General features: G+C 33.5%; 3 protein-coding genes and 1 long non-coding RNA gene across 5 annotated transcripts; 1 reads left to right on the top strand and 3 right to left on the bottom strand.

The window, feature by feature from the left end:
• Positions 1-37,893: 37,893 nt before the first annotated feature.
• On the top strand, positions 37,894-90,923 carry LOC139500572 (high affinity cationic amino acid transporter 1-like). 2 transcript variants are annotated; one of them, XM_071289322.1, is made up of 8 exons: positions 37,894-38,297; positions 69,686-69,803; positions 71,356-71,475; positions 75,772-75,967; positions 77,688-77,802; positions 79,377-79,514; positions 88,949-90,116; positions 90,575-90,923. In XM_071289322.1, exons 2-8 carry the CDS (start codon positions 69,686-69,688, stop codon positions 90,685-90,687), a joined length of 1,968 nt encoding a protein of 655 aa, XP_071145423.1. In that variant the 5' UTR covers positions 37,894-38,297; the 3' UTR covers positions 90,688-90,923. The 2 variants fall into 2 exon arrangements, with proteins under 2 accessions (XP_071145423.1, XP_071145424.1); XM_071289323.1 differs by lacking the exons at positions 37,894-38,297; positions 69,686-69,803; positions 71,356-71,475 and adding an exon at positions 71,892-71,980.
• LOC139501855 (uncharacterized) lies at positions 63,147-66,727 on the bottom strand. Its single transcript, XM_071291078.1, has 5 exons — positions 66,639-66,727; positions 65,198-65,724; positions 64,470-65,144; positions 63,717-64,398; positions 63,147-63,381 (listed from the first exon to the last, which is right to left on the bottom strand). The coding sequence occupies exons 1-5, from the start codon at positions 66,725-66,727 to the stop codon at positions 63,147-63,149; spliced, it is 2,208 nt and encodes a 735-aa protein (XP_071147179.1).
• Positions 90,924-118,892: 27,969 nt separating the features above from the next.
• On the bottom strand, positions 118,893-125,169 carry LOC139501853 (troponin T, fast skeletal muscle-like). The gene is made up of 5 exons (XM_071291076.1): positions 125,116-125,169; positions 124,219-124,407; positions 119,727-120,458; positions 119,239-119,309; positions 118,893-118,923 (listed from the first exon to the last, which is right to left on the bottom strand). The coding sequence occupies exons 1-5, from the start codon at positions 125,167-125,169 to the stop codon at positions 118,893-118,895; spliced, it is 1,077 nt and encodes a 358-aa protein (XP_071147177.1).
• A 2,697-nt stretch (positions 125,170-127,866) lies between these two features.
• Positions 127,867-133,645, bottom strand: LOC139501705 (uncharacterized). The gene is made up of 3 exons (XR_011658633.1): positions 133,579-133,645; positions 130,049-130,146; positions 127,867-128,415 (listed from the first exon to the last, which is right to left on the bottom strand). It is a non-coding gene; the product is annotated as an uncharacterized lncRNA (long non-coding RNA).
• Positions 133,646-144,179: the final 10,534 nt, after the last annotated feature.

Here is a 144,179-nt window from a genome sequence, read left to right as displayed (position 1 = left end):
TTACCATAGATTGAACTGAGTTTCCCGCAATCTCCCTTAACCATAGATTGAACTGATTTTCCCGAAATTTTCCTTTACCATATATTTTACCGATTTCCCCGCAATCTCCCTTTACCGTGTATTGAACTGGTTTTCATGCAATCTCCCTTTACCATAGATTGAACTGATTTTCCCGCAATCTCCCTTTACCGTATATTGATTCGATTATAACTCAATATGACTATTGTAGACTCTATCATGACCATTCCTTTTACGTACACAAAAGAAGTAATCCCATCAAGGTTAGAGCATTCAACTTCAGCTCATCAAAACAGATAACACTAAAACATGCCTTTATATCATTGCTTTCACTTAAACGTGGGAAAGTAATTGTTCCCATGGAGGCTGCAACAAAAAGCTGTCAAGCGTGGAATTATACTTCTGAAATGGGATTAGTTTATTTTTATTTGCCAATGTATCGATAATATCAAGGTTCTTGATTTCGACGCACCTTCCAATAATTTTCATTCGGAAATATATATTTTTTACAGTTATGATATTTGTTTTAGTGAGAGTTGTCCTATTTTTTTCACTGTTTTGTGTCATTTAGTCTCTTGTGGAGGGGTATCTCATTGTCAATCATACCATATCATTTGTTTGTATATCTGTGGTCATTTAGTCTCTTGTGGAGGGTTGTCTCATTGTCAATCATACCATACCATTTGTTTGTATATCTGTGGTCATTTAGTCTCTTGTGGAGGGTTGTCGCATTGTCAATCATACCATATCATTTGTTTGTATATCTGTGGTTATTTAGTCTCTTGTGGAGGGGTATCTCATTGTCAATCATACCATATCATTTGTTTGTATATCTGTGGTCATTTAGTCTCTTGTGGAGGGTTGTCTCATTGTCAATCATACCATACCATTTGTTTGTATATCTGTGGTCATTTAGTCTCTTGTGGAGGGTTGTCTCATTGTCAATCATACCATATCATTTGTTTGTATATCTGTGGTCATTTAGTCTCTTGTGGAGGGTTGTCTCATTGTCAATCATACCATATCACTTGTTTGTATATCTGTTGTCATTTAGTCTCTTGTGGAGGGGTATCTCATTGTCAATCATACCATATCATTTGTTTGTATATCTCTTGTGGAGGGTTGTCTCATTGTCAATCATACCATATCATTTGTTTGTATATCTGTGGTCATTTAGTCTATTGTGGAGGGGTATCTCATTGTCAATCATACCATATCATTTGTTTGTATATCTGTGGTCATTTAGTCTCTTGTAGAGGGTTGTCTCATTGTCAATCATACCATATCATTTGTTTGTATATCTGTGGTCATTTAGTCTCTTGTGGAGGGTTGTCTCATTGTCAATCATACCATATCATTTATTTGTATATCTGTGGTCATTTAGTCTCTTGTGGAGGGGTATCTCATTGTCAATCATACCATATCATTTGTTTGTATATCTGTGGTCATTTAGTCTCTTGTGGAGGGGTATCTCATTGTCAATCATACCATATCATTTATTTGTATATCTGTGGTCATTTAGTCTCTTGTGGAGGGGTATCTCATTGTCAATCATACCATATCATTTGTTTGTATATCTGTGGTCATTTAGTCTCTTGTGGAGGGGTATCTCATTGTCAATCATACCATATCATTTGTTTGTATATCTGTGGTCATTTAGTCTCTTGTGGAGGGTTGTCTCATTGTCAATCATACCATATCATTTGTTTGTATATCTGTGGTCATTTAGTCTCTTGTGGAGGGGTATCTCATTGTCAATCATACCATATCATTTGTTTGTATATCTGTGGTCATTTAGTCTCTTGTGGAGGGTTGTCTCATTGTCAATCATACCATATCATTTGTTTGTATATCTGTGGTCATTTAGTCTCTTGTGGAGGGGTATCTCATTGTCAATCATACCATATCATTTGTTTGTATATCTGTGGTCATTTAGTCTCTTGTGGAGGGTTGTCTCATTGTCAATCATACCATATCATTTGTTTGTATATCTGTGGTCATTTAGTCTCTTGTGGAGGGTTGTCTCATTGTCAATCATACCATATCATTTGTTTGTATATCTGTGGTCATTTGGTCTCTTGTGGAGGGGTATCTCATTGTCAATCATACCATATCATTTGTTTGTATATTTGTGGTCATTTAGTCTCTTGTGGAGGGTTGTCTCATTGTCAATCATACCATATCATTTGTTTGTATATCTGTGGTCATTTAGTCTCTTGTGGAGGGTTGTCTCATTGTCAATCATACCATATCATTTGTTTGTATATCTGTGGTCATTTAGTCTCTTGTGGAGGGTTGTCTCATTGTCAATCATACCATATCATTTATTTGTATATCTGTGGTCATTTAGTCTCTTGTGGAGGGGTATCTCATTGTCAATCATACCATATCATTTGTTTGTATATCTGTGGTCATTTAGTCTCTTGTGGAGGGTTGTCTCATTGTCAATCATACCATATCATTTGTTTGTATATCTGTGGTCATTTAGTCTCTTGTGGAGGGGTATCTCATTGCCAATCATATTATATCATTTGTTTGTATATCTGTGGTCATTTAGTCTCTTGTAGAGGGTTGTCTCATTGTCAATCATACCATATCATTTGTTTGTATATCTGTGGTCATTTAGTCTCTTGCGGAGGGTTGTCTCATTGTCAATCATACCATATCATATTTTTGTATATCTGTGGTCATTAATCAAAGACTATACCAAATCAAATGCTTAAGGATTTCTTTCGCGATTAAATGTAAAGTCATTCTACAGTAAAGTAAAATTGAAGTCTTTCATTCAAATATATAAAAGCAGACATATTATTTTCGCATTATGTATAACATTTACAGATCAATTTATCTGAATACAATCGGATTGCAAGGAATTGAAAACGCATTTAATTGTACTTAATTCACTTAATTCACAAAGCCGTCGTTCAAATTTAAATCTTCGCCAAAACCTCGGATTTCATCGAATCTAATTCTGCATCTAAATTACTGATATTTATCGTGGTTTGTTTTTACTTGTTATTAAAAAAAAAAAATAAGTACCATAACTATTAAAATGATAATATAATTGGTATTTGTATTATTATAATAATTATTATCATTGCCGTAACAATTATTGTTATTTTTCTATTATTATCAATATCTTTTTAAAAATTATTATGATTATTTTGTTATTATAACTAAATTTATTGCTATTGTTATTATTATCATTATTATTGTTATTGGTATTCTTACTATTAATATTGTTATTATTATTAACATTATTATTGTTATTCAGATAAACCTGGTTAATTGAAGAAAGAAAAAAAAAATTGTTCACTATCAGTGATAATTTAAATTTTACGGACGCCATCACGAGTTGGTTGACCGTTATGGAATAACCATTTCACAAATGATATCGGATATGTTCCTCACGTCGTAACTACAATCCCCTTCCCTTTCATGAATTTGACCTACCGAATTAGACTATTTACCGGATTTGTAATCACATAAGCAACACGACGGGTGCCGCATGTGGAGCAGGATCTGCTTACCCTTCCGGAGCACCTGAGATCACCCCTAGTTTTTGGTGGGGTTCGTGTTGTTTATTCTTTAGTTTTCTATGTTGTGTCATGTGTACTATTGTTTTTCTGTTTGTCTTTTATATTTTTAGCCATGGCGTTGTCAGTTTGTTTTAGATTTATGAGTTTGACTGTCCCTTTGGTATCTTTCGTCCCTCTTTTCTTTTACATGACGGCTTATAATGCCCCTGGCCACCTTGTTTGTAGTTTTTCAAAGAATAGTATTATTCTCATGTTGTTTTACTTTTTAGATAACTGAAGTTACTCACACTAATATATTTATATTAATGAGGAATGGAGTGACGGGCATACATGCAAATCAAAGATACTAAGATGAATCTTTTTAAATGTTTTTTGAGAATCATTTTCATTTCGAAATATCAAATATGTCTTTTTGGGGGCCCTTTAGCTTGTTCGGTACGAGCTTATGCTCCTTGTTGATGACCGTACTTGGACCTACAATGGTTTACTTTTACAAGTTGTGACTTGGATGGAGAGATGTCTCATTGGCACCCCCATCCCATCTTTCTATATACATTGTGTATATCTATACGACGACACAAGCGATAGATGCAATAGTTATCCAATAAAATGAACAGAAAAAGATAAAGTAAGTTAAATGTTTCAATAAAATGAGAAACCTTAATATTGTTTTAAAATACAATAACATAGTTTACATAGAAAAAAGTAAAAATCATTGAGTTTAACTATTCATCATGCTGGAATAAGAAGGATTGTATATAAAAAAAAACCTTAAAATTATCAAGAATTTTCAAAATAAACATATAAGCTGCGTCGGATAGTAATCGAACTTATGCACGTATTCATGTACATATGTAAGGCCATTCTTGATGTTTGAACAATCCAATACGAAATTAGAGATGAATTGTGGTCTTTTTTGTAGTGTTCTCATATCAGCTCAATTTTCAAGCAATTATTATTATAGACTGTGCATGGAGAAATAGGTTAACAGATGTATGGATATTCTTTCGAACTAGGTCGAATTCTATCTGACGCAGTTATTATTAGCTACTGAAGTATTATTTCAGCTGGATTATTTGTTAAACCATTGAAAAATAAATTGCTGTTAACAATTACAAAGTTGAGAAATGTCATACTCGCGTAGACTTAATTTCTACAGATCGAATAATCTATCACAACATGATACGAACAGAGAAAACTAAAACTTCTTTTGTCGCATCGAATCAAAGAAATTGTGAAGAATAGATAGTCTGAAGTCCTTTGAATTTTTATTTGAAACGATTTCTGCTGAATTAACAGGACAGGCTTTCTTCTAAATAGACGTAATTTCTATTGACATTAGTCTTTGAAGATGATCATGTCTTTCAGTTCAAACCGACTTGATTCTGTGAGTTGAATACTCTCTGTCATTAAAGGCTGTTACATATCAGGTATGAACTGATATGACAATTTTTAATAACCAATCTTGTTAAATATCAGGAATGGACAGATATGACAATTTTTAATAACCAATTTTGTTAATATCAGGTATGGACAGATATGACCACTTTAAATAACCAATCTTGTTAAATATCCGGTATGGACAGACATGGACCATTTTTAATAACCAATCTTGTTAAATATCAGGTATGGACAGATATGACCATTCTTTAACAACCAATCTTGTTAAATATCAGGTATGGACAGATATGACCATTTTTAATTACCAATCTTGTTAAATATCAGGTATGGACAGATATGACCATTTTAAATAACCAATCTTGTTAAATATCCGGTATGGACAGACATGGACCATTTTTAATAACCAATCTTGTTAAATATCAGGTATGGACAGATATGACCATTCTTTAACAACCAATCTTGTTAAATATCAGGTATGGACAGATATGACCATTTTTAATTACCAATCTTGTTAAATATCAGGTATGGACAGATATGACCACTTTAAATAACCAATCTTGTTAAATATCTGGTATGGACAGATATGCCCATTTTTAATAACCAATCTTGTTAAATATCAGGTATGGATAGATATGACCATTTTTAATAACCAATCTTGTTTAATTTCAGTTATAGACAGATATGACAATTTTTAATAACCAACCTTGTTAAATATCAGGTATGGATAGATATGACCATTTTTAATAACCAATCTTGTTAAATATCAGGTATGGACAGATATGACCATTTTTAATAACCAACCTTGTTAAATTTCAGTTATAGACAGATATGACAATTTTTAATAACCAACCTTGTTAAATATCAGGTATGGATAGATATGACCATTTTTAATAACCAATCTTGTTAAATATCAGGTATGGACAGATATGACCATTTTTAATAACCAACCTTGTTAAATATCAGGTATGGATAGATATGACCATTTTTAATGACCAATCTTGTTAAATATCAGTTATGGACAGATATGACCATTTTTAATGACCAGTCTTGTTAAATATCAGGTATGGACAGATATGACCATTTTTAATAACCAATCTTGTTTAATTTCAGTTATAGACAGATATGACAATTTTTAATAACCAACCTTGTTAAATATCAGGTATGGATAGATATGACCATTTTTAATAACCAATCTTGTTAAATATCAGGTATGGACAGATATGACCATTTTTAATAACCAACCTTGTTAAATATCAGGTATGGATAGATATGACCATTTTTAATGACCAATCTTGTTAAATATCAGTTATGGACAGATATGACCATTTTTAATGACCAGTCTTGTTAAATATCAGGTATGGACAGATATGACCATTTTTAATAACCAATCTTGTTAAATATCAGGTATGGACAGATATGACTATTTTTTATTACCAATCTTGCAGTCGCAGGACTTCAAATATTTTGGTAGATTTTAAAAACATATATAAGTAAGCAATGCATGTGGTTGTTGTGATTTTTACTTTTTCTTGTATAGTCTTTAAACAAACATAAAACAGAGATATCATGGAAACTTTTCTGTTACCTTTAGTTAAACGTTTATTTAAGTCCATTGTTTTAGACCAATTACCAAATCACAAATACATAATATAAACCAATAGAAATAACAGTTATGGTTATATATTATTTAAAAAATAAATTATATGCACTAATCTGTCTAGACATATTTCTTACGATATTGGTAAGACAAAAGTTATATTACGGGTATTATTGATAAGGGGATTCTATGCTCTAGATTAGTTACGATATTGGTTAGACAAAAGTAATATGACAGGTATTATTGATAAGGGATTTCCATTCTCTAGATGAATGACAACCTATGACAGATTTTATCTCCCAATCAATCAGAATCCTTATAGAACGTCTTGTTAATTGAAGAGTTGATGTGATGATAACATTCATCATAGTAAAACAAATCCTTTCTGGTAATGGTCGAGTAACTATTTGCATTGAACGGATACTCCATATTACGGACATGTTTAAAAGTAATTCGTTTGTGAGTAATATGTATGACAAAGAGCATGTGGACCCCTAAGTCGCTGATGTTAAAGGGGAAAATATCTTTCAATTCATTTAATTCGGCTTGACTTACATGCTGAAATTGAGTCTGGTGGGTTGAAACAAAACGTTAAACCGACAATGAGTAACTTAGCTTCCAAATTGTGCACTTTCATTATCTATGTAGCAACATTCCATCAGCGCCTGTATGTGAAAAATATATTTTCTAGTTAAAACGATAGTCTAAGTCTCAAATTGTCCTATCATATTTTCATCAGTAGAGGTTAGCTGCTTGCAAAGTAGCTATCAAACCAAAAGTTCAAAATGTTAAACTTGAAATTATTACGTATTCCATCAGCTTTCAATCTTAATAGATTGTCACAAAAGGAAGACGGAAATGTGGTAATTGTCGTAACCACAATCTTGTCCTCTAATCCTCGAAAATTGCACAAAAGATAAGCTTAGGACGTAACTAATGTCAAAATACTCGCTCTCAACCCGAATGAATGTTAGGTAAAAGTAAAATAAAAAAAATACTGAACCCCGGGGGAAATTCAAAACGGAAATTCCTTAATCATATGGCAAATTCAAATGATAAAATTCATCAAACGAATGGACAATTGCAACAACTGTCATATTTCTGACTTGGTACAGGCATTTTCAAATGTAGAAAATAGTGGATTGAACCTGGTTTTATAGCGCTACACCTCCCACTTGTACGACAGTTGCAATGAAGCATGAACAAAATGTCACAAATAGGAGTATAAAAACAACACGGACCACACCAAAACTAGGGATGACTTCAGGTGCTACATAAGGGAAAGCAAATCCGGCTCCAAATGAGCCACCCATTGTGTTCCTCGTGTTGTTACAAAACCGGTTAATAGTATAATTCTCAAGTTTAGACACTTAGTTGGTTCCTTGAATACATTAAATCACAATTTATTCAAATTCAGTGATATAATATCAGCATGTTGAGGTGTTTTTAGAAGGTACATGTTGATGGCATACTGTCGCCTGTGTATGTTTCAAATCTTTCTGGAAGGGGTACCAAAAAGCCTGTCAGATGTTGAGCAAGATCGGCTTTCCCGTCCGGAATACCCCAGATCATCCCCGGTTATTGATTGGGTTGGTGTTGCTCAGTCTTAACTTTTATATATAGTATTTTTCTTTTTTTTTGCTATGGCGTTATCAGTTTGTTTCCGAATAATATGTTTAAACGTTCCTTTTAGTATCTTTTTGTATTATCGCTTTGGCGTGGCTCGGTATTTACAGATACCGCCATTATGTTATTGTGTTATTGTCATGCTTTTGTATTCTTGTCTTTAATTTCTGTTCATTTGCTCTGTCTATAGAGTTTCTATATGTCATTTTGTTTTTCTTTGTTCACATAATGTATTTGTTTTTGCAGTAATTAAGATTTTAAGCAATGGTCATCGTGTTGTCTGCTGTTCCCTAACTTTTTGACATTTTGCGAATTATATGAGACCGACTTATAAGTGAGAGGTTTTCACAAATGATATCGGATATGTTCTTTCCATTTCATAAATGTGACCTACCGAATAAGACTATTTACAGGATTTGGTATCTCATAAGCATTACGACGGGTGCCACATGTGGAGCAGGATCTACTTACCCTTCCGGAGCACCTGAGATCACCCCTTGTTTTTTGGTGGGGTTCGTGTTGTTTATTCTTTAGTTTTCTATGTTGTGTCGTGTGTACTATTGTTTGTCTGTTTGTTCTTTTCATTTTTAGACATGGCGTTGTCAGTTTATTTTCGATTTATGAGTTTGACTGTCCCTCTGGTATCTTTCGTCCCTCTTTTAGCACACTTTTTTGTGTTTCTTTGTTACATATGACGTGGCTGTGTACGTATACACACTATCACTGTGTGAATGTGCTTTGGTAACTTTTTGTATTTTTGTTTTTCATTTTGCTTATATGCTTTGTCTTTATGCCTGTTTGTTTTTGTTTTTGTTTTTCTTTGTTTATTTGTTTGTTTCACAGTGATTAAGATTATAACACAATCTTGCATTCAGTACCCATATTTTTGACATTTTTACCTATTATGTCTGTTTTGTTTATATATCGTTAATACATTTAATGTAATGCAATTTATTGCGACTGTCCGACAAGTTAGATGTTTAGCTAGCTATAAAACTAGGTTTAAACTACCATTTTCTAAACAAGAAAAATGCCTGTACAAAGTCAGGAAGATGACAGTTGTTTACTTCGTTTTATGTGTTTGTACTTTTTTCTTAAATTATTTATTTTGTTATTTAACTTTGAAGAACATCGATATAAATGTCTAAATGAAATACCTAAGTTACTTTGCTACAATATATCAAACAAATCTGCATACCTTCGCGGCATTGTTATAAACCATTAGATTACTGATACAGTTGCAGTGTAACATTGAATTAATATGAAGAAGTAATCTACAATACTTGTATGACATAATACAACTTCTGGATCTAGAATTATTTCCTTTCAAATCGAACACAAGGAAGAGAATGATTAATGTTGTTCGGAAAACTAAAATTACCACATCAACAGATTAAGTTTGACAAATCTTGAAGTTGTTATCATACCCTGACAATTCATCTTTGTCTTGGTACCAATAGCATAAGATTTTGTGATTAGTTTTGAGAATTTAATGTTCACAGTATCTCATGCTATCTCATCAATCTGTCATTCTTTTGAATGGAGATCAAACTTTGCATAATAAAACGTAAAGTCACCTTATTTTGTTGTACTTCAGGACAAAACATTGGCGAAGAGTCATTTAAAAAGATGTATACAGGTTGTTGGTGCATCGTTTGAGCACGAGGAAGCGCCGATATTAAGGTCAAAGTCTTCTTTTAAATACATATGCGGGATTGTCCTGAGAGAAAAAGACGGAACAATCTAAAGTCAACTTTAGTCCCTCTGGTATCTTTCGTCCCTCTTTTACCCATGTGTTTTGAAGCCTTATAGTATAAAAAAGAAGATGTAGTATTGCCAATGTGACAACTCTCAACAAGGGACTAGATGACACAGAAATTAATAACTATAGGTCACCGTACGGCCTTCAACAAGGTTTATTAGATAAATTGCAAAAAACATGAGAAAGAAATGATATCATGTACAAATGTTTAAGAGAAGAATGAACGAAATTTCCAAACGTCAACACGCCATACAATATAATTACAATATAAAACATGAAGAATTTTGTGGAGTTAAATGTCAACCTTAGTAAAACATAATTTTGATTTAACGTATCTTCATTTTTAATGTATGAACGTGTTAAGGAACCTTTTTTCTCCTCAAGGTGGTACAGAACACTCAACGGATTTAAATCTATAAAAAATCAGCTGAATCTTTAAATCATTTACTATTAGTATCGAGAAATTAAGCTTCTCAATGATCAAAAGCTTTTGTCAACTTCAAAATATCCAATCAAATTAGTACCGTAAATTATGTAGTTCTGGTATCTTTCGTACCTCTTTCAATTAAATATTTTGTACAAATTTGATAAAAATTGATAAGAATTGAACGAACTTAATCTATGTTAGTCAAAGTATTAAGAACTCCCCTCCAAGGCAAATTTAATAAGTCCCGAATCAAATGGCTAAATCAAAAGCTCTAACACTTTAAACGAATGGATGTCAATTGTCATATTCAGGACTATGTATAGGCATTTATTTTCCTGTAGAAATTGGTGGATAAAACTTGGTTAGTTTTTATGACTAGCTAAACCTCTCACATGAATGACAGTCGCATGAAATTAGATGTGTGAACAAAACAAACAGACAAGGTAGGTTTAAATATCAAAAATAGGGGTACATCAGTAAACATTGTATCTTTATCTTAATTACTATAAAACAAAAAATATATAAAAAAAACCATTCAGCGAGGCACAATTACATAAGATTAGGTTGTATAAGTACAGAGCTACGTCATTGTGACAAATAAATAATGAAAGGAATATATATAGACAAATATATATAGTTATCAAAGGTACCAGGATTATAATTTAACACGCCAGATGCGCTTTTCGTCTACATAAGACTAATCAGTGACGCTCAGATCAAAAAAGGTTTGAAAGCCAAAACAAGTACAAAGATAAAGAGCATTAATTTTGAGGGCCAAAAAATTACAAAAAAGTTGTGCCAAATACGGCTTATGTAATCTATTCCTGGGATAAGAAAATCCTTAGTTTTTAGAAAAATTCAAAGTTTTGTAACAGGAAATTTATCAAAATGACCATATAATTGATATAAGCCAAAAAGAAAAAGAAAAAAAAAGTAATCATAGAACAATTATACAATGACTAAATGTAGAAGTACAGAGCTACGTCGAATGGATACCACCAAAACAGACTAATCAGTAAAAGTAATATTCATAAAGACAAATAAAAGAATACTATAACTTCTTTTAAAATGTTTTTAAAAAGTAATAGATGTCAGAAATGATATTAAATATAAAATGAAAAATGTGAAACGCTATACATAGCATGGTCAAATACTGTATAATATTAAAAAGCAATATCTGTATCAATTGGCCATCAAACAATTATGACTACAATTTGAGTGCAGACAGCTTATTAATAGTATTGAACAGGTGTTCCTTGTTGTACCTACGTCAACATTCTCTAGAAATAAAACACTGATAAAAGAGGAACGAAAGATACCAAAGGGACAGTCAAACTAATAAATCTAAAATAAACTGACAACGCCATGGCTAAAAATGAAAAAGAGATAAGACTTTTTTCTCAAATGAGGACGTAATCAGGAGATGTCTACTTCCAAGTTTACAGCTTGTAACACGAAAAGACTGTAAATAGTCGTTATAATGCAATGTTATCAAGCTATCTAAATTAATTATTAGTTTGATCACACATAACTAATGTTCTATAAATAGACCATGTTGTTAGTTAGCACCTAACATGTCCAAAGACTAGAGCAATACGATAAAAATACCAACACAACGGAACAAATCATTTACAATTCGGATGTTAGTTTTTCACTAAAGCCTAATTTTTAAAGACTTGAATAAACTGTTGTGTATCAGATCTGGACAATGCATATTTTGAGTTATCAAAATGTCTTGTCGTATAACACATCTCACGGTTTCTGGACTTGTCGTATAAGACATCTCACGGTTTCTGGACTTGTCGTACAAGACATCTCACGGTTTCTTGATTTTAAAAAGAAAGAACTCGATCGATCATTTCATCACTCCTGACACCCATGAAGAGTGTTTTACGACCAAAAAAAACCCTTTGAATCTTTATGGCTTATATACCGTTTACAAATATTTTCTTTTCTGTAAAGAGATTTGAATCTTAAAATGTTACTGATCATATTATAGTGGCAGATTCGTTTTTAATACACTTTTCCTCAAGGGTGACTGACTGAGAAATAAAAATGTGGTCACTGCAGGATCTCTTCCAGACCGTCAGTAAAACATTTGCAAAAAATGGGCCATCTGTTTTAAGCTGTGAGTGTTGTATCAAGTACGCAGTCAGGTTCGGTCACGTTTTTGTGTGTCATTTAAAGACGAAACGCACATATTACATACGAATTAGTGATAAGTTAAGACGTTAATTTGCTTTTTTTCGGTGAAAGTTAGATATTTGGCAAACATACGGCGATAATACCACTTAACAGTGATCCACTAAATTATCTCACTTTACCAATTTGACCTATCCTTTTCATACTATTGTGTATAACACTGTACAAGGCTACAGTGCAAACCCCCCATAGGCACCACAATTAGTTTTAATTGATTCCTCAACAGATATTATTTATCGCTGATTTGGCTGAGATCATTGAGTTACAGCTGATCATCGTGATACATTAATGTCATGTTTAAAGCCGACAGATAGTTTTCAATGAAGAGATGTTTTTAAACTTTGTACTTAAGTATCATTAGTTTAGAGCTCCCAGTCTTCAGATTTTTAATTGGTTAATCAATGAAGGGTATAAACGTTTCCGTCAGCCTGTAAGTTGTTACAAGGAGCGGTAATTGCCTTGCCTGAAGGATGTTTGTCACGGAAACTAAAGCTAGACTAGAACTATTAAAACTGACGACATCATGTAGACCCTTATTTATTTAAATTTGCTTTTTTTTCAAAATATGATCAATAATGCTGATTAGTCAAAGGAATCAGGCTTTAATCTAATACGCCAGACGCTCGTTTCGCCTACATATGACTCATCAGTGATGCTTAGATAAAAAAATAGTTATAAAGCCAAATATGTACAAAGTTTAAAAGCATTAGGACTTAAAATTCCGAAAAGTTGTGTAGCATATAAAGGTAAACACAATGTTTGATTTTGACACGTAATGCTAACGTTAAGACTGACATATTGAGGTTTTGACATGTGACGCTGATAATGACAAAGAATGGTTTTGACATATTATTATATACGCTGATACTGACAAAGTATGGTTTTGACATATTACTCTATACGCTGATACTGACATAGTATGGTTTGAACATATTACTCTATACACTGATACTGACATAGAATGGTTTGGACACATTACTCTATACGCTGATAATGACAGTATGGTTTGGACATATTATTTTATACGCTGATACTGACATAGTATGGTTTTAACATATAACTCTATACGCTGATACTGACATTGTATGGTTTAGACATATTACTCTATATGCTGATACTGATATAGTATGGTTCGGACATATTACGCTGTACGCTGATACTGACATAGTATGGTTTTGACATATAACTATATACGCTAATAATGACATAGTATGGTTTGAACATATTACTCTATACGCTGATACTGACATAGTATGGTTTTGACAATAAAGAATCTTAGGTCACCGGGACGGAAACAACAATGAGCACGCCCAGACTGCATATATAAAAAGCCTCGAAAATAGAAATGTGAATATGCAACCGAGAAAATGATCGGCCTAATTTATAAACAAACAAAAAATGAAAACAAAAAAATATGTAACATAGCAACAAACGAAAACCATCGAATTACATACTCCTTACTTTGGACAGGCACATACAGAATGTGGCGGGTTTAAACATAGATATGGTTGTAAGCTTATACTGACACATTATTGTTTCGATCCTATATCTACAGTATGGTTTCGATCATATATCTACAGTATGGTTTCGATCATATATCTACAGTATGGTTTCGATCCTATATCTACAGTATGGTTTGGACATGTTATGCCACCTTTTATTATGTAGAAATAAGAAGAAGAGGTATGATTGCCAATGAGACAACTATACACCATAGTAAGTTAGCAATTTAAGGTAATCATACGAACTTTATTTAGGACAAAAATCCCTACTGCATAGTCGGGTATAAAAAGTGCTGAGATGAAAAATATGAAATAATTTTTTAAAGAAAGCAAACAGCTGGTATTTATTTTTTACAAACAACAGTATGACAGATGTACACTAATTACAAACTCTAAACTACGAACTACTAGCTTGGAACTGGCACAAAACGAATGTATGATTGTTTTACTACATGTATAGGGAAAGGAAATGTCAAAATGAAAATACGAAAACAATAAACACACTTGAAAAAAAAAAAGAATTTAAGGAACGCTGTTTGTATTTTTTTGTCCATGCACCATTTTGTATATCCCTAAAATAAGATGAAATGGTTTATAGGAAGGAATACTATTTATATCTGTAATGACAATGCATTTTCTAATCCCTAACGATATGAATAGAAACAGTTTAATAACATATCTAATAATATACATGCAATTATTGAAAAGCCCCGATAGAAAGTATTTAACGTTACTTCTTTGATGTTGGAAGACAAAGATGATTGGTTTAGCTTCCAAGATTTCTTTTACCACTTCAATAGATCAGAGACTAATATTACTTTATCAATATATCATGTTTCACAAAGTTTGTTATCGTATCCTGTCAATTCGTCTTTACATCAACGACATAAGCGGCTGTGTTACTGCTGATTACTTCGTACAATTAATTGTTTCCAATATTTTATGTTATTTGATTTATCAGAAACTTTGTTGCAGATATGTCATATATGAATAGAAGATCGGCTTAGGTCGTGTAATGATAAAATATATTAATGACCCTAAGCCAATAACTGAAATAACTCGGTACGGATTTCAGTATAACTCTAACAAAATATTTGTTTTCTAAATGAATATTACTATATTCAAATATTTTGGCCACGAGCATCACTGAAGAGACATATATTGTCGAAATGCGCATCTGGTGCAAGAAAATTGGTACCGTTAATTGTATTACTAGAGTACATCAACGGTACCGTGGGCATGCGCATATGATTGTTATGCTTATTTTCGTGCATAGGATTGTTAATTGTTAATTTTACATTGTCAACTGAAAAATAAAAGTACATTATTTTGTAATTGCTTATAGAAGAATTTAATAAAATTAAAATTAAGAATGGAAATAGGGAATGTGTCAAAGAGACAACAAAACGACCAAAGAGCAACACAACGAGAAAATCCCGCACCCAGATGCTCGTCATTCAGCTGGTCCCTTACTAAAATGTGTACTAGTTCAATGAAAACTGACGTCACTCTAAACTCTAACGTATTAATGAACTAAATTTAAAAAAAAAACATATATAAGACTAACAAAGGCTAGAGGCTTTGATTTTTGACAGGTGCAAAAATGTGGCGGGTTAAACATGTTTAATGAGATTTCAACTCTCCCCTATACCTGTAGCCTATGTAGAAATAACAAACAGGAAACGATACACAAAATAAAACTCATATTAATAAAAGTCATATGGTGACCTATAGTTGTTAATGTCTGTGTCATTTCGGTCTTTTGTGGATAGTTGTCTCATTGGCAATCATACCACATCTTCTTTTTTATATACTCCGATGTCAGAAAAGGTAACAATTGAAACTAAGCAAAATGATTAGTAAAAGCGTGAAGTAAATTTTATTGTAAGGCGTTTGGCTTATATCACTGATGAGTCTTTTGTAGACGAAACGCGCGTCTGGCATATATACAAAATTTTGTCCTGGTATCTATGATGAGTTTATTTACAACCACTGGGTCGATGCCACTGCTGGTGGAGATTTATTTCCCCGAGGGTATCACCAGCCCAGTAGTCAGGACTTTTTTTGTGCTGACATGAATTATCATGGTTATATTTATAAATTACCTGTTTACAAAATTTTGAATTTTTGTATACTAAGGCTTTTCTACCTTAGGCATATATTACCTTAGCTGTATTTGGCAAAACTTTTTAGGAACTTTAGTATTTGATGCTCTTCAACTTCGTACTTTATTTGACCTTTTTAACTTTTTTGGATTGGAGCGTCACTGATGAGTCTTTTGTAGACCAAACGCGCGTCTGGCGTATATACAAAATTTAGTCCTGGTATCTATGATGAGTTTATTTACTGTTCATATCCGTTTTCATGGAATCTGAGAGACTCCAATATCAATATGTATATTAACTCAAAAAGTATAACTTGAAAGCTTAAATATAAACAACGGAACCAACCGTATACACTTTTGAATCTGACCTACAAAGAAACAACAACATGATGTATAATTTACTTTGTATACAAAAGTATCAACTACAAATGTATATGTGGTTCATAAATGTTTCTCATTTCTCGTTTGTTATATATATATATACACATGGAAAAAAGTATTGCAACACCAAATTGAAATTTAAATTAAAAGAACACTTTTTATTTTTTGTTAAATAATTTCTTGATATAGAACTAGTTAAACATTATTTAAATATCACCTGAGTTTATTCAATTAATATCGACTCTATCAGTTCTTATCTGCACATGCAGCTACTGTACTCGTAAACACTAAAACAGATGTTTTATCCTCATTGTTTTCAACACTTAAAATAACCAAGTTTATAAATTTATGTTATTGACACCTTGTAATTGGTCATCCACAACTCATAACTGCAGCAAGATGGCAGATAACCAGCATGAGGGAAGCAGGTATGCCGCTGTGATAATTGCACGTATTGTTGGTCATCACCATTCCGCTTTAAGTCGTTTTGAGAATAAAAACCAGCCAAGAAACAATGTAAACGACCTTCCGAGGTCAAGACGACCCACTATAACAACTGCTAAGGAAAATAAAGCATAATGAAGGTTGGTCAGAAGGAAACCCATTGCAAATACAATCCTAAAGAGAGAACGATGACCATACAGGAGCCTTTAAACAAGAACTGTTCGAGATCGGCTCATCGCTACTGGTTATCGTGCGATAGTACCATTTCGGGGACCCTTGCCTACGAACAGACACACAGATGCCCGTATCCAATATAGTGCAGAGCTCGCCTAAGTTGGAAATTAGCGTCGTGGAGGAAGATCCATTGTTCCAATGGAATTCGGTTTATCTTCCTTGGCCCAATCGTAGCCCGAATTTGAATCATATCGAGCATATATGGGACACTATTTGGCGTTAAGTGCATGAAAGGACACCCCAGTTCAAACAAGTCATGTAATAAACAATACCCTTTGTCAGGAATGGTCGCTGTTAGCTTAGCAACAAAATAGTCGACTTATGGCAGGAATCAGAAGACGTTAAGATGCGGTTATCCGAATGAATGGAGGCTGCGCACAAAGTACTAATTCTTTGGCGTATAACGATCAACCATGATGTGAACAATCATCTAAAGATTAATTTTGAAATGTCTGACATTGTAAAGTTCGACTACAGTAACAGTTGTAAATATGAACAATCATCTTAAGATTTATTTTGAAATGTCTGACATTGTAAAGTTCGACTACAGCAAAAGTTGTACAAAAAACACTTCATTTTGTTATAAAAATTTTGGTTAGATAAAACTTTTTTTTTTTCATACATTTTTTGTTCGTTTTAAAGCCAATGTTATCATTAACTACGTTTCAATATTATTTTACAAATATTTTATCATATTCCATCCAAAATAAGAGACTGATTTTGTAAGTTTTAAAAAATCAAGGTGTTGCAATACTTTTTTCCATGTGTATAGATAGAACGTTGGTTTTCCCGTTTGATCACTGGGTCGATACCTCTGCTGGTGGACTATCGGTCCCCGAGGGTACATGTATCATCAGCTCAGTAGTAAGTACTTCGGTATTGACATGATCTAACAAACTTTACTAAAATTGTCCGTCTTAAAATTTTGAAATTATCAAGAAACTAGAATAGAGTTCACTGCCTCTATAGTGAATAGAGTTCACTGCCTTCATAGTGAATATAGTTCACTGCCTCTATAGTGAATATAGTTCACTGCCTTTATAGTGAATAGGCTGCCTCTATAGTGAATAGAGTTCACTGCCTTTATAGAATAGAGTTCACTGCCTTTATAGAATAGAGTTCACTGCCTTTATAGTGAATAGAGCTCACTGCCTTTATAATGAATAGAGTTCACTGCCTTTATAGTGAATAGAGTTCAGTGCCTCTATAGTGAATAGAGTTCACTGCCTCTATAGTGAATAGAGTTCACTGCCTCTATAGTGAATAGAGTTCACTGCCTTTATAGTGAATAGAGTTCACTGCCTCTATAGTGAATAGAGTTCACTGCCTTTATAGTGAATAGAGTTCACTGCCTTTATAGTGAATAGAGTTCACTGCCTTTATAGTGAATAGAGTTCACTGCCTTTATAGTGAATAGCGTTCACTGCCTTTATCATGTTTATAGTGAATAGAGTTCACTGCCTCTATAGTGAATAGAGTTCACTGCCTTCATAGTGTATAGTTCACTGCCTCTATAGTGAATATAGTTCATTGCCTTTATAGTGAATAGAGTTCACTGCCTTTATAGTGAATAGAGTTCACTGCCTTTATAGTGAATAGAGTTCACTGCCTTTATAGTGAATAGAGTTCACTGCCTATATCATGTGTATAGTGAATAGAGTTCACTGCCTTTATAGTGAATAGAGTTCACTGCCGTCATAGTGAATAGAGTTCACTGCCTTTATCATGTGTATAGTGAATAGAGTTCACTGCCTTTATAGTGAATAGAGTTCACTGCCGTCATAGTGAATCGATTTCACTGCCTCCCTATAGAATAAAGATCACCGCCTCTATAGTGAATAAAGTTCGCTGCCTTTATAGTGAATAGCGTTCACTGTCTCTATAGTGAACTAGATTTACTGCCTCTCTCTATAGAAAAGTTAATTCACTAAGCACAATTTTTGATACAGAAACTTTAAAAAAAATATTTGATGCGACCTGAAGTTATTATAATGAATTCTAACAGAGATAATATCTAAACAAGAACATCATATTTTAATTGCTCGCATGTATAAATTAAAAATGATAAAAGTCATTTCTAAAACAGCAATTAGATTTGTGTTAGACTCCGGAGAATTTATGTATCTAAATGATGTCAAATTGATATTAAACATCATGACAGAAGTGTTTTTATTTCCCATGATGCTCTTGGTTAATATGTTTTCGTATTTCGGTCTGTTGATTAAGATTCTGATAATGAGTTTCCAAAACGCCTGGCTCCACATTATTTTAACGCTTTTAACTTACATCATAACAAGCTTCTGAAAATGTTTTCCTTTGCATTCAGATGAAATTTATTGCTGTTATTTACAAACAGCTGTTAATTCTCAATTTGTTTTATAGACGGTTAATGCAAAGTTGATCGTGGAAAAAAAAGGAAAAACAAGAGCCAATGAATAAAACAGAAGTATCAAGTAAAATATCATATTGAAAGAAAAGTAGAGCTGCAAATTTAAATGCTTTGTAACGATGTAGTTATGGTATTTGATTCAAGTCCATGTCTGAAACATCATTTTTTAATTTTAAAGATGAACCAAATTTTTTAAGAATGCATACTAAGAAAAACAGGAAACACAAAAAAAATTTAGTCAGTACAATAGACTCCTCTGATAAAGTGGACGTATAAATAAAAAACTAACAACACCGAAAAACACATTTGGCATTGTGTTGAATTGGTATATATACAAAAAAAGAGAACAACACTGTACAACACATGGTCCAGCTTACTTGGTAAAAACATATTAAACAAACAACACTTAACAAAACCTGGTCCAGATAGCTTGGTACTTATAAAACATGCGAAGTTATAAATTATTTAATATATAAATTGACAGCTTCAAGATAAGTGTCTCCCAGAAACCATTTCAAAACTTAAAAATGAATTGATTTGTAAATTCAATATAATGATTGATAAATTATAATGTAAGATTCTAAATACCATACGCATATATGATATCTAGATCATGCATACCAAAAGTCAATATACATTTATGTTATAGTTATTGACCAATCAAGTCTATATACATCATTTAATCTGCACGGCTCGGGTGTCCCTAATTAACCCGAACGACGTAGGAGTTCATCCTAACCTTTATCATGTGTTTACATATGATGTTGTTAAAGGGAGGGTATGTTTCAGATAAAATCTCACAAAGTTATTATCCATATTTTTGGCACATTTCCCTTAGACGGATCAAGAGTAGGGGACCTGCCCCTCCACCTTTTATGGGAAAAATGTGGTTGATTATATAGGGAATCACTGAATCATGCCTGGCGAGGATCAACTCTAAGTCAAGTCAGTCAATGGGCCATCCCTCCTTTATCAAATAATCTGGATTCTACTACTGTACAATACCGAGCTATGAGTATGGAAAATAGTAACAGACAATGCCTTTTCATATATCATTTGATGTGCAACCTTATTCCAACGGAGCAATCACAGTCAAAAGATATTAGCAAAACTCTTCATTCATTTCTATTCCCTGAAGCGTATGATTATTGAAAAAGAAATTATTGAAATTGTAGAGGGATCCAAAAATCTGTTTGTTATCATATGGTTTAACATTTACATTGTAGATTACGTTTCTTCGTAATTTCTTTCTTTATGACTAAAACAAATAAAAGTGATCGGTGAAGCTTACCATATTTAGTGTCATCAATCTATAACTTAAGTATTGGAAATTGTATTGGAAAATAAATAAATATTCCCAGACCAATATTTATCCCATAAATGTAAATAATTATTCCGTTTTCCCTGAATGAATCTTATATGTTTGTTCAAGTATTATCGGTAATGACAGCCAAAATACAAAATTAATTTTGATATTAATGATATTAAAATATTATTACATTAGTTGCAACGAAATAATGCAGGTTTCCGGTGAAATTAGAAACAGATAAATTGACATGTGAAATAAATCCGAAAATTTCACTCGTCTGACGTCATACAACAATGGGCGTTGTCGAAACCTATAGAGGACGCGTAGAACCCTAGTTTTCCATCCTTTTTTATTTTCATTACAAAGTCCATAGTCAATGTGATAAAAAAATTTAGCTAATCCAAGAATTAAATGTCGAGGATTAATCCACTCATGAACGAAAAACACTCAAGCACATTCGTAAAGTAATGTGTCGTTCAGTATTCTTCGATTACAATGTCTACAAACAAGCGACACAAATATGTAAAAGGCAGATGTAAGATTACATATCTTGACTATATATATGTATGGTCTTTAAAAACAAAGCTTTTGTGCTATTATTTCGCTGGTCGATATGGTAGTAAGACGCCATTATGATAATGTTTCTTGGTCTCCTTGTTAGAAATGAAGCCGTTGTGTATGTGGTACTTGTCTATGGTAAACACGATGCCCTTTTGTTAACGTTTTGTTGGTTTCTTGTGGAGAAATGAAGTCCTAGTTTAACGTTTAACTGTTATGTATGATAGACATGAAACCCTTGGGTAAACGTTTCTTGGTCGTTTAAAGTTGTTGACTGCTGTGTTATTGGCATTTTTATCTATTATGTCAGTTTGTTTTGTTCACAAAAGGTGGTCAATATAATGGAACTTGATGCGACTGTCATACAAGTGAGAGGTTGAGTTAGCTATAAAACCAGGTTTAACCTAAAGTTGATTTTGCCGTCAATATTTTTAAGGGACTTTCCGTTTTGAATTTTCCTCGGAGTTCAGTCTTTTTTGTGATTTTACTTTGTTTTGTAGACATGAAGCAGTGTTGTTCTGTGTTACTCGTCTCTATTTGTAGACATGAAGCCATTGTTTTAATGTTTCTTGGTTTCTATTTGTAGACATAAAGAGTTTGTATCAATATTTCTTGGTCTCTATTTGTAGACATGAACCCTTTGTGATACCGTTTCTTTGTTTTAATTAGCAGACATGAATCCTTTTGTGTAAACGATTTTTGGTTTCTATTTGTAGACATAAAGCCTTTGTGTTAAAGTTTCTTGGATCTATTTGTAGACATGAAGCCTTTGTGTAAATGTTTCTTGGTTTCAATTTGTAGACATGAAGCCTTTGTGCTCATGTTTCTTGGTCTCTGTTTGTAAACATGAAGCCTTTGTGTTAACGTTCTTGGTCTCTATAGGTAGACATGAAGCCTAACGTTTCTTGGTCTCTATGTGTAGACATGAAGCCTTTGTGTTAACGTTTCGTGGTGTCTTTGGTAGACATGAATCCCTTGTGTTAATGTTCTTGGTTTCTATTTGTAAACATGAAGACTTAATTTCAAAGGTTTCTTGGTCTCTATTTGTAGACATGAAGCCTTTGTGTTAACGTTTCTTGGTCTCTATTTGTAGACATGAAACCTTTGTGTTAACGTTTCGTGGTGTCTTTGTTAGACATGAATCCCTTGTGTTTATGTTTCTTGGTTTCTATTTGTAGACATGAATCCCCTGTGTTTATGTTTCTTGGTTTCTATTTGTAGACGTGAATCCCTTGTGTTAATGTTTTTTGTTTCTATTTGTATAAGTGAATCCCTTTGTGTTCATCTTAATTGGTCTGTATTTGTAGACATGAATCTCTTGTGTTAATGTTTCTTGGTCTCTATTTGTATACGTGAATCCCTTTATGTTAATGTTACTAAGTCTGTATTTGTAGTCATGATTCTCTTGGGTTAATGTTACTTAGTCTGTATTTGTAGTCATGATTCTCTTGTGTTAATGTTTCTTGGTCTCTATTTGTATACGTCAATCCCTTTGTGTTAATGTTACTAAGTCTGTATTTGTAGTCATGATTCTCTTGTGTTTATGTTTCTTGGTCTCTATTTGTAGATATTAATCCATTGTGTTAACGTTTCTTGGTCTCTATATGTAAACATTAAGTCTTTATGTTAACGTTTCCTGGTCTCTTCAGTAGACATGAATCCTTAGTGTTAACGTTTCATGTTGTCTTTGGTTGACATGAATACGTTGTGTTAATGTTTTTTGGTTTCTTTTTGTAGAAATGAAGCCTTTGTGTTCATGTTTCTTTGATTCTATTAGTAGACATGAAGCCTTTGTGTTAATGTTTCTTGGTTTCTATTTGTAGACATCGAACCTTTGTGTTAATTTTTTTGGTCTCTATTTGTCGACATAAAACCATTGTGTTAACGTTTCGTGGTGTCTTTGTTAGACATGAATCCCTTGTGTTACTGTTTCTTGGTTTCTATTTGTAGACATGAATCCCTTGTGTTAATGTTTCTTTGTTTCTATTTGTAGACATTAATTCCATGTGTTAATGTTTGTTGGTCTCTTTTTGTAGTCATGAAGCCTTTGTGTTAATGTTTCTTGGTTTTTATTTGTAGACATGAAATATTTTTGTGTTAACGCTTAGTGGTGTCTTTGTAAGACGTGAATCACTTGTGGTAATGTTTCTTTGTTTCTATTTGTAGAGATGAATCCCTTGTGTTAATGTTTCTTGATCTGGAGACATGAAGCCTTTATGGTAACGTTTCTTGGTCTCTATTTGTAGACATATTTGCAGACGTGAATCCCTTTGTGTTAATGTTACTTAGTCTGTATTTGTAGTCATGATTCTCTTGTGTTAATGATTATTGGTATCTATTTGTAAACATGAATCCCTTGTGTTAATGTTTCTTGGTTTCTATTTGTAGACATAAATTCCTTGTGTTAATGTTAATTGGTCTCTATTTGTAGACATGAATCCCTTGTGTTAATGTTTCTTGGTTTCTATTAGTAGACATGAATCCCTTGTGTAAATGTTTCTTGGTTTCTATTTGCAGACGTGCATCCCTTTGTTTTAATGATACTTAGTCTGTATTTGTAGTCATAATTCTCTTGTGTTAATGTTTATTGGTCTCTATTTGTAGATATGAATCCCTTGTGCTAATGTTTCTTGGTTTCTATTTGTATACATGAATTCCTTGTGTTAATGTTAATTGGTCTCTATTTGTAGACATGAATCTCTTGTGTTAATGTTTCTTGGTTACTATTTGTAGACATGAAGCCTTTGCGTTAATGTTTCTTTGTTTCTATTTGTAGACATTAATTCCATGTGTTAATGTTTGTTGGTCTCTTTTTGTAGTCATTAAGCCTTTGTGTTAATGTTTCTTGGTTTTTATTTGTAGACATGAACTATTTTTGTGTTAACGCTTAGTGGTGTCTTTGTAAGACGTGAATCACTTGTGGTAATGTTTCTTTGTTTCTATTTGTAGAGATGAATCCCTTGTGTTAATGTTTCTTGATCTGGAGACATGAAGCCTTTATGGTAACGTTTCTTGGTCTCTATTTGTAGACATATTTGCAGACGTGAATCCCTTTGTGTTAATGTTACTTAGTCTGTATTTGTAGTCATGATTCTCTTGTGTTAATGATTATTGGTATCTATTTGTAAACATGAATCCCTTGTGTTAATGTTTCTTGGTTTCTATTTGTAAACATAAATTCCTTGTGTTAATGTTAATTGGTCTCTATTTGTAGACATGAATCCCTTGTGTTAATGTTTCTTGGTTTCTATTAGTAGACATGAATCCCTTGTGTAAATGTTTCTTGGTTTCTATTTGCAGACGTGCATCCCTTTGTTTTAATGATACTTAGTCTGTATTTGTAGTCATAATTCTCTTGTGTTAATGTTTATTGGTCTCTATTTGTAGATATGAATCCCTTGTGCTAATGTTTCTTGGTTTCTATTTGTATACATGAATTCCTTGTGTTAATGTTAATTGGTCTCTATTTGTAGACATGAATCTCTTGTGTTAATGTTTCTTGGTTACTATTTGTAGACATGAAGCCTTTGCGTTAATGTTTCTTGTGTTTTTTTTTGTAGACATGAAATTTTTGTGTTAACGCTTCGTGGTGTCTATGTAAGACATGAATCCCTATTGTAAATGTTTCTTGGTTTCTATTTGCAGACGTGAATCCCTTGTGTTAATGTGTCTTGGTTTCTATTTGTAGACATTAAGCCCTTGTGTTAACGTTTTGTGATCTCTTCGGTAGACATGAATCCCTTGTGTTAATATTTCTTGGTCTCTATTTGTAGACATGAAGTCTTTGTGTTAAAGTTTCTTGGTCTCTGTTTGTAGACATGAAGACCTTGTGTTAACGGTTTTTTGGTTTCTACTTGTAGACATGGATCCCTTTGTGTTAGTTTCATTGGTTCTCTATAAAAAAAAAAAACTTAAAGCCACTGAGTTAACGTTTCATTTGTCCCTGAAATTGATATGAAGCCTTTGTGTTAGGGTTAGCATTTAAAATGTTACTGGTATCAAAAGATAAACATGACGCCCTTGTGTCAACGTTTAACTGGTATCTATAATAAACATGATGCCCTTGTGTTAACGTTTAACTGGTATCTATAATAAACAACTAGTAGTCTGTTGTTATTTATGTATTATTGTCATTTTGTTTATTTTCTTTGGTTACATCTTCTGACATCAGACTCGGACTTCTCTTGAACTGAATTTTAATGTGCGTATTGTTATGCGTTTACTTTTCTACATTGGCTAGAGGTATAGGGGGAGGGTTGAGATCTCACAAACATGTTTAACCCCGCCGCATTTTTGCGCCTGTCCCAAGTCAGGAGCCTCTGGCCTTTGTTAGTCTTGTATTATTTTAATTTTAGTTTCTTGTGTACAATTTGGAAATTAATATGGCGTACATTATCACTGAACTAGTATATATGTGTTGAGGGGCCACTTGAAGGACGCCTCCGGGTGCGGGAATTTCTCGCTACATTGAAGACCAGTTGGTGACCTTCTGCTGTTGTTTTTTTCTATGGTCGGGTTGTTGTCTCTTTGGCACATTCCCCATTTCCATTCTCAATTTTATGATGCCCTTGTGTTAACGTTTAACTGGTATCTATGATAGACATCACACTTTGTGTTAACGTTTCATTTGTCGCTATGGAAAACTCGTCATGTGCGGTTTTAACGTTAATAACAGACTAAAGACCTCGTGTTTCTAGGACTCCTCATCTGAATATACATCTGCTCTTATTCCTAAAAGGCTTTAAATTCGCTTAGTGCTACTCAATTTATACTCATTTGTTCTTTTGTTTAAAAGGATTCTTACCTAATGTTCTACTCACTGTTTGAACGGAGAGTCCCTAGAGCTCTTCAACCTAATGTATGTTTTTTCTTCTGTTTAAACGGATTGTTCCTATCTTCACTCAATGTAATGTGCACAATTATGTTCACTGTTTGCACGGATTGTTGCTTTTTCTTTTCAACCTGATGTGTATCTGTTCTTCTGTTTATAAGAAATATTCATCATGTTTCCTAATCTAACGTGTATCGGTTCTTCTGTTGAAATGAAGCGTTCCTGGTGCTCCTCAATCTAGTATGCATCTGTTCTTCTATTTAAACGGAGTGTTTCTAGTGCTCCTCAATCTAGTATGCATCTGTTCTTCTATTTGAACGGAGTGTTCCTAGTGCTCCTCAATCTAGTATGCATCTGTTCTTCTATTTGAACGGAGTGTTCCTAGTGCTCCCCAATCTAGTATGCATCTGTTCTTCTATTTGAACGGAGTGTTTCTAGTGCTCCTCAATCTAGTTTGCATCTGTTCTTCTATTTGAACGGAGTGTTCCTAGTGCTCCTCAATCTAGTATGCATCTTTTCCTCTATTTAAACGGAGTGTTTCTAGTGCTCCTCAATCTAGTATGCATCTGTTCTTCTATTTGAACGGAGTGTTCCTAGTACTCTTCAATCTAGTATGCATCTGTTCTTCTATTTGAACGGAGTGTTCCTAGTGCTCCTCAATCTAGTATGCATCTGTTCTTCTATTTGAACGGAGTGTTCCTGGTGCTCCTCAATCTAGTGTGCATCTGTTCTTCTATTTAAACGGAGTGTTCCTAGTGCTCCTCAATCTAGATTGCATCTGTTCTTCTATTTGAACGGAGTGTTTCTAGTGCTCCTCAATCTAGTATGCATCTGTTCTTCTATTTGAACGGAGTGTTCCTAGTGCTCCTCAATCTAGTATGCATCTGTTCTTTTATTTGAACGGAGTGTTTCTAGTGCTCCTCAATCTAGTATGCATCTGTTCTTCTATTTGAACGGAGTATTTCTAGTGCTCCTCAATCTAGTATGCATCTGTTCTTCTATTTGAACGGAGTGTTTCTAGTGCTCCTCAATCTAGTATGCATCTGTTTTTCTATTTAAACGGAGTGTTCCTAGTGCTCTTCAATCTAGTATGCATCTGTTCTTCTATTTGAACGAAGTGTTCCTAGTGCTCCCCAATCTAGTATGCATCTGTTCTTCTATTGGAACGGAGTGTTCCTAGTGCTCCTCAATCTAGTATGCATCTGTTCTTCTATTTGAACGGAGTGTTCCTAGTGCTCCCCAATCTAGTATGCATCTGTTCTTCTATTTGAACGGAGTGTTCCTAGTGCTCCTCAATCTAGTATGCATCTGTTCTTCTATTTAAACGGAGTGTCCCTAGAGCTCCTCAATCTAGTATGCATCTGTTGTTCTATTTGAACGGAGTGTTTTTAGTGCTCCTTAATCTAGTGTGCATCTGTTCTTCTATTTAAACGGAGTGTCCCTAGAGCTCCTCAATCTAGTATGCATCTGTTCTTCTATTTGAACGGAGTGTTCCTAGTGCTCCTCAATCTAGTATGCATCTGTTCTTCTATTTAAACGGAGTGTCCCTAGAGCTCCTCAATCTAGTATGCATCTGTTCTTCTATTTGAACGGAGTGTTTTAGTGCTCCTTAATCTAGTGTGCATCTGTTCTTCTATTTAAACGGAGTGTCCCTAGAGCTCCTCAATCTAGTATGCATCTGTTCTTCTATTTGAACGGAGTGTCCCTAGTGCTCCTCAATCTAGATTGCATCTGTTCTTCTATTTGAACGGAGTGTTTCTAGTGCTCCTCAATCTAGTATGCATCTGTTCTTCTATTTGAACGCAGATTTCCTAGTGCTCCTCAATCTAGTATGCATCTGTTATTCTATTTGAACGGAGTTTTCCTAGTGCTCTTCAATCTAGAGTGCATCTGTTCTTCTATTTGAACGGAGTGTTCCTAGTACTGCTCAATCTAGTATGTATCTGTTCTTCTATTTGAACGGAGTGTTCCTATTGCTCCTCAATCTAGTATTCATCTGTTCTTCTATTTGAACGGAGTGTTCTTAGTGCTCCTCAATCTAGTATGCATCTGTTCTTCTATTTGAACGGAGTGTTCCTAGTGCTCCTCAATCTAGTATGCATCTGTTCTTCTATTTGAACGGAGTGTTCCTAGTGCTCCTCAATCTAGTATGCATCTGTTCTTCTATTTGAACGGAGTGTTCTTAGTGCTCCTCAATCTAGTATGCATCTGTTCTTCTATTTGAACGGAGTGTTCCTGGTGCTCCTCAATCTAGTATGCATCTGTTCTTCTATTTGAACGGAGTGTTCCTAGTGTTCCTCAATCTAGTATGCATCTGTTCTTCTATTTGAACGGAGTGTTCCTAGTGCTCCTCAATCTAGTATGCATCTGATCTTCTATTTGAACGGAATGTCTATTGGATTATGTAGATTATTTGCGTACAATATATTCAACAACAATAAGAAGGAGCGTACTGCTTTAATGAAATGTATAATTAAATAGTACGAGACTTTTTGATGTTTATTTAATCAGAAAAAAGTCATATCCTAGACCGAATAAAGAATTGACGATGGTAATACACGAACGTACCGGTTAAAGAGTTTAAGACATTATAAATCAAAACAAAGATACCAATAGAAGTTCTAGGCATTCTTCTATTTGTCTTGGTTTCTTCTTAAGGCTGTTATGTAAATACGACCATTGTTTGATAGTTAAGTGTTTTATCATTATATGATCGTCTTGGTGTGCTACACATCTATCCTATCTTATTATAAATACTGAGTTCTAACTGCGAACTTTTTTAAATGACTTCCATTACTATGGAATCACCAGAAATTAAAAACTTGGAAATGGTCCCAATCTTTATAAAACGTGACAGATATGTGATATGTGACATAAAAACAGTTAGTGATAGAAACAGCATGGACAATGGAAAGCAATCACTGTGGACACGCAAAGAATCGATTGTAAACAAGGATTGAACTATTATTTATGTTTTGTACTGGATACGATTCGTTAAAGGTCTTCGGAATAGATTAAACACAAAAAAGAACAAAAGTCGAATATAGAATAATGGAAAGCAGATACAAACGATACAATCAAACACTCAAGTAAAACAAAAACGTACAATGAAAAGTTTAACTAGTCCCATTTTAAGAATATAAAGAATGGCACCGCTTACTATATAAAATTGAGAATGACAGAATAGGGAATGAGTCAAAGTAACAATAAGTCATACAAAGAGTAGAAAACAGCCTAAAGCCATGGACGGGTCTTCGACACAGCGAGAAAATTCCGCACACTGAGTCGGGATCAGCTGACCCCTAACAAAAAATGTGTACTAGTTCTGTGAAAATGGACGTCACACAAAACTTCAAAAGATATTTATAAATGAACTTAAATAAAATAAAAACATATGTATACATTACAAAAGCTTTAGTCAATTGTGTTGAATTCATTAATGTAGCCTATATTTAAATCGTATGTGTATATATGTACTTTTTTCTATATTCGCCTTTTGTTCTTTTTTGTGTTTAAACTATTCCGAAGACCTTTAACAAATCTTATCCAGTACAAACCACAAAAACCAGTTAAATCCTTGTTTACAATCGATTCTTTGCGTGTCCACAGTGATTGCTTCCCATGTAGTAGCTGTATTCGGATCAAGTGGTTCTCTATTTACTTGCTTATCTCTCGGGTCCCTTTTACAAATTACTCCTCTCTAGTGCAATATCAATCTGATATTTGTTCAATATATACATGTGTATGTTTGACCTTAAATGCACCTAAATGTCTAATGTTTATGAGTGTTGTTTTTTTAGCGTGCCTGATGAGATTTATTGAAGAATCTGTATTTATCATTCCGTAATTATAGTATCCTCCCCTATGATTTAGTGTCTAGTAATTAGATTAGTCTAATCGTGGTTGAACTCTGCTGTTCTATTATGACGAATGTCCACTGGTCATTGAGAAGTTATACAAGACATTAACAGTAGACTTAAGTTTTTTTTAAAGAAATCAATAACAGAATACGTAAAACTGGTCTGTAACGATAAAGTTCGTAACGATAAAATTCGTTGAAATGTTTTGTTTTAATTAAAATATTTATGTTGAAGAAATAATATAAATAAACACAGCGTTACTTTTTGTGTTGTATTTTGTTGTTAAGTTGTTTTTATTTCTATAGATTTAAACTTTTTAAAATCTTCAAGTTAATCAACCTCTATACAACATTTTCTTTGAACCGATATCGACCACAAGTGTAAGTCACGGACAAAACAAGTCTTTCCTTAGCTACGTCCTCCCAGAAAGAGGAAAAATAACTACATGTATGTTCAAATAGTTAAAAAAAAACACAGAAAAAACAACAAACAGACGTAGAATATCAATGACCTCCGAAAACTAACGTTAACCACATAAAACATCTATGTATGTCATTCCAAACGAAGACTTTACTTATATCCTCGTAAATGAAGACCATATAACTATGTTCTCCGTAAGACAACGAAGGCGAAAGATGCATGAACTATTTGCTACTGAACAAAACAAAAATTGATCAACCAAAATGAGATCGCGATATCTAATAGAAACTTGGTGATAATGTATTAAACGTTTGAGTTATGTTATTTTACTACGAATTTTGATCTTTACTCGTTCTTACTGATTAATAGGAATAAAATATAATGATGATATACCACATATAAATTCTTAATTAACCAACATACTTGCTGGATTCAAGAAGAAAATGAGCATAAAGAGTATTTACTATTTTTTTTTAGAAAGAGTGACGAAAATTGTTAAAGAGATTTTCAAAGTCGAAATTAAATTGACAACGCCATCGCTAGAAAGAAAACACAAACAGACAAACAATAGTGCACAAAACACAAGATTGAAAACTTTAGACTTAGCAACACGACACCCCTCCCCCCCAAATAAAAATAAATAAATAAATAAATAACACACCAAACAAACCCCGGATTAAGTCTTATTTTGCAGGTCAAATTCGGGGGAAAGGGGATGGAATTGTAGCTACGACAGTTGGAACATATCTGCTGTCATATTTGAAACTGATATTCCACAACGGTCAACCAACTCGTGATATATGGTCTGTTAATTTGACGTATTGTGTAACTGTCAGAGATGACATTTGGAAATCTTTTAAAAGAATTACAAGCGTGTTTATATTATTAATCTGTTCGTTTATTATATAATTTCGTTACATTTGTAACTGTTGTTAGTAGGCCTATAAGATTTATACATTCAAAAAGAAACATGACAAAAAAGGAGCTGTTTTCTTGTAAATAAACATGATACACAATTTTCATATGTGTGAGAACTAGTATGCAGATCATACATGGTGAAACATAATAGTCCAGGCGGATAATAAAACACAGAGATGCTCCAACTGTTGGTAAAGAAGACAAACTTGATTTGCTTGGAATAACAAAATCTAATTCAATTTTGAATTATCAAAATAAATGCTCTGATAACGCAAGTCCGTCTTTTTATCTAAATTTATATTTTAAAAATCGGTTATGAAACTTATAATTTTTATTTGATGAATAATAAGAATCTGATTTGCAAATAAATTTACTTTTGTCGGTAAACATCAAATCTGTGACGCTTGACTCGGGGAAAAAAATCTAAGTTCAAGCTCTGCTTTTTTTTAAAAACATCATTTGCTTATAGTACTAACTATTCGTCAAAGGTGACCTATTCTGCACATCATCGAAGGTCTCGTCTGCATAAACTTCTGTCTATTTAATAGAAGTGGTGTGATGATGCTGTTATAGTCTTGTCGTTGGTTTTTACATTTTTGTCATTTTAGGACAGTTTATAGTTTTTGGTTTAGGTCTTTGTTGAAGCCAAAACATAACAGATTGTTGTTCTTACATCCACACAAAACTCATGTTTAGTTACGTTTACCCCTTTTATTTGTATTTCTTGTTTATTGAAATATAAAAAGGTGTCAATCTTAGCTAAAATATAAAAAGAAACTTGACATAAAAAAATGACAATATATCATTGCCTTGTCAGGGGGAAATGTTGTTATTGCGCAATAATATTGAGCGAACATAATTCAATCTGAAATTTCAATTAATCAGGGACGATCTTCCATTTAAATTACAAGAACACGCAAGGATCTTAGACAATTTCCGTAAGAAAGTTTCTACATACTAGTTTGAAGGGAAGTATGATGGTAAAATACATAGAATCGTGATCAATGAAGAAAAGTGAAGAATTTGGTCTCATAACTGTGTGTACTCCTCACGGCATGAAATTTAATTTTAATGGATAAAGTGAATATTAATTTATAAACTTAAATTATCTGACAAGGTTAATATATTGAATCGAGGTCGAGAAAGATTACGTTATCTATTCATTAGATTCATTATTGTCTGAAATCGTATATAATGTTGAGTAATTCATCAAATGAGTATAAGAAACATCAGTTATCTGAAACAGACACCTCTAACCCTAATCCCAGGGGTCATACAATACGTTCTTTAATATTCCTTAAATACACACCCAACAGTTATGTTAGAAATTTAAGATGTTTATATAATAACTACTGGCAACATGTTTACACCTAAAACCAAATATTTAAAAAAAAAAACGAATTATGTTGACCAAACTTCAATTTGTTGTTGTTTATTAAAGTTTACTACAGTATTGATATTTGCCGTTTGTTTTCATAACTTCACATAATTTGAAGATGTCTTTTGAAGAGTTTATAGATTTAGTTTTAAGTAAGTCCAGTGACCAACACTTCATGAAAATACTAATCCGTTTACATATGAAACGTGTTCGTTCTCCTCGTCTTGTTCTCAAAATATCTGAAATGTATAGATAGAATAATAATGGTGTAACAAAATTACACTTTTAACCTAAGTTCAAAAAGTCAATGCGCTTTAGATATTAATACATTTCCTTTTCCAATCGACAAACCCGGTAAAGAGTCAGTGAATTCTAGTGTAAATAAGTAATTCAATATTGGTGTGGAAATCATTGTCAAATGTAATAACGTTTATATTGTAAATAAATAATAATAAAGTTTTATGATTTTCTCCAAGGAATGATAAAAGGCATACGAACATAAAACATAATTTATTACTCAATATTTGCATATGATATTGCCATTATTGATATTTATGTTTTATAACTAATGAATAAAAAGTTGCTGTAGAAATTATAGATATGATTTATTAATTGTACTGTTTTGATTAGTTGTGGTACGTTTGGTGAGTAACAACAACAGGAGCGGTTGGTGTTTATGGTCAATCAAGTATTCATTTTTGATGCACGCATTACGTGTCTCTAAAACTACAAAAGTCTTTTAATCTAAATGATAAAATCAAAAAAAATGTAATTTTTACCCTCTGAAACATTTTTCTGAAAGTCTGCTTTTATTACTTTGGATGTAACACATTTCCTTCTTGCGTCATTTAGTACGTCTTATTGAATATGTTTCTTATGGGTCATTTTCAAAAAGTGTCGAATTTTCAGTACACCCATGCTAATTTTTTCATTTCTAATGGAAATTTCAGTTGTAATGGTTTAAATGAAAGTTTGTCGGATTTGTGATTCAGAACATTAATAATAAACACACCTTACATCTATTCTGATAAGATTAAACTGCATTTAAGACCGATTTTGGGGGTATTTGTCTGCGTACATTGTCAGAAAAACACATTTGAAATGATTTTTTTGCGATTTTCTGATCGCCTTGATATCTGCAAAAGGGACTTTTTAAGATCGTTAAATATTACTCTAACGAAAAATCGTAGCTTCTTTATCATTGTATGTAACATATTATCTATAAACTAAATTGAATCAGCGTACAGGAGGTTCATGTCTTTCCTGTTACCGCTACTTAAATCATAATTACCATCTGTGTACTAAAAGATAGAATTCTATTTGCAGGCATACAATAAAACTTTAATGGGACAATAAAAACTATTTAAAGTTCTGAACCTCTTACGTAGGTTGTCCCAAATGTTATAGGAGTATATCGAAAAATATAGAGAAACCTCCGCCACACGTTATAGGATTATATCGAAAAATCTATAGAAACCTCCGCCACACGTTATATGATTATGTCGAAAAATCTAGAGAAACCTCCGCCACACGTTATAGGATAATATCGACAAGTCTAGAGAAACCTCAAAACTCAGTCTGTATTTACGATACAATTCGTAACTTGAAATGAATGAATATACTTTTCGATCGAATACTATAAATACTTGTTTACCTTTCCGTTTATAAAATCGAGAGAGAGAGAGAGAAATAGAGTATTATATAGTTGGATTACTTGAGAGTTTTATACTTGGTACATACAGGGACGTTCTATACTATTTCTTAGTAAAGAAAGTTCCTGGTACATATTACACGTATAGATCGTTTGCCCTAGCTTAGTTAAGGTTTGGAAACTAATTTTATAACATGGTTTGCTTAATACATATTATAGCTCGTTTTCTTTGATTATCCTCTTGGTCAGGGTTAACTGACTAGCTAATGAAGGTTAGAACACGTACGGCAATACTTATAACTTCACATGCCATTTAAATAATTAATTTGAACGGTCATTCTTTGAATATTTTTCGACATTCTTTGATTAGTTATCCTACACATATTTTACCACAGATGGGAACTCTGTGTTTATTGATCTGGAAGTTATTCATCTTGCTATTACTATAACACAGAACAATCAATTCAGATATTTTATTTTCCTTGAAAAATTAATGAAACACAGGCATTTAATTCTAACTGCTAATTACAAACTTCCAATAATATCTCAAATGAGCTGTTTCGTAGCTTAACCATTGAAGCCAAATATTTATGATAATAAAACATATTTGATTGCATATTCCCCCGATGAAACAGGTATACATGTATATATAATTGATCATTGGAATGGAAAAACGTATAATATGCAATACTAGTACAATTGTTAAGAAAAAGCCATTACTGTTTGTCACTAAAGACAACGATACAATCCGTCGAAATAAGTCCATTAATGTTCGATATCGTTACTCCATACAACAATACAATCATTCTTAAATAGCCCACTATTGTTATACATTGTCACTCAAGAAAACAATAGTATCGTTCTGAATAAGCCCACTATTGTTATACATTGTCACTCAAGAAAACAATAGTATCGTTCTGAATAAGCCCACTATTGTTATACATTGTCACTCAAGAAAACAATACTATCGTCTTGAATAAGCCCACTATCACTATTGTTATACATTGTCACTCATGAAAACAATACTATCGTTCTTAATAAGTCAATCTCTATTTGATATTTGATATTTCTATCTGTATGATAACCTCACATACAGACAACAATACAATCTTTCGAGTAAGCCCAGCTCTGCAGACAACAAAACAATTGTTCGAGTAAGCCCAGCTCTGTACGGTATCGTCACATGAGACAACGATACAATTGTTCGAGTAAGCCAAACCCTATATGGTATCGTCACATGCAGACAACAAAACAATCGTTCGAGTAAGCCCAGCTCTGTATAGTTTCGTCAATATAGACAACGGTACAATCGTTCGAGTAAGCCCAGCTCTGTATGGTATCGTCGCATGCAGACAATGATACAATCGTTCGAGTAAGCCCAGCTCTGTATGGTATCGTCGCATGCAGACAATGATACAATCGTTCGAGTAAGCCCAGCTCTGTATGGTATTGTCACATGCAGACAACGATTTTCGAGTAAGCCCAGCTCTGTGTGGTACATGCACCATCACAGCAGACAACAAAACAATCGTTCGAGTAAGTCTAGCTCTGTATGGTATCGTCGTATGCAGACAATAAACAATCGTTCCAGTAAGCTCAGCTCTGTATGATAATCTCAATACGGACAACAAAACAATCGTTCGGAAAGCCGGTTTGACATCGACACTAAAAACAACGAATAGTACTAGCACATACTGTTTAATAGCACCGCGGTTTCTATCCCACTTTGGATTTTTCGCTCAATATTTAATTTCGGTATTGCTTTATATTTGTGGAGTGTAACAGTTATTCATGGTTTGTCTTTTGACCATGGTGTATTCTGGTTTTTTTTATGGTGTTGTCCGATTTTCTCCCTTGCGTATCGTCTCTTGACTTTTTATACCATCAAATGGTCATAAAACGTTAGTAAGTTGTCTAAACTAATGCGAGAACGTTTCATATTCAGCACAAGCTCTTTACCTTTTCGATATATGGTGGCTTTGTGTTGAGAACGTTTCATATTCAACACAAGCTCTTCACTTTATCGATATCTGGTGGCATTGTGTTGAGGACGTTTCATATTTAGCACAAGCTCATCACCTTATCGATATCTGGTGGCATTATGTTGACAACGTTTCATATTCAGCACAAGCTTTTCACTTTATCGATATCTGGTGGAATTGTGTTGAGGACGTTTCATATTCAGCACAAGCTCTTCACTTTATCGATATCTGGTGGCATTGTGTTGAGAACGTTTCATATTCAGCACAAGCTCATCACTTTATCGATATCTGGTGGCATTGTGTTGAGAACGTTTCATATTCAGCACTAGCTCTTCACTTTATCGATATCTGGTGGCATTGTGTTGAGAACGTTTCATATTCAGCACACGATCATCACCTTATCGATATCTGGTGGCACTGTGTTGAGAACGTTTCATATTTAGCACAAGCTGTTTACCTTATCGATATCTGGTGGCATTGTATTGAGAACATTTCATATTCATCACAAGCTCATCACTTTATCGATATCTGGTGGCATTGTGTTGAGAACGTTTCATATTCAGCACAAGCTCATCTCTTTATCGATATCTGGTGGCATTGTATTGAGAACGTTTCTTATTCAGCACAAGCACATCACCTTATTGATATCTGGTGGCATTGTGTTGAGAAAGTTTCATATACAGCACAAGCTCTGCACTTTATTGATATCTGGTGGCATTGTTTTGAGAACGTTTGGTATTCAGCACAAGCTCTTCACTTTAACGATATCTGGTGGCATTGTGTTGAAAACGTATCTTAAAGTTCAGGACATGAGGTCAAACTCAGTTTTTGGCGGGGTTCGTGTAGCTAAGTATTTATTTTTCTATGTTATGTTTTGTGTACAGTTTGGTTGTCTGTTTTCTATTTTAGCCATGGTATTGCCAGTTTATTTTCTATTTATTAGTCTTGATATCCCTCTTGTATCTTTTGGCTTCTCTTTTACAAAAATTCAGAATAAACGAATAGCTAGTTTATCATTGAAATAAAACGATAAATCCAATTAATATTTAGAACTTAAACATTATAAACGAATCCAAAATATGAGTCTCACCCTATTTAAATTAACGGCCCTTATTGGGAACATTTATAACAAAAATACAAACAACTCTTATATTTACAGAAATATAATTCAAGAATGAAGTTAGTACTCTCACAGTATTATGTGTTAAATAGTTCTATTCTTTTGAAACGTTTACATTATGTGTTAAATAATTCTATTCTTTAAAACGTTTACATTTATTCTTTGTAGAAGACTCTCATCAAGTCTCTTCCACATCAAGCAGAATAATTAAGTTTCTTCAGACAATATAACATGCCACTTGTTCGCTTAATAAAACATCCAAGGACTGTTCAACGATTATTGAGTTTGTTTTCTTCTGTTTGTCTCATGCACAAAACTTAATTGGAATCTGTTTCTCTACTCGTAATTTAATAACAACGTGAATAAAAATAATGCCTGATATTTATTGACTATCAACATAAGAAATAGATTCGGATATTAAACTCCAAGATAGCGGTGATTGGTTCGGGACATTCTGATTATCAGAAAAAGATGCATGAAGTAGGCTGATCGAACATTCTCATTGTACCAAAACTGATGCATTGCATTCAATACCATTTTATAGGAAAATCAATGAGTGTTTTTCACACGGAGTGAAGTGATTAGTTCGATCAACAATATTCTTAATCAGTAACACCAAGGAGCACATTCCAGGATACAACAAGGTAGGACAATTATTTTATTATAGATTAAACATCGGCTCGTTTCACCAGTTCGTTTCAATCAAACAACAAATATCTGTTAATTGGCTAATTAAGTTGTTTGTATGTACGTGTACCGCTATCTCTTAGCTATATAACAAGCAAGCACTTGTTACATTAATTCCGTGGATATATTATTATATTAGGACAGGACTACTGACTCAACTATCAGTCTGATACTGATAGTAAAATAACACATATTCTTAAGATAATATATAAAATTTAAAACCATTATTTTAGTATTACAAATATACAGTAAACATTTAAAAAATTAATAATAAAATATAAAGTGTAGATGAACTGTGAAATAGAACCAAAATTCAAACATTTTATATAATATAATAAATTTGGCATGCATGTGTGTGTTTAATTGTGTACTATGTTCTGAATGTCGTTTTATACCAAGCTTAGAAGAGGATATGCAGTCTTTACATTACCGAGTACACAATTATTAGTTTTTAATAGGAAAGAAGTCAAATGCAATAGATATAAGAATCAATTATTATCATACTGATAGTTAGTATAGCAAAATTGGTGATAAACCTCTTCAACTGTTGCAGTTCCTATACATTCATGGCTTTCAGATATTCTTTTGAGAATTTCTGATAAGGGTAAAACCAGAAAATTGTGTCGGCATGGTCGGACTCATAATATTTATAAAATGTTGTTTTAAAATTGTTTAATTATTTAAAGGAAGACGCCCAATTAGGGACTAATATGTTTTATGTTTTCGTTCCAATTTATATTAATCCCTGTCGAAATTAAATTAACTAAAGTTATTACATGAGAATGACTATGACATATAATATGTGTAAAAAGAGATACACGCGTAGATTTTCTGTTGACATAAACAAGTTTCTAAATAATATCTCACTTTTTCTAGTAATCGTATTCTAGAATAATATGATTTCTCTGAATATACAAGCGCAAGGTGTTTATAACTCATAAGTACAGACCAAACATGTTTGTTTCAAAACCATAAAAGAACAGAGAATTCCGTGATTTCTAGATATATAGTTTATGTGTGTTGAGAATAAGAAGTATTTTATATGTCGTTACATGCCGCAAATCTCTATAATCAGAGAGAATAAAGATGTACAATGTCGCCGACTGGACACTTTTACGACAATCTGCAGAACACATTTGAAATACAATTGTCTTGGAATTGCTTCAAAGTACAAATTATAGCTGTCATTCGGAAATTATAACTGTCACTCGGAAGAAGGTCAAAATAAATGTTGCTTTTGAAATGTTCTTAAGGCAATTACAACTGCTCGGTTTCAAATCAACTTTCGTGTCAGTTAATAAACCTTACCATATTAAAATGAAACATGCAAAGATAATTGCCGTTTTGAGGTGTAAAACGTCTTAACTTGACTTGATCAGTAAATGACTTTCACATTATCAAGGCTTTCGATGTCTATAAATGAGTGTTATTGTTCTGCTCGAATTTTATCCTGTCTACCAAATATAATCAACGTGCTTTTTTCCCATTATATTCTATAGTTGAGTATAAGGCGCTTCATAGTATCACGCCTGTAACTATTTTTCCAAGATATTTTAAAACGAAAGATCTCTTAATGTAGAACTCATACCACATGTACATCTTCCTATATATATTCAAAATTTTCGCCGAACAACGATAATACTCATTAAAAGAAAATGGATAAAATCAATGTCAGTTTACTTAATATTTTATTCGTTTGTCATTTTTATTTTTGTTTAAAATGTTTGATACATTTAAGTTTTGATATCAGATTTCTAACTTTAATTCATTTAACCTATGTAACTTGAACCTACAATCATATAACTATATCAATGTAGCACGTACTATATGTGACTCTATAATAATTCTTACATTACTATATAATATACCATATTAAAATGAAACATGCAAAGATAATTGCCGTTTTGAGGTGTAAAACGTCTTAACTTGACTTGATCAGTAAATGACTTTCACATTATCAAGGCTTTCGATGTCTATAAATGAGTGTTATTGTTCTGCTCGAATTTTATCCTGTCTACCAAATATAATCAACGTGCTTTTTTCCCATAGATGATGGTGATTTAAATGGATTTCCCTATCTATTATCTCGCGGGTGAAATACATTTTGTAACTCGTTTTCATTCTCTAGACTTTCCCCTTCTTTTACTGTACCCTAACTTGAAACTACACGCAAAACAGTAACGCCTAATGATGGAAGTTATTTATTTAGTCCAGAATTTCCCTCCTTTTACTGTACCCTTATTTGAGACACACGCCAAACAGTAGCGCCTAAGTTGGAAGTTATTTATTAAGTCCAGACTTTCCCTCCTTTTACTGTACCCTTTTTTGAGACACTCGCCAAACAGTAACGCCTAAGTTGGAAGTTATTTATTAAGTCCAGACTTTCCCTCCTTTTACTGTACCCTTTTTTGAGACACTCGCCAAACAGTAACGCCTAAGTTGGAAGTTATTTATTTAGTCCAGACTTTCCCTCCTTTTACTGTACTCTAATTTGAGACTACACCCCAAACAATTTCCCCTAAGGATGGAAGTTATTTATTAACTATCCCCTCCTTTTACTGTTTCTTCACTTGAGACTACACGCAAAACAGGCAACGCCTATGGTTAGAAGTTATTCATCAAGTCCAGATTATCCCCCACCCCCATTTACATGTACTTTACCCTAATTTGAGACCACACGCCAAACAGTAACGCATAAGGTTGAAAGTTCTTGATCAAGTATTTAACATATCAACAATTGATAATTGTAAAATCTGCACAAATCTGACGATCTTTCAGTTTGGCAACTACATGTACGTGTAATACATATAAGTCAACTAAAGAAATGATAAAATACAATATATTTTCAATATATACTGAACTGTACCAACTGAAGGTTACTAACAAACATAATTGGTCTAATATTTACAGAGTGTCATTTTCTTACCAAAATCATTGATTTAAAGCACTCAATTTTTTTTTTAATTTTTGTTATTTATAAACTCGAATTTTCACCCTTAATTTCAAAATTTAATATACTAGAAATTAAACTTTAAACTTAGATAGGGTCTGCTTTTGTATGCTTTTGCAGATATTTGAATACCTAAATCTAATCTTCGAAATTAAATGCCGAAGTTTGCGCCAAAAAATAAATTTGACATCTTTATTCACGGTATTTTGTAACTTTCAAATTTCGAAGAGATTCTTTTAATCATATGCATTGGCTTTGCAAATTACTGTTTTTCGTTAAATAATTGAACAGTCTTTCTATTTATATTTAATGATAAATTGGAGTTCAAATTTGTTTAACGTTACTTTTGTTGACTTGTAGATATGAAATAATTCATACGCCGAACAAGTACAGTGATATTTTTCACAACATTGTGAGTCCAACTACCGCCGGTAACACATACATGATGTAATGTTTCTATATTCCCAAAAGCATAACTAATCGCCATATTTGAATATACAAAAGTAAGACCACGTGTGACGATAAATAATGATAGAACGTCTACAATAAACAATGGTAGGAACAGTCCACGATAAATAATAGTTAAAACAGTCCTCGATAAGTAATGTTGTGAACAGTTCGCGATAAATAATGGCAGAAACAGTTATTGTTATATAATTATAGGAACAGTCAAATATGAATAATGAAAGAAACAGTCCACGATGAATAATAGTTTAAACAGTCCACGATATATAATATTGGGAACAGTCCGCGATAAATAATGGAAGAAACAGTCATTGTTAGATAATTATAAGAACAGTCAAATATAGATAATGATAAAAACAGTCCACGATAAATAATGAAAGGAACAGTTCACGATAGATACTGTTAGGAACCGTCCACGATAAATAATGGTAGAAACAGTCCACGATGTATAATGGTAGACACAGTCCACGATAAATAATGGTATAAACAGTCCACGATGAATAATGTTTTGAATAGTCCACTATGCATAATGTTGGGAACAGTCCACAATAAATAATGTTTGGAACTGTCCACTATAAATAATGTTTGGAACAGTCAACGATAAATAATGATAGGAACCGTCCATGATAAATAATGGTAAAAACAGTATACGATAAATAATGGTAGAAACAGTCCCCGATAAATATTGGTAGAAACAGTCCACGATAAATATTGGTAGAAACAGTCCAAGGTAAAAAAATAGTTAAAACAGTTCACGATAAATAATGTTGGGAACAGTCCGCGAAAAATAATGGTAGCAACAGTCCATGATAAATAATGATAGAAACAGTCCACGATGAATAATGATAGAAACAGTCCAAGATAAATAATGGTAGCAACCGTCCATGATAAATAATGGTAGAAACAGTCCACGATAAATAATGATAGTAAAAGTCCAAGATAAATAATGATAGAAGAGGTTCACGATGAATAATGGTAAAAACAGTCCACGATATATAATGATAGAAACAGTCCGCTATAAATAATATTGGGAACAGTCCACTATAAATAATGATAGGAACCGTTCACGATAAATAATGGTAGAAACAGTCCACGATGAATAATGTTGGGAACAGTCCACTATGAATAATGTTGGAAACAGTCCGCGATAAATAATGTTGGGAACAGTCCACTATAGATAATGGCAGAAACAGTCCATGATAAATAATGGTAGAAACAGTCCACGATAAATAATGGTAGAAACAGTCCACGATAAATAATGATAGAAACAGTTCACGATAAATAATGGTCCACGATAAATAATGATAGAAACCGTTCATGATAAATAATGATAAAAACAGTCCGAGATAAATAATGATAGAAACACTCCAAGATAAATAATGGTAGAAACAGTCCATGATAAATAATGGTAGAAACAGTCCACGATAAATAATGATAGGAACAGTCCACGATAAATAATGGTAAAAACAGTTCACTATAAATAATGGTAGAAACAGTCCACGATATATAATGATGGAAATAGTCCACTATAAATAATATTGGGAACAGTTCCCTATAAATAATGATAGGAACCGTTCACGATAAATAATTGTAGAAACAGTCCAAGATGAATAATGTTGGGAACAGTCCACTATGAATAATGTTGGAAACAGTCCACTATAAATAATGATGGGAACAGTCCACTATAACTAATGATAGGAACCGTTCACGATAAATAATGGTAGAAACAGTCCACTATAAGTAATGTTGGGGACAGTCCACTATGAATAATGTTGGAAACAGTCCACTATAAATAATGTTGGGAACAGTCCACTTTAAATAAAAGAGGGACGAAAGATACTAAAGGGACAGTCAAACTCATAAATCTAAAACAAACTGACAACGCCATGGCTAAAAATGAAAAAAACAAACAGAAAAACAATAGTACACATGACACAACATAAAAAAATAAAGAATAAACAACACGAACCCCACCAAAAACTAGGGGTGATCTCATGTGCTCCGGAAGGGTAAGCAGATCCTGCTCCACATGTGGCACCCGTCCTGTTGCTTATGTGATTACAAATCCGGTAAATAGTCTAATTCGGTAGGTCACAGTCATGAAAGGGAAGGGGATTGTAGTTACGACGTAAGAAACATATCCGATATCATTTGTGAAACCGTTTTTCCATAACGGTCAACCAACTCGTGATGGCGTCCGTAAAATTTTCGAATGGATGATTTAAACTTCACAATTTGGAACTCTTGTTTTAATAGCTTCCTTGTGAGCAGTAACCCTCTATCAAGAAAATCATGATCGGAAATTCCAGCACGGGAATATCGTATCAATTGGGAGATATATACCCCGTATGCAGGTGCTGCTGGAATGTTGCTACTTAGAAATGGAAAGTTCACAATTGGAAAGCTGAAATCATATAGGAACCGTTCACGATAAATAATGATAGAAACAGTCCACTATAAATAATGATAGGAACCGTTCACGATAAATAATGGTAGAAACAGTCCGCTATAAATAATGATGGGAACAGTCCACTATGAATAATGTTAGAAACAGTCCACTATAAATAATGTTGGGAACAGTCACTATAAATAATGATAGGAACCGTTCACGATAAATAATGGTAGAAACAGTCCACTATAAATAATGTTGGGAACAGTCCACTATAACTAATGATAGGAACCGTTCACGATAAATTATGGTAGAAACAGTCCACTATAAATAATGATAGGAACCGTTCACGATAAATAATGATAGAAACAGTCCACTATAAATAATGATAGGAACCGTTCACGATAAATAATGGTAGAAACAGTCCGCTATAAATAATGATGGGAACAGTCCACTATGAATAATGTTAGAAACAGTCCACTATAAATAATGTTGGGAACAGTCACTATAAATAATGATAGGAACCGTTCACGATAAATAATGGTAGAAACAGTCCACTATAAATAATGATGGGAACAGTCCACTATGAATAATGTTGGAAACAGTCCACTATAAATAATGCTGGAAACAGTCCACTATAAATAATGTTGGAAACAGTCCACTATAAATAATGATAGGAACCGTCCACGATAAATAATGGTAGAAACAGTCCACGATGAATAATGGTAGAAACAGTCCACGATAAATAATGGTATAAACAGTCCACGATGAATAATGTTATGAATAGTCCACTGTGAATAATGTTGGGAACAGTCCATAATAAATAATGTTTGGAACAGTCTACTATAGATAATGATAGGAACCGTCCACGATAAATAATGATAGTAAAAGTCAACGATAAATAATGATAGAAAAGGTTCACGATAAATAATGGTAAAAACAGTCCACGATAAATATTGGTAGAAACAGTCCACGATAAATAATGGTAGAAACAGTCCACGGTAAATTTTTTTTTAGTTAAAACAGTTCACAATAAATAATGTTGGGAACAGTTCGCGATAAATAATGGTAGCAACAGTCCACGATGAATAATGATAGAAACAGTTCACGATAAATAATAATACACGATGAATAATGGTAGAAACAGTCCACGATAAATAATGATAGAAACAGTCCAAGATAAATAATGGTAGCAACCGTCCATGATAAATAATGGTAGAAACAGTCCACGATAAATAATGATAGTAAAAGTCCACGATAAATAATCATAAAAAAAAGGTTCACGAAAAATAATGTTGGGAACAGTCCACGATAAATAATGATAGGAACCGTTCACGATAAATAATGGTTAAAACAGTCCACGATAAATAATGGTTAAAACAGTTCACAATAAATGATGGTAGAAACAGTCCACGGTAGATAATCGTAGAAACAATGTGAAAGTTGATATCAATTTGCCATATTTCGTACAAAGTAAGTAGTATTCTACGTACTGCTTATCATTTTATATAGAAAGTTGTATAACAAATACAAATACTTCAAGCAATTTTTTATGGAAAAAAAATCGGAATGAAAATATAGCAGTGAAGATACAAACATACTTGGTTGCCTATAAATTACCAAATTGCGTAAGAGGAAAGGTTTTATTTGTGCATCGTTACTTTTGTTGACTTGTAGATATGAAATAATTCATACGCCGTACAGTGATATTTTTTACAGTATTGTGAGTCCAACTACCGCCGGTAACACATACATGATGTAATGTTTCTATATACTAAAAAGCATAACGAATCGCCATATTTGAATATACAAAAGTAAGACCACGTGTGACGATAAATAATGATAGAACGTCTACGATAAATTATAATGGTATAAACAGTCCACGATAAATAATGGTTAAAACAGTCCTCGATAAATAATGTTGGGAACAGTCCGCGATAAATAATGGTAGACACAGTTATTGTTAGATAATTATAGGAACAGTCAAATATAAACAATGATAGAAACAGTCCACGATGAATAATGGTAGAAACAGTCCACGATGAATAATGGTAGACACGGTCCACGATAAATAATGGTAGAAACAGTCCACGATGAATAATGGTAGAAACAGTCCACGATGAATAATGGTAGAAACAGTTCACGATAAATAATGGTAGAAACAGTCCACGATAAATAATGGTAGAAACCGTCCACGATAAATAATGGTAAAAACAGTCCACGATGAATAATGGTAGAAACAGTCCACGATAAATAATGATAGAAACAGTTCACGATAAATAATGGTAGAAACAGTCCACGATATATAATGATAGAAACAGTCCACTATAAATAATATTGGGAACAGTCCACTATAAATAATGATAGGAACCGTTCACGATAAATAATGGTAAAAACAGTCCACTATAAATAATGTTGGAAACAGTCCACTATAAATAATGGTTAAAACATTTCACGATAAATAATGGTTAAAACAGTCCACGATAAATGATGGAAGAAACAGTCCACGGTAGATAATCGTAGAAACAATGTGAAAGTTGTTATCAATTTGCCATATTTCGTACAAAGTAAGTAGTATTCTACGTACTGCTTATCATTTTATATAGAAAGTTGTATAACAAAGACAAATACTTCAAGCAATTTTTGATGGAAAAACAATCGGAATGAAAATATAGCAGTGAAGATACAAACATACTTGGTTGCCTATAAATTACTAAATTGCGTAAGAGGAAAAGTTAAAATCAATTAAAAGAATGGGCTTAACGAATAAACAAAATATTTAATAACCTCTCTGTTTTATTTAACTGTTTTTGCTTCTAAAATATCTTCAAAAGCTTTCTATAAAAAGTGGTAGAATAACAAATCTAGTTACAACACATGAACGTATGTCATCCAGCTAATCTGATGTATTATTGAAATATATGTAAGCCAAGATGAAATCGTTGAATTAAGAAAGCAAATCCGATCCGGTTTCTGTTCAAGCTAATCACTTTATTGACTATCTTTGAAATTAATGGAGCTTTAGATCAGTATAATAATACGCAATTATACAGGAAAAAATGAAAATCAAATAGATCGCACCGGTAATGACTTTCATTGACAACTTTCATAGACGATGAATGAAAATGATAATCTTCAATGTGGAGATTAAATTGTTAAAATGGATTTCATAACAGTTTACAGCAAAACTGCATAATGGTTGCAAAGAATTAAACATCCACCTGTAATACTAAATTTCTTGCTGTATTGCTATTATACAAGCGACATCATCTACATATATTATCTTTATAACTCCTTGGTTAGTAACAAAACTTTTGGCACACAAAGCATATACTCCTACATAATAAATGCATTTGCTATTATTAAAGATTTATGTAATAGTGCTTAGGTTAACTTTGCTTCGGTTCGGAAATCGTAAGAATTCTAAATTAAAAAAAGTTAGTCTGAACTACAATATACTATTAAAGTTTATGCGACCTACAGCAGTGTAATATTATAGGTATATAAATCAATATTTACTCATGTTTTATGCATTTCCAGCATTTTCAAATGAAGAGAGACTGTCGCTAGTTAACCAAGTGTTTTAATAACAAGTGAGTGTGTGAGTGTAAGTGTGTTGGAAATAAGAATGATTAAAATATGATGTAGTATCTATGAAGTAAACTAGAGGTATATTGTACGCAGTTTACGTACATGTAGTTTGAAGTTTGTTAATGTCATCATGATTTGGCTCTAATATTACAGCAATAATTACACTCGTCATGCAAAGTAATTGTGGCTCCATGAAATTAAATGAAAAATAATAAAACCGTCCATTCGACTCTAAATATAAAACAGGGGAAAATAAAAACGCGAAACCCACCATAAACTGCAAAGAAAAGTTGGGGTGATCAACAATTAAGATGATTGGTGAATTATAGTACTTAAAAAGATCGAATTCTGTTATGATTATTGAATATTAAATGATTGATTATTGTTTACTTAACTTCCAGTGGCAAATATTTGATGTATATCAAGACGAAATAAACAATAAATTCAATATGATTGTTTTGTATAGCAGATCGACGGGTATTGAGGAACTTTAAAATGCAATAAACAAGTAATGATGTTAAAAACTCTCAGAAATTAGGCTTTGCATATCATCGAATTATTGCAAGGATTCCAAAATTACAGAGAGCGTGACGCTATCTTTATATCCTCTTGTGTCAAACCTCAAACTATTCCACCGTTCTGTCAAACCTCCAACTATCCCGTTCCTCTTGTGTCAAACCTCCAACTATTCCACCGTTCTGTCAAATCTCCAACTATCCCGTTCCTCTTGTGTCGTAACTCAAAAGATGTCATTCATCCTCTCAAACCTCCAACTATCCAATTTCTCTTGTATCAAACCTACACCTATCCCACTGTCCTATCAAACCTGCACCTATCCCATTATCCTGTCAAACCTCCACCTATCCCATTGTCCTCTAAAATCTCCAACTATATCAATCCTCATGTGTTAAACCTCCACCCATACCATTGTCCTGTCAAACCTCCAACTATCCCATTCCTTTTGTGTCAAACCTCCAACTATTCCACCGTTCTGTCAAACCTCCAACTATCCCGTTCCTCTTGTGTCGTAACTCAAAATATGTCACTCAACCTCTCAAACCTCCAACTATCCAATTTCTCCTGTATCAAACCTGCACCTATCCCACTGTCCTATCAAACCTGCACCTATCCCATTATCCTGTCAAACCTCCACCTATACCATTGTCCTGTCAAACCTCCAACTATCCCATTCCTCTTGTGTCGTAACTCAAAATATGTCACTCCACCTCTCAAACCTCCACTTATTCTATTGTCCTGTCAAACCTCCAACTATCCCATTCCTCTTGTGTCAAACCTCAAACTAGCACATTCCTTTTGTGTCGAAACTCAAAATATGTCACTCCTCCTCTTGCACCTCAACCAACCCCATTATTAAACTGTCAAATCTCGAATGATTCTATTATTCTTGTGTCACACGTCAAACTTTTCCATTCATCTTGTACCAAACCCCAAACTATCCCATTCCTTTTGGGTCAAACCTCAAACTAACCAAAATTCTGTCAAACCTCAAACTATCCCATTCTTCTTGTGTCAAATCACATATTGTCCCACTTTTCCTATATCAAACCTCCAACTCGCCGACTCCTGTTGTATCAAACCCCAAACTATCCCTTTCCACTTTTGTCAAACCCCAAACTATTCCTTTCTTCTTGTGTCAAACCTAAACTTACCGATTCATCTTTTGTCAAACCAAAACTATCCCATATAACCCTTGTGTCAAATACGTACCTATTCAATTCATTGTGTCAAACCCCAAACTTTCCTATTCCCCTCGTGTCAAACCTCCAACTACCCCACCCTCATCTTACTACTAGTATCCCTTTCCTCTTTGGTCAAAAATCCAACTACCCCACCCTCCTGTTAAACCTCAAACTATTCCACTCTCCTGTCAAACCTCCAACTATTCCTTTCTCTATTCAAACCTCCAACTATTCCAACCTCCTGTCAAACCTCAAAGTATCCCGACCTCCTGTCAAACCTCCAACTATCAAACCCTCCGGTCAAACCTCCAACTATCCCATCAACCTGTCAAACCTTCAACTATTCCAATCTCCTGTCAAACCTCAAACTATCCCACCCTCCGGTCAAACCTCAAACTATCCAACCCTCCGGTCAAGCCTCAAACTATCCTACCCTTCTGTCAATCCTCCAACTATCCCACCCTTTTGTCAAACTTCCAACTATCCACCTTCTCGTTAAACCTCCAACTATCCAAACCTCCTGTCAAACCTCAAACTATCCCACCCTCCGGTCAAATATCAAACTATCCAACCCTCCGATCAAACCTCAAACTGTCCTACCTACCTGTCAAACCTCCAACTATCCCAATCTCCTATCAAACCTCAAACTGTCCCTCCCTCCGGTCAAACCTCAAACTGTTCCACCCTCATTTTACTACTAGTATCCTTTTCCTCTTCAGTCAAATCCCAACTATTCCACCTTTCTGTGAAATCTTTAACTATTCCACCCTTCTGTCAAACCTCCAACTATCCACCTTCTCGTTAAACCTCCAACTATCCCAGCCTCCTGTCAAACTATCCCATTCCTCTTGTGTCAAACCAAAACTATCACACTCTCATGTCATACCATCAAATTTCGTACACTCCTGTCAAACTTCTTACTATCCCCTCTTTCTGTCATACCTCTCACTATTCCTTTTCTCTTTGTTCAAACCTCCAACTATTCCTTTCCTCTTGTGTAGAACTTCAAACTATCCCTTTCCTCTTTTGTCGAACTTCAAACTATCCCTTTTCTCTTGTGTCAAACCTCAAACTATCCCAACCCCTGTCAAACCTCTAACCATCATTTTCCTCTTGTGTCAAACCTCTTACTATCCTTTTTCTCCTTTTTCAATTTTCCCACTGTCATTTTCCTCCTGTGTTAAACCTCTAATTATCCCACCATCCTGTCATACCTCTAACTATCCAACGCTCTTGTCAAACCTCCAACTATCCAACCCTCTTGTCAAACCTCTAAATATCTCACCCTCCCGTCATACCTCCAAATATCCCACCCTTGTGTCAAACCTCCAACTATCCCATCTTTCTGCCATACCTGCAACTATCCCACCCTCTTGTCAAACCTCCAACTATCCCACCCTCCTGCGATACCTCCAACTATCCCATTCCTCTTGTGTCAAACCTCCAACTATCATATTCCTTTTGTGTCGAAACTCAAAATATGTCACTCCTCCTTTTAAACCTCAACCTACCCCATTATTTAACTGTCAAATCCCGAATGATTCCATTCTTCTTGTGTCACACGTCAAACTTTCCCATTCATCTTACACCAAACCCCAAACTATCCCATTCCTTTTGGGTCAAACCTCAAACTAACCAAAATTCTGTCGTACCTCAAACTATCCCATTCTTTTTGTGTCAAATCTCCTATTGTCCCATTTATCTTGTGTCAAACCTCCAACTGGACGACTCCTGTTGTATCGAACCCCAAACTATCCCATTCCACCGGAGTCAAACCCCAAACTATCCCTTTCTTCTTGTGTCAAACATAAACTTTCCCATTCATCTTGTGTCAAACCGAAACTATCACATAACTCTTGTGTCAAATACGTAACTATTCAATTCATTGTGTCAAACCTCAGACTTTCCTATTCTCCTTGTGTAAAACCTCCAACTATCCACCTTCATTTTACTACTAGTAACCTTTTCCTCTTTGGTCAAACATCCAACTACCCTACCCTCCTGTTAAACCTCAAACTATTCCACTCTCCTGTCAAACCTCAAACCACCCCTTTCTCTCGTCAAACATCCAACTATTCCAACCTCCTGTCAAACCTCAAACTATCCCAACCTCCAGTCAAACCTCCAACTATCCAACCCTCTGGTCATACCTCCAACTATCTAACCCACCTTTCAAACCTCCAACTATTCCAATCTCCTGGCAAACCTCAAACTATCCCACCCTCCGGTCATACCTCCAACTGTTCGACCCTCATCTTACTACTAGGATTCTTTTCCTCTTCAGTCAAACCTTCAACTACCCCAACCTTTTGTCAAACCTCCAACTATCCCACTCTTTTGTCAAACCTCCAACTATCCACATTCTCGTTAAACCTCCAACTCTCCCACCCTCCGGTCAAACCTTCAACTATCCAACCCTCCGGTCAAACCTCAAACTATCCCACCTACCTGTCAAACCTCAAACTATTCCAATCTCCTGTCAAACCTCAAACTATCCCACTCAGGTCAATCTCTAACTGTTCCACCCTCATCTTACTACTAGTATCATTTTCCTCTTCAATCAAACCTCAAACTATCCACCTTTTCGTTAAACCTCCAACTATTCCATTCCTCTTGTGTCAAACCCAAACTATCCCACATTCCTGTCAAACATCCAAATATCCCACTCTCATGTCATAATATCAACTTTCCTACCCTCCTATCAAACTTCTAACTATCCCACCTTCCTGTCATACCTCTCACTATCCCTTTTCTTTTTGGTCAAACCTCCAACGACCCCTTCCTCCTGTCAAACCTCCTACTATTTTTTCCTCCTGTTTCAACTTTCCGACTGTCATTTTCCTCCTGTGTCAAACCTCAAATTATCCCACCATCTTGTCATACCTCTAACTATCCAATCCTCCTGTCAGACCTCCAATTATCCGTTTCCTCTTGTGTCAAACGTCAAACTACTCCAACCTCCTGTCAAACCTCCAACTATCCTTTTCCTCCTGTGTCAATTTTCCAACTACCATTTTCCTCCTGTGTCAAACCTCCAACTATCCCACTCTTCTGTCAAACTTTTAACTATCCCACGATCTTGTCAAACCTCCAACTATCCAACCCTCTTGTCAAACATCTAAATATCCCACCCTTCCGTCATACCTCCAATTATTCCACCCTTGTGTCAAACCTCCAACTAACCCATCTTTCTGCCATACCTGCAACTATCCCACCCTCTTCTCAAACCTCAAACTATCTTACCCTCCTGCGATATCTACAACTATCCCACCCTCATGTCAAACATCAAACTATCCCATCTTCCTGCCACGACTCCAACTATCCCACCCTTCTGTCAAATCTTTAACTATCCCACGCTCTTGTCAAACCTTCAACTATCCCACGCTCTTATCAAACCTCCAACTATCCCATCCTCTTGTCAAACCTCTTAATATCCCACTCTCCTGTCAAACGTCCAACTATTTCACGCTCTTGTCAAACCCCCAACTATCCCACCCTCTTGTCAAACCTCTAAATATCCCACCCTCCCGTCAAACGTCCAACTATTTCACGCTCTCGTCAAACCTGAAACTATCCCATCCTCTTGTCAAGGCTATAAATATCCCCACCCCCGTCAAACCTCCAACTATCCCATCCTCCCGTCAAACTTCAAACTATCCCACCCATTTGTCAAACCTCCAACTATCCCATATTTCGGTCATAACTCCAGCTATCCCACCATCTTGTCAAACCTCCAACTATCTAACCATCTTGTGATACCTCAAACTATCCCACCCTCATGTCAAACATCCAACTATCCCACCCTCCTGTCAAACCTCTAAATATCCCACCCTTCCGTCAAACGTCCAACTATGTTTCGCTCTTGTCAAACCCCCAACTATCCCACCCTCCTGTCAAACCTCTAAATATCCCACCCTCCCGTCAAACGTCCAACTATGTTTCGCTCTTGTCAAACCTCAAACTATCACACCCTCTTGTCAAGGCTCTAAATATCCCACCCTCCCGTCAAACCTCCAACTATCCCACCCTCCCGTCAAACCTCAAACTATCCCACCCTTTTGTCAAACCTCCAACTATCCCATCTTTCTGCCATAACTCCAGCTATCCCACCATCTTGTCAAACCTCCAAATATCTAGCCATCCTGTGATACCTCAAACTATCCCGACCTCTTGTCAAACATCCAACTGTCCCATCTTCCTGCCATACCTCCAACTTTTTCAGAAATGTCCCTTTTTTTTAACCTCACACTAGCCAACTACAGAGACACATACCTTTCGACTATTACCATACATATGACACATGCATGTATTTCCTAATTATAACACTACAAATTAAATTTCCAATAAATTTTGAATATTTTTCCAACTCAAAATAAATTGCTTATTATATCTTCAGTAAACATTTGCATTGCAAACAACAAATAGCAGTGCAATCAAAAATCGCATGTTAAACATGACTATGTAAAACATAACTATGTAAATATTAAATTGATTACAGCTTAATTTGATTAATAGACACGAGAAATCAATTAATACGTCCGATTGATGTTTGTTATTAACAACGGAAGTCATCTAATATTCTAGTCATGTCTTGTTACAGATCGTCATCTAATATTCTAGTCATGTCTTTTTACCAATAAAAATCAATTCCTTCAATAATGAACAATTATAATAATCAAGAAGATCATAAGTAACATCCGATATACCACAGAAAAAGGGGCTAAAAAGGGGGGCAGTAAACATGTCATTCTAATGTAATTTGTTTGTAACAATAATTTTCATTGGACGTTGACAAATATATTTTTGAAGGGTTAGATTCCACGCGATTTTTTTAGGCAAGTAATTTCTCACAAAATAAACAAGAAAGATACATTTTGAGCCTCAAAATCATATTTTGTCAACATTGAAACCATATTGCATTCTCAAGCGTACGATATGTATAACTACGTCTAGTGTTTATGTTTGATATCGTGAGTATACATATTATTTCAAACTGTTTAGATGCTACATGTAATTATACAGACTGTGCAACAGTTTCGCAGACTTTTCATTTATGTCATTTTAAGCCAAAATTTGTACCAAATGAAAATCATTTTAACATGCTGCATTAGAATGGAGACAACTGTGGTGTAAATGAAGCTTATTCAAGCTTAAGATACACTACAGTAAACTCCTAAACTATGTGTTAAGGCTTTAGGAATTCCGGCTAATTACTTACTCAACGTTCTTTATATGCAAAATGCTAAATTGTCGATTACATAACTACACCTGTTAGTGGTACTCTAGCTTGTTTCGGGGAAATCAAAATAGAAACAGTACCTTTTATGGCTGGCTGACGTTAGCAACAATACGTGTTGTGACTGACGTTAGCAAAAATACCTGTGTTGTTTAAACATATTTATTTATAGTGGATTGGGAAACAAGTTAATTGCAACTTGTATTAGTCCCCCTAACTTTACAGGTGCGAGTGCTGCCTTGATGCGGCATTAGCCTACTCTTTTTCGAAATCTACAAGGGTGTCTTTTATGTGCAAGAGATATGGCTCTTTTAACACGGGGCGGCCATGTATTGTCTCCTTCCGACGAATTATCATCGTTTCTCAAAACAATACCTGACGTGATTGACGTTAGAAACAATATCTGACGTGGCTGACGTTAAAAACAATACCTGACGCGATTAACTATAGAAACAATACCTGACATGACTGACAGTAGAAACAATACCTGACACCACTGACGATATAAACAATACCTGACGTGACTGACATAAGAAACGATATCTGACGTGACTGACATCAGAAACATCACCTGACGTGGCTGACGATAGAAACAATACCTGAAGTGACTGACGTTATAAACAATACCTGACATGGCTGACTGACTTTAGAAACAATATCTGACGTTGCTGACGTTAGATACAATAACTGGCATGGCGGACTGACTAACTATTTTCTAGTGAACGTTTTTTTTTTAAATTGTTTAGTATATCTTTTATTTTGCTAGAGTACAATTTCGGATTTTTTTCAAACATTCTGAAAAGGACAATTTTAGGGAAAAGATCTGTAATACACGAAGTTTGAATAACTTGAACAGTTAGAACAAACAAGAGAACTAATAAGAGATACAAAGATCGAGACAACTATCAAACACTATAATTAATCTCAGAAACTCAATTAATGTGTCTTGAAGGACCAGACAAGATTGAGCGAACCTTGATAAATGTTTCAGTGTTCTCTGTAGAGTTTGATTTATTAGTTCCGGACTGTGACTGGTGAATTGACTAAAGTAGAAACCATATAGCCAATACATATATACATACTACATTTACCGGATGACGACTTGTGCCTCGATTGTTAAGGTGACAGACCGTGGAATAGACATGAAGTTGGTTCCCGTAGATTGGAAAATCATTGATGGAGTCGCAAAGAGAATAAATTATTTAACTTCAAATTATAGTAAAAGCTGACAAATGATGAATAACTTATCATTTTTTCTTTATTTGTGCTTTGTTAGTTATATTTATTTACATTTATATTGATTATATTTTTCAAGTAGGACCATTTACAAAAGTATACATAAAACGCCTACACGGATAATTTCAAATAATCAAATTCTAATAACCAGGACAACAATTAAATAACTGTTTAGGTATCATTAGTAAACTATTTGTAGATACTCAAACGGCGGTGTTGATCTAGATAATTTTCATACGAGATACTGTCTCACTTAACAATTTAAATTATTTGTTTAGAAAACAGGTAACGTTAAACTTGAAATAATAAGTGTTTATCCTATACCATGTATACCAATGTTCAGATTGATTGATTAATTATCGATTCCTTAAAGTTCAGTGGCAAATGTTTTATACATGTTCTGGACGAAAACAAAGTAACAATAAATACAGTAGTTACGACAGGGAATGGAGGTCAACTGGGTTAAATGTCGGGAAAATTTGGACTGCCACGGAAAACGAGGGTATATTGAATAGGGACCAAAGGTCAGCCTTACCAGTCTATGGAAGAAGCGAATCGATAAATACGTTTCTTATATCATATAGCGATATTGTCTAATATCAATTGTAAATATGCAGTCATTCCATGCGGAAAATATTGTTTTCGGCAAAGAAAAACTAAGAGAATACTAACTTTAAAACTCATTGTTCAAATATAAACAATTGAGTCTAAATATACATTTAGAAGTTAGTTAAAAGCAAAAGTTTATGTCAGTGTAAAATTTGTCACCCTGTTTTAAGAAAAGAGTCATTACTTTATTATGAGAAATTTGCCGTTCTTCCTACAAATGTTAACATTCGTCTGAAATTTCCCACAATGTTACTCGTTGATATTATAAGACAATATCGTTCTTTGATATATGAAACGTTTATATCGATTCGCTTCTTCCATAGACTGCTCACAACGGGCTACCGACAGACCCTTTAAAGACTTGTTACAATGATTCTTCACATGTTGAGAGCGTGACACTCTCTCTACATGAGGCATTGGATTTTACGTCCCCACTCTGACCGGACGTGATTGCGTACTTAATACATCCCGCACTGCCAACCGGATGACCCCTTTGATAAGGGTTTTTTTGTCGGTTAGAAGAAGAAATGTAGTGACCATATTTTGATTCACAAGTCAGTCACCCTAGGGTTTCCCATGTAATGACATATAGAGCACGTTTTGGGAAACAAAGTATAATCCATTCCACATGTTAAGGTTTACATCGTAAGTTGTGATTGTCCCCGACTATATTCGGAGGCGGAGAGTTGAGAATGTGCATGTACATATCAAAGACTTTAGGTTGTGGTTGTCTTTTTTCATATTTTAGTATTTTTGTGAGATAGAGGATTGCATGATGCTGACATATCTTTTATAGATTCTTTAAATTCAAAGATATTCTCTATTTTTACGACAGGGAGATATACATTGTGGTATACTATAAAGGCACCATTCTAGTGTTGAAGACCCGCATGTCGAATTATATTGCATGTCGATACGGTTTTCTATTTTATTTGGTTCCCGTACGTAAATAAATCTCTTCACGTCTGTATGGTTCATTTTATAATAAATACACTTGAGCTTTATTCTTATTTCATACGTTGAAAAACAGAACGCAAGCATATGTTCCCAGCCATATGGGTATTTGGACTATACGCGTTTATTATATGCGTATATATTGATAATGTTAAACCATACGTACATATGGTCCGGGTTTCTAACAGGATTACCGTTGGAAAGTTGTTCAAAGAATAAAGAGATAATAACAATAAGACATTTTGACTTAGCATATGGTAGTCATTGTAACATCATTAACAACATAAAAAGAATTTATAATACAAGTCTGCATTTGCATTTATAACGAATGAACATGTCATTAGATAACTGCAATCAAAAATAAAATACATTTCACTTTTTTTTTTTTATCACTAAAGGTTTTCTTTGCTCTTTTGATAAAAAACAGTAATAATACCAGATAAGTCACTATTAAACTGTGAAATACTATTTTATTATAATTTTACATAGTGTATAACGTATAACTGATAAGAACTGGGTTAGTTTTACCAACTAAATGTGTTATATCATACGAATACAGTGTAGTGTTAAACATTTATACAATCGTAATGGAAAAAAGTCTCGAAAAAATGCAGGAAACCTATAGAAATGTCGTAAAGGTGAAGCAAATCTACATTTAACAATGGTACGTTTCCAAAGCCATTAGTTTTAATACCAATTATTGTTTTTAACTGCAGCAGTATTTTCACAATTGTCGTTGATTATGACGTCACCAAGAAAAATGTGATATTTGTGATAAGTGAATAATAACAAATTATCTGAAAAGGTGTGAACGTTACGCAGTAGGACGATTGAATTTTGTGTTGCAGTCTCGTTTAAACATATAAAGCATCTCTATTTTTTGAAAAAAAATATGATGTGATCCATTTTTGTTTATCTCTTTAACTGTTGTGTTTCCTATTACAGTATTTTTCCGAGTTTTCATTTGTACGTTTTTTACATTTCACTAACCGAACTGGTTTTGAAGTCATTTTAAAACAATTTATAAGAATAAAGAATGTTACATATAGATGTCATTGCAAGTTGATTGCATTTTAATGTCATTTTAATCCAGAGAAGAATTAAGGAGCTTCAGAAATTCAAATTGCTGCTATAAAAAATGAAACCAAAATCGATTTTAAATCGAATTGTTCAGCTATTTATGTAAAACTGAACAAATGAGTTATATTTGTACAATGAATTGTATTTGATATTTAAATCTGATATGCATTTCAGCAGAAACAAAGGCACGCATATATAAACTCATTGTTCAATACAATTAGCGATTTAGTGTCTTTCAAGTTTGATTTAGCTGTATTTTATTAGTTTAATTGAATTTCATTGACGTATGACAAAAGCAATAGTTTTCCAATATATCATATAACATACTTTTCTATAGATGCACAAAAGAGTAATTAATATCAGAAAGCGCAATTGATCATCGGAGAACACTAGTCAAACATAGAATGGCACTAGGAGAACAAACAAAGAAATATAATGAATATAAAAAAAATATTAATAAACAATTCCAATATTGAATGACTAATCATTCTAAGTGCCAATATTTACTCCAGTTAAATGTTGGAGTAGTTAGATTGATTATTGTTTTCTTCCTGTCCAGTGGCAAATATGTCATGCACGATCTGCTGAAAAGTAATAGGCAAGTAATTAATGTATGGTACAACTCGTTTAATTGCTCTTGTTTTATACCTAGAATAATGATACCTTTCATCTTTATGTTTGAATCCTCGCGTTATCAAGCATTTGACACAGTGATCATATATTCCTTTCTGGATCCTGTGACCTCGCGATCTGACATGCCTTTTTCGAGTCGGCGACTCAACTTACCGATCAGGCATTCCTTTGTCAAGCTTGTGACACAGTGATCATATATTCCTTTCTGGATCCTGTGACCTCGCGATCTGACATGCCTTTGTGGAGTCGGCGACTCAACTTACCGATCAGGCATTCCTTTGTCAAGCCTGTGACACAGTGATCATAAACTCCTTTCTTGATTCTGTGACTTCGCCATCTGACATGCCTTTGTCGAGTCGGCGACTAAGCGATCCAACATCTGTTTGTCAAGCCTGTGATTTAGCGTTCCTGCATACATATGTCGATTCTGTATACTAGCTATCCTTTGGCGAGCCTGCGATCCAGGGATACTTCATTCAATGGCGAACCTATGATCTACATGTATTCCGTATCCTACACTCATTTTTTACCCTGTGACCTTGAAATCCTTCACAGATACTTTGGCGATCCTAATTCCTCCGATTTTATTGCGACATTTTAATTAGCAAATTGTTAGGTCATATAGGCCTATCAAAGGCCATACGGTTACAGTTCCTACATGACAACGGAGATATGCTATTTCTTTCATCACAAATCTTACTGCCAGACACAAAGATATTTACAGTTAGAGAAACATGTATACAAACTCAAATTGGATATTGCTTGATCAAGGCCGTAACTACCCTTGAGGCAATTGAATTGCCTCACTAAAATTTCGACACTGATTATTTTTTTTATACATATATATAAATATATATAATAGTCATTTGTTGTTCTGTCTCAACCTTAATTTCTATAACTTGTCATCATTCCTTTTAAACTATTCTTCCTGGATATAACTCAGCATCTCAACGGGTGATGTTTCTCGATTACATTAACCTAGTAACGATAATCATCATAGATCTTTAGTTAAAAACAGGCTCTTGCAGAAAAAGGAAAAGCGACACTGAAGGTAAAGAAGGAATAATTCTAGTAAACTAGTGTTTTTGGTGAACAGAGTCTAAGTATTGCATATAACTTCGTAAGAACAATAAAAAAACGATAAGTAGACTGACAAATAAAGTTCTGGTCTTCGGAAGGGGACAGTCCTGTCTGCGTATTCATTTCTCCATTTCACCAACTTTTGACAAATCAAGTACTGGGCATCGCAAGGGGGCAGTCCTGTCTGCGTATTCATTTTACGAACTTTAAACTTTCTCTTTACAGATAAATGAAATATAAATAATATGAAACATGAATGCATGGATTAGTTTTTATCCATGTTTCTTTAACCTTGAAAATTGAAAGAATATCCCATATTCCAATTTGATATTATTGAGGAATGGCAGAACCTTTAACACAGGATTTTGTCTTTACTTATTCAGGACTACGGAATTTCGTTTCTTTATATTCGGGGTTTCGGAATCGGTCACCCCAAACCCTAACCCCTAAATTTATAGATTCTGGAACTAAAATACCACCAACGATTTCCAGAAATAATTTGAAATTACGGAACTACATGTACAAACGTCAAAAACTCCATTCCAATTCCCCTGTACCCATATATACTTACTCTATAGATAGAATCATATACATGTATCTTATCTCATTCTATCCCTAGTTTGTCTACTCTTTGTCAGCATAAAATCGAGTTTAATATTTTGTAACTGCGACTGTATGATGGTGCTTACAGGAAAGCTTAATTCCCTTTTGCAAACAAAACTGTTACTACCGATGCTGCTACCGAATTGCTGATGGAGAAGGAATTGGAAGAAGACATTGATCATTGTGTTGATGATGATGTGCTACCTTTAGAAACACAGACTGCCCTGAAACGACTGAAAACTTTGAAAAGAGCATGTATGAGTGGCGAGAGATTGTGCGGTCTTGCCATGCTCCATTGCGATAAGGATATATGATTCTGAAATGATTTGACTGAACCGGCCATAGAAAAATTTGGAAAACTCTACTGAATCGATGTTTGTTCTATGTTCTGGCAGCAGACTCAAATCAGTGATACTTGGATGATTATCTTACATATAAATTTATAAATAAAGTTGTTAAAAATTTGGTGTTAGTAAAAGTCTTAAAATATGAAAAATTTATATAAAAAGTGTCCAAATTCAAAACGTTATCAAACTCTCTAAAAATGTCTAGAATGCAGGATTTTGCACCATTCATTTCATACCCTCCAAAAAAAAAAATCGCCTCGCTTCGCTCGGCTCAATATTTTGCCTCACTAAAATAAGATGCCTAGTTACGGTCTTGTTGATATCAACTCTCGTTATTGAATTTAAAAAGTAATTAAAGTAACTCCGCTAAAGACTTCCCTGTTATTATATGGAAATTAAAGAACTACTCATTAATAATATTAATGTTGTTATTATTATTACTGTTATGTTACCTATCCGGTTAGAAATGTCTTATCGCGTTTAATTAACTATTATCAGAGATATTTGCCTACTCAACAGATAAAATTTCTGGAGGAAATTCCTCATTTCACTTTTTATGTGACTTTAATGAACAGTTAAAGGTAATAATTCTTCTGTATTTCCCCCGAGGTTATATTTTCCTAGCTGCTGTGACAAGTCAAGTATCACTTTTATTTGGTTTTACTTTTTAATAACGTGCTGCTTATTGCTTCTTTTGTAATAAAGCAACAGGACGATGTCGACAGTAATTATAAAAACAAATGTACAACTCATTGCTTAGTTCCTGAGGGTAGTAATTAAATGTACGAGGTGAAATAAGAAGCAGATAATATGTAAAGTTATGTAATTTTGAAACCTTTTATCAAATATTTCAATAATAACTGAACAGAAAAGATAGTCAATATTATATCAGAAATCAATTACGATTCTTTTTTACATGTATGACGTGACTTTGTACTTATCCATCCCGCAATTGTGTAATTCTACTATGGTAAAGTTGTGTATGCTTGGTCTATATGCCATTGTGAGCTTTTTTGTTACATATTTGTTTGTTTTTTAAGTGATCAAGATTATAACACAATGTTGGCTGCTGCATGTTTTACATTTTTACCTACAATACCTATTATGTCTGTTTGTTTTGTCCACGCATCGTTGTCAATATAATGGAATTTGATGCGACTGTCATATAAGTGAGATGTTGAGTTAGCTATAAACCAGGTTCAATCCACCATTTTCTACATTAAAAAAGTCTGTACAAACACAGGAATATGACCGTTGTTATCTATTTGATAGATGTGTTTGAGCTTTTGATTTCTCTATTTGATTAGTGACTTTCCGTTTTCAATTTTCTCGAAGTTCAGTATTTTTACTTTTTTTCATTCTAGGGGCGATTAAGGGCTTAACTTTTTTACCTGTTGTCCTTTGTTTGACCCCTATTTCATGGTCCACTGAACATGGACAACGATTGTGCGAGTAAGGCTTCCGTGTACTATGATCACATCATTGTGTTTTGTTATTTTTATCTATTGACATTATTTTGGAGGCTGCTGTTTATTTTTAGAACATTGAATTTCATGAATATCTCACTACTTTTTTTATTCAGATTCCACTCTTTATTCTTAACAGTATAGACATGCGTAGCTTCACCTTTTTTTTAAATTACAGTACACATCAAATTATTGATGTCTCCTACGCGAAATACCGTAAATTTCAATCTATTCAAATAAAATTATAAAGTAACTAGTCATATCGTTAAAGACTTTCAGGAAAATTTAATGACTGATATCTCAATTTGTTTTAATGTGAACCATTTCCATTCGTAAGCTGTTTGTAATAATTCCCTTTGTGTTGCTACTTCATATGTCTCCTCTACTGTAGGCCCTGCTTGTAATAATGCCTTTTGTTCTGTCTCTTCATGTGTGTCTATTAATGTAGACCTTGCTTGTAATAATCCCTATTGTTCTGTCACTTCATGTGTTTCTATTACTGTAGACCTTGCTTGTATTACTCCCTTTTGTTCTGTCATTTCATGTATGTCTATTACTGTAGACCTTGCTTGTAATAATCCCTTTTGTTCTGTCACTTCAGGTGTGTCTATTACTGTAGACCTTGCTTGTAATAATCCCTTTTGTTCTGACATTTCATGTGTTTCTATACTGTATACCTTGCTTGTAATACTCCCTTTTGTTCTGTCATTTCATGTATGTCTATTACTGTAGACCTTGCTTGTAATAATCCCTTTTGTTCTGACATTTCATGTGTGTCTATTTCTATTACTGTAGACCTTGCTTGTAATAATCCCTTTTGTTATGACATTTCATGTGTGTCTATTTCTATTATTGTGGACCTTGCTTGTAATAATCCCTTTTGTTCTGTCACTTCAGGTGTGTCTATTTCTATTACTGTAGACCTTGCTTGTAATTATCCCTTTTGTTTTGTCACTTCAAGTGTGTCTATTACTGTAGACCTTGCTTGTAACAATGCCTTTTGTTTTGTCTCTTCATGTGTGTCTATTACTGTATACCTTGCTTGTAATAAACCCTTTTGTTCTGTCACTTCATGTGTGTCTATTACTGTATACCTTGCTTGTAATAATCCCTTTTGTTCTGTCACTTCATGTGTGTCTATTACTATTACTGTAAACCTTGCTTGTAATAATCCCGTTTGGTCTGTCACTTCATGTTTGTCTATTATTGTAGACCATGCTTGTAATAATCCCTTTTGTTCTGTCACTTCATGTTTGTCTATTATTGTAGACCATGCTTGTAATAATCCCTTTTGTTTTGTCTCTTCATGTGTGTCTATTACTATTACTGTATACCTTGCTTGTAATAATCCCTTTTGTTCTGTCACTTCATATGTGTCTTTAACTGTAGACCATGCTTGTAATAATCCCTTTTGTTTTGTCACTTCATGTGTGTCTATTACTGTAGACCTTGCTTGTAATAATCCCGTTTGGTCTGTCACTTCATGTTTGTCTATTATTGTAGACCATGCTTGTAATAATCCCTTTTGTTCTGTCACTTCATGTGTGTCTATTACTGTAGACCTTGCTTGTAATAATCCCTTTTGTTCTGTCACTTCATATGTGTCTTTAACTGTAGACCATGCTTGTAATAATCCCTTTTGTTTTGTCACTTCATGTGTGTCTATTACTGTAGACCTTGCTTGTAATAATCCCGTTTGGTCTGTCACTTCATGTTTGTCTATTATTGTAGACCATGCTTGTAATAATCCCTTTTGTTCTGTCACTTCATGTGTGTCTATTACTGTAGACCTTGCTTGTAATAATCCCGTTTGTCTATTATTGTAGACCATGCTTGTAATAATCCCTTTTGTTCTGTCACTTCATGTGTGTCTATTACTGTAGAGCTTGCTTGTAATAATCCCTTTTGTTCTGTCACTTCATATGTGTCTTTAACTGTAGACCATGCTTGTAATAATCCCTTTTGTTTTGTCACTTCATGTGTGTCTATTACTGTAGACCTTGCTTGTAATAATCCCGTTTGGTCTGTCACTTCATGTTTGTCTATTATTGTAGACCATGCTTGTAATAATCCCTTTTGTTCTGTCACTTCATGTGTGTCTATTACTGTAGACCTTGCTTGTAATAATCCCTTTTGTTCTGTCACTTCATGTTTGTCTATTATTGTAGACCATGCTTGTAATAATCCCTTTTGTTTTGTCTCTTCATGTGTGTCTATTACTATTACTGTATACCTTGCTTGTAATAATCCCTTTTGTTCTGTAACTTCATATGTGTCTTTAACTGTAGATGATGCTTGTAATAATCCCTTTTGTTTTGTCACTTCATGTGTGTCTATTACTGTAGACCTTGCTTGTAATAAACCCTTTTGTTTTGTCACTTTATGTGTGTCTATTACTGTAGACCTTGCTTGTAATAATCCCGTTTGGTCTGTCACTTCATATGGGTCGTTAACTGTAGACCTTGCTTGTAATAATACTTATTGTTCTGTCACTTCATGTGTGTCTATTACTGTCGACCTTGCTGATAATAATCCCTTGTAATAATCCATTTTTTTTCTGTCACTTGATGTGTGTCTATTACTGTAGGCCCTGCTTGTAATAATCCCTTTTGTTCTGTCACTTCATGTGTGTTTTTAACTGTAGACCTTGCTTGTAATAATCCCTTTTGTTCTGTCACTTCATGTGTGTCTATTACTGTAGACCTTGCTTGTAATAATCCCGTTTGGTCTGTCACTTCATGTTTGTCTATTACTGTAGGCCCTGCTTGTAATAATCCCTTTTGTTCTGTCACTTCATGTGTGTTTTTAACTGTAGACCTTGCTTGTAATAATCCCTTTTGTTCTGTCACTTCATGTGTGTCTATTACTGTAGGCCCTGCTTGTAATAATCCCTTTTGTTCTGTCACTTGATGCGTGTCTATTACTGTAGACCTAGCTTGTAATAATCCCTTTTGTTCTGTCACTTCATGTGTGTCTATTATTGTAGACCTGCTTGTAATAATCCATTTTTTTCTGTCACTTGATGTGTGTCTATTACTGTAGGCCCTGGTTGTAATAATCCTTTTTGGTCTGTCACTTCATGTGTGTCTATTATTGTAGGCATTACTTGTAATAATGCCTTTTGTTTTGTCTCTTCATGTTTGTCTATTACTGTAGACCTTGCTTGTAATAATCCCTTCTGTTCTGTCTCTTCATGTTTGTCTATTATTGTAGACCTTGCTTGTAATAAACCCTTTTGTTTTGTCACTTTATGTGTGTCTAATAATGTAGACCTTGCTTGTAATAATCCCTATTGGTCTGTCACTTCATGTGTGTCTATAATTACTGTAGGCCTTACTTGTAATAATGCCTTTTGTTTTGTCTCTTCATGTTTGTCTATTATTGTAGACCATGCTTGTAATAATCCCTTTTGTTCTGTCTCTTCAGGTATGTCTATTATTGTAGACCTTGCTTGTAATAATCCCTTTTGTATTGTCACTTCATATGTGTCTATTATTGTAGACCTTGCTTGTAATAATCCCTATTGGTCTGTTACTTCATGTGTGTCTATTATTGTAGACCTTAATTGTAATAATACCTTTTGTTCTGTATCTTCATGTGTGTCTATTAATGTAGACCTTGCTTGTAATAATCCCTATTGGTCTGTCACTTCATGTGTGTGTATTACTGTTGACCTCGCTTATAATAATTCCTTTTTTTCTGTCACTTTTTGCGTGTCTATTTCTGTAGACCTTGCTTGTAATAATCCCTATTGGTCTGTTACTTCATGTGTGTCTATTATTGTAGACCTTAATTGTAATAATACCTTTTGTTCTGTATCTTCATGTGTGTCTATTAATGTAGACCTTGCTTGTAATAATCCCTATTGGTCTGTCACTTCATGTGTGTGTATTACTGTTTACCTCGCTTATAATAATCCCTTTTTTTCTGTCACTTTTTGCGTGTCTATTTCTGTAGACCTTGCTTGTAATAATCCCTTTTGTTCTGTCACTTTATGTGTGTCTATTACTGTTGACCTTGCTTGTAATAATACCGTTTTTTCTGTCATTTCATGTATGTCTATTACTGTAGCCCTTATATGTAATAATCCCTTTTGTTCTGTCACTACATGTGTGTCTATAACTTTAGACCTTGTTTGTATTAATCCCAAGACGATCAGATCGTATATTGTCAAGATAAATCAATCCAGTTATTTTGTATACAAACCACTACATGGTAATTTAGAAGGCACTAGTAAGTCAATACGATGACTCGATGTCGTTTTTATACGACCGCAAAAATATTTAGTTCGTATATTGGTAACACGTTGGCGTCGTCGTCGTCCGTCGTAATCGTCGTCCGTCGTAATCGTCGTCCGAAGACATTTGGTTTTCGCACTTTAGTAAAACTTTAGTAAAAGTAAATAGAAATTTATGAAATTTAAACACAAGGTTTATGACCATAACAGGAAGGTTGGGATTGATTACGGGTTTTTTGGTCCCAACAGTTAAGGAATTAGGGGCCAAAAAAGGCCCAAAATAAGCATTTTACTTGGTTTTCGCACAATTACTCTAGAATAAGAAAACAGAAATCTATGAAATTTTAACATAAGATCTATGACCACAAAAGGAAGGTTAGGATTGATTTTGGGAGTTTTGGTCCCAACGAATTAGGGCCCAAAAGGGTCCAAAATTAAACTTTATTTGATTTCATCAAACTTGAACTATTGGGGTTCTTTGATATTTCGAATTCAACCGTGTATTTAGATTCTTAAATTTTGGTCCCGTTTTTAAATTGGTCCAAAGGGTCGAAAATTAAACTTAGTTTGATTTAAAAAAAAAATGAATTCTCGGAGTTCTTTGATATGCTGAATCTAAACATGTACTTAGTTTTTTTTATTATAGGCCCAGTTTTCAAGTTGGTCCAAAATTAAACTTTGTTTGATTTCAACTAAAAATCAATATATGGGGTTCTTCAATATGCTGAAGCTAACCATGTATTTAGATTTTTTTATATTTTGGACCGGTTATTAAATTGGTCCACATTGAGGTCTTAAGGGTTCAAAATTGAACTTCATTTAATTTCATCAAAAATTGAGTTCTTGGGGTTATCTGATATGATTAATCTAAAAAGGGGGGAAAGGGTTTCCAGGTTAATGGACAATTACTTAAGTACAAAACATAATTTAAAAGCAGTGTAAGGTTGGTAATTGAAACTCATTTTAATAGCTCACCTAAACTGCTCTTAAACTATGTATATTGGAAATTTGCCAAAAACTTTAGTTTAATAAAATTCATTTGAAATTTGCTAATATAAAATGTTGCTTTGGAGTTATCTTTCTTTGTCCAGAATAGTAGTTAAATCAACTTAAATCATGACTTTATGACATTTTATATTTCATGATGTATTCAAATGAGTAGTTATTGTTGAAAACTCCATTAGAAATTTGAATTGAGATCATTTTAGGAATAAAGGAAAGAGGGAGGTGATACATTTTTTTCTTATTTCAAATTTCAGAAATGAAAAAGAAAATTTCTTCAAATATCAAAGGATTAATATTCAACACCATAGTGAATTGCTCAAAAGCAAAAAAAAAACAAACATTTTAAGCTCATTAGACCACATTCATTCTGTGTAAGAAAACTATGCTGTGTCAACTGTTTAATCACAATCCAAATTCAGAGCTGTATCCAGTTTGAATGTTGTGTCCATACTAGCCCCAATCGTTCAAGGTTCGACCTCTGCGGTCGTATAAAGCTGCGCCTTGCGGAGCATCTGGTTACGACTGCATCGACTTCATAAAACAAGAAACTTGACGCGTGAGATATCAAATAACATCTTACAGTAGGTCTTATGTTTAATTGATGATTTCCTCTGTGTATACCTAAGTAATCAATTATTGACAATGTATACAAGATGAAACTAATCAAACATGTCTTTTCGTAGTTCTTTTTATTTTACTTCATTCATTGTTTGTTTTTGTATTCAATTAACATTCAGTGTATCTATATTGTTGTTACTGCTAACTGCCTAAAGTGTTACTATTTATAAATTCAACTACTTCTATTATATGCATTATACATGTTTTGATTACGTGGTTACGTGAAATAAACATACAATCGTCACATACTCTTCCTTGAACGTATGTTATTTTAATCTGGTAAAAGACATAAGTTTCTTGCAAAAAGTAAAATACAAAAATTCCGAATTCCGATGGAAATTTAAAACGGACAGTCCGCCATAAAAATCAAAAGATAAAATTTTGGTCATTATTCTAAAATTGAACTTTCTACACGTTAACTAATGGACATAATGTAGAAATATTTTTGACACAGAAGCGTTGGATCAATGTTCATTTTCATGTTCTTAAAACCCAACTAATGTTTTGAAGGACTATCGATAATTTTTGGAAAATTGAAACCCTACGAAAGGTAACTCGAATAACTACAACGGCAACTTCACAAAATTAAAGCAAGCAATATATTTCCATTAGGATGGAGTGAATTATTCATTATAAGAACATACACATATGTTAATTAAGAAAAAAAAAATCAAGAACATACACATATGTTAATTAAGAAAAAAAATCATAAAGACATGTACGACAACACAAAAAGAATATATTTGTTGATCTAGATTATAGGCAACACAAATTAAACAAAACTCGTGAAATCGTTTGAAACATACAATGCATTCATTTTAATCATTAATTCTATACCCATTAAGCTTTTTCAGTTGTACATTAAAGACAAAACTTGAAAGAACTGATCTAATAATTACAGACAATCCCTCTTATATTTTTTTTATAAACAACATACTTTAATAATGATAAAATATTCGTACAAGCACATTGAAAATAATTTAAAAGAAAAAAAGTGTGATTATTTGACAATTTGTCCGTGCCGCGAAACACTTTTCCAGGAATCCGAAGGATGTTCATAAGTTTGTAAATTGTAAAATTTGACAAAAATAATATGAATAACAACAATGTTCTTTAATTGTAATTTCAACATTTTTTATCTTTCAGATGGAACAGTGTAAGAGGATTTTTCAAGCATTTGGACGAAGGAAGAATGTCGATCCAAAGAATCTGTTAGTCAGTCGTTTTAGAAGAAATTTAAATATCTTCGACCTTATTGGAATAGGTGAGTAAATAAACGTATCATTTAAGTAATGCTACATGTAAATACTGCTGGTGGGGTTTTAATTCCCCGAGGGTATCACCTGCCAAGTAGTCAACACTACTGTACTGACATGAATTATCATAGATATGGTCATAATTATAAATTAACTGTTTACAAAACTTTTGAATTTATTAAATACTAAGGCTTTTCTACCTCAGGAATAGATTACCTTAGCTGTATTTGGCAAAACTTTTAGGAATTTTGTTCCTAAATGCTCTTCAACTTCGTACTTTATTTGGCCTTTTTAACTTCTTTTGATTCGAGTGTCAATGATGAGTCTTTTGTAGACGAAACGCGCGTCTGATGTAAATATAAAATTTCAATCCTAGTATCTATGTTGACTTTATTTTCCAATACGGGAAAGTAATACAACAGGTATTAGTGTGATACAAAGTACCTATGATTCAATTTGGAATTAAACTTACCAATAATCCAAAGCGCCCACAGAATGACATTAGACAATACGAAAATACTAATCAGACAACATGTGTTTATTGTGTATTATCGAAAACACACGATAATTGACGTAAAAGGCCGAGGTGCCAACAATAAGCATGTCACAAAAAACAATAGACTAGTGATACTAATTCGACCTAACCCCGGGAAGAGATTGAGCGCAAGTGCTTGAAAGCAGATCATTATTATTATTTGTTTTAATTCCTTTGATACAAAAGAACAATAAATTGAAAATAAATAATCTTTTTGTTATTACAAGAGTTCAATTTGATGAATGATATGATTTGATAGTTTATTCTCATAAAACCATTAAAGTACAAAGGTTACAGAGAAGTTAAAAAACAATATACATAAAAATAAAAATGCATAAAATCACTTGGTTTTAAGTAAATGTAAACAAACTGTAATAAATACTTAAAAACCGTAAGTTCGCTTAAAAATATCCCTTTGTTTTCGGTTGGTTGCTTCTAAAGTGATATAAATACCAGATTTACTTCTATAATACATGTATGACGCACACTTTTTATTATTGCTGTTAAGAAGTTAGCAAAACTATGAACGAGACGCGTAAATTTTATAATATGTCTTTAAATGACTGCATAGACTGCATATTATGTAATAAAAATAAAACAAATTATGCCCCTAAAAAAATATGTGTACTAGTTCTGTGAAAATGTGCGTCACACTTAACTCCGAAACAGATATATGAACGACAAAAACAATTTACAAATCCAAGAATACAAAAGGACAAAGTGTTCGAACTATGGGCAGTCGCAAAAATGCGGGGGGGTTGAACACGTTTTGCAGCTTTCCTTTGTGTTCAAGATACAAACAAACTCTGAATACCATTGCAATCAAAATAGAATAGCATCTAAAAACCATTGTAATCAAAATAAAAAAAAGTATGAATACCATTGCGATAAAAATAAAAGACATAACCGAAGGCGGTGTTTCAAAGTTGTTTAAAAATATACTTTTCAAATTGAAAATTTAGATCTGTATAATTTTACTATCCTACCATATATATATATATTTATATATATCATAATCATTGCAGGTATGGGTGGTTCATTAGGAATTGGAGTATATATTGTAATATCATATGTGATTAAGCATCAAGCCGGTCCATCAGCAGTGTTGTCTGTTATAATAGCTGGTGTTGCAGCTGTGTTATCTGGTAAGTAGTGTATACAGTAATATCATATGTGATTAAACATCAAGCCGGTCCATCCGCAGTGTTGTCTGTTATAGTAGCTGGTGTTGCAGCTGTGTTATCTGGTAAGTAGTGTATACAGTAATATCATATGTGATTAAACATCAAGCCGGTCCATCCGCAGTGTTGTCTGTTATAATAGCTGGTGTTGCAGCTGTGTTATCTGGTAAGTAGTGTATACAGTAATATCATATGTGATTAAACATCAAGCCGGTCCATCCGCAGTGTTGTCTGTTATAATAGCTGGTGTTGCAGCTGTGTTATCTGGTAAGTAGTGTATACAGTAATATCATATGTGATTAAACATCAAGCCGGTCCATCCGCAGTGTTGTCTGTTATAATAGCTGGTGTTGCAGCTGTGTTATCTGGTAAGTAGTGTATACAGTAATATCATATGTGATTAAACATCAAGCCGGTCCATCCGCAGTGTTGTCTGTTATAATAGCTGGTGTTGCAGCTGTGTTATCTGGTAAGTAGTGTATACAGTAATATCATATGTGATTAAACATCAAGCCTGTCCATCCGCAGTGTTGTCTGTTATAATAGCTGGTGTTGCAGCTGTGTTATCTGATACGTAGTATATATAGTAATATCATATGTGATTAAACATCTATCCGGTCCATCAGCACTGTTGTCTGTTGAAAATGTTGTTATCTGGTAATGCGTCATCGAATCCAAGCAAACACGTTATCATATATTGACAATTTATATTTGTTAGTTTATTTTCACTTATAAAGCGTTAATTTCATGATGAAATAGAGTAGTTAGAGAGAAAAAACTTCCGTTATAAAAAAAACCTACAACATTGTGCAAGTCCTTACATGGTGAGGATACTATTATCTTTAAAGAAGACAAAACAAAATTTTATAGGTTTTGCACATAATAAATAATAACAAACTGGCAAGCACAGTTTAAAAGTGAAACATTATTATCCACCATTTTGTTTTATTACATACGATTATGTCCGGAAATTTGTTCCACAAAATGATCAATTCTGGTCCCGTTACAACAATAAATTTATTGAAACCCATTTACAAACAAATAGCTTAAAACAGAGCAATGCATTGTCAATGTAAAATTTTCTGATTATAGGCAAAGAGAAATTTTATTAGCGTAATAATTCAATCTATCCATTAATAAAAAAAGCTGTAACAGTATGTATGGTATGTATTATGTTGGTAATCAATATAGTTATATCAATACTACTTTGTTGGAAGCATTAAACCAGAAAAATGTCACGGTGCAGTGTCTTATAACCGTTGATCCCACTATCTGACCATTCAAGCTACTTATGTAAACTGTAATTACAACCAAACAAACAGAAACCAGTGTCTTCCTGCTGCTTAAATGCACCATAGGTCCACGGTTGAACAATTCCATTAGCTACCAGTACCTCGGTACAGGTTTTGTTGAACTGAAAGTCCTAAATGGCACCGTACGAATAAGAGCAAGTGTCTCGGTTTTATTTTGGTTGAACTGAGTCTCAATTGCTAGATGTGAACCACAAGATCAGGAACAAGCGCAACGGTACATAGGCTATTCAATTGCAATCATTAACAGTATATTCTAGAAGTATTTATTGTTCTGTGCTGCTTCTGTATTTCTGCAAGTCCTTAATTGAATTTATTGTAAAAATGAGCACGTGGAGCAATAAAAACTGGCAACCTTAATTTTAATTCATGTACACAAGATTTATATGTATTCACATTTCCCCCATTATAGCATTTATTAAAATTTTGAAGATCTGGTATGATTGCCAATAGGACAATTCTCCAGACTACTATATTGTTAATTTTCCCTTTATACTTCCTAATTTATAGATTTCTTTTCATAATTTGTTTTTTGTGGTATCATTTATGTTGATTGTTGATGTCTTTATTCTATGTGAAAACGAGGTTTTATTGGAGAGGGAATATAATTAAGCCTTACAAAAAGCTACCAACGGACCATTGAAAGAGCGTGACATTTTCATTCAACGAGGCATCGGATTAAACTTCCAAATTCTGACATGATGTGGTTGTGTACTTGTACATCCCGCAGTGCCAAATGAACGCTCCATTTTCGAAAAAGATTTTACAACCGGTCGGAGGAAAATCATATCCACTATATTTCTTGTCCTATTCACTGTCAGGGGTACAGTATCGCTTTTGACTATATTACGAAATATGGTGTTAAATGTTGAGTTATATGTTGCTATATATTCTTAACAAGTTACGATGCAATATCCCCTTAAAATGACACAGCAACTTATGATAAGACTTTTCAAACTGTACTTTTATATACATTTCTCTTTTTATTATCGTAAAACAATGGTACCTTAAATATTTTTCCATTGTTGTATGAAACAAGTTCAGAAATTACATTATTAATACCTACATTGTTTTACGTTGATTAAAAAATATGCAGATATGAATATGCATAATATTTTGAACATAAAAACTCTAAATATCCATTTTTGTGTTAACTTTTAAAAACCAAACACATGTTTTCCATTAGGATATGCATCACACACATGTGGATGCTTTTGCAGAAAATTTATAAATTTTAAGGTGAATAAACGCCAGTCTGACTGTGAACAGTAATAAACGAAGCATTCCATCAATTCATATATCATAGTTTGAAGTCACGTTGTCTCCGGCTGCAACAAAATGAACAATAAAATATTGTCTAAAACTTCAATCAGGTTAATGGCGTATTCTAGTAATATTATCAGATGGAGGACTGTTTAACATCAACATATATATATATATATAACCTTAACACGGTCAAGTATTACGATGAATTTATCTTAACTAGCAAACTTGTGGTCTGATTTATCACGTACAAAACAATAAACTAAAAACTAAAACGACATACAACAACCGACAACCGCTGTTTTACAAGTTCCTGAATTTGGGAAAATTTTAAAAAAGAAAGTCACTTGGATGAGATAAAATTTTAATTAATACATGTTTTAACGAACTGTTCAACACGTGAACCCAAACGCATGTTAAACCTATTTTACATTTACCAATTGATAAAAAAAAGAACCGTTAAGAATTATAAGAAGATATACATGTACTTATGTAATAACCAATAGAACAAACCCGCGAAATCTAAATCGCGGACATTTAGAGCTTGGTTGAAAGTATGTAAAACTGTTGTTAGATAAAATTTTGTAATGGTCTAGAGAATTTAAGAAAAGGTATTAAAAGTCAGCCCTCTCACTTTTTTCCGAGGTCCGTTATGTTTTTGTTTTCTGTTAAATTCCATTATTTACGCGTTTAAGTATACTATGATCATACGTATAACATAATAAATTGCATTTGCTATTAACTATCAATTCCAAGTTTCTTTTCAATGGCGGTCATGCTATATTTTACAGACCCACTATATATTTTAGAAGTATAACCATAGTATACATGCAGATAAAATTTAATTGTCCTGTTCCCGAGTACTCATATTAAGTTTAAATCCGGAAGTCCTGTCAATGACTTAAAAATGGGTCTAATGACGAAAACAATATCTGGACACCCTTATTTTCGGTTTTCTCCCGCAATAACCTAAACTGAATAATTAAAAGAATGGATGACAACTGTGCATGGTACCTATAGGACATAGAGGCATAAAGTTATATTAAAACATCGTGTAATGTCAAAACCGTATTAAGTAAAGACAAAATATCATCAGGCAATAATAAAACAACATAAAGTTATATCAGAATTCCACATAAGACAGCTGTGGCGTTCCAGATTAAATACAAGCTCATACACTACAAGAACCCATTTGCTGTTTACAATACTGGATAGCGGGTGCTTTTCGCAGAAAGAACAAAATCGCCAAATAAATTCAGCAAATTTAAAAGCATATATGCAAGGTATTGGTAAAGATTTTGAATCCGCAATAATATTTTCTATACCTTATTTAATGAAATAATAAAGTATTGCACCCGCGAAAATAATCAACTATGCAGTATATCTCATTAATGCATGTACGACATTAGGCCACCGCAATGGGTAATCATATACTTCCATCAATTCAATACTATGGTTATTATGGAAAAAATAAACAGTTTATTCGTTTTCTTTTTAAAATTCGTATTTATGATACTGACTATGATATGTGTAAATACAAAAATACGAATAAAATACAAAACATGCATAGCTATAATGTACAAGTCATGCAAAGCTGCATGATTCAATCATATATGTTTGAAAGAGTGCTATTGTCGTTAAATGCGTTCTACATAGCCAACTACAGAAATAATTTCTTCTATTTCAGGTTTCTGTTATTCAGAGTTCACCACACGTCTACCACAGGCCGGGTCATCCTATGTTTTTGTATATGCCTCCTTGGGTGAGCTGTCCGCCTTTGTGATTGGTTGGAGTATGATACTAGAGAACATCGTCTTAGCTGCAGTAACTGCTAAAGCATGGGGTCAATATTTTGATGGTTTACTAAATGGTACAATACATAGGTTCGTAACACTACATTTATCAACGAAATTGTTATCAAATTTTGATTTGATACTTTTTTTTTTAAATGATCAAGCCATGTTAACTAAAGTAGAATGTAATCTGATACCGTAACAGCATAAGTTGGAATTTGCAACAAAACATACTTTTTTAATAGAATAAAACTAGCGTTCTGGATTAAGGTTCTAATAAATCTATAAACAATCTTAGGAATTGGTTGATTGCAATATCATCAAAGCTGCGATGGAATTATCTTTTTTTGTTCAAAGTCTACAGGTCGAGTCATACTTTGTTTAAAGGTCATCAGTTCAAATAATAGATTGTCGTTTAAAGGTGAACACGTGAAATCACGTTTCCATAAGACATCGTCTGTAGTTCGAATCACGTTTCCATGAGACATCGTCTCTAGTTTAAATCACGTTTCAATAAAACATCATCTACCGTTCGAATCTCGTTTGCATGAGACATCGCCTACAGTTCGAATCACGTTTTCAGAAGACATCGTCTGCAGTTCGAATCACGTTATCATAAGACATCGACGGCAGTTCGAATCAGATTGATTTTTTAGCACATAAGCAACACGACGGGTGACACATGTTGAACAGGATCTGCTTATCCTGAAATCACCCCTAGTTTTTGGTGGGGTTCGTGTTGTTTATTCTTTAGTTTTCTATGTTATGTCATGTGTACTATTGTTTGTCTGTTTGCCTTTTTCATTTTTAGCCATGGCATTGTCAGTTTATTTTAGATTTATGAGTTTGACTGTCCCTTTGGTATCTTTCGTCCCTCTATTCAATAAGACATCGGCTGTAGTTCCAAAAAGAACATGCTGATAGGTTGGAAAGGCTAGTCCTGAACATTCTTCAGAAAGACATAAATGCTGTCAAATACATTTAAAGTTTAAGTTGTACAAACATTCTCATCAGTATTACCAGCATAGCAAACAGTACTCACAATGATCAACTTGAACAAAACACACGTGCGCACATATATCATATTCTACTACACAGTGCTATTACTTTGATAAATGTACACCCGGTGTTTTTTTTTGTGTTGACAATTATTTCATCTAAAATTTAAAACCCCTATGTATTACATAAAAAGTTGTCAAAGGTACCAGGATTATAATTTAGTATACCAGACGCGCGTTTCGTCTACATGAGACTCATTAGTGATGATCATATCAAAATATTTATAAAGCCAAACAATTACAAAGTTGAAGAGCATTGAGAATCCAATATTCCAAAAAGTTGTGCCAAATACGGCTAAGGTAATCTATGCCTGTGATAAAAAATCCTTAGTTTGTCGAAAAATTCAAAGTTCTGTAAACAGGAAATATAAAAATGACCACATTATTGATGTAAACTCATCATAGATACCAGTATTGAAATTTTGTATCTTTGCCAGACGCGCGTTTCGTCTATAAAACACTCATCAGTGACGCTCGAAAAAAAAAAGAAGTTAAAAAGGCCAAATAAATTACGAAGTTGAGGAGCTTCGAGGACCACAATGTCCTAATATGTTTGCTAATATAATTTATTCCCGAGGTAAACACGCATGGATATTTCCAAAATTCAAATGTTTGTGAACAGTTAATTTATAATTATGACTATAAGTGCTAATTACATTTGTTACAATGATACAACACAAAAACGAGACTTATTGGAATGAATTGTTGCACATGTTTTTCATCGAAGATATATTTTATTTTGTTGCTTTCAGTTATACCCGTGATCATTTACAATGGACAGGAGATGAATTTTTGACCGACTGTCCAGATATATTACCATGTTGTATATTGTTTATAACCTCACTCCTGTTCGTATGTAACGCAAAGGTAACTGTATTTTGTATTCAGTTCGTTGATACTATAGATTTATATTATTAGTTGGATATCATTTTTCGTGGATTTCGTGATAATCTGGAAACCACAATTTCCAGTGTCCAACGAATTAGACATTTTGTAAAGAAGTATATGGAGACTTTGACAATACCACGAGATCAAATATTCCTGTGATGCAAATTTCCCTCAATCCAAGAAAGTTGGTACCTACAAAAATGAATGAATCCACTGTTTTTCATAACATTGATGTCAAGAAAATGTTTCATATTAACGCAAATTAAAAAATGTTGTATGTTCTCATTATGATTTCACACATTATTTTTGTCGTATTGAATTCCCAGGAAAGTTTTGTAATATTATAATTAACAGATATAGGCAATGCGACAGCAAATCAACGATATAATCATACCACATGACACTTAGTTGTCAATATAATCAACACAGCAAAACCCTTCATTTATCAACAAAAAAGGTATTTAAAATGTAAAAGAATATTTATATTGTACAGATAAAATGTTGAAACTAATCATAGTAAAAATGAAATGAAACGTTTTAAATAGGGAACACAATATAAATGTCAATGCTTATCTAAGAACATGATAAATAGTCCGTTTTTCTTCTGAAAATCTTTAAATAAAAAATATCTGAAAGTCATCACAATTCAATAAACGATGATTGATTAATTGATTGTTGGTTGCTTTTCGCTGCATTAGCACAAAAAGGCTATATCGCGGCGATAATAAACCATGAAGCTGAGTTTATGTTACAATATCGTTTCATTCAAGTAAAGGTAAACTTTTAATCAGAAAAGAAACCCTCATTGAAATACAAGTGTTATTGACCAAAACGAACTATTTTATTTTATTTTGTAATATACACCTCCCAACCAGTTGCTGTAGAACCGATCAATACCTGTTATTTAGTTCGTAAGCATGGCATATTTGATGATGTACAATTCGTCAGCCTTACGGGACTTTATAAAAAAAAAATATGATTTCAAAACAAAAAATATCAAAAAAGTTGAATTTAGCATATTCAGTCAAATTGGTAATGTTAAAGTAATTATGTAAATATCAATAATCTAACAAGTCTAATCCACACCATAGCAATTCAAAATGACACAATTTATGAAACTTTTAAATCACTTACACTAATCAATAAATGAAATGCGTAAACAGGAAGACACGCATTAGTTCTAAACATTGCCCTCATTACGAAAACAATTTTTAAACAATGCAATTAATCCTTGACAACTTTCATAAACTTGTATGTAATTACGAAGAATGTTATATTCATTCTCTTACATATTCAAATAACCACATTTGTAAGCAATCATTTTATTATGAACATTAGCTGTATTTTGCCATTTTTTTATGAATTCGGTCCTCAATGCTCTTCAACTTCATACTTTATTTGGCCCTATAAACATTTTAAGATTCGAGCGTCACTGATGAGTCTTTTGGAGACTAAACGCGCGTCTGGCGTTAATATAAAATTTTAATCCTGATATCTATGATGAGCTTATTTACTGTATTATTTTATTATGAACATTTCTTGTAATATTTTAGGCGTCCACACTGTTATCGTTTATCCTAACTACAATGAATGGCCTAGTCATTATTTGCATTATATGTGTTGGTATCTTCCATGTTCGTCATGAGAATTGGACGGACCCACCAGGCTTTTTCCCGTTTGGTTTGACAGGGGTACGTATCATAAGTTTACAATACATATTTTTTTAAACCAAACTTTTTGTTTTCAATAGTGTTAGGCACAGTGGGTTTGATCGTCATTCCAGTAAGTAAATGACGATTCGTGTGCTGGTTATTGTTTCATGATGAGGCAAACATTGAAACATGCGACAAAGAATATTTTATTATGAAACAACCAAACGTTTACAGAAATCAATCAGAAATTAATTCAATGAAGGCCATTGTTACATGTAACACCTGGAAATAGCCACGACATTCCTTTTTTTTTAATTTCTTAACAAATAAGCGTTTTTGATTCAGTAGGATTTTGCTGGATATAAAATATAACATGGCGTTTGACAAACTTCAACATGACATTTGTAATCGGGCCGCAGAACAAAAGTTGACATGAAAGAGGCAAAGCTGAACAGGACGTGCGACAAAATAAAAAAGATAATGGTAATCAGGACGTAAAACTAAGAAAACTAAGGTATAAAGCAGGACGTAAATCTAACGTAAACAGGACTTAACGCAAACGTACAGGGTAAAACAGGACACAATACAAGTGAAATCAGGATACCAAAGTTAACAAGAATCAATACAAGATTAAACGGAAATTTCAACAAAGGTTACTAAGAAGGTCAACTGAACGCAGAACAAGGTAATCATCGTAACGTGCACATTAGATGCAGAAAGTTACTCAACGGTAAAAAGGAAATATGAAAAAGGTAAATTGAAATAAAAACAATGTAAAAAGAAAATAAGACAGAGGTAAATTGTAAATAAAAACGATGGTCAATAGAAAATATGACAGAGGTAAATAGTAAATAAAAACAATGGTCAATAGAAAATAAGACAGAGGTAAATAGTAAATAAAAACTATGGTCAATAGAAAATAAGACAGAGGTAAATAGTAAATAAAAACAATGGTCAATAGAAAATAAGACAGAGGTAAATAGTATATAAAAACTATGGTCAATAGAAAATATGACAGAGGTAAATAGTAAATAAAAACAATGGTCAATAGAAAATATGACAGAGGTAAATAAAAAAAAAAAAAAAAAAAAGTAAATTTCCCCCGGGGAAAAAAATCGTATTCAAGACAAAGATAAACAGGTTTACATGTAAAAAAACAAAAAACAAAAGAGAGGTAGATATGACGTAAACAAAGTAAAATAAGGAAGTGTGCCGTACGCCAAAAATTAAAATGCATACATCCGAAACTGAAGTTGACTTTAGCATTATTTAAAAATATGATGAATGATTTTATTTTATATGGTATATCTTGTTTTTTTAAATCATTTTATAATTACATATTAGGAACTCTATTTCGTGATCTTATGTATTTGTAAACGGCATCAATTGAGATATCAACTGGATTTAAACTCTTCCGTTTTTTGTCCATTACAGTCAAAGTAAAATATTCACTAAATAAATCCATTAATTAAATTACGGCCTGACATTTACGAGGAGATAATGTTGGAATCAGCTAAACGATTCTAGTAAGAGCAGATGATGTCATAATATGGTAAAGATTTATAGGTGCTGTTCTCAAGATAAGAAATAGCTGTCCATTGCCCTGCTTTCATTATTTTTATATTTGCCAGAGATAATTAATGAACGCATTTTTCACTTAAACATAATGTCAGTGTAATAACAGATTTAGAGACGAAGATCGATACATAAATAGGTTCAATTAATAACAAAGCTTCAAAGAAAAATGGCATACGTAATAAAACTGTACGTTGTGTTGTGGACTTATACAATTCTTAATGCTTTGAAATGCATTACTTATTTTATGATGGTTTTAAAAGAACGATAATACAAAGGGTACAACTCAAACCATTACTAGTAAAAAGCAGAAAAGTATTATATTAGTAATGGCAGAAAACTAAACGCTAAAGACAAAACATATTTTACACATACGTAATACTTAGCACCGCAACCACTATGATGAGCTTAACATATCGAACTATGCTGAGCACCGCACACACTATGATGGAAACATCGAACTATACTGAGCACCGCACACACCATGATGTAAACATCGACCTATACTGAGCACCGCACACACCATGATGGAAACATCGAACTATGCTGAGCACCGCACACACTATGATGGAAACATCGAACTATGCTGAGCACCGCACACACCATGATGGAAACATCGAATTATGTTGAGCACCGCACACACTATGATGGAAACATCGAACTATGCTGAGCACCGCACACACCATGATGGAAACATCGAACTATGCTGAGCACCGCACACACCACGATGGAAACATCGAACTATGCTGAGCACTGCACACACCATGATGGAAACATCGAACTATGCTGAGCACCACACACACCATGATGGAAACATCGAACTATGCTGAGCACCGCACACACTATGATGGAAACATCGAACTATGTTGAGCATCGCACACACTATGATGGAAACACTATGCTGAGCACTGCACACACTATGATGAGCTGGACACATCGAACTATGCTGAGCACCGCACACAACATGATGGAAACATCGAACTATGCTGAGCACCGCACACACCATGATGGAAACATCGAACTATGCTGAGCACCGCACACACTATGATGGAAACATCGAACTATGCTGAGCACCGCACACACTATGATGGAAACAACGAACTACTAGTGTGCTTTTAGTTACAAACGTCTTGATTCCTCAGAGTTTATGTGTTCTGCTGCTACCGAATCAAAACATATCACATATAAATAGACTATATAGAATATATTAATACAAAATTGTAAGCATTAAAAAGATAGTAGTAAACGCGACTAGATTGTAAAAAACTTTGGTGAAGCATCAGTCATATTTTTATGACGACAGATATATACATTGAAATTCGTAATTTCATGAGTTGTTATTGTTTTCAAAAGAGCAATACAGATGTCCACCAATCCTATTTTGATTCCAAGTTTGGCAATATATATATATATATATATATGATAAATAAACATAAGGCTGTGTAATGGGCCAAATTTTAATAATAGAAAATGCAATTAATAATGAAATCAGTACAATGAAGGGTAGACAATACCCAGCCCAACCAAAAAAAGGGGGGGGGACTTACCAAGTTAGTTAGGTTGAAGGATAGCAACAAAAGATTTCACAATGTCGAATTTTCTGCTGAGGTCCACTTCTGTGTACCGTAAATATGCATCACTTTTCCACATTCCAATATCCTTTATCATACTGTCTGACATCCCAATGCGCAAACACCAAGTGGCACCGCCCCGTCGAAAAGAGTGACCTGTTATATGCTGTTTGACATCACTGCTAATTAAATGCTATTATTGCGTGAAATAAACATCTGATATATTTCCCCGAGGGTATCACAAGCCTAGTAGTCAGAACTTTTTGTGCTGACATGAATTGTCATTGATATGGTTATATTTATAAATTTACTGTTTACAAATTTTTGAATTTTTTGAAATACTAAGGCTTTTCTACCTCAGACATAGATTACCGTAGTTGTATTTGGCAAAACTTTTAAGATTTTTGGTTCTCAATGCTCTTCAACTTCGTACTTTATTTGGCCTTTTTTAACTTTTTGGGATTCGAGCGTCACTGATGAGTCTTTTGTAGACGAAACGCGCGTCTAGCATATATACTTAATTTAGTCCTGGTATCTATGATGAGTTTATTTGCACAATAAAGGGGCGTCTTTCTTTGCACCACGTTTAAAATGAAAATGCAATAATTCCTTTATTGCTGAAGCTGGACACAATGGATGCCCCACTATGGAGGGTAATACAATATTTAATGTTTGTTCACAAAATTGTACTGTTTTCGTCCACTGAAGCTCAATAACGTAACTATTCCTATGATAGTGAACATCACACATTTGTATATCTCTATGTTCTACATATTTTCATAAATGCATTTCATTTCATTTTGCGAATTCAAATCTAAATTAGTTTTTATTATTAGGAGTAATCGAGGTGTCATAAGTTCTGCACCTTTCTATGCATCACCTATAAAACGACGAACTACATTTAAAACTTTCTGAATCTGCCAATTTCCGGATATTGGTTCCTCTAGTCCATTTGTTTTGTGTAAATGCTTAATAATATTCAAATAATTCACAATCGTACAATATGCAAACGATTTCACAACCACTAAATATGATATATGTAAACACACAATATCTGGTGAAAAGGGCACTAAGGCCAAGTTTAATAATTCGCAAAAGGTATGAAAACAATTCAATTGAGTCCTGTATGTACGCTTTGTTCCTTCTGACAAACCACAGGCTTTGTATTTCTGCATACTACTATACAGTCTTGCACGAAGCTCTTCCCCACCTGTAAAATACAAAGGCCGGTGACATATGAGAACAAAGCGCCTTCAAAGTAAACGGTATAAAACAACACGAGTATATATATATATAACTCCAGACCTTAGATAATTGTCATTTTTTATGCAATCTTGAAATACAGTCTGCTAATACATTAAATTTTCCAGGAAGAAATATTGCTTGAATGGTGAAATTAAACGTCGCTTGTAACCAAAAAAGTTGTCGCAATAAATTCATAACATATGATGATTTACATGTGCCTTTGTTTATTATAGAACGTGCTGTCATATTATATGTAAATACCATGACATGTTTGTCTCGTGGCTGTTCGTGCCGATGAACTCTCTCTTTAATGTTGATATGAAAATCCGCAACTGCCGGCGCGTCTGGCGTACTAAATTATAAACCTGGTACCTTTGATAACTATTTACACCACTGGGTCGATGCCACTGCTGGTGGACGTTTCGTCCCCGAGGGTATCACCAACCCAGTAGTCAACACTTCGGTGTTGACATGAATATCAATAATGTGGTCATTTTAATAAATTTCCTGTTACAAAACTTTGACTTTTTCGAAAAACTAAGGATTTTCTTATCCCAGGCATTGATTACCTTAGCCGTATTTGGCACAACTTTTTGGAATTTTGGATTCTCAATTCTCTTCAACTTTGTACTTGTTTGGTTTTATAAATATTTTGATATGAGCGTCGCTGATGAGTCTTATGAAGACGAAACGCGCGTCTGTCGTATTAAATTATAAACCTGGTACCTTTGATAACTATTTACACCACTGGGTCGATGCCACTGCTGGTGGACGTTTCATCCCCGAGGGTATCACCAGCCCAGTAGTCAACACTGCGGTGTTGACATGAATATCAATAATGTGGTCATTTTAATAAATTTCCTGTTACAAAACTTTGAATTGTTCGAAAAAACTAAGGATTTTCTTATCCCAGGCATAGATTACCTTAGCCGTATTTGGCAGAACTTTTTGGAATTTTGGATTCTCAATGCTCTTCCTCTTTGTACTTTTTTGGTTTTATAAATATTTTGATATAAGCGTCACTGATGAGTCTTATGAAGACGAAACGCGCGTCTGGCGTACTAAATTATCATCCTTGTATCTTTGATAACTATTCCAATTAATATAAAACAAATCGCTGTTAAAGAATGCACCTTCAACAAAATTGCACGCATCTGTTTGAATGTTGGTTATTGGTTTGTTGTTTATAAAATTCAATGTTCCATTAAATTCATGTATAAATTGAATCCACCAATTTAAGTCTTTTCGAAAATCATCTGACAAGATAACTTCATGTTGGCTTCCTTTCAAAAAATGCTTGAGGTCTAGCAAACGCCTAAGAAAAGTTCGACCCCCTTTATAACCTGGCAACTCCAATGAAGCTTCCCAATAAGAGAATATTTGTTTTACTAGCCCTATGTTTACCCTTAAAATCACATAACAAATAGAAAAATTCTGTTAACTTATCACCTGGTAAACTCAGTGTTAACTTACATGTATCTGTCAAAATACCTAAAAATATTAAACGCTGTGACGGTCCTTCAACTTTATTCCAATTTATGTAAAAACCTAATTTACGCAAGAGCTTAACCAAACAAGTTAGAGCAGCAGAGCATCTATCATATGTAGACTCTATAATTAAAAAATCATCTAAATATGCAATTACACAAAAAATATATTTTGATTTCATAATTCTATACACAGCACTACTAAGTCTCTGAAAAAACGTGGGCTTTGAGCTGCTCCAGAAGGTAACATAGTGTCATAGAAAAATGTATCCTGATTATCATCTTGAAATCTCCAGTGCAACCCAGTATAAGGGTAATTGGTTGAAAGCACTTTCACACTTCTATAAGCATTTGACAAATCCACTTTTGCCAGGAAATCACATTCTTTAAGAATTTTACATGCATCTTTTAAGTCCATATATTTACATGATGTATCACTTGCATAATAGTTTATACTGCCAAACCTCTGTAAACTAGCATCATGAATTAATCTTACTGAACCGTTAGGTTTTTGTATTGCACTAAGAGCACTTACAAGTTTCGGAGTCTCTATCTCATTGTACAAAATATAATTACCCAGTTTAAATTCGGACCTTAATTTCAGGTCAACCTTATCAGAATTTTCTAATGCTGACTTGTAATTTTTACAAAAGGCTCATTAAAATCACATACAAAATTAGAGTCAAACAAATTATTCATCAGATTAAAACCATTAGTTACACCATCAATAATAAAATTTTAATCAAAATCTGATGTTGGCAGTAATGCAGTCCATGTGTGTGGGTCTAACGACCCGAAGTTCCTTCGTTTTTTGAACCATGCATATTGAATTCTGGTTGGGTTTACTGTTGTGTGGAAACACTATTGGACTGACAAAATTGAAATGAAGTAGAGTGCTGTGGAGCATTGCAATTTTTTGAATAAAATATTGCACAGTGATGTGCCAACTTACAGTCCTTTCGATAACAATCACCTGTGTTAAAACGCCTACAAATAATGCGACCATTAGGAAGAAAGGGTCCTGTCCCCTTTTTGTTGTAACTATTAAAGCCTTAATGTTGATCCTTATAATTAGCATTGTTTGCACTACGCGACACATTCTGGATCTCTTGAATAGCCTTTGCTGTAACACTATCTGGTTTCTGAACAAGATGAAAGTCCATAAGATTAGATATATAAGTACCCCATTTGATTTTTTCAAGTGCCTGGCGGTCCCTGTACTCCATATCATAAAGTAAAACACTGTTAGCTGCTAATCGAAAAATAGATTGTATGCAATACAGATAGTCTGGCAGTTCCCTGTGTAATAAATCCCCACTACGAAGCATGTCATTCATGATCTCAATACTAGCATAACCATATTTTTCAATGGAGACCTGACCAAGTGTCAATTTCTTTGTTAACCCATTTTTACGAATTTGGTTTCCATTGCCAATGTCAATTACGTGCCTGCTCTCTAAGAAGTCTAGGGGGTTTGGCCAAACAAAGTCTGTTATTTTACGGGCTTTCGTACCTCTTACACCCGAATTTTGAAGTTGTAACTGATTTATATGTTCTTGGACTTGATCTACCACATCAGAAGATAGTGAGGTAACTGTACGTTTAAGCCCCAGTGCCACTAGACCATGATCGCACCACGCTCACCGCGATCTAAAAATAAATTCAGAACGTGGTGAGGTCGCGGTATAAGCGACATGAAAATGTAAATTTTCGTTGCTTTCACGATGTTACTACGTCCTCATTACGCTTCTACAACGATACCGCTACGATTATACCACGTTCTCACCGAATTTATTCTGCGACCTCTCTACGCTTATCAAGATCTTTCTACGCTCTTCACGTTCTCACTACGACCATACCACTAGCTATCCGATTGCATCACGATCTTACTGCGATTATAGCACGTTCTTACCACGATTATACTACGTTTATACCGCGATCTTACTGCGTTCTCAGCAATAACGTCAACATCTTGTTCCATATCAATACAGTTCCATTCCTCCTATTTCTGATTAATACGTAGATTTCTCGGAAACAGTCATGCCACCAAAATGTACTAGAACACATGGGCGTGGTGGTAGGGGTTGATGTAGAGGCAGAGGAAGTAAAGTAACGAATTCTGATCAAGCACAGATGTCGGACCGACCAACCCAACCTATTGCTGGTCCATAAAGCTCAATGACGATATTTAAGGGAACGATAGCAGAGATGACACACAAGTGTCAATAGATATAGGAAGATGTGGTATGAGTGCCAATGAGATAACTCTCCAACCAAGTAACAATTTATAAAAGTAAACCATTAAAGACCAAGGTACGGCCTTCAAGACGGAGCCATGGCTTATCAAACAGCAAGCTAGAAAGGGCCCAAACAATTACTTGTGTAAAACCATTTAAACGGGAAAACCAACGGTATAATCTAATAAAAAAACGAGAAGCATGGTTGAGCCGTTAGAGCAAATGTATAATTACATACAGACAAACAACATCTAAGGAGCTGTTTTTATATATTTTATGTAAAAATGACAATGAGAACGATGGTCGTAGTGTGAACGTAGTCAGGTCGTAAGAAGATCGTGCTGAGGACGGCAAGGGCGTGCTAGAATCGTACTATGGTCGTGAACAGCGTGGTATAGTCGTAGTGGAAGCGTAGTTTGGTCGCGGTGAGAACGTGATGGTCGTTGTTAGGTCGTAATAACGTCGTTGATAGATTGTAGCGCAGTCTCTCCGAATAGAATCACGCTTTCGCTACGAGTGTACAGCGACCTTTGCGATCTTAGTGCACTCTCACTACGCTTCTACTAGGACCTGATTTCGCCACGACCGCACCACGATTGTTTTGAACATGTTCAAAGTTGGCCACGCTCATCACGATCTTGAAGACCTCACCACGACCGTAATACGACCTTACTACGATAATCAAAATTTACATTTTTTTCACAGATCGTAGTATTACTCATTGATTTTTCCAGTCTCAGACGTTTAATTTTATATTCAAGGGAATCATATTTCGACTGTAAATCTTTTACCATTTGGCCATAGCCTTTTCTGGACCATGCTCTTTTACCGTTGGCGAACCACCGCCGCTGGCGACTGAACCTGCCTCTGGCACTGGGCTAAAAAATAACCTTTCTGCAATAGACGGGGCCTTCAAAGATGCTATGACAGTATCTAGACGATTGCCTGCCGTTGCTCTACTGCTTTTTCTTGACATGTCTTATTTTAAATTGTCAGAATGCAAAAAATTGCGCCATGCGGCTGCTTATATCATTTATTTATAACTGCATAAGCCGCTTACATCATTTATCTAATGGTTTAGCTAAATACCAGATTATAACGTTGCAAACAAGAATGGAGAAGGAAATACCTTTTAACATCAAAGTCGGTGTTCACTGAATCCCTTATATTAATATTTGTTAAAAGTTTGAACATACTAAACATCATTTACCGAACACGTGCAGGAAAAACATACACAAAAATGAAACATGTCCATAACCTCACGTTTTAATCATTGTCTTTAGTTGGGGTTATTATAAATGAAATCTGATTTTAATTAATTATGACAATATATTTTTGAATTATTTTTCTATTGTCAGATAATAGCCGGTGCTGGAACACTTTTCTGTATTTTTACTGGAATAGACTCCATATGTTCATCTAGCGAAGAGACAAGAGAACCAATTAAAACTGTTCCACGTGCAATCATAACTTCCAACATTCTGACGTTCGTTCTAATTTTATGTGTGACGTTGGCTGTCACATTGTCATATCCCTGGTATAATTTACAAGACAGTATTGCTATACCTACTGCTTATCAAGACAAAGGAGTAAATGGATCATTTTATGTGTTTGCGATTGGTGGATTATTAGGCCTAACCGCTGCCTTGATTAGCAGTATACATGGAATACCAAGGTTGCTCTTTTCTATGAAAATGGACCGTTTATTATATCCGTGCTGCTTACTCAATCCCGACACTGGAGGAGTGTTTAAATTAACAGTATTTCCATTGTTGATAGCCTGTCTATTGTCAATGTTTGTTACATTAAATATGTTAATACAAATGTTAGCATTGGGATCTTTGATTTCATACACTTGTGTAGCAGTATGTGTTTTACACGTTCGTTATCAACCAATACACGTTGGGCTTTTCCAGGAATATGAAGACTTAAATGAAGATAAATATTTTCAGAGCACAGAACTTGTATATCCATCCTTCTTTACACGTAATTCGAAAAATAATAACGGCTTAAGTAAAACTTTCATTGCGAAAAACGAAATTGAATTTTTCAACCGATTGTCGAAAGATCCAAAAAATCAGTTGATTATGCCCGACAAACCACGTGATAGCACGTATCACAAAATGGATAGTGTAATAAACGATACACCAAGTGGAAGTCAGAGTAGTCTGTTTCAAATTCCTCCAGGAGTTGCCATAGAACCTTCAAATGCAACGTCAATGACGTCATCAATAGCACTTATTGTCTTCATTATAGCAACAACTGTTTTTTCCTTCATAGTAACATTTGCTAGTAACTCATTGTTTACTGGTTCGTGGTGGGCGACTGCTTGCTTTTTTATTTCTGTTATAACATTAATTGTAACAACTATTGTTATTGTTAAGCAGCCGCAAAATCAAACCAGTTTACTGTTTAAAACTCCGTATGTGCCGTTCGTACCGCTGCTTGTGATATTTATAAATATGTTGATGATGTCATCATTATCATATAAAGCTTGGTTACGATTCAGTGTTTGGCTTTTTCTTGGTAAGTTTAACTCTTAATAAAGATACAACGATATAATTTTCAGAAACTTAAATATTTATCAGGACAAAAATACGTTCTAAACCAACGAGTGATCATTATGCTCTAATGAATAAACTGTTTTATTTAAGTGAATCAAAAACAATTTTTAATTTGAATATCAATAAAGAACACAAGTTACAAAACCCATCCAGCTCCCAACCAGAGACCAATATCGTAGAAATTCGCCAATATAGCTCACTGTACGACCGTCACCAATGAGCAAAACTTTTACCGCCTAACAAGCTATGTAATGCCCTGAAAATGTAAAGCAATTCAAACGAGAAAAACTAACGGCTGATTTCTGTTCAAACAATAAATGTAAAAACGTATAACCAAAATGCAAAACGCAATTCAGCTGAATTAAAGGCTCTTGGCTTGGGTATATTTCATTTTTGTTTAAATCACGACTTTTTTTTCAGGATTAATTGTTTATTTTATATATGGAATACGACACAGTACAGAAATTGAAATAGACGATCAAGAAGTCGTACTTTATGAAATAACTGACCAAGAAAGGACACCAATTAAGTGATAAGAAGTTGCTGTAACGTCTACGTTAATAAGCTGAGAGAGGACAAAGGATAACATGATGAGGAGAACATGGTTTAAATTTAATCTGAAATATCTAAAACAAGCTATGACACCTTAGCAGAAATCTATATGAATTATGATTATCATAAATTGAAGAACTCCTGTTTATTTTATAACAATCAAAGTATGAATAAGATTGAGCAAATTAATTCAAATTAAAAACATTAATAGGATTCATGGTTAAGTGAATATTTAAATAAACAATAAAAAATTATGAATAACCTGATATAAAATTGAGAATGGAAATGGGGAATGTGCCAAACAGACAACAACCCGACCATAGAAAAAAGAAACAGCAGCAGAAGGTCACCAACAGGTCTTCAATGTAGCGAAAAATTCCTGCACCCGGAGGCGTCCTTCAACTGGCCCCTAAACAAATATATACTAGTTCAGTGATAATGAACGCCATACTAATTTCCAAATTGTACACAAGAAACTAAAATTAAAATAATACAAGACTAACAAAGGCCAGAGGCTCCTGACTTTAGACAGGCGCAAAAATGCGGCGGGGTTAAACATGTTCGTGAGATCTCAACCCTCCTCCTATATCTCTAGCCAATGTAGAAAAGTAAAAGCATAACAATACGCACATTAAAATTCAGTTTAAGAGAAGTCCGAGTCTGATGTCAGATATGTATTCTTATTGTTATAACTTTATTTCTTTTACATTGCTAATGATCCCTATTTTATTCAAATAAGGTGGTCTCGGGAGTTAGTAGCTAAGATCGTATGACATATATACATTGATAATGTCAGTTTCAGAGATCGTTTTGTTTAAGTGATTGTTTACGCCGTACAATTTATCCATTCCCTATGACGAGATACTTGTATCTACGTTAGCCATTTTTTTTAAATGAAATATAGCAAGACCACGGTGGATTAAACCTGATATAAATAACCCAATCTCTCACTTGCTGTACATTTGTATAAAATTCTCTTGACCACAAAACAAAGACAATCAAACAAACGTTTGAAATAGGGGTACAGCAGTCAACATCGGTTCATGCAAATGTGTCAAGAGGGAAAACAAAATGACTTATAGACATGGCCCGGTACTTTTCCATCCCAAATTAATTTGTTGGGTTTTGATGTTGTGTTTGTTGTTGTCGTCGGATTTTGTCAAATGTCTTAACGTATTGTTTTCTGTTGTATTAGTGTGTTGTGTTGGGGATAACTACTGATCCAGTTCATTTGGTAGATTTAATTTTGGATCAACGAAATTAACACGGTATATTTGGTTTGCAAATTGATGAGAAGAAACCCCCATAAAGCTAGATAATACAATTAATTACCTAATTACTACTACAATTAAATATTAATTAGTATCATAATTTTTACTGTTACTAAATTATAAGTTAGATAAGTCATATAAATCTAATCTTGAATTTTAGCCAAATTCTTTCTTAATTTTCGGAACACGTTTTAGAAATTTATATGTGGCGTCACTTTGGGCGTCGCATTGACTATGGCTCACAGGGCTGTGATTTTGTAATGTATTCGTTTTTATTCTATAACTAGTCACAACTTCAGTTTAATAATATATATCTATTATATAGTCATTTTATAAAATTTACTGTTTGCAAAACTATGTATTATTCTTGATGATTTTGTCCCAGGCGGATAAACCTGGCCTCACAACTTTTTGGAACTTTTGGTCCTCGGCTATCTTTAACTTTGTAGTTGTTACGGCTTTCAAACTTTTTACATCTGAGCATAGATTTGTGTGGACGTAGCGCGCGTCTGGTGTATTCAAATATTTTTTAAACCTGTAACCTTTTGATGGCTATTATTCGTTTGTTTCTCAGACCTATATTTTCTCCCATTTATCTGTTTGATTTTTGTAAACCTGTCGTGTAATGTTGTCATTTTAATGTTATAACTAACACTGCCATTACATCGGTAGGTTTGGCATGCCACAAAACCAGGTTGAACACACCATTTTTCATAAAATGTCCTATACCAAGTCAAGAAAATGGCCATTGTTACATTATACTGTAGTTCGTTTCTGTGTGTGCTACAGTTCTCTTATATTTGATACGTTTCCCTCAGTTTTAGTTTATAACCCGGATTTTATGAATTTTAAACGACGGTATACTACTGTTGTCTTTATTTATAGCAAAAGCAGATAATAAAACATGAAAGTAAAAGAAAAAAAAATGACGATAGGATAATACATTGGCGGGATGTATAAGTACCGAGCCACGTCGAAAGTATAAGTAATACCAAAAAAATGGACCACACAGAAAAGGTTGACAATTCACAGATCTATTAATAAGATGATAAACGACGTCCGTACCTACAATATATATATTAATATTTGACGTTATTACGGAATATGTATCAACAAGGTCTTAGTATCTTAAGCTTCCAATGTACTTTTTTTTATTGAGGGGATTAATAAATTGAAATCGTCCGGTTTTTCATAAATTCTGGTACTGAGATGGCGTTTAAGTCAAATTCAGTGTGTGAACCTAAAACGAATATGAAGCCGTTGCTTGTTTTTTTTTTAAATTTCTTTTTTTGGAGGAAATAATAATGGAACCAAATCAGAAAAGGTATATATCTTTAATGGAAAGAATATCATCAATATATAACTGAATGTAAAATTAAATGATTTTGCTTTGATCTTTTTCTTCTTGACTAGGGCCAGATGAAGCTAAGACTCGTATGAAAATAAGAAGAGTTTGACAAGGAGAGTCGCACAGTTTGTTCTCATAGAATTGCTGACACTTTGTTGAAAAACTCCACCAAATTCAATAATTATTGTTATTAAGATACACCAGGATACTGGTCACTTGTTTCTTTGTGTAGCATGTTTAACATTTTAGGTATTTATTTACAAAATATGCCGTATTGTATCATAAAGTAACAGATAAATATTTGTATTGTAAAGAATTATGCGTTTTTCTTAAGGGCGATTTTACAATTTTTCATAGGAAATGGTGGTTTACATCGTTGAAAGATAAAAAGATTTTGATAAAATAAGTTTCACAGAAAAATCGGATAACATATCATCTAGAACTATTTTAGACTATTTAGAATCTACATAAGATTAATACCACTTCGCAAGTAAACAGATGCAACATAAACAATCCGGGAATGTCAATGATCACCTAATGTGCTGCGGAGGTGTACCCCGATTCTACATCACATTCGGTAAAGACGGCGAAAGGTAATGAAGGACAGATGGTCGCCTCATGTGCTGCGGAAGTGTTCCCCGATTCTACAACACATTCGGTAAAGACGGCGAAAGGTATGAAGGACAGATGGTCACCTCATGTCCTGCGGATGTGTACCCCGATTCTACAACACATTCGGTAAAGACGGAGACAGTTGATGAAGGACAGATTATCTCCTCATGTGCTGCGGAGGTGTACCCCGATTCTACAACACATTCGGTAAAGACGGCGAAAGGTAATGAAGGACAGATGGTCACCTCATGTCCTGCGGATGTGTACCCCGATTCTACAACACATTCGGTAAAGACGGCGAAAGGTAATGAAGGACAGATGGTCACCTCATGTCCTGCGGATGTGTACCCCGATTCTACAACACATTCGGTAAAGACGGCGAAAGGTGATGAAGGACAGATGGTCGCCTCATGTGCTGCGGAAGTGTACCCCGATTCTACAACACATTCGGTAAAGACGGCGAAAGGTAATGAAGGGAAAAAAATGAAGATTGATTGGTTGATGGTCGGATGCTTAACGTCTAGTGGCAAATTTTTCATACATTCAGGACGAGAACAAGTCAACAAAAATAGGTAGTTCTTGTAATAATAGAGGTCATCCTTGATGATATTCGGGGAAATTTGGACTGCCACTTGAAAATGAGGGTATATTGGATCGGGACAGAACCTTTGCCTTGCAACAGGCCACCTTCGGACCCCTCAACGAGTTGTTGCAAGGTTTCTTAACGTGTAAAAAGCGTGGCACTATCTTTACACGAGGCATCGGATTTCACATCTTAATTCGGACAGGACGTAGCTGGCAAGCGTTTTAGTGCCGGAAGGAAGAAGACCAGGTGAGCATATTTCGTATTCCCAACTCACCCTTGGGGCAGAAAATGTAGACGGTCAATAGAAAAATAGGTACACTGTATAACGGCAAGAAGTTTATGCTACAGATACCACGGAATCCTTCTAAAAAAGAAGATGTGGTATGATTGACAGTGAGACATGTCTCCACAAGAGACCAACAACTTGGGTCACCGTACGGCCTTTAATAATGAGCAAAGCCCATACTGCATAGTCAGTTAGTATACCATACTTGAATCGAGCGCTCAGTATTTGTCTGGGTAGATTGATTAATGGTTGGTTGCTTAACGTCCATTGGAAAATTTTCCGGCATGATCAGGACAAAACGCACATGGGGCGTTCAACAGTAGATTCCTGTTATAATATGATTTGGCATTGCGTATGATCATTAACGCATTGGACATAAAAGTATAAATTCAATGGTAGTTAAAATTGTATAGTTAACCATATTACATAAAATCTGGTTAACACCCCTCGTTACATTTAAGAGTATAACTTTTCCGATTGTACGGTCAAAGAGAGATTATTCGATGCATAATTGTCTGTTGGAAAAATATAATATAATCTGAGTCAGTAGGGCAATACATATTGATTTGATTGTTATTTGGTTAACGTGCAGTGGCAATTATTTCATGTAGCTCTGACGTCTGTTTTCATTTTCATAATGAAAAGTAATTCATAGTATACCAAGCGAGTTAAATATACATCAATGAAAGACGATCTTTAAAAGGTTTAAAGATCGTATTGTTATTTAAAGGCGTATTGTTATGCGTTTACTTTTCTACATTGGCTAGAGGTATAGGGGGAGTGTTGAGATCTCACAAACATGTTTAACCCCGCCGCATTTTTGCGCCTGTACCAAGTCAGGAGCCTCTGGCCTTTGTTAGTCTTGTATTATTTTAATTTTAGTTTCTTGTGTACAATTTGGAAATTAGTATATATTTGTTTAGGGGCCAGCTTAAGGACGCCTCCGGGTGCGGGAATTTCTCCCTACATTGAAGACCTGTTGGTGACCTTCTGCTGTTGTTTCTTTTTTCTATGGTCGGGTTGTTGTCTCTTTGGCACATTCCCCATTTCCATTCTCAATATTATTAAACATTGAAGAAGAATGACAAAATCACCCTTACCCAAGCTTTGCTTTTTTTTGTAAGCTTATAATTAACAGCTTTTATTCCATTCTTATTTCTTCAAAAACCTTCGAAATTGAAAACGAAAGATCAACACAACCCTCTGATTCTATTTATAACGATTAAAATCTACAGTTAAATTATATCAAGACACATTTGAATTCTTAATCTTGCATTTTAATATGTCATTGATTTAAAATTCGAGTTTTCTCACATCCGAATTTTTTAACATGTAAACTAATTTGTCACGGTCTGTATCTAAGAGTTCATCTTTAATTTCCCTCTTTGGCTATTATCATCATCACTGAGTCTAGTTATCATATAAGTCTGTTGTGATCTTCAGAACCACTATCACTGATGAAGCGGATAATCATTCTAACGACACATTTGAAACTGATATTTAATGTGAATTTCAAAAGTCAAAGGATGCTAAAATTGTAAGATTTTTTTTCCGACTTGCCCCCCCCCCCCCCCCCTCTTTCTCACACGAAAATAAAATCGTTGTGTAACGTGTTTGGCTTATGAACTATATGTTCGTATCCGTTTTCACACTATAACCTCAATTTATCCTTGAACCTTTTACTGCCTCTGAGGTCCCAACTAATTTGACAAACAATTATATTAAACTTAAGAACAAGCTTTAAAAATCCTAGGTTCCTGAAACACCTAGTCTCTGAAGCACCTAGTTTCTGAGACAACTAGTTTTGAAACACCTAGTCTCCGGAGCACTGAAGTCACCAGACTATTACAAACTACCTGTTCGAGGGACTGCGACCATTCCCGAGGGAAATTACAATGTCGGAACAACCCGGTAGCTTCTAATAATTGTTATACTTAGGATCCGAATCGCCAAAGTCACCAGACTTTTACAAACCACCTGTTCGAGGGACTGCAACCATTCCCGATGGAAATAACAGTATCGGAACAAACCGGAAGCTTGCAACAACCGTAAAGACTTTAAAACCCGCGTGCTTCAAAACCACAAGCTTTCAACTCAAACTAGGTTTACAAACTTTCCTTTTAAACTTCTTTATTTGCTTGTATTTACTTTCCGATGTCCATCCGTCGACGGCCAATTAATAAATGAGCAAACTCGCACAATGAATCGGTGTCTGTATATGGAACTAATATCACAGGAGTTATGTTCTGGAAGAACTTTTTTCATAGATGATTTCAATATAATTTGTTCCATCTCTGAAAAATAAGTTCCACACTTTATCTGGTGAAATAAGTACCGGGTCGGTGAAATTTGTTCCTAACCTAGTGAAATCGGTTCCAGGTTTATGAGATTTGTTCCTTACTTGGTGAATAAGTTCTGGGTTTATGAGATTTGTTCCTAACCTGATAAAATAAGTTCCTTGTCTGTGAAATATGTTCCACTGGTTAAACAGGTTAATATCTTATATACTGAACATTTGTCATCAGTTAGTTTAAAGTTATCATTCAAGTGCATTATAAAAATAAGTATATTATATTGATAAGATAATAAATAAAAAATGTAAATCAACAAATTAGGATCTTGTGAACTATAGCAAATGTTTAATTAAATACGTAAAAAATATCAAAATGACAGTCCCACTTTTGAGCCAGAAAAGAGTAGGACAAGAAAAATCTTTCAGAAAAAATTAAAGTATAGTTCAAGATGAACATATGAACTAATTTGAAAAGGACAAAATGACTGATCAATAATTCCAAATTCAAACACATGAAGAAACAAATAAACACACTCTTTTGAAACTATTCCATGACAAGTACATGTGTGACTAGAACACAGGGCCGTGACAGTTAACAGGAACCAAGGAGGAATACCACATAAAAATCTAGATACAAATTATGATACATTACCATCGCTTAATCCTGTAGAACATTACAGTCATGCCTACAATTGCACATGTATCCCATGCCAGCACACTCAGTAGAGCATTTAGCTTGCATTTTAATTCAAGTGTAACATTAAATGTTTCGCTGTGTAATATGTTGCAAAGGTACTTATTTCAGTGAAAATAGGTTTAAGAAGAACTTATTCATTGATTTCTTTGAAATATGTACATCTTGATCTAAAACTAATATCACAGGAACTTATTTAAAACTTTTAATATTAACTGGAACAAAATTCATGGAGCTATGATATTTGTTCCGGAACTTATTTCATATTTGGTCAAAAATTAGTTCCGGAACAAATTTTACAGTGCTGGAACATATTTTCTGTGATATAAGTTCTGGCGGAACATATTTCCTATGAAATTTGTACCTGCGGAACAAATGTCAAGCCGGGACAAATTTTTTGTTACATATATACCAAGAGCGCAGTCCTCGAAGACAGCACCCTGGCAACAATTAACGCGTCTCATATCAACCAAGGATAAAAGAATGATTGTATATGTATTTTTCGTTAACGCATTGTTCAAACGGGTAATTTATTATAGATTAAATTCAACGATAAATTACAAGTATTGTCTTATCCCTAAACTGCATTTTTGTCACAGTTGCTGCCTTAGACAACAACAACAACAATTTTTATTTGTCAATCAAGACGCCCCGAGGAGCAGTACAATTACAGTTTAAATTAAAGTGTACAAATAATTGTGTTGATTTTTTTCATTGAAATTACAATACATGACAATAAAATTAAAACAATATTATATAAGAGAAGGGAGACAACAAATACAGTATATATTCTCAAATTTAATGAGTGAGTGAACACAATCAAAACCGTTTTATAATTAGAAGAAGAGCTGGACTACTCATGTGTTTATGCTTAATTTAACTCTTCTAGATTTTATTAAACTATCTATTAATTTAATCATTATGTTATTAACAAATGGATCTTCATTTGACATCAACCATACAAATTTAGATTGGTCATTTAAAGTTTTAAAATTAGTAAATTTAGAGGATAAATCTGAAATAAAACTGGACCTTTCAGTTTTAAGTGATGGACATTGAAGAAGAAAATGAATTTCATCCTCAACAATGTCATTATTACATAATTTACAAAATCTTTTATCTGGGGGTATTCCCTTATGTCTTCCCTTTTCTATTTCAAGTTCATGGGCACTAATTCTAAATTTGGTTAACTCATTTAATGTTTTACAATTATTTAACAATAAATATTTTTCAAGGCCTATATTATTTTTAAATAGTCTGTAGGTCCTTAATTTATTTCCTTGCACCATGCCAGGTTGGTCATTATTTAATTGGTTAAGCCAAATTTCATCATATTTAATTCGGAGTTTTTTTTAATGATAATTGACTTTATATGAGATTTGTGATTTAACAAATATTCTGGGGTTAAATTAAGATATTTAAATAATGAATAAATGCTTTCCAACCAATTGTCTTTATATGTTTTAGATACAATTTTAGACTCTTCAAATGCTTCTTTAATGAGAGAGTTATTTTGTTCTGTGAGTCTGAGCCAAAATTTAGCTATATTAAGAATAACCTCAAGAGATAGGGGGTAGCGCCCCAACTCTCCCATCACTGCTAGGTTTGTTGATCTTCTAGGTACCTGTAGAGAATATTTACAAAATTTAATATGTAATTTTTCAATAATTACATCTTTGCACATTTGGAAAAAATAGTTATCTCCTTTTGATTGTAACTTATTTGGAGAGAATTGACCCCAAATTTCTGAGCCATATAACAAAATCGGCTTCAGCATGTGGTCAAAAAGATGTAAAAGTGTTTTAATATTAGGTTTAAAATGGGTGAAATATCTTTTTAATTTAAAAAAGGCTTTTAATGCTTTATTATAAAGATTAAACTTAGCATCTGTAAATCTGCCAGATACAGTGAATATCATGCCAAGATAATTATATTTTTTCTCATTATTAATAAGCTGACCATTAAATGTGAATTTTTCCTTTGAAATTCTTCCTGCGTTATTAAAAATTAATACTTTTGTTTTTTTCATGTTAATTTCTAGTCCCCATTTACTACAATAATCCATTAAATTATCTGAACAATTTTGTAATCCAGATGAAGTTTCAGAAATCATAATGAGGTCATCTGCATACATTAAACAGTTAAGGCTTCTGTTGTTTAGTAAAACTGGGCAACAGCCAGAATCAAATATTTCAGGTAAATCATTTATGAAAAGTTTAAACAATGTAGGGCTCAGATTATCCCCTTGACGAACACCAATATCTGATGGGAAATTTTTAGTTAGTGTGTTACTATTAGTTTTTACACATAGAGATGTGTTTTTATACATATCTTTAATTACATTATAAAGTAAATCGCTCAATCCGAGCTTTCTCAATTTAAAAAATAATGCTAAATGCCAAACCTTGTCAAAGGCCTTTTTAAAATCAACAAAACAGGTATAGAGGCGTTTATGTCCCTGCTTAGTGTATTTATCAATTAAGGTTTTAAGTACAAACATGTGGTTACTAGTTCTTTTTCCTTTACAAAATACTATCTGCTCTGGACCAACTATATTTCTTTTAGTTATAAACTTTTCTAATCTTTTATTAAGTATCTTTATAAAATGTTTTCCTACACAACTACCTATCGTGATGCCCCTAAAATTTGAGGAATCATCTTTAGATCCACTTTTATGTAATGGGACTATAAATCCTTTAGCCCATATATCAGGAAATTTTCCTCAAGTTAATACTTTCTTAAATATCTTTACAAAACATTTAAGCAGAAATGATTGGCTGCACTTGAGCATCTCATTTATTATTGAGTCAAAGCTGCTTGATTTATTGTTTTTTAGTGATTTAACTGCTTCATTTATCTCTTTTTCTGTAATTTTATAATCCAATTCTGTGAAAATGTTATGCTTTTCTAGTTTATTAAGTGAATCAATTAGTTCTTTATTTACAGGTAAGGATGACTGTAAACCAACATTAAAATATTTTAGCTACATTTTTTATAAAAAGTTGAGAACGCACTTAAAACTTTTGATCGTCCAACCGAAGTATTACAATGAGTATTCGATGCGAAACGTTCAGTAACAAGAAAAATACAATAGAGATAATATGGGGTGGAAGTTTGGACCGGAAAGTGATAATAATCATGGTAGACGCATCTAACTTCATTGTATATAAAATGTACAGCACACAATTTCACATTATTTTCCCAAGATATATGTTATATGGGCATTTAAACATGTCAGTTTCATTAACTTGGTGATGGCCGCGTGATAGTAGAATAAAGTGTTTTAAATAATCATGTACCGACTGGAAACAATAGTTCGAACTATGAACGTCAAAACTATTTTTTATTATTTACCTGTGTTAATTTACTTTCTGTGGACGTACAAGTTTGAGGATAAAGGATAATTGTTAAATTGGTTTTTGCCACGTAATAGTAGAGGTCAACTGTTCATAATTATTAACTGACTATACAATAATTTGTCACTTAAACTTAAAACTGGGACTCTCTACACTAGTGTTATGGCCCTGCTTTAATGGCCTATTTTGTACAAGAATATTCCTGTACCAAGTCGGGATTATGACAGTGTTTATCTATTCGTTTGAGATTTCGAGTTTTGCCTTTTGTTTAGAGATTCCTTTTTGTTTTTTCTAGGAATTTAATATTTTTGTGTTTTGACTTTATTTCGTACTACCAACGTTGAATTTATTTCTTTATTTACCTGTGACTGTGTGTCGTCACTTTTTCCGAAATATCTGTAACTAGTTTTTTAATGTGAAAGCAGAAAGATGTTATCAACGCGTGTAGCATCATCATAAAAGCATAACAGATAATTGCGGGTTTTTTTTAACCACCGTGATCTTAAATAATTGATAGGAATATTTAATTCAAAGTTAACATAGCCATGATTAATAACTCTTCAGAGATAAGAATATTTAATTCAAAGTTAACATAGCCATGATTAATAACTCTTCAGAGATAAGAAAAATCGGGTCATAATACTCTCTTTGGTACTTTCTTTTAATTATGGATACTTTAGAGAATTGTTATTTTCAGTAAGCTACAAATTGAATGAATTTCAAGATCATTCCTATAAGGGTGACCGGGGAATAGAAATATGGTCACCATCGCTCGCCCTCCTACCGGCTGTAAAAAGTGGACGTCTTTTGACTTCGAGATGTACAAATTTGCAGCCTTGTCCGGCCAGAATGTTGAATCTCGTGCATTTAAATAATAAAATAATAGTATACAGAACGCACTTAAATAACTCTGCAATAACTCTTGAGGGGTCTGTTTATGCCTTTTCGAAGGGCTAACTCCATAACATAGTTTGCTCATAGGTACAGCCTTTTTGTGCCCATTGTAAACCTGGTAATACTTGTCGGCTGATTTGCGATCGGGAGCCATATGCCAAGCTAGCACAATATAAAAAAGAAGATGTAGTATGATTGCCAATGAGATAACGCTCCACAAGAGACCAACATGACATAGAAATTAACAACTATAGGTCATTGTACGGTCTTCAACAATGAAGTCAGCAGTAAAAAGCCTCGTGATGGCAATAAATAACAATTTAAACGAAAAAACTAACGGCCCTATTTATATGAAATAAAATGAAAGAAAAACAAACACATAAACAAGCGCCAACTACTGAATTACAGGCTCCTGATTTGGGACAGGTACATGCATAATTTGGCCGGGTTAAACTTGTTAGCGGTATCCCAACCCTATCATAACCTGGGATAGTGGTATAAAAGTACATCATAAGAACGAACTATAAAAAAAAGTTGAAAAAGGCTTAACTCATCAGATGGACAAAAATACAAGTGGACGTGGCCGGGTACTTGTACATCTCAACAATAAATAGACACCAGGAACAGATCTGAGAGTACTCGCATTTAACTGATAACTAGTTCAAATTCATTAACAACTTGTAACAAAAATCGGGCATCCAAGATTAGGTTATCAATCCGTACACATCCAATGGATTTAGTTAAAGATGTCGTAAACAGTCCGAGAAAAAAAGTGCCCTTGGGCAATGCCAAGATTCAGGTATCGACAGATTGAAAATTCATGAATGTGTATATGTACATGACATACTAGCAATATTTAGTTTGCATTTACTTAACTGATAACAAAATTAATTATTAAACCAATATATAACATTATTCAATGATCTTATTACAGTGTTGAATTGGTAACCTTTTAGAAAAAGTTTATTTAAAGGAGCGATAAGTTTACAAGAATCATTTCTAATTTTCCTGGCACGGTTAACAACATTTCCGTAAATTTCAAAACCAAATCATTTTATCTATCAAAAAATTTAGTAAAAGTTTTAAGTAATTTATGACAACGATATCCCTAGTTTAAAAACTTACCAGTAATACATTTACATTAATCAAAATCAAAAACGCTACATCAGACCCGGGCATAGCGAACAAGCTGTGAAATATAAACACCGTAAAATGGTGCCAAAGGAACATCACCATCTAGGCAGACTGGTTACTGTCAACCTAAGATTCTTCTCTCTCTGTCTGGTATCTGAATTTTTGAAATATTTACCTCAACGGCGATAATCATCAGAAAAAAAAACACTCACCCGTCATGCCAACAGCGTATGTCCAATGAATAAATGTCTTGACTGCAAATAAGTCAGTTTTGGATAAGATGAGACGACGAAATTCCAAATATCTAATTTGATAAAATAATAAAAAGAAAAATACCGCTTCAATTTTTTAGTGGTAAATGGCTACCTTTAAGCGTTAGTTTGCTACTAACCAGCGGCATTTGGCTACATATTTTTTCTGTTAGTGCCTATGTTTAATATACATCTTGTCTATACTGAGCAAATAGTTTTTTGCGAGACTTTTATTTTTTTCAAAAATAGGACTATAGGACTAATAGTTTCTGCACATTTCCCCCCATAAACCTTGAAAATCGGTCATGAAACAAGGAAATTAAGATAAAAATAGAGGACCTACCTTTGCAAGTCCCATCTCCTTAAATGTCGGCAGCAAACTGAGGGATTTGAGGGATGTCAAAGTATATACGCAATAGAGACGAAGTAATATAGGTGATTTCAAGGTTTTTTTTAAATATGTAACCTATGATATGTGCAAATACTTCTGGTTATATATTATCTGAAAAGACAGCCATATAAATGGCAACATGCAACTATAGGTCATCGTACGACCTACAGCAACGAGAAAAAGCCATATCGCATAGTCAGCTATAAAAGGTCTCCACATGACAATGTAAAACAATTCAAACGAAAAAAATAACTGCCTCATTTGTATAAAAAAAACATGAACGAAAAACATATATGTAACACATAAACAAACGACTACCACTGAATTACAGGCTGACATAAGAACGAACTATTAAAATCAGTTGAAAGAGGCTTCACTATTCAGATGGACAAACAATAGAAGAGGACGTGGCCGGGTACTTGTATATCCCAACATCAAAAAGACACTTGAAACAGATCGATATTTTCCTCTACCCTTACTTTTGTATCGCTTTTTTTCATTTTTCGTTCCTCTGTATTGTTTTGTTTTCTCTCCTCTTTTGTCTGCATAGATTGCCGCGGTTTTAGGCCAAAGGATATATTTGCGTACGCTATGAGTAGCGGTACAGGGCACGGTTTTGTCTTGCATCACTGTTGATATTAGATTACTAACAGGCATAGCCATTTCTGTTCGATCGTGTAGTTAGTAGTATTAGACAGCAGTGGTTTGTTGATGAGTCATGTGTTTTGCGAGTTGCACTCTAGATTCAGGAATCGCCGCTCGTACATGCGTAGACGTAGTATTTCATCTCGCAAAGAGTTGTCAGGTTTTAGATATGAAACAAGTAATGACCTATGTTCGTTTACAGGAAAAGAAGGAATTCCCTTTGTCATCTCTTATGAAATTCTTAACCATCTGATGAACTTCTAGATTTAAGGACATAATTGCGGGTCCATTTTCTGCTGTTTTGCTCTTTGCAACCTGAAAATTAAGTAAAAGAAATCAGCGCATTTATTAAGTGTTTAGTCTACAAAGTTAGCAGTTACCGTTAACGTGTATTCACTTTATGTTGTAACAGTCTTTTCTTAGCTACAAAGTTATTAATTGTCGTTAAATTGTATTAAATTACTGCGTCATTATAGTCAAAGTACCACTGATATAATTTCATGTCAGTTGTAAAAAAGTAAGTTTTTAATTACCCCAAGGATGTAACAAAGCACTGCTGTAATTTTGCGGTAACAATCTACAATTTCGCGGGAAATTTCTACGTTTTTGCAGTATTTGGCAACTTGTTAGAAAATACCGCGATAATATAGTTGCGGAAATCGGTTACTGTAACAAAATAGCGCAATTATACTGTCACCTACAGCATCTTTGTATGAGAATACCGTTACATATTTGCGGTAGGAATTTTTGCGACAAAGGGCTACGATTTTCTACTATTATGTATTCAAGTACTGCTGAATTGTGTCTCCTTACCTATGCAGTAATTACCTTCCTTTTGGCGGCAAACAGACATTTATTATCGGTATTTGACAACATGTAAGTCATTACCGCAATGAAGTTTCAGCGGTAATTGATAACTGTAACTAAATACCGCAATTAAGTTGACGATTACCTCTGTAATGTATTTTAGTACCGCTGAATTGTGTCGCATTACCTATTCCATAAATAGCTACTTTTTTCGTGGTACAGAAGAAAATTTTTGCGGTTATTTGCAACTTCTCACCATGTACCGCTGTGACGTATTAGCGGCTATTGGTCACTGTCACAAAATACCGCCTTTATGTACCCATTTACCACTTTGGGGTATCCAAATACCTCAGAAGGAAATAACTACATTTTTGCGGCCAATGTCTATGTATATGAGATACAATACTTATCAGTGCATTATTTCCGAAATAATCGAATATGAAATTTTGTCTAGTCCTCTGCTGGAAACTAAAACTATTGTGTATGTCCAATTCTTGTTCATTTGCTTACCGTAACCCCGGCGCCTCCGTCCTCTGTTTCCTTCGCCATTTTTACAATTTTCACGGCAATACCTCGAACCGCCATAGGTCTCTGAGCATTCGTCTGAATGATTTTCAGCAAGATAAAATCTCTCGCATCATAAAAATCCGAGGGAACCACTTCTTGTTTCGGTTAAATGGCTTTAAACTTAAGAGCTCTTTCTGCCTCGCTTCTGTAGTAATTTTGAAAGTCTGTTGGAGATCATAGTTTTTGAAAAAGTAAAATACACTGTTTTTGAGGTACTTGTATACAAAGGGATACTTTTGAGTTGTCCTTTTGACATTACTGTTATGATATTGATTATTGCTATGATTTCGTTCAAAAACTCACGAGAAACTTGCTGATTAGAGTTGTTTTATGTTACGAGAGTGAAGCATTGGTAATCTGATTTTTTACTACGCTTTAATTATGTTTTTTTGTGATTTCGAAAAATGCAATTGTCGAAGATGTATTATGACAAGTTATTATACCCTCTTTTTCTGAATAAAGATGATAAAATATTTATACTTACGTATGTCCTCTGTCTCTATTACAGTTCTCCGTATCGAAATATTCTTCTTTAGTTGTTTCCTTATGCCTTAATGCTATCTAAAAAAACTCATCATAGATACCAGGACTAAATTTTGTATATACGCCAGACGCGCGTTTCGTCTACAAAAGACTCATTAGTGACGCTCGAATCAGAAAAAGTTAAAAATGCCAAATAAAGTACGAAGTTGAAGAGCATTGAGGACCAAAATTCCTAAAAGTTTTGCAAAATCCAGCTTAGGTAATCTATGCCTGAGGTAGAAAAGCCTTCGTATTCCAAAAATTCTCAATTTGGTAAACAGTTAATATCAAAATATAACCATATCAATGATAATTCATGTCAGCACAAAAAGTGCTCATTACTGGGCTGGTGATACCCTCGGGGAAATAAATCTTCACCAGCAGTGGCATCGACCCAGTGGTTGTAAATAAACTCATCATAGATACCAGGACTAAATTTTGTTTATACGCCAGACGCGCGTTTCGTCTACAAAAGACTCATCAATGACGCTCGTATCCGAAAAAGTTAAAAAGGCCAAATAAAGTACGAAGTTGAAGAGCATTGAGGACCAAAATTCCTAAAAAATTTGCCAAATCCAGCTAAGGTAATCTATTCCTGAAGTAGAAAAGCCTTAGTATTTCAATAATTTAAATTTTGTAAACAGTTTATTTATAAATATAACCATATCAATGATAATTCATGTCAGCACAAAACTACTGGGCTGATTATACCCTCGGGAAAATAAATCTCCACCAGCAGTGGCATCAGTTGACATGTGTGTTACATTTCAAGGTCAAAAATAAATTGAACTGTTCAGGCTAAGTTAAGTTAATTAAGTATTAAGTTAAATCTATGGGAATGGCTAAGAATATTTAAATGCAGTGTTATATGGGTTAGGGTTGGGATAATGGTTCGGAATATGGCATATTGATGAGATCATATCGTGGTTTATCTCGTCAACGTCACTTTTTGGTCACGTAGTGTTTATTAGGTGTGGCCAAGTTATGATCATGCGAGGATAAGATTTAATTATAATTCTTTATTATGGTATTGCAGGTCTTTTGTTATAGACTTCGGTTAAAAGACAATCAGTGTAGATATTAGGTATGCATTTTATTTTAATTGTTTAAATGTATAATTCACATAATTTTTCAGCTGTGAAAAAAAAGATAAGACTAGGGAGTTTTCGTATAAAATTTTTTTTATGCTTTATTACCTCAATAATTTCTAGACTTGTCAGTGTGTGTTTAATGAGATATTTTTCTATAGGTTACATAACTATAGCAAAAACAAAAGTGAAGTTACGATACCGTTACAGTCGTCAGAGATAATATACCACTTTTCAATGAACTAAGTTGTAGAATTGAATTTCTCATTTCGTCAACAAACTTGGAATCAGAAGTCGACGCAAGTTCTTTGTACTTAAATGAGAAACTTTGTTAATTATTAATCCAATACTCTTTAGTTATTCCTTTTGATCTTTTGGATGACACATTGTGTGCTGCATTGCAAGCAGTAGGATTTCACATCGTTCATGCACTTGACAAATGCGTGAAAGGGGGACAACGATTGGGTTGTTTTAAGGAAACATGGATGGCCTTCTAATATGAACTCGGTATTGACAAAATGTTATGGGGAAAGCCTTTCAATCATAGAAGAGCGAATATTTCAATTAATTTAGGACCCGGTTGCCTAGCTCCTAGTAGAAACAAGACAGTCTGGCTTAGGTTTTAGAATTAGATAATTATGCATTTACATGTTTTAATGAATCTCCACCGACATGGTAAGTTCGCCAAAACTGATATCCGAAATCTCAAATCTGTTTAGTTATCATGATTATATTTACTCTGGCCAATGGGTTTCGGAAAGAAGATGTCTTATAGTTAATTCGAAAGACCTATTGTGTTGTTCAAACCGTGTACCCAATGCTAGATAATTCAACAATATCCTCTGTAACCTAAAATCCACAGAAATTCCACCTTACTATCACTGTTGTGGCATGATCAAGCTATCTGTTAGTGATGTTGTACCTTTGTTTTGCATGATTTTATGTGAACAAACTATCGATCAGTTAGTGCGAGCAAAGGGAGTTACTAAACGACTTGCTTCTAGAAGAATGTTTACCCTTCTTGAAGCCACTGAAAAAAAAGTAATGGATGTGTTGAATGCAGGTATGTAGGGATTCCAGCTGTTTCCTTATCAAAATATATGATGCATCAAGCCATTTAAACCTCAGCTGTAATAATTAAATGGAAAGTTATTGCTGAAACAGGTATTTCTGATATTGATAACGTATTATGCCAAGCCTATTCACAAATTATTATTCAGAGCTTGAGTCTCAATGGTTTTGCACACGTTATCAAACTGCTTGTGTTGCATAAAAGTGTTCTTCAATTTCTCTGGACCAAACCTATTCATTTTTTTAACACTAGACGAGCAAGAAAAGGAAATTATATTGTTATTTTGTACTTGTGTAGGGTTTCTTGCAAATAACTGGTTTGTGAACTACAATAAAATAGCAAGTCGTTTGATAAAGCTTTCTCCAACACAGTTGAATCTTCAAGGAATAGAGATTCAATCCCGATTACTTTTTGGAATGATAACATGGATAAGTCGACCTAAAATATGGCGACTACACGAAAGCCTGCCGATAAAACTTGTTTTACCCGAACCAAACAACGTAAGACTACAGGAAGAAATATACATTGCTCAATCTGACGAACCCTAGGATTACACTCCCAAGACTCTCGTGGAAGACGAGGCTGCAAGTTCTGTCTGTAGAGTGTCTGCAAGACGACAATCTGCTTGCACAAAGCCCACATGGACAGCAAGAGAATGAGAAATTACGCATTGCGTGAAAGAAGCCGAAAACCCTAATCTACGAGGGAAATATGAACATTACCAAAACTTTGCTGCTCTTCAGGACATTTAAGGCGTCCAAATCTAAACTACATGTAAGCAGGCTTTAATAAGTCATTAAAAATCAAAACAGGTTGTGTCTAATTAAATTATTCCGGATGCAGGATTTCCTCGATGTGTTAATACCAATTGGTGACATGCTGTTATTTAATCTTTGCTCTGGTTATTATCTCTAACACATTCTCATATCAATTCAAAATGTTATACAAAACTCCAAGTAACCAAAGTAGATCTTTGTTTATTCATACCTTTCCAGTAATTAATCAATACAAATTATGAATCACTATCTCTCTCTATGTATATATTATATAAGTAAGTAATCAATAAACATTATCAATATGTTCTCCTTCTCTATGTGAGTGAGTTATCAATAATAGTTATAAACCAATCTCTCCCTCTCTCTATATAAGTAACTTATCAATAACAATCAATCAATATCGCTGTCTCTCTATAAATATATGTATGCAAAACTTTAATATCATTTATTATTGGGTACTTTTGGTCATGTGTTATTGTTTCACTTTGTTAATCCTTCAACTTTTCTTCCATTGCCGTTTTAAATTTCCCAATAATCTCTTTTGTGTTTGATACATATTTTTAGCTTGTATCCTTATCTCAGCCACCGCATCGTTACCCATTACCCAGTATACCGTTGCCCATTACCAAGTTTACCGTTACCTTTTACCCAGTATACCGTTACCCATTACTCAGTATACCGTTACCCTTAACCCTATATACTTAACACATTTCCAATAACCCCGTATACCGTTACCCATTACTTAGTTTACAATAATCTATTACCCATTACTCAGTATACCGTTCCATATAATTTATTACCAAGTGGACCGTTACCTATTACCCATTAACCAGTAAACCGTTACCCATAACCCATGTATACCGTTTATTCAATTTCATCCTAACATGTGCTCATTTATTTATTTTTAGATTTTTGCAATGCAAGTTATTTATTTTCTAAATTGCCAAACAGCCTCCATTAATCCCCCATATCACATCCAATGGTCACCCCTATAATTTGTCTAATAAAAATTCAAGAACGATTGCCAATCCGTAATATGATACTGCTTACCGACCTTTGATCGGAAACATTTATTGGTAGAAAGACATTTAAACTAAGCTACAAATACTCAAAATAAGGTTACCTTAACTGACAAACGTAATTCAACAATAGACAATAGGAAGATTCATTGTTTACCTTCCTTGCTTTTACAAACAGTGTTCACCCTGTTGTTGAGAATGTTCTTCATTTTGCCCGTTTCTTTCTAATATTTGTTAAGTACTTCTTATGCGAATATTTTCTTCTTTACGTGATTTGCTCTCCTGTAATCTAACTTCTTACACATTTCCTAAATGAATTTGTTTCCCTTAGAATACGATTTCCATTCGGATCTTCTTTTCTTTACTGTCTTATCCTTCCTCTTCAGGCCAGAACAACTTCTAAAATCATCTATTGGTGAAACGTGAGCGATGGGTTGAATCGCGAAACTGTTTCCTGTTTCCGTTGAAAAGTCACATGAACTTTCACTATTGGTTTTAGCGATGCATTACTTTGGTGTGCTTGCTTGTGGTATACGTATTGTCGTGTTTATTGCAGTATATTCCGTTACGGGGATATTCTCCGCCGACAGAACGTCACTCCCCAGCCCAGGAAACACTTCAAAGATTTTAGGGTCAAAGTTGTCTTTGTCAGTTGCCTTCAAATTGGTATTTATCCTCAATGTTGCATTGTTCAAACAGCTCTCAATTTTATTTTTTGGAGACGATTTCAATATGATTAGATCTTGTCTAATATTTTCTAAAGCTTGATCATTAGATTTATTATACATGTCTATGTCATTATTGATTTTTTTCAATGTTGTATGTTGCAATGGTGACTGACACCTAACAAAGCAATCTCATAATGGTTAAAGATAGGATTACAGTCTGCGATTCATTTTGGTTTTCGTCGACATTAATTTCCATGTCCTTTTTCTCTATTACTGTCTTTATTGTATTAATCGCACTTAATACCTCTAGTTGATTTTTTTCTAACTCTGTTTTTGTTTTTCATGTGCACCACTTCCGCCTTTATTTTTTCATTGGTGTGTATTATCTCTGAAAGGGCGCTTCTGTTTTCCTTTAGAAGTTCTTCTTTAAATTTGTCAAACTTCTGTTGAACTATCAGTTTTAAATTGGAAAGTGATATAAATTTCTGAAAAAAGAGAAAAAGGTGACGGATCAATATGAACTATCAGCTGACAAGAGTGTTTTTAATGTTTTGCTTTGTTTTTCTACCTTGGTCCATATCATCGTCACTAGACGAAATCACCACTGGTGTGTTTCTCATGTCATCGACTTGGTAAGCTGTCATCTTCAGTGCTAAATGAAATTTCTTCCCTCTTTAATACGGGCTCCACCTTAGCCATAAAATTTGTATATCTAGTAGATCCCCTTGGTATGTGATGGTATCTGACCAAATGGTCTCCCAGTCTTTTCTCCACTTTCCCGCATTTCATTCTCCCGTTCTTTTTTTTAGCGGGACAAATGTAGGTAATGTACCCCTTTCCAGTCCCCACTACATTGTCCTTTTTCTTGCTATGGAATGTTTTCTTGTGCTGATCTTTCATGTATCTCCAAATATTTCTCTGATTCACCCCACATTCAGTACATTGAACTCATTTCCTTATTCTGCGACGTCTTGTTGTTTGTCCCATTTTGTTGGCTATCTGTGTTGTGTTTTTTTGTCTCTTCTTGGCTGTGCCAGAGTCTTTTTCACTATCTTTGAGCCGTTTGGTTTTTTTCTCCTGTTTTGTTGGCTACCTTTGTTGTAGTGGGGTGACGGGCCAATGACACCATCGTCCTCCGACATCTGAAAGACAACAAAGACATGTTTGTAGTGCAAACAATTATGTTGCCATTTACCGCTGTAAAGTAGTCAATCATCGCTTTAAAGTATCCAAATACCTCGGAGGTATATGGCTACAACATAGCGGTAATTGCCTACGTTTTGCGGTAAAAGCCTACATTTCAGCGGTGATTGGTAACTAGTGACCACCCACCGTTATTATGTATCCAAATACCGTGGCGGTGTATGGCTACAAGATAGCGGTAATTGCCTACATTTCAGAGGTGATTGGTAACTAGTGACCACCCACCGTTATTAATTGGCTACAAATAACCGGTTAATTGCCTACATTACAGCGGTGATTGGTAACTAGTGACCAACCACCGTTATTATTTATCCAAATATATGGCGTCAATTGGCTACAAATTAGCGGTAATTGCCTACATTTCAGTGGTAATTACCTACTTTTTAGCGTTGACTGGCTACAGAATAGCGATAATTGGTTACTTTTTATATATTTATATATTGTTCCTTTTCTTACACGTTTTGATAGATGCCAAATTTGCAACTTTTTTTACTTTAAACTCAAAATTATATTGGAAAATTTTCTGTACCAAGTCAGAAGTACTAGTTGGTTGATTGATTGTCACTTAACGTCCATTTCGTGCTTAATCAGAAAAAATAAGGTACTTACATTGTCGTCTGTATCTTCTTCTTTGTCTGTCCCGGTATCATTGTCTCGAAACTCACTACAGCTCATCTCGTATATCTAACGTTTGAGAAGTTAATTAAACAGTGTATGTTTCCTTTGTATTTGTCTATTTAACATGCACAAATTACAATTCATGAACAATCAAATGCAACTGGAGGTCTCGGTAAAATGATAACTTATTGAGAAACATATCGAACATTTGGGTACATTGAAAATCAAAATGTTGAAATCTTAACCACATTCAAATTCTGGACTCAACATAACAAACATGAGTTAAGGAAACATGCATGACTGAGATACTTATAATATACTTACCGTCCAAATAAAAGTTCGAAATCTCTATGAACGAAATACAATGTAACTAAAATAAAAAATTGTTAGAAACAAAAGATGTGTACTCAAACGCTTCTGTGTGACAAAAACTTTGAAGAATGAAAAAAAATCATGAGCACTGAAAACTGCTATGTGCAAAATGATGTAGTCCGATCCGTGAAGCGCAAAGTCTGTACAGTCCAAATTGTTTTGCTGGCAATATTCTAATGTTTCAGTGAACTCAAAGTGTGAACAAGAACAGAAGAAACCATATGGATGAAACATAATGCAATAAACGGAAAATCATCAAACATATTGAAATCAAACTAAAAAAATATCAAATAAGGGAACAAATTATCAAATTTATTAAAAGTAAACTAAAAAAAAATATCAGTTGATTCTTCTCAGCTTGCATGTTTTTTTCCTTAAAAAATATTATATTTTAACATTAGAAAATAATGTTACAGATTTTATGTACTCATATGGGTTTGCACACGACCCTTTAGTAGAAATGTGTAACGTCCTAATTGTTGAACTCCAAGGACAAACATATAATTCTAAAAAACACATTTTTTACCCCAAAAATATACCATTTCCAACATTGTTTTAGCTGTCAAAAATAGAAGTAAATAAACGCGATTTGTTTCCCGTATTAGTTATTAAAATCAATTCAGAAATAAAAAAGTTATGAACAAAAATAATGACAATCCTTTTTGATGTTGACTCTTTGGCGTCCAGGAAGCAAATGGCTAATCTATGGAAGCCTTTTTAGTAAAATACCCCAACTCAACAACATTTTACCTTTACCATACTCAACTATACAATAATATAAAACACACATACAGAGTTATATATTCAAGCATGTACCTTTGATACTTTTCTAGTCCTTTTATTTTGAACAATTAAATATGAATCCAAAGGTCTGCTTTTCAAAATTCATAAGTATATAAAAATTGTAAACGGGTTTCATATAAACATTGGGTTCTGCGATGATTGGCTACAATAAGTGAAATAGAGGGGTATTTCACTATATCTTGCGTTTGTTTCAATCGGAAACCCGTTTTGAAATTCTAGAGAGCAGATCTTCCCATCCATATACAGTGATAGGCGTTTTTCTTAAAATTGCAAGACTACAACATGTTTGAAGTTATCTCCACATTAGCTAAAAAGGAGGTCTTTTGGGCGAACAGGGTAGGCATTTTAAATTCAACGCTGACACAATATGCTTGATGTTTTGATTGATCTTAAACATGTTTTGGATGCCCACAGCATTGGACTTTCAGAAAAGGTAAAGTACAACTCAACCCTAGAATGATAAATTTACATAAAATCAAATAGATCTAATTTTTGTGAAGGGTATGGTCAGTGTTTCACTCGGCATTTCACTATATGTTGCGTTATTTTTAATCCAAAACCCGTTTTGAAATTCTATAAAGCAGATCTATCGATCCATATATAGTGGCAGGCGTTAATTGAAAAATTGTAAGATTTCATTATGTTTGAAGTTACCCCTAGATTAGCTTACATTTGAGTTTATAATTTACTACGCCACTAGATTGAACCCTGTCACAGAAAATCCTAGTTTCACAATCCTTTTGACCATAACATATCAAAAGATCAGACCTTGGGAGTGAACAGTACACTTGTTAGCAAATTTAACGTTAAGCCTAACTTTTTAGTTCAATTGCTTAACTTTGAATCGGTAAAAATAATAAAAAAAAAATGAGAGATCGGATTGGTACAAAACTTATTATGATGCTTTATAATGTCACTCCCCACCTGCCTGCCAAATCTAAAGTCATTATCTTAATTAACAAAATATCTAGCCCCAATATAGAATATATCATAGTTTAGGATCGTCAGATGAAGTGACTCGGTATACCGGGTAGACCCCAATAGCGGAGAAGTCGCATTTTAAACATGTATGTCCCAATTTTTGTGGGGATGGTTAAGGGGAGTTTGGTCCCCTAATTAGATTTTGCTAACCCCTATTGGTTGGAAAAAAATGTTTAACCCCTCAAAGGGGAAAGGCATATGGTTAGGTTTGGAGTTTGGCACGTTTCCCCTTTATTAAGAAGACAAGGATTAGAAACAAATAAATGGGGGATAAGACCCTCCCCCTAAACTTAGATTTAGCCACCAAACCCCCTCTAACCCCTTCACTGGAAGCCCTAACCCCAAGGGACCTGTAGCCAGGGCCCCGCTGAAAAGTGAAGCGGTAATTGGGCTACATCCTTAGTGATAATTAGGGTTAGGGACTTTCACGAGATTGATGCACCTTTTTGGCTTCTGCGCATGCACGCACCTTTTTGCCTTTTGTGCATGCGTGAGGGTTTTGGTTTGGGTTAGGATTAGGGTAAGGGTTTTCTTAAAAAGGTATACGAAATTCAAGGGAGATAATCTGTTGAAAAAAATCGTATCTCAGTAGTTGGTGGTCCGATTTTTAAACTGCTTAGCGTTTTGGAAAGGGAATTCAATTGTGCACGTTTTGATGCCTTGATATTGAAGATGTATCGAGGGATTAAAAAGTTATTGGTCCTGGAAGTAATTATACCCCACGCAACGAAGTTGCGGAGGGTATAATGTTTTTGACCCGTCCGTCCGTCCGTCAGTCCTGTTTCTTGTCATCGCAACTCCTCTCAAACCACACAACAGAATTTCACGAAACCTTTTCAGATAATAAGGACATACTATGTAGTGGTGCATATCGACGGGAAATTGCGATTCAATTTTTTTTCTAGGAGTTAAGCCCCTTTGAACTTATTTACTTTAATGTACTACTGCAACAGTTTGTCATCGCAACATCTCTCAAACCACACAACAGAATTTCACGAAACTTTTCAGATAATAAGGACATACTATGTAGTTGTGCATATCGACGGGAAATCACGATTCAATTTTTTTTCTAGGAGTTACACCTCTTTGAACTTATTGCTTTAAGGTACTACTTTAACAGTTTGTCATCTCAACTCCTCTGAAACCACACAACAGAATTTCATGAAACTTTGTAGATAATAAGGACATACTACATGTACTACGTAGATGTGCATATCAACAGGAAATTACGATTCAATTTTTTTTTCTAGGAGTTATGCCCCTTTTAACTTATTTGCTTCAATGTACTTCTGCAACAGTTTGTCATCTCAACTCCTCTGAAAACACACAACAGAATTTCATGAAATTGTGTAGATAATAAGGACATACTATGTAGATGTGTATATTGACAGGAAATTATTATTCAGTTTTTTTTTTATTATACAATTTTTTTTCTTATACTTATTTAATTTCTCCAATGACAATGTGGGGACGTGGGGTATGTGAGCGTGCTCACTAAGGTTCTTTAATTGTCACAAATTGCTGGTACAACAGTCCAATGTGCTGCACCTCATTAATTAATAAGTGATAGCCTTCCATAAAGGAGTTTAAGTGTCAAGTTGTTATATTTGTTGTATACATCAATTTATTTACCCTATTTCTGGAATATTCTCTACGGTCATAATTATTTAGTTCTTTATGTATTTCGTGATGAATAGTTTGACACAAACTGAGAGATTTATAAGTGTGCGGTTGCTGATATTTATGTCGCTAAACAATTTTAAGCGACAATATTTCATCTTTATTATGATTTGAAGTCTACAGTTACTAAAACCTTTGTCGACAACAAAAAGAATGCATAATTTGATGCGACTGTCATAAAAGTGAGAGGTTTAGCTAGCTATAAAACCAGGTTCAATCCACCATTTTCTACATTAGAAAATACCTGTACCAAGTCAGGAATATGACAGTTGTTATCCATTCGTTTGATGTGTTTGGACTTTTGATTTTGCCTTTTGATTTTTGATTTTCCTTTTTGAATTTTCCTCGGAGTTCAGTATTTTTGAGTTTTTACTTTTTTTTTATAAGTCTATATTTATGTCGCGAAACAATTTAAAGCGACATAGTTTCATATGTTTTATGATATATTGACAATAAAGTAATATTTATAAGTTTAAATGGATTCTCAGACACAAAAGTGAAGAAATGAAGGTTTCTGGTTGCTGTTTTTGTTTGCTGTATCTATAAATGGTGCCCTAATCTATCCTTTTTAGTGATACTTCTGTGCCGTCATGAACATTTTCTTCTTATGATGGATAATTTGACACAAAATGAGAGCGGTATAAGTCTACGGTTACTTTTTTTTAGTGTCGATAACAATAATAGGCGACAGAATTTCTTTCTTTTGATTAATATTCTTGTACGTATACCAGCTTTGTAATTGAGTACTTTTTGTACCTCAAGATTAAATGTTAGACATTTAAGTGAAGGATTTAAAGTTTCAAATGGCTAAAACTGTTCTTCTCATCAATATAGGGTGCCAACATTGACCCTTTTCTTGCTGATTCCATTCAAGCATCCTATTTTATTCTTTTTGGTACATAGTTTTGAGTCGACGGAGTTTTTGAGCTCATCCAACAACTGGATTCCTCGATCGTCCTCTTCCATTGATGTTAGTATAGTGGCCAAATTGACGGTCCCCTTTTTTATGTTGTCTTTACAATTTCCAGCAGTATTTTGGCCTCTTCCGGCTCAAAACTCCTACGCTTGTGGTGTCCTTTTTGTGAATTTAGGATGTCATCGTTAACCTCTCGGTAATCCTCATCATCCTTTTGTGAATCTAGGTTGTCATCGTTAACCTCTCGGTAATCCTAATCATCCTTTTGTGAATCTAGGATGTCATCGTTAACCTCTCGGTAATCCTCATCATCCTTTTGTGAATCTAGGATGTCATCGTTATCCTCTCGGTAATCCTCATCATCCTTTTGTGAATCTAGGATGTCATCGTTATCCTCTCGGTAATCCTCAACATCCTTTTGTGAATCTAGGATGTCATCGTTATCCTCTCGGTAATCCTAATCATCCTTTTGTGAATCTAGGATGTCATCGTTAACCTCTCGGTAATCCTAATCATCCTTTTGTGAATCTAGGATGTCATCGTTATCCTCTCGGTAATCCTCAACATCCTTTTGTGAATCTAGGATGTCATCGTTAACCTCTCGGTAATCCTCATCATCCTTTTGTGAATCTAGGATGTCATCGTTAACCTCTCGGTAATCCTCAACATCCTTTTGTGAATCTAGGATGTCATCGTTAACCTCTCGGTAATCCTCAACATCCTTTTGTGAATCTTCTTCTCCATGAAACGTAGTAGCTTCTAAATCAATCTCTTTATCTTTTTCGTCTCTCTCGAAGTCTTCCTCATTTATCTTATCCATTGGTGTTTCTTTCTTTTCCATCTCTGTAACGACGGGCCAATGTATGCTGTTGCTAATGGCTTTGGTTGGAGCTGTATGAGCTATTTGAGATTCACAAGTACTGTTAGTGGCAGTGTCGTTCGGAAGTTCGACAATGTTAGTAATTTTCATCGGCGCCATAACGTTAGCTATCAAATTGGTCACCTTGATTGCGTTGTTTCTACGGTTAATTATGTTGTTATGGCGATAAGCCGTCCCAGGACTGTGGGTCATGTGAGCGGCCAAGGATTCCCTGCTGGTATGGTCAGCCAATGTTACGTCTGTGGTCGTGATGCATTTTTGGTTTATCGGTCCCTTCTTCCAGATGTTCTGGATTGCCTTATTGATTAAGCTGGACGTCATACTCGAAAATTACTGGTCAATTGGGACGGTAATAAAGATGGGCTGCTTTGGATCGAGTTGAAACTCTGATTTTCGTTGTCCATTGAATGTAGGACAGCACCATATTGAAGATGTCGTGTGACATTCCCAGGTTAACTGGACCCTGTGAACCCGTTTTGTGTTCTGCAAATAAATGGGGCATAAAAACTAAATTTAAGATATGTTTTAATCATCAGTATATAAGCCAATCAAAAAAGGCCTTTCATATATTAATTGTATGGCATATCAATACGTCATTTCACATGTTATGCATACTAATTAACTTATTATCAATTGCTTTATTTAATTTTCCTCGTATGGCATATTTTTTTCGGTAAATGTCAAATATTGAAAAAAAAAAAAAAGAGAAACCCTTTTCCTTATTTCTCCAATTTATTTCATCAACTTTGACCAAGAAATAAAAAAGTTAACAAAAGAAAAAAACAAATAACGACTTACCTTTTTGGTATTCTCTCTTCGACTGCAACCTGAAGAATGACCAAATTAGGCAATGCAGGGCCTAAGGTACTCTATAACATGAAAAGAAGTATCATCCTTTTTGCATGATAATCACTTCCGATATGTATTACAATGGTTAAATATCAATAGAAGTAAAAAATAAATCACCTAAATTTAAATAAAAAAAAAGATGTGGTATGCTTGCTAATAAGACAACTCTCCACAATTAGTAGTGGACGTGGCAGAGTACTTTTACATCCCAACAAAAAAGGTAAACTAAATACAGATATGAGAGTACTGGCAGTAACTTACAGCTGGTCTAAAGCAACTAACTACTAAGAAAAGAAATTATGCATCTCAGACTGTATGTTCCAACTTTTTTTTAAAATTCGTAATTTTTGGGTCAATGTATGACTTAGGTTACCAAATACCGTTTGGACAAAACACCTCTTTTTTGGCTTGTTTTGTAACAATGACACGGTTTTCACTTGCCGTTGTGTTGTTTTTTTCAGGATTTTAGTGTCTTTTTTCTTTGTTCTCGGTACCAGTTTTCTTTTAAACTTAATCTCTTCACTTTCTAGTTTTAATGACGAAGTACTATCTTTTCTTCTTTTAAACTTAATCTCTTCTTCACTTTCTTGTTCTGATAACGAAGTAATTACTCGCCGTTGCGTAGGTTTTCTTATGTTCTTTGTTTCTATTTTCTCTTTTTCCGGTACCAATTTTCTTCTTTTAGCCCCAATCTCTTCTTCACTTTCTAGTTCTGATGACGAAGTACTATCTTTTCTTTGCGTAGGTTTTCTAATGGTTTTGTTGACAATTTTTTTTTTGACCGGTACCGTTTTTTTTCTTTCACCCTCGCTCTCTTCGTCACGTTCTTGTTCTGGTAAAGCAGTTATCACTTGCTGTTGTGTAGGTCTGTCGTATTCAGAGTAATCTTCTTCGCTTGTTTGTTCTGGCACAGTTATCACTCGTCTTTGCGTATGTCTGTACATCTCACTTTCGCTTGCGTATTCAGAATCCTCACTTTCATATTCGTATGCAGAATTCTCACTTTCACATTCATATTCGGAATCCCCACTTTCGCTGTCGTATTCTTCTATGGATTCTATCTGTCTTGCCCTTTCAAACAGCACACAGTTCAACTTTTGCCGCGATTTTGGAGGAGGAGGCGTTGGTGGAATATCCTCATCTTCATACATATCCCCAGAGTCAGACATCTGAAAAACATGAAGATTTATGTAAGCTATTGTCCTATAGACTGAACTAAATGGCTACATTTTTTGTGGTATTTGGCTACTTTCTTGCGGTATTTGGTTACTTTCTTGCGGTATTTGGTTACTTTTTTGCGGTAATTGGCTACCTGATTCGCGGTATATGGCTACTGAGGTGTGGTAAACGACTACATCATTGCGGTAATGGCTACAATGAAGCCTTTACCGCGTATAAGAAGCCAATCACCACCTGCGGTAATCGGCTACATAATTGCGGTAAAGACTACAATGTATCCATTACCGCATTTAAGTAGCCATATACCGCTGTGGTAGACGGCTACATCATTGTGGTAATAGATACATGGTAGCCTTGTTACCGCAATAATGTAATTTTTCGCAATATGTAACCATTTACCACACAAAATGTAGTCTATTACCGCAGGAAAGTAGCCGTTTATCTCAAATATGTCGCCTACTACCGCAAGTATGTAGCCGACTACCACAGCGGTATATGGATACTCGCTTGTGGTAGTTGGCTACTTTCCTGCGGTAAATAACTACATCTTGCGGTAATTGACTACATTTTCTGTGGTAAATGGTTTCATTTTGCGGTAAATTACTACATTATTGCGGTAAATGGCTACAATAATGACAACAATAGCTAACATGGATACATATTTTTTTATGTTTTAAGGTTGGAATGACTAACATTAACGGATGTTTTGATACTGTGAACTATTACTTCAAAATTATATTCATATATGAGTAAAATAGTAATGTTTTTTTCTAACTTGAAAATATATTTTGATGTTTTTGATAGTTTTGACCCTTTACATGCAATTATGATTTAAAACTGATACAGTTTTCTTGATTATGAAATTGCACAGAAACACTCATGATAAAAGGAACTTACGATTTAATTCTTTTCCCCTTTATCTTCTTTTTCTTTTCTTTATAGCCTCTGAACTAAATAAAATAAGAAAGTGAACTAAATAAAATGAGAAAAAAAAGAAAAAAAAGATTGTCACAAGGTATAGTTCAATTTACAAAAGGATAAATTTAACAAAATAATGCCAAATTTACGTTTACTCCAACAAAAGTATGAGGAGGACAGATTAAAATTGACACTCCGTAAATTTTATGGACACCATCACGAATTGGTGGATCCATACGATGTGTCTTTAACCAAACTAGCTAAGGACATTTTTACCACATGGTAGATTGTGGTTTGTCATTATGTCGTCTAATCTTTTAATTACCAAACGTGACTTATTCCCGATTGTGACTGTTTTGCTGAGTGTGAATTTGCATTACTATAAGACGGGTTACGGTACTTGTCTATCCCAAATTCATGTATTTAGTTTAAATGTTTAATGTTTTATTTGTAATTCTCTTCGGATTTTGTCAAATGTGTTGACGTCTTTTCTATTATATTTATGTGTTATGGAACGAAAAATTAATCACCGCCGTCATTTATTAAGTTTAATTTTGGTCTACGTAATCTGTACGATAATTTACGTTTGAAGTTGGATTCATAACATACTGCACATATGTATATTATAGTTAATTGCTATTAATAAGTATTGCAATATGCATTGTGTTTAAATGCAATATCAGTATTTAGTTCTATTTTAATCTTTAATCAATCCTAATTCTATCTTACTTTTGAGATATAGTTTTTCATATGTGACGTCATTTTTCTGCTGTTTCAGAAATTTCATATAATTATTCAAATGTGACGTAATTTTTAATGCCTTTTCACCATCGTATGTGACGTCAATTTCATAATTTACTGCGTTGAGGCCTGGACTCAGTCGGGTGTGTCTATTCTGTGTTGGTCTTTCATTATGTAATCGTGTTTGTTTTATATGAGTTAATACTTCAGTTTCATTATGTATATCTGTTATATTCATTTGATAAAATTTACTGTTTGCAATAGCATTATTTGTTCTAAATAATAAGGATGTTCTTATCCCAAACATAAAATCTTAGCCGTATTTGACACAACCTTTTTCAACTTTTGATCTTCAGTGCTGTACAACTTTGTACTTTTTTTTTCGCTTTCGATCTTTAATATCTGGGCGTCACTGGGGAGTCTTGTGTGGACGAGGCGCGTTTTTGGCGTATTAAATTTTAAACCTGATGCTTTTTTTATTCATTAATCATGTGTTTCTTTGTCTAATACGTTCTCCTATTTATTTGTATTGTAGTCCTGTAATATTATGTTGTCATTTTAATGTTATATTTAACATTGCACTTAAAGTGCGAGGTTTGGCATGCCACAAAACCAGGTTCAACCCACCATTTTTTCCTTTAAAAATGTCCTGTACCAAGTCAGGAATATGGCCATTGTTATATTATAGTTCGTTTCTGTGTGTGTTACAATTTAATGTTGCGTCGTTTGTTTTCTCTTATTTTTGAGTGTAAATTGACATTGCGATAAGACGTGTCACGGTACTTGTCTATCCCTAATTCATGTATTTGATTTTGATGTTATATTTGTTATTCTCGTGGGTTTTTGTCTGATGCTTGGTCCGTTTCTGTGTGTGTTACATTGTAGTGTTGTGTCGTTGTTCCCCTCTTATATTTATGCGTTTCCCTCAGTTTTAGTTTGTTACCCCGATTTTGTTTTTTGTCCATGGATTTATAAGTTTGAACAGCGGTATACTACTGTTGCCTTTATTTATTTTGATATCTGATGTCGAACATTACAATAATCAAATATGCCTTGTTCAGTCTTGGGAAGCCGCCCATTATTTGATGAATGTAGAGTCGTTCAGGCATTCTTGATGATATGAAATGAAAAAAATATTTTAATCAACGGACGGACGGACGTAAACGTTGCATTTTGTGCTCGACCGAGTAACTTAAAATCTGGAGTTCTGAGGTAGCCTATAGACAATATAACGACTGAAATAGAAAATAAATTCAGTCATACTTATTTTCTCTTTAGAAAGGTAAAGTAGCCTTTCCCGCTATTTGGACTGTCATACCGAGAAAACGAAAAAAAAAAAAAAAAAATAAAAATAGAGATAAGGTTTTGACGATATTTGGCACAAATGGAATTAGCCTAGTGACAAACTTTGAGTAAAAATTTCAGAGCGATATCTTAAGAAATACAAAACTAACTTAGTGGAAAATCTACATAAGAATTATGATCGTTGTCCTGGTATACCCCCTTACTAGTATGTGACTGAGACTGTCTATTTTTGATACCCCACCCCACCCCCCATTTTCGGGGACAGGGTTAGGGGCGTTTTGGGCTCAAACTGTAGCTTCTTTGGCTAATCCAAGAGTGCCATGAGACTTCTTCTGTTTTACTTCACATTCTTCATGACTCTTTCCGGACGTGTTCATGTTTTCTAATTCGTTTTCACTTTATTGTTTGATGTTATCGGGTATATCATACTCAATGGTACCTGTCGAATCGTTGTCAGTGTCATCTTTGGGCCAGTGAATCGACTTCGTAATGTTCCCAAGATCACTTCCCTTTCCCTGCATTATATCATGCACCACTTGATTGTCACTGTTCATTGCGTTTTGGATCTTAGTCAACTGCGTTTGATTTCCTTCCATGACCGCAGCTATCATGTTTGTAACGGGAACCGCTAGTTCTCTGTGCTGGTAGAGCGCGTCGAGCGAGGATTTCTCTACCAGCGGGAATTTGGGTCCTCACTGCTGTCGAGGTGGCCTTTCTTAGGCGATTGACAGTTATAGTTTTGTTGACTGGACCCTGGTCCCATACCCGCTGTATGCCTTTGTTTACCTGAGAACTCTGCAATAAAGACACTGTACCAACACTCTTGGGGAATGTGGTAAAGATACTTTGCTCCTTTGCAACCGGATCACCTGGGATAATTTTTAGCATTTGAATATTATCTTTCAGAAATCCATAGAGTTTTGCATTGACATGCATAACAGCTGGACCGCCTTCCTGCGTCTTGAGTTGGGCCACCTGAAATAGATGTAACAACCAATACACTATTATAACTTATGTGCAGTCCGTTAAAGCATTTATGTATCCAATTATCACTGCGTTAATTGGTCACACATTTGCGTTTAATGGTAACAATGTACTCATTTACCGCAACAATGTATTGAATTAACGCATGACTGTATTTAATTACCGCAGCGTTAAATGGTCACCTATTTGCGTTAAATGGTTACAATGTGCCCATTGACCGCAAACATGTATCCAATTAACGCCGGATTGTATTCAATTATCGCAGCGTTAAAGTTGCGGTAAATGGCTACTGTGTAACAATTTAACGCATATTTTTACCAAATTACCGCATGAATGTATTCAATTACCGCTTCGTTAATTGGCAACATGTTTGCGTGAAATGTTTCATTATAGCGTTAATTGGCAACACGTTTGCGTGAAATGGCAACATTATTGCGTTAATTGGCAACAATAATGCGTGAATTGGCTACATTGTAAAGTAAACATTTTTTTGAAATATGCATACGCAGAAAAGACATTTTTTTTAACACTTATTAGGATTTTATTAACCTTGATAGACGCATCATCATTGATTATTTACTGTGATGGTCCTTATGAAAACTTTTCCCGCGTCATGTTTTCATTGTTGATTTATTAGCCATGAAATGCTTTCATTCATTCTCAACAGGATATAAGATTTACTTACTGTTATAGAAATACCACCATCATCGGTTCTTCTTGCCCTGTCAATGCTCGCAGCGATGTTAAGGGCATTTCAAGAAATTTCCCATTTTTATACAAAAGAAACATCATATTGAACTCAGAGATGTTTTTCTCTGTCTAAAAGTCAAAATACACGTCAAAGGAGTAAACGGATGGAAAAGGGTCTATTCTTATTTACATTCCAAACTTTTATTTTTAGAAAAATATAAATACACTAGTGTCACGTGACTTCAAACTGAAAGTAACGACATTTTCCAAAAAAGTCAAAAGTGCAGGTTGAAGATGAAATCGGATCACCCTGATTTGGTCTCCCTGTAATCGGCATAACTTGTTTTACTTGGAAAGTGCTGCTACTAGTTTTTTATTAGATGTTTTGTAAATAAAAAACAATAAAACATGGAGAATTTTATCGATTTATTGACTTTTTGGCACTTCGGGTTGTAAAATTTCCTTTACACGAACGCTATATAACTATAGTAGCAGCACTTTTTGAAAAATATGCAATGTGGCCTTTCTACCAATACCAGAATGTAGTGGGTTGGGATAGCTCTTGTACCTGCACTTTTCAATTAATTTAACGTGTAGTAACATAATCGCCATGAAATGCAAGTAAAAAGCGCTTGAAAGACCCTGTAATAGTCGGATCGGCTGCCGGAAAAACTATGTGTATATTTTGTTTTCACCGGCGTTTTATGTAATAATATAATTGAGCGAATAAACAAATATGCTCTTATTGCTTGCTTAATCATTTGAAGGAAACAAATTCAGAATTATTCAGGTCATTATTATGTTTATGTGTAGCACTCCAAACGTCGATTAGTGTTGGCGCACGCAGCCCTCCCCCTTTTTTTTGTTCAAATTCGGCATCTGCATAGGGTGCTTGTATAGCTCTGATTTCACAAGTGCGAGTTCATATGAATTAATAGATTACCCTACTATGTCTCTTCTAGTGTTTGTGTATTGTAAACCATTAACATTTTACTGAAAAAATTGCATTTTCATAAAGAATTCAGAAATTCATTATTTTTTTGTTTGATCGGTGTGTCATTGGTAATTTTAAAATTTAAATAAAATAACCTACCTGCATAAAAATATTCAAATTTTACTTGTTGAATATCTGCTGTTAATCAAGTGTGACTGGTATCAATTTGTTAATCATGATTGGGAGGTCTTTTTGAATTTATTCTCATGGGGGGGGGGGGGGCATACGCAGGGTGATTTTGTTTTGCCTCTAAATGTTGGATTTTCAACAGTTGTCAGGCTAGTTATTTTTGTATGGCTTGCTTTTTTTTTTTATGTCCCTTGGTATTTCCTGTATTTCCTGTATTTTGTTGGACAGAATATTCCTTTTCAACCCATTCATTGCCATTTGGAGCAAAATTTTACTTATTCTAACATTTTTAAAAGTTTTAAAAGTATACATTTTTACCATGACGTTGGAAATAGTGACCTATTTTTTATGTCGCTCATTTCGTATTAAAATCCTGCCTACTGTACAAAGTGGCCACCAATACAAATGGACAGCCAAGAAATAGCTGCATGTGCTTACGTGACATTCAGCACAATCAACATGATCAATCGTGTTTTCATTGCTGAGATTGGAGCCATTTTTTTGTCAGAATAAAAGAAATTCTATGTACCAGTATATATAACCTTGCCCTATGTGCCCCCGGGCATAATAAGGACATGTAGGTAGGTAGTATATATAAAAATACATTAATGACAAACTTAATAAATTGTTTTACATATACAAAATCCAAAAGTTTCAGATGAATGAATCATGATATAGGGGACAGGACAAAAAAGTCAGTATAGGAAAGTAAAAATGTAAATGTATGTACATGTAAACGCTTATAAAACTACTGCCTACCAAAAATCATGGGTAAATCTTTACCTGACCCAATCACAAAAGTAACACAACTTAATTGTAATTGTTAATCAAAACTTCATTGGCAATTATACCACATCATCTTATTTTTGTATCAAATTCTAGCTGTACAGTCTGTACTATGTACATACATATGATACATGTAAATTTAAAATAAGAAGTAATTTCTGTCTGTGTGTTGGGAATGATGTCTCATTGCCATACATGTATACATTGTATACAAAGTGGTAATCAAATGAATGAATCATGATATAGGGGACAGGACAAATATAATATAATTCCGATTTCCAAGTATACATGTACCTGTAGAAAAGTTAGATACACATGAACATGTATGTAAATGTACATATGTACAAAATAGCAGCTACATGATATAAATGCAAACAAAGAAAAATACCCCTTTTTTTTGGTTCAAACATTGTGTGGCTGTTACACTTGTAGTCTTGTACAGAGGTCTTGCTCAGTATTGAAGGCAAACATCAATATGACCAACAACTGCAATCAAAACACTTTATTATGCTTTTGAACCTTTTGTAAACCTGTAGTTTGTGTGTTATGAAATGAGATTGAAATATAAATAATGACAAATTATGATTTTCTTGTTCTCTGGTGGCCAATACATAAATGTACATGTATAGGACTATTTGTTCCCTGATGGAGAGTTGATTCATTGGCAATCATATGTCATATTCTTACTTTTATTATTACATGTACATGCACTTCCATTAGTGGTGCATCAGTGAATTGCATGCATACATGTACATATCTCATGAAAATGTACATATCTGTAGGTTTACTGGTATGATTAATATTTATATAGAATTGCCTGTAATCGCCATAAAAATAACAAAACACTCATATAAGTCTTATAAATGAATATTTCAAAATTCCTCTTTATCATGTTTACAATTCAACTGAATAGCATGTCTATTTGTAGATCTCTCACTCGTCTTGGTTAGATATTGCAGATTTTTTTTATATATTTCATGAAAGAGACAACAAATTACATTTTTTACATCCATGAAATACAATTTTTTTAACTGAAATCCTTTTTGAAGCTCCTATTCTAAGAATATTCACAAATCTCCGAACTGCTGATATCATGTATATTTGGAATTCATTTTAACTGAGGTAAAAAAATCAACTTCAATAATGATGAAAATTAATATTCCTCGTTTTTTTCAGCATCAAAACACTAAATTCCAATTCATTTGGTCTTGAAACATTCAATGCTTCTGCTTAGTACGGTACATTATGTAGAAATGCTGCCTTTTTTCTATTTTTCACGGATATATTTGGTAGCTTTCTAAACAAATTTTAATCAAATCTTCCATAATCATGATAATGGCCATGATGAGTTATAAGTAACTTTTAACTGGTGTCTGACTGCAGGTCTAAGGTCTTTATCCCTGAAATATAAAAATCCAAATATAATACATGTACAATGTATATATCAAATGAAATTTTCAAAATGAAAAAAGTAATCAAAAGTTAGTGCAAACATACTTCTTCAAAAAGGTACAATTAAAATGCTAACAAAATAATTCCCATCCTTTTTTACCTGTAGTATATAAATGTCTTCATTCAACATTTGAACAAAAAATAAATTTTCCACACACATTTAAAAAAAAGCGCACTATGTAATAAATATTTAAATTTATGTACTTATATCTCCTTTTCCAAATGTGAACAATGACAGGAATACTTCAATATCAACATGATCAATATCAGTAATCCACAAGAAATTTTAGCCAGCAAGTTCAGTATATTATTATAGGTGTATCTGTCATGTCTGTGTTAATAAATATTATTGCTGGTACAGACACTTCATTTTTAATTAAGAAATTATCATGATTTATATTGGGTACATTACTTATTGTATTACAATTCTTGAAGAATGGAAAATTGTGATATTTATAATTGCTATTTCAGAAAATATCTACATACTTGTACAGTTACTTATGTGTCATGCATGTATAGATTTCAGAACGTCAGTTCTTATAAAAATGAAAACATTTTGTATTCAAAGTTGCCTTTTAAAATCATTGCCATATAACATGTATAAAGTTCTAAATTTACATCATACAATCTTCTCACGATGTAAGAAAACAGAAATTTATTTGCACGTACATGTATTATAAGAACAGGAAGAAAAGCCTGGCTTGCTAACATATTTAAACCGTTAAACAATCAACTTTAACCCCACCACATTCTGTATGTTTGTGTCTGTAATTAAGCACTTGTTGTTTGTTGCTGTTGTTTGTTTGTTTGTTCATTCATTTTTTTTTGTCCACATAAATTAGGCCATTAGTTTTCTCCTTCAACATGTTTATTAACATTTATGATTTGGGGCCTTTTATGTGTTTTTCTCATTGTTGAAGGCCATAATGCCTAAATGGTGACCTATAGTTTTTAATTTCTGTTTTACTTGGACTTTTGAGGAGAGTCGTCTCATTGTACAATAAATTTCTTTTCGTTATAAGGCTTAACGAATACCGTTATGCGTAGTAATTTGCACGGGTGACTTAAGCGGGAATTAAATCATTCGACGGTTTGCATTCAATCAGTCTACACGTTTAATTCAATTGCTGTTAAGATCTGTTTGACTTTTATTTTGTTTTTGTTTAAAAAACACTTGTTGCTCTATAGGTACTGTCTTTACACGTATATTAAGATTATTCTTATAGACTTGTACAATTCAATAGATGCACATGTATACTTCCAAAGTTGCGAATTGTTTCTAATTTTTGTAATTATATTTTGTAGATTGTTCAGGCTGTTGATCATACTTCTAGTGAACAGGTGAAGAGAATGTGATAAGGACCGTTTTTTGGCGCAACACCTGCCATTCTATTTTGTTTTTTCCACATGTTATTATGTTCCGAATGTATTATTAAAAGACTGGATGCTGCAAACCTACATCCCATAGTATATATGTGTTTTGTGTTATTAAGCCTTGTATAGAAAAGAAATGCTTCATGTTCGGTTGAACCCGTGAAAAAGAACATAAATAGTTAGATAATTGCAGGATAAACAATTTACCTGTCTATAATAAGGATCCCAAATTCAAACCATTACTTTATATTTCATCAAAGCTTGAATGGCATACTGTAACCTCAGTCCTGTAATTCTCAGGAGACCTTGTAATAATATACTTTAGTTTTAAAATAAAGAGCATGAAAAAGTGATAACAACACGTTTAATAATTTCATGCGTCCAAAGTGCTTTTCTGGATTTACCTTTATCAGGAACACTCATCAAAGCCAAACATTTAAATCCAAAGATGTATAAGTACAAAGATGAGTGTTCCTGATAAATGTAAATCCAGAAAAAAGATAAAACCGCATGACTTTAAAATTATGCCAAAAAATTAAAATGAAAAAATAAAATAAAATGGAAATACCGACCTACCTACCCTATTTATTTGATGTATGTAACCTTAAACAGACATATATTGTGTTTGCCTAATACATGTACTAATAAATTTCATACTATGAATGGCAAAATCCATTATCAGAAAGGAATTGCAGCAAAAAAATTGAAAGAAGCAATACATGCAATAACAGACTAATATGACTCATAGATGGGAACATGAGGAAGGCATTCCAGTTAATCTCAACAAAGCCTTTTAAGAAATAATAATATTATTTGGACTTTGTGTTTATAAAACATGGAAACACTAGGGGAAAAAAAGCAGAAACATACCGGTACATTGTTTCACAGAAAATAACAAGCTGACTGCAGTCATTTTTAATGGACATAAAGACTTGCTGTCACTTTTAAACCTTCTTGAATTGCATCTGATTTTAAACATTGCTATCTATTTATAGTTCTTTTTTGTATCCGTTGGGGACTTTTAAATTCAAAGGACACAAATAAACACAAATAATATAGCTTTTGTTCTAATATTTTGCTCTCAATATAAAATAACAACTGCTACCCACATCGCCAAGAAAAGAGAGAGTTAAAATCATGCTGGATACGGAAAAACCCTTTCCAGTTCAAGAATGATACAGATACAAGACTGTGAACTAGCAACACTTATTTATAAAAAAATTAGGTATATAACAATACATCATGTACATGGACCATAATAAATATTAAATAGATATATAAAACTTTTTTTGACAAGCACGAGAAATTTAAGAGTATGACAGGAAACAGGGAAAATAAATAATGAAATAAGGGAAAATATGAAGCACACATCGTACCAAACACGAAACATAGAAAGATAAAACGTCTAAACACGAAAACAAGTTGTTGACCTTCTGCTATTGTCTGTTCTATGGTTGGGTTGCTGTCTCTTTGACACATTTCCCATTTCAATTCTCAATTTTAGGTTAAAAAAAAAGGAAAATGTTGCACAAAATTGACCCTAAAATTTAAGTTGAACAATCATGACAATACCAACAGCACTTTAAGCAGAAGACACTATAATATGGACTTCACATTGATTAAATGGTGGGAGTAGAGTTTTGGCCTTGGGGGTTTCCGCCTATCTGGTCTGTTCGCCCTGGGTCTGTTTTGGGAGCGGGTGATCAAGTGTACATCATACATGTATGTGGTAGAGCTCCAGATTACGTGTTCAGGGTTCCTTTTATTAGCATAAATTTAAGTGTCCAGGGCACTCCAGGTCCCATTTGAAAAAGATTAGGAAAATCACTGATATATTAAGACTTGTGAAATACAAAGAATGTCAGACAATGGAGTTTGTGATAATGAATTATATTAGACATATGATGAAATCAATGGTATTTACATGTATATTAAAGAAATTCAACTCCGGTGTAAAGTGTACTTCCTCTATTCCAAATAATTACAAGATACAGCGCCTTATTAGATACATGTACATGTACGAAACATTCAAGTGGACAATGCTTTCTCAGTCTTTATCTATATTGCACACAATAATAATAGCAAATTGGTCTATTCTTAGTCTAAAAAATTAAGACATCTTGCAAGGCTATTTTATTTTAGCTTTGAGCCTTCCTGCGAAAAACGAAATAGCTTCATGTAGCCTTGTAAGAGGTTACAATTATATCTGAACATGAACTGCTAAATTACAGACCTAGTCCAAATAATTATGATGTCTGGCAAGGCTATTTAAATTTTTTTCTTGGACGCCTTAAGCTACCTACTGGCCGTCTCAGATAAAAAATAAAAATAGTCTTGCCAGACGTCTTAATTATTTGAACTATTACCAATTACAGACCAATACAAAAATGTTTGTTAGGGATGATGAATTGAAATAATTATTTAAAGGTGGTTTTGATGTAGTCCAAATAATTATGACGTCTTGAAATGCTAGTTTATTTTTTTTCTTTGACGCCTTACTTTCGATCTTGAAAGGCTATTTTTTTTTTCTTTGACTTCGAAAGTAAAAAAAAATATAATAGCCTTTCAACACGTCATATTTATTTGTAGTAGTTTTGATGAAGAATAATTAGCCCCGGCAAATAAGTTTTTTTTATTTGATGTGTCCTGCAGGAATATTTTTTTTTACTTTGGACGAATGGCATGATGTAAATAAGTACAATGTATACATAACCGATGGCACATTGGCGGATACAAGGGTTTGACCCCCCCTTTTTTTTTGGCCGATCAATGCATTTGAATGGGAACCCCCCTTTGTCCTGGGTTGGGAACCCCTCCTTTATAAAATGGCTGGATCCGCCCCTGTGGCATCATGCAATTGAAAAACATGTATTTGCCCTTTATAATAGTTAATGCATATTATTATTAAAAAAGCGACAAGAGGCACAGGCACATGTTTTTTTTATTTTATTTCTTCATTTTCCTAAATTATCTGACACAAGATGAACGTTCATAATTTGTTTGGACCATAGGATTAACAAACACCTGTGAAAAAGAACCCCTGTGTGTCGGTGTCTTTCGTATAAAAATGATAGACACTGGCCATGGTTGAAATTAAATATTGCAACACGTGGTTAAATGTATATCTGATCTATCCGATGCACAAGCCATTCATGCCGTCTGCATAATTTTAGTATATCTCTAGATTATAATCACAGGCACTTGTCTCAGAAAAAAAAATTCCTATATACCTTAATATAACACAAGGTACTTAACTATTTTTTTTGAAAAATGACCCCCAGTCCCGAATTCCCGTTGTTTTTCGATTTCTCGGTTGTCAAACCTACTTAAACTTAATATGCCGTAAATCTAAATTGATTTATCTACACAATGGTATATGACACGACTATCATTGTTGTCGGGATCATTAGTATCAGGTCTCAGAAGTCGGTCAACGGGATTTTTTTTGCATTCATAAGGACCTAAGAGCTACGGTTCCGCAGCTAACAAGTGCACGGCTGCTTCAATTATCTTCAATTAACAGACTTGCAAACTGCAAGCTTCACGACTACATTGAATTTCCAAATAAGGTAAAAAGTGGGCGGAGCTTAAACTTAAACTCCGCTTGCGATCTTTCTTTTGATAAATACAGCTTTCACTCAAATTATTTCCATTATTTGGTGTGAAAATACATTATAATATGAAAAAAGACACCATATGAGATATAGTTCATCATTTATGCGATACGCGTAGCTTACCTATTGCTACATTTAGTACTGTGTCTGCAACGTCAAAAGTCGCCCGCCATTAAACATTGTGATCCAGATAGGGGAAATAACTCCTGCACTATTTTTTATTCGGTTTTGCGGGAATATCACCTTAATTTCGCTGCGCTGTTGATGGTTATATTACTCACTGCCATCAGCCTTTGTGCATTTGTTTGTAAAAGTCGTAACAGCATATAATCTCTGACGTCATAAAACGTACTTGGCACCACCTGTGTACTCTTGTTGGCAATTTTTTTCTCTATAGTTTGGGCGTATTTCGAACTCAGGAACATTTGGATGTCGACAGGTAGAATCATAGTTTCTACAAAAGAAAAGAAAAATTATAAACAGAACACCATAGTGGGCAAGTCTAACTTACGGTTGTGAACACACTAAAGTGACTTCAAAAATGTATGTATGTATGTATGTATGTATGTATGTATGTATGTATGTATGTATGTATGTATGTATGTATGTATGTATGTATGTATGTATGTATATACGTATGTTTGTTTGTATGTATGTGTGTGTACATGTATGTTTGTATACATATGTTTGTATACATGTATGTATGTATATATGAAGGTGTTTATATGTGTGTGTATGTATGCTTATGTATATGTATATGTGTATAAATGTGTGTATAATATATGTATGTACACATATATGTATGCATGCATGAATATATGTGGATGAGTATGCGTATTTGTGTTTGTTATTCGTGTATGCATATAGATGCACGAAATGGTATATGTTTCTGTAGTAAATGTATACACTTTACATGGAGACATATATGTGTACTTTTCATATAATAATAATTAAAATATATAAAAACATGTAGATGTGGTATTACATACGTTATTTGTGTCTTTGACTGGTCCTTTTTTTGTCTTTTATTTCCTTATCAACAAAACAAAATAAACTGAAGAAAACTAAAGATTGATTGAATAAATAAAAAAAGATAACACTAAAAGTGGAAAGTGTTGAAGACAAAAATGAGTAAACTGAATAAAGCAGAAAACCGTTTAAAGATATCTCTTATAATTAAATAGTAAATAATAAAACCGGGCCTGAATAACTTTTAAAAGTCCGTAATAATTATAATGTGCACTGAAATGGCTTGCCAACTTTTTCATAACATCCATGTTTAATAAGCTATCTTTAATTTTGATAATGCGTCTGAAAGAGTTTTACTTTATCTTTTTAAAGCAGGAAACCGTTTAAAGATAGGGTTAGGGTTAGGGTTAGGGTTAGGGTTAGGGTTAAGGTTAGGGTTAGGGTTAGGGTTAGGGTTAGGGTTAGGGTTACAGTACTTGCAACCTTAGGCGTTACTATTTCAGCGATCAGTCAGCGGTCATCGATCAGTCACCGATCAGTCAAGTTCGCGTCAAACTCACGTCAGCAATCCGTCAGACTTATAGTAAAAGTAATTGACTGATCGGACTGATCGGACGGATAGTACCGATCGACCTTGATGACGGATTGAACTTTAATACGTCACATGATAAACTAATACAAATTACGGAATCTTAGTTTCGTTTAATCTAATTAAAATGGCGACTATTGAAAATCGAACGTTCAATTATACATTTTGTTTATTAATTATTTAGCAAAGTTTTATGAATTGAAATGAAAAGAAATGTACAGATAAAACCTAAATTAAAATATCATCATTAAAGAATGGTCTTTTTCGTTTTATTTAGGTTATATATTTTCAAAACCGGCGAGTTCTAAAACGGTGTCTACATCGCGGTTTTTATTTTATTATTTTCCAAACATTCTCGGGAAAAACAAAATGAAAGAATCAGTTATTGAAAAATGTAGTCTATTTTTTTTCAATATTTTAAATTTTTGTATCCTTATCATCATAAAATTCTTTAAAAAAAACCTATCATAATCACGGACTTTCTATATTCTCGTCACAATCGAAGCATTTAAAACAACAAATTACAAAAATAACTGCTTTTAACAAGAAATAGAAATAATTTTCAACAATGCAAACAACATTACATTATATTTTTCTGAGAGTCTTTTTTTTAATAAAAAAGATAACTACTCCTAAACAATAAAAAGTACATCATTACATCTCAATTCTAATTAGCAGACTTGTCTCAAGATGGTAAAATAACTGATTTCAAATAAAATAATATCATCTTTAACAAAAAGAAGAATAATTTTGGTTATTCTAAACAATGCGAATAAAATTTTAGTATGATTTCTCTGACATTCCTTTAATTTTATGAACAAAAAAACTATTTCAAACTATAAAAATTACAAAATCCAATGGCGGTCAATAATTTTCAGTAAAATGAAGAAATATTTGCATTTTAGGCAACGCGTACAAAAATTTAATATCTTTTTCCTTAAAGTAAGCATGTTTTATGAGGAACAGCCAATCCTGATAAGTAATGAAATCATATGACGGTTAATAATTTGTATCAAAATAAATCAATAACTGCATTCTTATTCCACAAAAATAAAAGTTTAAGTATTTTAATTCTCATTATATTTCAATTCTAATAAGGAGACTTGTCTCAAGATGGTAAAAATAACTGATTTCAAATAAAATAGTATCATTTTTGATAAAAAGAAGAATAATTTTTATTATTTTAAACAATGCGAACAAAATTTTAGTATGATTTTTCTGATATTTTTTAAATTTTATTAAAAAAAACTATTTTAAGCTATAAAAAGTACAAAATTCCAATTTTTGATAAAAAGAAGAATAATTTTGATTATTTTAAACAATGCGAATAAAATTTTAGTAGGATTTTTCTGATATTCTTTCAATTTTATTGAAAAAACTATTCTAAACTATAAATAGTACAAAATTCCAATGGCGGTCAATAATTTTCAGTAAAATGAAAAAAATATTTGCATTTTAGGCAACACGTACAAAAATTTAATATATTTTTCTTTAAAGTATTTTATGAAGAACAGCCAATCATTATGTACAAAAAGTACTGAAATCATATGACAGTTAATAATATGCATCAAAATAAATCAATAACTGCATCCTTATTCCACAAAAATAAAAGTTTAAGTATTTTAATTCTCATTATATCTGAATTCTGATTAGAAGACTTGTCTCAAGATGGTAAAAATAACTGATTTCAAATAAAATAGTATCATTTTTGATAAAAAGAAGAATAATTTTGATTATTTTAAACAATGCGAACCAAATTTTAGTATGTTTTTTCTGATATTATTTTAATTTTATGAAAAAAAACTATTCTCAACTATAAAAAGTACAAAAATCCAAAGGCGGTAAATAATTTTCAGTAAAATGAAACAATATTTGCATTTTAGGAAACACGTACAAAAATTTTATATCTTTTTCCTAAAAGTAAGCATATTTTATGAAGAACACCCAATCTTGATGTACAAAAAGTACTAAAATCATGTGACGGTTAATATTAGTATCAAAATAAATCAATAACTACATTCTTATTCCACAAAAATAAAAGTGTAAGTATTTTAATTCTCATTATATCTCAATTCTAATAAGGAGACTTGTCTCAAGATGGTAAAAATAACTGATTTCAAATAAAATAGTATCATTTTTGATAAAAAGAAGAATAATTTTTATTATTTTAAACAATGCGAACAAAATTTTAGTATGATTTTTCTAATATTATTTTAATTTTATTAAAAAAAACTATTCTAAGCTATGAAAAGTACAAAATTCCAATGGCAGTCAATAATTCTCAGTCAAATGAAAAAATATTTGCATTTTAGGCAACGCGTACAAATATTTTATATATTTTTCTTTAAAGTAAAATTATTTTATGAAGAACAGCCAATCATTATGTACAAAAAGTACTGAAATCATATGACAGTTAATAATATGCATCAAAATAAATCTATAACTGCATTCTTATTCCACAAAAATAAAAGTTTAAGTATTTTAATTCTCATTATATCTGAATTCTGATTAGAAGACTTGTCTCAAGATGGTAAAAATAACTGATTTCAAATAAAATAGTATCATTTTTGATAAAAAGAAGAATAATTTTTATTATTTTAAACAATGCAAACAAAATTTTAGTATGATTTTTCTGATATTATTTTAATTTTATTAAAAAAAACTATTCTAAGCTATAAAAAGTACAAAATTCCAATGGCAGTCAATAATTCTCAGTCAAATGAAAAAATATTTGCATTTTAGGCAACGCGTACAAATATTTTATATATTTTTCTTTAAAGTAAAATTATTTTATGAAGAACAGCCAATCATTATGTACAAAAAGTACTGAAATTATATGACAGTTAATAATATGCATCAAAATAAATCTATAACTGCATTCTTATTCCACAAAAATAAAAGTTTAAGTATTTTAATTCTCATTATATCTGAATTCTGATTAGAAGACTTGTCTCAAGATGGTAAAAATAACTGATTTCAAATAAAATAGTATCATTTTTGATAAAAAGAAGAATAATTTTTATTATTTTAAACAATGCGAACAAAATTTTAGTATGATTTTTCTGATATTATTTTAATTTTATTAAAAAAAACTATTCTAAGCTATAAAAAGTACAAAATTCCAATGGCAGTCAATAATTCTCAGTCAAATGAAAAAATATTTGCATCTTAGGCAACGCGTACAAAAATTTTATATATTTTTCTTTAAAGTAAAATTATTTTATGAAGAACAGCCAATCATTATGTACAAAAAGTACTGAAATCATATGACAGTTAATAATATGCATCAAAATAAATCTATAACTGCATTCTTATTCCACAAAAATAAAAGTTTAAGTATTTTAATTCTCATTATATCTGAATTCTGATTAGAAGACTTGTCTCAAGATGGTAAAAATAACTGATATCAAATAAAATAGTATCATTTTGATAAAAAGAAGAATAATTTTGATTATTTTAAACAATGCGAACAAAATTTTAGTATGATTTTTCTGATATTATTTTAATTTTATTAAAAAAAACTATTCTAAGCTATAAAAAGTACAAAATTCCAATGGCGGTCAATAATTCTCAGTCAAATGAAAAAATATTTGCATTTTAGGCAACGCGTACAAGAATTTTATATATTTTTCCTTAAAGTAAGCATGTTTTATGAAGAACAGCCAATCATGATGTACAAAAAGTACTGAAATCATATGACGGTTAATAATTTTTATCAAAATAAATCAATAACTACATTCTTATTCCACAAAAATAAAGGTTTATGTATTTTAATTCTCATTATATCTGAATTCTGATTAGAAGACTTGTCTCAAGATGGTAAAAATAACTGATTTCAAATAAAATAGCATCATTTTTGATAAAAAGAAGAATAATTTTGATCATTTTAAACAATGCGAACAAAATTTTAGTATTATTTTTCTGATATCCTTTTCATTTATGACAAAAAAACTATTCTTAAATATAAAAAGTACAAAAATTCAATGGCGGTCAATAATTTTCAGTAAAGTGAAACAATATTTGCATTTTAGGCAACGCGTACAAGAATTTTATATATTTTTCCTTAAAGTAAGCATGTTTTATGAAGTACAGCCAATCATGATGTACAAAAAGTACTGAAATCATATGACGGTTAATAATTTTTATCAAAATAAATCAATAACTACATTCTTATTCCACAAAAATAAAAGTTTATGTATTTTAATTCTCATTATATCTGAATTCTGATTAGAAGACTTGTCTCAAGATGGTAAAAATAACTGATTTCAAATAAAATAGTATCATTTTTGATAAAAAGAAGAATAATTTTTATTATTTTAAACAATGGGAACAAAATTTTAGTAGGATTTTTCTGACATTCTTTTAATTTATGAGAAAAAACTATTCTTAAATATAAAAAGTACAAAAATCCAATGGCGGTCAATAATTTTCAGTAAAATGAAAAAATATTTGCATTTTAGGCAACGCGTACAAGAATTTTATATATTTTTCCTTAAAGTAAGCATGTTTTATGAAGAACAGCCAATCATGATGTACAAAAAGTACTGAAATGATATGATGGTTAATAATTTTTATCAAAATAAATCAATAAATTCATTCTTATTCCACAAAAATAAAAGTTTATGTATTTTAATTCTCATTATATCTGAATTCTGATTAGAAGACTTGTCTCAAGATGGTAAAAATAACTGATTTCAAATAAAATAGTATCATTTTTGATAAAAAGAAGAATAATTTTGATTATTTTAAACAATGCGAACAAAATTTTAGTAGGATTTTTCTGATATTCTTTCAATTTTATTGAAAAAACTATTCTAAACTATAAAAAGTACAAAATTCCAATGGCGGTCAATAATTTTCAGTAAAATGAAGAAATATTTGCATTTTAGGCAATGCATACAAAAATTTAATATATTTTTCTTTAAAGTAAAATTATTTTGTGAAGAACAGCCAATCATTATGTACAAAAAGTACTGAAATCATATGACAGTTAATCATATGCATCAAAATTAATTAATAACTGCATTCTTATTCCACCAAAATAAAAGTTTAAGTATTTTAATTCTCATTATATCTGAATTCTGATTAGAAGACTTGTCTCAAGATGGTAAAAATAACTGATTTCAAATAAAATAGTATCATTTTTGATAAAAAGAAGAATAATTTTGATAATTTTAAACAATGCGAACCAAATTTTAGTATGTTTTTTCTGATATTATTTTAATTTTATGAAAAAAAACTATTCTCAACTATAAAAAGTACAAAAATCCAAAGGCGGTAAATAATTTTCAGTAAAATGAAACAATATTTGCATTTTAGGAAATGCGTTCAAAAATTTTATATCTTTTTCCTAAAAGTAAGCATATTTTATGAAGAACACCCAATCTTGATGTACAAAAAGTACTGAAATCATGTGACAGTTAATATTAGTATCAAAATAAATCAATAAGTACATTTTTATCCCACAAAAATAAAAGTGAAAGTATTTTAATTCTCATTATATCTGAATTCTGATTAGAAGACTTGTCTCAAGATGGTAAAAATAACTGATTTCAAATAAAATAGTATCATTTTTGATAAAAAGAAGAATAATTTTGATTATTTTAAACAATGCGAACAAAATTTTAGTATGATTTTTCTGATATTCTTTTAATTTATGACAAAAAAACTATTCTTAAATATAAAAAGTACAAAAATCCAATGGCGGTCAATAATTTTCAGTAAAATGAAGAAATATTTGTATTTTAGGCAGCGCGTCCAAAAATTTTATATGTTTTTCCTGAAAGTTAGATTATTCTATGAAGAACAGCCAATCATGATGTACAAAAAGTACTGAAATCATATGCAGTTAATAATTTGCATCAAAATAAATCAATAACTGCATTCTTATTCCACAAAAATAAAAGTTTAAGTATTTTAATTCTCACTATATTTCTATCCTGATTAAAAGACTTGTCTCTAGATGGTAAAATATATAACTGATTTCAAATAAAACAGTATCATTTTTAATAAAAAGAAAATCAATTTTGGTTATTTTTAACAATGCGAATAAAATTTGAGTATGATTTCTCTGCCATTCTTTTAATTTTATGAAAAAAAAACTATTCTTAACTTTAAAAAGTACAAAAATCCAATGGCGGTCAATAATATTCAGTAAAATGAAGAAATATTTACATTTTAGGCAACGCGTACAAAAATTTTATATCTTTTTCCTTAAAGTAAAATTATTTTATGAAGAACAGCCAATCATTATGTACAAAAAGTACTGAAATCATATGACAGTTAATAATATGCATCAAAATAAATCAATAACTGCATTCTTATTCAACAAAAATAAAAGTTTAAGTATTTTAAATCTCATTATATCTGAATTCTGATTAGAAGACTTGTCTCAAGATGGTAAAAATAACTGATTTCAAATAAAATAGTATCATTTTTGATAAAAAGAAGAATAATTTTTATTATTTTAAACAATGGGAACAAAATTTTAGTAGGATTTTTCTGACATTCTTTTAATTTATGAGAAAAAACTATTCTTAAATATAAAAAGTACAAAAATCCAATGGCGGTCAATAATTTTCAGTAAAATGAAAAAATATTTGCATTTTAGGCAACGCGTACAAAATTTTTATATCTTTTTCCTGAAAGTTAGATTATTCTATGAAGAACAGCCAATCATGATGTACAAAAAGTACTGAAATCATATGACGGTTAATAATTTGCATCAAAATAAATCAATAACTGCATTCTTATTCCACAAAAATAAAAGTTTAAGTATTTTAATTCTCACTATATCTCAATTCTGATTAGAAGACTTGTCTCTAGATGGTAAAAATAACTGATTTCAAATAAAATAGTATCATTTTTAATAAAAAGAAGAATAATTTTGGTTATTTTTAACAATGGGAACAAAGTTTTAGTGTGATTTCTCTGCCATTCTTTTAATTTGATAAAAAAAAACTATTCAAAATATAAAAAGTACAAAAATCCAATGGCGGCCAATAATTTTCAGTAAAATGAAGAAATATTTGCATTTTAGGCAACGCGTACAAAAATTTAATATCTTTTTCCTTAAAGTAAAATTATTTTATGAAAAACAGCCAATCATTATGTACAAAAAGTACTGAAATCATATGACAGTTAATAATATGCATCAAAATAAATCAATAACTGCATTCTTATTCCACAAAATTAAAAGTTTAAGTATTTTAATTCTCATTATATCTCAATTCTGATTAGAAGACTTGTCTCAAGATGGTAAAAATAACTGATTGCAAATAAAATAGTACAATATTTGATAAAAAGAAGATTAATTTTGGTAATTCTAAACAATGGGAACAAACTTTTAATATCATTTCTTTGACATTCTTTTAATTTCATGAAAAAACAACCTATTCGAAACTATTAAAAGTTCAAAAATCCAATGGCGGTCAACAATAACCATTTTCGTAGAAATAAGTTCATGTTAACTGAGTCATATAATACAATTATGTATTATATGTCTCTGAGGTTTATAATATTTAATACGAAAATATTAATCAACACAAACAATTTAACGCTCTAAGCATCTTATTCTGTTAAACTATTTTTACTTTTTTATTGCAACTAATTTTATTACAAATTATAACGTGTAAATTAAGGTGTCTTCGTAGAGGTCCGCGTTCATCGATTGTAAACACTGTGGAGTTCGGTTTATATAAGAATTTTAAATATATACGTATCCGTCCGATCCGTGCATAAATTTAATTTACTGATCGATCGGTGACAGTTGTCAGGGTAACTCTTACATAGGTGATTTGACTTATCTGACGGATCCTATGGGTCACCGATCACCGATCAGTCATCGATCAGTCAAACATCCGTCACCGATCATTCACCGATCAGTCAAGTTCACGTCAAACAGTAACGCCTAAGGTTGCAAGTACTGTAGGGTTAAGGTTAGGGTTAGGGTTAGGGTTAGGGTTAGGGTTAGGGTTAGGGTTAGGGTTAGGGTTAGGGTTAGGGTTAGGGTTAGGGTTAGGGTTAGGGTTAGGGTTAGGGTTAGGGTTAGGGTTAGGGTTAGGGTTAGGGTTAGGGTTAGGGTTAGGGTTAGGGTTAGGGTTAGGGTTAGGGTTAGGGTTAGGGTTAGGGTTAGGGTTAGGGTTAGGGTTAGGGTTAGGGTTAGGGTTAGGGTTAGGGTTAGGGTTAGGGTTAGGGTTAGGGTTAGGGTTAGGGTTAGGGTTAGGGTTAGGGTTAGGGTTAGGGTTAGGGTTAGGGTTAGGGTTAGGGTTAGGGTTAGGGTTAGGGTTAGGGTTAGGGTTAGGGTTAGGGTTAGGGTTAGGGTTAGGGTTAGGTTAGGGTTAGGGTTAGGGTTAGGGTTAGGGTTAGGGTTAGGGTTAGGGTTAGGGTTAGGGTTAGGGTTAGGGTTAGGGTTAGGGTTAGGGTTAGGGTTAGGGTTAGGGTTAGGGTTAGGGTTAGGGTTAGGGTTAGGGTTAGGGTTAGGTTAGGGTTAGGGTTAGGGTTAGGGTTAGGGTTAGGGTTAGGGTTAGGGTTAGGGTTAGGGTTAGGGTTAGGGTTAGGGTTAGGGTTAGGGTTAGGGTTAGGGTTAGGGTTAGGGTTAGGGTTAGGGTTAGGGTTAGGGTTAGGGTTAGGGTTAGGGTTAGGGTTAGGGTTAGGGTTAGGGTTAGGGTTAGGGTTAGGGTTAGGGTTAGGGTTAGGGTTAGGGTTAGGGTTAGGGTTAGGGTTAGGGTTAGGGTTAGGGTTAGGGTTAGGGTTAGGGTTAGGGTTAGGGTTAGGGTTAGGGTTAGGGTTAGGGTTAGGGTTAGGGTTAGGGTTAGGGTTAGGGTTAGGGTTAGGGTTAGGGTTAGGGTTAGGGTTAGGGTTAGGGTTAGGGTTAGGGTTAGGGTTAGGGTTAGGGTTAGGGTTAGGGTTAGGGTTAGGTTAGGTTAGGTTAGGGTTAGGGTTAGGGTTAGGGTTAGGGTTAGGGTTAGGGTTAGGGTTAGGGTTAGGGTTAGGGTTAGGGTTAGGGTTAGGGTTAGGGTTAGGGTTAGGGTTAGGGTTAGGGTTAGGGTTAGGGTTAGGGTTAGGGTTAGGGTTAGGGTTAGGGTTTGGGTTAGGGTTAGGGTTAGGGTTAGGGTTAGGGTTAGGGTTAGGGTTAGGGTTAGGGTTAGGGTTAGGGTTAGGGTTA

Source organism: Mytilus edulis, chromosome 13 (genome assembly GCF_963676685.1).
Source record: "Mytilus edulis chromosome 13, xbMytEdul2.2, whole genome shotgun sequence".
NCBI lineage: Eukaryota > Metazoa > Mollusca > Bivalvia > Mytilida > Mytilidae > Mytilus > Mytilus edulis.
Note: the sequence above shows the minus strand (reverse complement) of the source record. Positions and strands in the feature narration are given on the sequence as shown.

Bases quoted from the DNA above. Each gene is read 5' to 3' on its own strand.
- LOC139501855 (XM_071291078.1), bottom strand. From the start codon at position 66,727: ATGACAGAAAAAACGGTATTATTACAAGCAAGGTCAACAGTAATAGAC. The intron at 65,725-66,638 runs GTCTACAGAAAT...TATTACAACCAG, and splicing joins AAGGGATTATTACAAGCAAG to GGCCTACAGTAATAGACACA. The intron at 64,399-64,469 runs GTCTACAGTAAT...CTACAATAATAG, and splicing joins ACGGGATTATTACAAGCAAG to ACAAACATGAAGTGACAGAC.
- LOC139500572 (XM_071289322.1), top strand. From the start codon at position 69,686: ATGGAACAGTGTAAGAGGATTTTTCAAGCATTTGGACGAAGGAAGAAT. The intron at 75,968-77,687 runs GTTCGTAACACT...TGTTGCTTTCAG, and splicing joins CTAAATGGTACAATACATAG to TTATACCCGTGATCATTTAC. The intron at 79,515-88,948 runs GTACGTATCATA...TTCTATTGTCAG, and splicing joins TCCCGTTTGGTTTGACAGGG to ATAATAGCCGGTGCTGGAAC.
- LOC139501853 (XM_071291076.1), bottom strand. From the start codon at position 125,169: ATGCCCTTAACATCGCTGCGAGCATTGACAGGGCAAGAAGAACCGATG. The intron at 119,310-119,726 runs GTGAAAACCGTG...TTCATGTTATAG, and splicing joins AAAAAACAACACAACGGCAA to AGTACCTTAGGCCCTGCATT. The intron at 118,924-119,238 runs GTAAGTCGTTAT...ATTTATTTGCAG, and splicing joins GAAGAGAGAATACCAAAAAG to AACACAAAACGGGTTCACAG.